The 143,581-nt window shown below is 45.0% G+C and overlaps 3 protein-coding genes and 2 pseudogenes across 5 annotated transcripts; 2 read left to right on the top strand and 3 right to left on the bottom strand.

The window, feature by feature from the left end:
• Nucleotides 1-48,602: 48,602 nt before the first annotated feature.
• CDS2 (CDP-diacylglycerol synthase 2) lies at nt 48,603-105,547 on the bottom strand. Its single transcript, XM_039224383.1, has 13 exons — nt 105,310-105,547; nt 65,142-65,278; nt 63,844-63,940; nt 63,014-63,111; nt 61,682-61,821; nt 59,917-59,975; nt 59,192-59,274; nt 56,148-56,235; nt 55,573-55,641; nt 54,537-54,689; nt 52,247-52,366; nt 51,420-51,523; nt 48,603-51,161 (listed from the first exon to the last, which is right to left on the bottom strand). Exons 1-13 carry the CDS (start codon nt 105,364-105,366, stop codon nt 51,029-51,031), a joined length of 1,338 nt encoding a protein of 445 aa, XP_039080314.1. The 5' UTR covers nt 105,367-105,547; the 3' UTR covers nt 48,603-51,028.
• LOC120225872 lies at nt 66,711-67,272 on the bottom strand (annotated as a pseudogene).
• Nucleotides 90,243-90,642, bottom strand: LOC120226203 (annotated as a pseudogene).
• An 8,284-nt stretch (nt 105,548-113,831) lies between the features above and the next one.
• On the top strand, nt 113,832-120,153 carry PCNA (proliferating cell nuclear antigen). The gene is made up of 6 exons (XM_039224780.1): nt 113,832-114,245; nt 115,069-115,166; nt 115,322-115,389; nt 116,344-116,538; nt 118,682-118,805; nt 118,893-120,153. Exons 1-6 carry the CDS (start codon nt 114,025-114,027, stop codon nt 118,970-118,972), a joined length of 786 nt encoding a protein of 261 aa, XP_039080711.1. The 5' UTR covers nt 113,832-114,024; the 3' UTR covers nt 118,973-120,153.
• Nucleotides 120,154-120,669: 516 nt separating this feature from the next.
• Nucleotides 120,670-132,589, top strand: TMEM230 (transmembrane protein 230). 3 transcript variants are annotated; one of them, XM_039224791.1, is made up of 4 exons: nt 120,670-120,785; nt 122,990-123,110; nt 124,445-124,567; nt 131,511-132,589. In XM_039224791.1, exons 2-4 carry the CDS (start codon nt 123,012-123,014, stop codon nt 131,649-131,651), a joined length of 363 nt encoding a protein of 120 aa, XP_039080722.1. In that variant the 5' UTR covers nt 120,670-120,785; nt 122,990-123,011; the 3' UTR covers nt 131,652-132,589. The 3 variants fall into 3 exon arrangements, with proteins under 3 accessions (XP_039080722.1, XP_039080731.1, XP_039080739.1); XM_039224800.1 differs by lacking the exon at nt 120,670-120,785 and adding an exon at nt 120,837-121,010; XM_039224808.1 differs by lacking the exon at nt 120,670-120,785 and adding an exon at nt 121,264-121,283.
• The last annotated feature ends 10,992 nt before the right edge of the window (nt 132,590-143,581 follow it).

Below are 143,581 nucleotides of genomic sequence, written 5' to 3'. Positions count from 1 at the left end.
GAGGAGAGCCAGCACTCTCACCACTGGCTGGCAGGCACATACACTAGCTCATTTGACTCTCAACTACGCTGTTAGGTACAAACCAGTATCAGTCCCATTTTATGGATGAGGCAACTAAGGCTCAGAGAGGTTGAACAACTTGCCCCAGGTCATGCTGCTAGTGAGGGTCAGAAGTAGGACTGGAGCCCAGATCTGTTCAGCCCTAAAACACATGCTCTTAGGGGCGCCCGGGTGGCTTAGTCTGTTAAGCGTCCGACTTTCACTCAGGTCATGATCTCGCGGTTCGTGGGTTCGAGCCCCGCGTCGGGCTCTGTGCTGACTGCCAGCTCAGAGCCTGAAGCCTGTTTCAGAGTCTGTGACTCCCTCTCTGTCTGACCCTCCCCTGCTCACGCTGTCTCTCTCTCTCTCCTAGAAATTAAAAAAAATAAAACACATGCTCTTAACCAGTAAATTAAGTCTCCTCTATAAACCACCTGAAAGACCTTGAAGTGAAGACACAAACATGAGAGATTGTGACGCAGACCTCCAGGAGCCCTTGCTTCTAGCACCTTCCCCCTGCCCCGAACAAGAATTCTGGTCCATGGCTGGTTCAGGCTGATGCTCCCATGGTTCTCTTCCTTCCTGAAGACCTGGAGTGTTAACTAGAATATCTTCCTGGGGTTCAAACACTGGTTGTCCAGCCCCCTTGTAATCAGATCAGACTCTGCCCCCGGGACTGGAGTTCGGGTATAAGTGGTCAGTTACAAAATAAGTTCCTTAATGAATCAGATGATTAATTCATTAAGGAGAACCCAGTAAGGAAACGAGGGAAGCAGGATATGAAAGGGGAAGAAACTAAGGAGGGGAGCCTTTCTGGTGGGGCCCCAGGCTCAGCCTGATCCCAAGGAGAGATCTGGAGCATACGTTACACCGTGGACTTTGTCTACCTTGGGAGCTGAGCTCTGTACTTCCACACTTGTCCTTGGTTATGGAGGGAGGAGTTTGAGGGAAGGACGTGGGACTCCCAGGGCGCTCTAGCTCTTGTCACCACCCAAGATGATTTTCCAAAAGACACAGGTGCAAGCATTCACAGCCATGGCAGCTGAAGGTACACATGGACCGCTGGGCAGAAGGACCCCAGGGGATCTGGGTAGCACAACGACAGTGTCCATGACACACACCAGCTCCTCTCCTAAAACCAAGAGCCAACACTGTTCTACTCCAGAGCGACAGCCAGCCCCACCCTCCTGATGCCATCGCTCTGTCTTCCAGGCGGTTCTGAGAATGTGCTGGTTGGATTTCCAGCCCTAGCGTGAGATTTGTCCAACCGCACTCAGTTAATTCTCCATCCAGCCAAATGTCCATGATCCAAGGGTGAGAGAAAAGAGCAGCATGTTGAAGGGAGGCACTTTTCTCTTCGCTTACTGCTTTCATTTCTCTGCCTTCCCCACAGATTCTGTGTACATCTGCTCCTCATCTTTACCTTCTGTTCCAGAACCAGACTGAATAGATGAATGGTCAGGGCTGTCAGAAGCAGCCTCCCAAATGGGGCGACCTGAGCTCCAGTAGCCTTAGGTAGCTTCGGTGGGAACTGGGCCCCTGTGGCTGGGCCTTTTCAAGCTCAACTCAACAGTCTACCATTGTGTCTTTGTTCCCTTTTATTCCAGGAACAGAGAAAGGAACTTTCGTTTTCTCCAGGGAGTGAGGAGGGATGAAGGTGGGGTTATTCGGAGAGAGTAAATTGAGACAGAAATGGGGCAGGACCCCTCACTGCTCCTCACTCACCCACTGTTTCTGCCAGTACTGGAGTTGGTTCCACACCACAAATCTGAAAAAGCATGGCTGTTCGCACTTAACAAGCCACCTCCTGCATTATCTAGGGCAGTCTGGGATCTCTCATTCATCCCTCAGTGTACACGCACTCGCGTGCACACGCGCGCACACACACGCACACACACACAGACACACACACAGAGCCCTGGCTGGGTGTGGAGCGGACAAATGACCAAACGCCCCTGTCCTGGTTGTACTCGGAAGCTAAATCCATATGTGATGCATGAGTGGTCCACAGAACCCGCAGCCATCTTGTTTCCTAAATAGGGAAATCGGGTCCAGAAAGGCAACCCATCCTATGTGAAGTCCCAGAACCTGTAGGGGACAGACCATGATCTAGAACCCTGGTCTCCTGGTCCCCAGGGCCAGGTGTTCATGCTGGGCCATCCCTACTCCCTGCCCTCCATGGAGGCTAGTTGTGGAGAGCCAAGAGCAGTGTCCAGCTGGGCCCAGCCTGCCATGGCTTATTACTTCAAGGTGAGAGGATTTGTAGGGGAAGAGGCTCTTGGAAAGTGAGAAATGAGTCTTATGGTCTTTCTTGGGGCAGAGAGAACCCTTCCCAGGTAGGACTGCTAGATCCACACATTAAAATACAGGGTGTCCAGGTAAATTTGAATTTCAGATAAGAATGAATCATGTTTTGGAAAAAGTATGTTCAAATATTGCAACTCTATCCATTTCCAAGGTTCGGATGGGGTGGAGGGCAGAACACCATATCTGCCACAGAGCCTTCCGCATTTCCTAGGGGTGGGAGTGGGGGGTGGGCAGATCAGGCCCTCAGGGCTCTGACTACAGCCAATTCAATCTGTCCTGTTTTCTAGGTTCAGTTCTGGTCTGAGGTCAACAGAGACTAGGAGGCAACTGGAAAAGTTAGAAAATACAGATTCCAGGGGCGCCTGGGTGGCTCAGTCGGTTAAGCATCTGACTTAAGCTCAGGTCATGATCTCACGGTTTGTGAGTTGGAGCCTCGCATCAGGCCCTCTGTTGTCAGAGCGGAGCCTGCTTAGGATCATCTGTCCCCCTCTCTCTGCCTCACACCTCAAAAATAAATAAACATTTTTTCAAAAGGAAAATACAGATTCCAGAACGTTTAATCCAAACTACCTATTTGATGTTCTGAATTCCTCAGTGAGAAATAGATGTGTCATGCCGTTCTAAGGGATGTCACTCTAAGATGACCCTGAAATTAAGCAGATGCTCCTCACATATTTCTTTTCCTTTAAACATGTTTTAAATGTTTATTTATTTTTAAGAGAAAGAGAGAGAAGGAGTTGGGGAGGAGCAGAAATAGAGGGAGACACAGAATCCCAAGCAGGCTCCAGTCTCTGAGCTGTCAGCACAGAGCCTGACGTGGAGCTTGAACTCATGAACCACAAGATTAAGACCTGAGCCAAAGTTGGATGCTTAACCAACTGAACCATCCAGGCACTCCAACCTCACACATTGCTTGAATGAGTGAATGAATGAATAAATGAATGAGCCAACAAGGGACAGAGAAGGGTGTCAGGAGGGCCAAAAACTGAGACACAGCACTTCTAATCTTGAATTGACATCCCTTCTCTCCCAATCCAGGCTTGAACTATCTATCCTTCAGACTTGAATCCCCTCCTCTTCTAAGGTCAAGCAGCTCCTGGATATCAGAAGTCTGGCTCACTCATCCAAGACCCATATGGCCTATCTCAATAGTAGCACTAAGTATGAAGCCAATTAAAAGTTTGAATGAATGAATGAATGAATGGCAGATCTAACCAAAAGAACCTCTGGAATCCAAGAAACTAGCAGCTTTCTAGAATTTGGAGTGCACAATGACAGGAATCCATTATCACCAATCCTGAATCCATTCATTTATTCAATATTAAATATGCTGAGCTTGTTGAGGGGTAAGCAAGAAATAGCTTCATTTATCCATTTTCCTTCAAAATTGCTCAGTCCCGGGACACCTGGATGGCTCCGTCAGTTAAGCGTCCAACTTCAGCTCAAGTCATGATCTCACAGTTCATGGGTTCAGGCCCTGAGTCAGGCTCTGTGTTGACAGCTAGCCCAGAGCCTGGAGCCTGCTTCAGATTCTGTCTCCCTCTCTCTCTGACCTTCCCCTGCTCATGCTGTCTCTTTCTCTCTCAGAAATAAATAAAACAGGGGCGCCTGGGTGGCTCAGTCAGTTGGGTATCCGACTTCAGCTCAGGTCATTATCTCACGGTTTGTGGGTTCAAGCCCCGCATCAGGCTCTGTGCTGACAGCTAGCTTAGAGCCTGGAGCCTGTTTCAGATTCTGTATCTCCCTCTCTCTCTGACCCTCCCCTGTTCATGCTGTCTCTTCTCTCTCTCAGAAATAAATAAAGCAAAAAAAAAATTTTTTTAGAAGAAAGAAAACATTTTTAAAAATTTAAAGAAAATGACTTAAAAAAAATGCTCAGTCCCTACCCCTAGAAAACATCCCAGATTAATTAACCACATTCAACAATAAGAACAGTCTCATTTTGATACTGACTCATTGTTTAGCTATTGAAAGCCAAGTCCAGTCCATTCCAAGTCAAAACTGCAGGCTTGTGTACAATTCCAAGTATCAATTCTCCTTATAGCTCATTCCTAAACTGTGGCTCAAGACCCTGTAATGAGGAAGGGTGCTGCAGCTGTCCTTCCCTTCCTCTACTTCCTTCCTGCAGTGGAACAAAGCAGGAGAAGGGAGCATTAGAGAAAATAGGGAAGCACCAATGGACTTTACTAGTGCTGCTTGTGGTTGTGTCTTGACTGTAAAGGTCTTCTATATGTGGAAGGCTCTCAGCCTTGCTCCTGGTGGGGTATATTGGGGAATCCTTTGCAAGTATCTTTACACAAGCCTCCACACTGTATCATTTTCTGACGTGAGCAATAGCAATGTACTCTCTGCATATCCTGCATGCCTCCCCCTCTCTGATTCTTGCCCAACCAGTTCATCCCAAAATTTCTTCCTGCTGGAATCCCCTCACCTCTTGGGCAAGGTCCCATCAAGCTTGCTTACACCTGATGACAGTCCATAGCATCCACTCACCCATCCTTGTTTCTCTAAATGAAGTGTGCTCTCTGCCTACTGATGCCTTCACCCCTAGCCCTGCCATCAATCAATGCCAATGAACAGTCCACCTTTAGCCTAACCCAGTAAGTCATGGACTCCAAAATGTTTCACATAAATCCCCTAGTTCCAGGTTCACCCATGAACTCTCACCTCTCTCCTTCCCCATGGCCACACCAAGATGGGTACACGATTCTGCATCCCAGCAGGCCATCAGTGAGGAAGAGGCCAGGTGGGAGAGTGTGGAAGAACCATGGAAAGTAGAGAGAAAACACCACAGTAGCTCCCGCTAGACTGGGTTCTCCTTTCCCCATGACTCCCCCATAATCATTTCAAATAGAGAATTTTCATAAAGACTAGAGGTAGGAAGGGGTTGATGGCCACTGAACTTATTCAAGTATTTTCTAGTAAGTCTGGCATAGGTATGTCTAGGGTCTCTCCTTGTAATGTAGGTAAATACATCTTACATCATTCATTCTAGTACCTCTCTTTGGGAAGTGAGTGTAACTTTCATCTACTATCCTCACCTTCAAGGACTCACCAAAATTCCATGACTTCAGGAAAAGCCCTTTTATTCATTCATTCATTTATTCACTCATTAATCAATCTATTTATTAATTCAACACATTGTAAGAGTCCAGAGTATTGAGTGTGGCAGAGGGAGATTTGACATAAGAACCTAGATGGAAGATCTCAATGGGAGAGGGCATCTGGTTCCAAGACCACACCAAACCATCAGTAATAATGGGCTTTAAAAGCAAAAATGACACAAACCAGTATAATCAGTGCCCACATTACTATATATGAAGTCTGATTCTGGAGACATACCAACCACCCTTCCCTCTGAACTCACACGCTGAGTATTGGATACTGTTTGGGACACCACGTTTCCAGGAAGGATGTTGACACGCTAGAGTTGGTTGCCAGAAGTAGCTACATGGGGTGGTGAAGATCTGATAATGGTACTCTAGGAAGAAGGGGTAGGTGAGTTTGCCCAAGAAAAGGGAGGCCAAAGGGAGAAGCGAAAACAGTAGCTGCCTTCAATATTTGAATAGTAACCAGGCATGAGGGGAGTAGTCTCAAAGAGGAGCCCTACAAACAATGACAGAAGTTTTCCTGGAATACAGATTTGAGCTGTGTATATTAAACCACTTCCTAATATTCAGAATCATCTGATTATTTGCACAGTCTGCCAGTCAAGGTATAAACTAAGATCTGGTGGACCATCTGTCAGGGTGTTTTTCTACTGCAATGGTCTTCAGACAGCATTTGTAAAACATGTTAAAATACAGATTCCTGGACCCCACCCGAGGCTTGATCAGAACCTCTGGGGTGAAGCCCAGGTGTCTGTGTGTTTCAATAAGCTCCACAGGTGATTCTGAAAGGCCAGTCGAGGACCAAGTACAAGTGTTCTGCGGGGTGGGGATTGAGCCACACTATGGCCACTGCCAACTCCCAGCTTGGACGATTTTAAGAAATACTTGATAAGAAGAAAGTTGGGGTGTTTTAACTTAAAATAAGGGACTGGTGCACCTGGCTGGCTCAGTTGATAGAGCATGCAACTCTTGATCTCACTGTTGTGAGTTCAAGCCCTGTGTTGGGCATGGAGCTTACTTAAAAAAAAAATTAGGGGCACCTGCGTGGCTCAGTTGATTAAGCATCCAACTTTTGATTTCAGCTCAGGTCATGATCTCACAGTTTGTGGGATCAAGGCCCACTTCAGGCTCTGTGCTGACAGCATGGAGTCTGCTTGGAGTTCTCTCTCTGCCTCTCTCTCTCTGCCCCTACCCCCCCCCCATAAATAAGTAAACTTTTTTAAAAAGGCTAGATTTCTTTAAAATATTAATTTAAAACAAATAAAGGACTGAATACACACATTATCTCCTAACCCTCCCCAAGTCCTACCTGAAAAATTAACAAAAATGCTTTTTAAAAGGCATAAACCACACAAATAAAGACAGCAGGAGAGGAAATGACAGGCACCATGGTTTGGAAGCTGGGCAGCAGTAAGACGTGTGGTAACTTACTTAGTAGACTTAAGAAAGTAGAATCCACAGTCAACAGTGGGAAAATCCAAGACGCAACCCACTTTGCTCAGCAGAACACCCAAGAGCTTCAGGCGTTATCAGTGTCAGGGTTAAGGGCAATACTGAACACAGAATAAGGTTGAGAGTCTAGTCACAAAGAAAATAGACACCCAGATTCTCCTTGGTACCATCCAAAGACTAAAGGATTTTTGTCCCCAGAGAGAACAAAGTGGAAACCCCAGGCACAACAGAGGGCAGCAAGTACCATCCTGAAAACAGAAACACTGGCGAAAATATGTTCACATACTGACTTTACACCCCAACCCTCTCTCCCCACTTATCCCCTGAATTCTGAACCATCATCACATCCCTAGAACTGGGCAGAGGTTTCTTCTCTGGAAATTGGTCCAGCCCAGAGAGGAAAGACCTAAAGATATGGACCTGTAGTTTCCCTAACAAAATGGCCCAGCCAGATCACTCTACGGTGAGACCCAAAGATCAACAAGTGTTACCCACGAGCACAGACTTCTCATCATTCTTAGTGACATGCACGTCAAGTTGAGAAGACAACCAAATATCTGAAGAAAGCCATGGATAGAGACAAAAACAATAATGAGAAGAATATATAAAAATTATAATATATAATATTATACATAATATATTAAAATGTATTATTTTATATCTGCAATATAAATTAAATTAAAAATATTCTCTATATACATCTATATAAATATATAATGTCTATGGCAATTCTGTTCCTCCTACATACGTGTACCGGGAGGCATAAATAGAATATTCAAAGCAAAATTGTTTCTAATTTTATTTTTATTTTTTAAGAGATTTTATTTTTTTTAATGTTTTATTTATTTCTAGGAGAGAGAGAGAGAGAGAGAGACAGCGTGAGCAGGGGAGGGTCAGAGAGAGAGGGAGTCACAGAGCAAAACAGGCTCCAGGCTCTGAGCTGGCTGTCAGTACAGAGCCCGACGCGGGGCTCGAACCCACGAACCGTGAGATCATGACCTAAGTGAAAGTCGGACGCTTAACCGACTAAGCCACCCAGGCGCCCCTGTTTCTAATTTTAAAAAGGGGAGGAGGCCAGACACAACCCAAATGTCCACTGGCAGAAGAATGGATCAACAAATTGTGGTTATATTCATAAAGTGGAATACTGTATGGCAAGGATTTTAATTTTTTTTGTCATATTTGTATTTTGGAATCTACAGCAGGAAAATGATTGGAGCTCAGCTATACATATCAATGGGCAGATCTCAAAATCAATAGTGGCTGAAACAAGTAAGTCACAGAGGGACACACATTTCACCTACGAGACTCCTGGCGAATTCCTCTGTGTGGAAGAAAGGTAACTTTTCTTTCTTTTTTCTTTTTCTTTTTTTTTTTTTTACAGTTTATTGTCAAGTTGGTTTCCATATAACACCCAGTGCTCATCCCCACAAATGCCCTCCTCCATGCCCATCTCCCCCCTCCCCCCTACATCCATCAGTCCTCAGTTTGTTTCTCAACATTCAAGAGTCTCTCATGGTTTGCCTCTCTCCCTTTCCCCCACCATTTCCCCCCTTCTTCTCCCCCTTGGTCCTCAGTTAAGTTCCTCCTAATCCTCCTATACGTGCAAACATATGTTATTTGTCCTTCTCTGCCTGACTTATTTCACTCAGCATAACACCCTCAAGGTCCATCCATGTTGCTACACATGGCCAGATTTCATTCTTTCTCATTGCTATGTAGTATTACATTGTATATATAAACCACATCTTCTTGATCCATTCGTCCGTTGATGGACACTTAGGCTCTTTCCATGTTTTAGTTATTGTTGAGAGTGCTGCTATGAACATTGGGGTACACGTGCTCCTATGCATCAGCACTCCTACATCCCTTGGGTAAATTCTTAGCAGTGCTATTGCTGGGTCATAGGGGAGTTCTGTTGTTAATTTTTTGAAAAACCTCCATACTGTTTTCCAGAGGGCATCCAGATGGCCAACAGACACATGAAACAATGCTCATCATCCCTCCTCATCAGGGAAATACAAATCAAAACCACACTGAGATACCACCTCATGCCAGTCAGAGTGGCTGAAATGAGCAAATCAGAGGACTCTAGATCCTGGCAAAATGTAACTTTTCAAGCCTTACTCTGCACTTCATGTTTCCATGTGAAGCGGCTTTGGGAAATCTCTCACCACCAACTTCCACGGGCTTAGCCCATTCGGCCACAAAAGGGAAGAGGTTAGAGAGGGAAGCTTTTAAGGCCAGCTTGTTAAATGAGCACTTGGAAAAGTTTACATGACAGGGTTCGGCTCTGTGCCCAAACACAAACCAGAGTTCTACTCTGAGGGTGTTTATTTATACCAAGTCTTTCACGATGTTCTCAGGGCCCCGCCTTCCCCACCTTGGCATGGCCTTTAGATACTGAAAGGCAGCTGCTCCTGTAGGCGGGACAGTAATTCCCCCCAACTTTCCGTCCATTGTACCTGTGGCCTGTGCCTGGCCCAGATGGGTGTACCTCCCACGCTCACTGCTCCGCATGGTGCTGTGACCACACAAGCACTGCCTCATCCCCACCACCGCCAGCCCACCAGGACCCCCGATGCACACATTAGGAGAAACATGGGGTGGGTGGTAGGGGTGAGGGGAGTGAATCCTGAATTGACAGAGTTGAAACCTGAAATGACCAAAAATCTTCAAGTAACTTTATTTGCCTGAAAATGACCGGATTAAGTTGTATGTATTAAGGTGGAAAGTGCTGCTATCATGGTTTGGCCAACTCCAGAAGCAGACCCCGGGGCAAAGATCTAAGTGTAAGTGGCTTATTTAGGGGTGGTCCCAGAAAAATACTGGTAGGGGAGCAGGGAAGTGAGACAGTGAAGGGAAGGAGGCCCGCAAAGAATGTGTTGATGAACAGATTACTGCTTGGAGCTCTTGCCCACCATCAGTGGGAATGAGGAGGCTGGGCCAGTCAGTGGTCAAGTCCGCACCGGGGCAGCCCCTTGCTTCTTGCAGCCCACACTGTGCAACAGGAGTAGCCAGAGAGCACCCCCGGGGAAAAGGCACAGTAGGAAGCCATAGGGTTAGCCTGCATTGGGCAGGGAATGCTGAGGCCGGTGTGGGGGCCATCAACAGTGTCTGCTACATAGGCTCCAGATGACTGAGTTCATTTTTAGAAAACAAAAATTGCAATTTTGCCCTTCAGAGTTCTGTGGCCTTGAAATCGGGTTTCAAGGTCACATGAAAAATCAACAGAAAATACAGGGTCCCCATAGACCTCCAGAGCGGTACATTTGTTACAGTTGATGAACCGATCTTGACACATCACTGCCACCCAAAGTACATGGTTTAGATTAGGGTTCACTCCTGACGTGGTGTATTCTACGTCTTTAGACAAACGTATAGTGACACGTACCCACCACTACAACATGGCTTCACTGCCCTGAAAATCCTCTGTGTCCTTTTTACTCATCTCTCCTTCCCCCCAACCCGTGGCAACTATGGATCCTCTTACCATCTTCATGATTTTGCTTTCTCCAGGATGTCAAGTAGTTGGAATCATACAAAATGTAGTCTTTTCAGATTGGCTTCCTTCCCTTCGTAATATGCATTTAGTGTTCCCCCACGTCTTTTCATGGCTTGATAACTCATTTCAATAATATTCCATTGTCTGGGTGGGCCACGGTTTAGTCTCTTTCCTACTAACGGACACTGTGGTTGCTTCCACGTTTGGGCAATGAATGAATGAATAAGGGCGCTGTGAATATCCACATGCAGATTTTTGTATGGATGTAAATTTTCAACTTCATTAGGTAAATACCAAGGAAGGAGCCCAGTTGCTGGATCATATGGTTAGAGTATGTTTAGTTTTAGAGGAAACTGCCATACTGTCTTCCAAAGTGGCCATACATACCCTTTTCCATGCCCACCAGCAAAGAAATGAGAGTTCTTATCAGCACACATCCTTGCCAGCATTTCCTGTTGCCAGTGTTTCGGATTTGGACCATTCTAATAATTGTTATTGTGATTGTTAATGTAATTTACGATTGTGTTAAAATTTTTTTTGAAAGTTTTTCAAAAACGTTTTCAAAAAAAATTTTTTTTTGAAAGAGAGAGAGACAGTGGGGGAAAGGCAGAAAAAGAAGGGGACAGAGATCTGAAGCAGGCTCTGTGCTGACAGCAGAAAGCTTGACATGGAGCTCGAACTCACGAACTGAGAGATGATGACTGAGCTCAAGTCAGAAGCTACACTGACTGAGCCACCCAGGTGCCCATGTAATTTAAGATTTTTAAAAAACGTTTCCTGACATTAAATGTCTCCTCCATAAGGGAAGGAGAAAGTTGGCCTCTGTCCTCAAACCTCTACGTAAGAATTAAATGTAAGAAGGGCACCTTAAGCCTGAGGGATGATGGGAAGGGGCAGGAAGCGTCGTCTCCTCGAAGAACTGCTGTTTCCGCCTTCCGGCCTCATTCCTCCTCTTCCTCTCTTCTGTCTTCCCTCCTCTGACTGCCACTCAGAAGCTAACATTTATAGAACAGTTACCCTACATCAGACTCAAGAGATGTGAAGTATCACGACTATATTATTATCCCAGAACATTCCAAAACATTTGATAATAACTTTAAATAGAAATTTGGTGTATTTTAAGTGGCTCCATAAGGAGACAGTGAAAACAGATGCCATAGGGAAAAAGTGCGGGTAGACTATTTATTTATTTTTAAAAATTTTTAATGCTTATTTTTGAGAGAAAGAGAGAGAGAGAGAGAGAGAGAGCAAGTGGGAGAGGGGCAGAGAGAGAGGGAGACACAGAATCCAAAGCAGGCTCCAGGCTCTGAGCTGTCAGCACAGAGCCCGAGGCGGGGCTTAAGTCCATGAACCGTGAGATCATGACCTGGGCTGAAGTTGGATGCCTAACCGACTGAGCCACCCAGGCACCCCACTGGCTAGACAATTTAGCAACATGATTCCATTCCAGAGTCCTCTGCTTGTGGGTGACATGGAGTCATCGAAACTGCCTCATTTGATCCACTAGGAAGTGTGCAGTAGTAACACAGACATTTGTGTGCTGCCAAGGATGTTTTTCTGATTTGTGATCCTAAAAGCCTGGAGAGTTCACCGATAGGCTGATGGGGCTAATCCACCAGCTCCCTCAACTGCAGTTGAATGTGAGTATGTACCATATAGGAAATGGGAGGAAGTTTGGATAAATTTTTACCTTGGAAACTCTCTCAATTTTAAAAATAGTAAGTGTGGGAAAGGAAACTCAAGAACACATACAAGGGGGTGCCTGGGTGGCTCAGTCTGTCGAGCATCCAAATTCAGCTCAGGTCATGATCTCACAGTTCATGTGTTCGAGCCCCGTGTCAGGCTCTGTGCTGACAGCTAGCACAGAGCCTGGAGCCTGCTTCGGATTCTGTGTCTCCTTCTCTCTCTGTCCCTCCCCTGCTGGCGCTCCCTCTCTCTTGCTCTCTCTCTCTCTCTGAAAAATAAATGAACATTAAAAGAAGAACATATACAAGGATGTGCATACACAGACAGACATATATGCATACACACAGGGCTCCTTGGCAATTACTTCATGAAAATGGGGTCGCCTTATACATACTTTTCTACATCTAGGTTTTCTCACTCAACAGTGCCTTGGGAAGATACCTCCAGGCCATGAGCGTAACTCTGGTCGGCTCCTTTTAATGCCAGTACACTTATTCACCAGTGTGACCCTACCATACTCACGCGTGCCTCCATTGGGCATTTTCTCTATTCCCAGTTTCTTTTTTTTTTTAATAGCACAAATTTTTTTAATTCTTTTTTTTTTCAAAAATTTTTAATGTTTTATTTATTTCTAGGAGGGAGAGAGAGACAGCGTGAGCAGGGGAGGGTCAGAGAGAGAGGGAGTCACAGACTGAAACAGGCTCCAGGCTCTGAGCTGGCAGTCAGCACAGAGCCCGACGCGGGGCTCGAACCCACGAACCGCGAGATCAAGACCTAAGCGAAAGTCGGACGCTTAACCGATTAAGCCAGCCAGGCGCCCTTTAATTCTTAAGGATAAGTTAAACAAAGCATGTGCAAGACTTGTACTCTGAGAACTACAAAACACTGCTGAATCTGAAGACTTAAATCAATGGAGAGATATACATACTCATGGATCAAAAGACAATATTGCTAAGATGTTAATTCTCCCCAAATTGTTCGGTCGATTCACAATGCAATCCCAATCAAATTCTCAACAGCCTTTTTTTGTAGAGATGGATAATTGATAATTCTAACTTTTTAAAATTTTTATTTATTTAAAAAAATTTTTTTAATAGTTTATTGTCAGGTTGGTTTCCATATAACACCCAGTGGTCATCCCCACAAGTGCCCTTCTCCATGTCCATCACCCCCCTTCCCCTCCCCCCCACCCCCATCAGCCCTCAGCTTGTTCTCAGCATTCAAGAGTCTCTCATGCTTTACCCCCCTCCCCCTCCCCCACTATTTCCCCCCCCTTCTTATTCCCAGTTTCTTTTGGCGTAACAAACAATGTTGTGATAAACATCTCTGCTTTGCATGGACTGGTAGTTTTAGCTCATGGAACAGACTTCCAGGAGAGTGTTACTGGGCAAAAGCAGATGTATCTCAGTAAAGTGCATTTTTTAAAGGGCATGACGCTATGAATTTTTAAAGGATAAATATGTTTCAATTGTATTAGATGTTGCCAGATGGCTGTTTATAATGCACATGTCCACAGCACTGAGCGAAAGTGCCTTTGCCCTCACATCCCTGCCGGTAATATTTTTTTTCCAGTTTGATGGATAATAAGTGATACTTGTTACCTTAATTTGTATTTCCCCTGCTGCTGGTGAGTTTGAGCGTCTTGTCACATACAAATTGACAACCTGAATTTGTTGCTCTGTGAATCATCTCTTTAAATATCCCCCATTCTTTCCTGGTGAGTGCTTGATCTTTTCTTTGTGAATTTGTAAGGCCTCTTTGAATATTAATGAATATTAATACTAAATGTCATTATTGATATTTTTCCCAATCTATCATTGATCCACTAATATTTTCTATGGTTCCTTTTTTCCATAGAAGTCTCTTAACAACAGTTAAGGTGGGGAAGAGAAGGAATGTGAATAAAGATATGAGAAGAAAGAAGGGGAGGGACAAGTAAAATGAAGGAGAAAAGACTACATTTGAAATAAACCCTGTACATTCATGTACAATTATGTATATGTTTAAAGAAATTAAATACAAAGATAAAAAGACATGAGACTGCTTTTTTTTTTTTCATTTTAGAGAGAGAGAGAGAGAGTGAGAGCAAATGAGCATGAGTCAGGGAGAGGCAGAGGTGACCCACGGATCCCTGACCCAGGGATCATGACCAGCCAAAATCAAGAGTTGGATGCGCAACCGACTGGGCCACCCATGCGTCCCAGAGACTGCTTTTCTTTTTAATTAAATTTTGTATTTGAGATCATTGTAGATTCACATGCAATTACAAGAAGTTCAATATACCCTTTATCCTATTTTCCCCAATAAGAACATTTGGCAAAATTATAGTAAAATATCACAAGCAGGGGTGCCTGGATGGTAAGTGTTGACTTCGGCTCAGGTCATGATCTCAGAGCCCGTGAGTTCGAACTCCGTGTCAGGCTCTGTGCTGATAGCCCAGAGCCTGGAGCCTGCTTCAGATTCTTTGTCTCCCTCTCTCTCTTTCCTCCCCTGCTCGCACTCTGTCTCTCTCTCTCTCTCTCTCTCAAAAGTAAATACAGGATATTTACATTGATATAGTCAAGACACAGAACATTCCCATCATCACAAGATGTTACTCTTTTAGAGTCATACCTACCTCCTCCCATCCTTACCCTTCCTTCACCCCTGGCAACCTCTCCATTTCCATAATTTTGTCCTTTCAAGAATACCATATAAATGCAATTATACAGTATAGAAAGTGGGGTTTACCATAGGATTACGTCATTCTCTGGTGATTCCTCCCCACTGTTCCATGCACTGCCTGTCAACCCTTCTTAGTGCTGAGTAGTATTCCACGGCACGGACGCACCACTGTTGAGTCAACCAGTGAAGGGCATTTGGGTTGTTCCGTTTTCAGAGTATTATGAAAACAGCTGCCAGGAACATTCGGGAGCAGGTTCTTGTGTGAACACATTTTCATGTCTCTGAGACAAATGCCCAGGAGTGCGATAGCTGGATGCTACAGTAATCACATAGTTCTCATATTTTAAGAAACTACCAAACTGTTTTCCAGAATGGCCATACCATTTTACATTCCCAGCAGCAGTGTAGGAATGATCTAATTTTCCTGAATTCTCAGCAGTATTTTGTGCTATCACAATTTAAACATTCTGAGAGGTATATAGTGGAATCTCATTGTGGTTTAGGCATAATTTGGGAATAGGGATCCAAGGCTGTCATGGACTCATAAATCTGCGTCACCCAGCTGGCCTTCCCACTCAGCCCCACACTCACAAAGTCCCCCACTCAGGCCAGAGACACACTGAGCTCTCTACATCATGGTGGCCAGGAATTGCAGGTGCCTGTCCTGACTCTCCCGGGGACTGGGGGGGATAGGGAGGGGAGTGTTGTCATTTTTAAACACCTTCCTTCTCCTGGACACATGGAGAAGAGGTGGGTCACACTAGATATACTTCCAGCTAATAAGAGCTCCTTCAAGATTAAGCGAAATGGAAATCTCAAAGACATGTTACACACTTCCCTGCTTCTTAACGTTTTATGGAAGACTCAGGATCACTTTGTGTGCTCATCCACACCACAAATATTTCTTTTCTACAAAACTAAGGCATTAGTGTGGAGCGTAGTATAATGTAATGGTTAAGATTACACTGGACTACCGAAGGAAGACACTCTGCTGCAGTCAAAATCTCAATTCTCACCTTCCAGCATATTGCCTTGGACAAAGTCCAAGTGTCTCTTTTTCCCCATGGCTCATAAGATTGCTGTCAGCTGTAAGCTGGGACAATTCTTACTAAGAGTTTAGTGCAGTGCATGGCACACAGTAAGACTCATTAAATGTTAACTGTTATGACCATTTTAGGCGGCTTACTCTATGCAAAGCACGGCTCTTGTAGATTTACTTAAATTATCTCTTAATTCTCAGAGTGACCCCATGGAGGAAAGGGCAAATTTTCATAGAAGGTGGAACTCGGTCTTGGGGAGACTCTTCTATGCGCTGGACATTGTGTTAGGTGATGCAAAGAGGGAAAATCAGACACTCTCTCAGCATTGGCAGATTTGTGGAAGAGACAGTAAGAGAACAAAGCAGTGATCATCCGAGTGATGGATGAGCGTGTTTCCAGACAGAGAACCAGTTCCAAACTAAGGTTAGCCTGCCCGCAGATTGAAAATCAACACTCGAGAGACAAGTGACGGTGGGAAAGGCAAGGTTGCTTTATTCAGGAGGCCAGGAACCTGCCAAGATGGTGGACTAATGTCTCAAAGATCATCTTCCTCATCCAAGGGAAGCTGGAAGGTTTTAAAGAGGAAGGCACAGGAAAAGGGCGGGGGTTATGTGCAGAAGAAGCAGGTGCCCAGGTCCTTAGTCATATGTCGACATGACCCTGAACAGACTTGCTGGCATCCGTGGCAGCCGTTTTCAAATGTAGTCGGGCCTTGTCTTCTGGGAAAGTTTGGTCCTTCACTCCTCAAGGCCAGTGGTCTGCAAATCTCAAAGTAAGTTAGTTCTGCTAAAAATCAAGGGACATTAAGTCTGCAAGCAAGGAGAGCATAAACTTGAAGCAAGTGAAGCAAGTTAACCCTTGAGACTGGCTGCAGTGCTGTTACAAGCGGCAGTAAAAGCATAGAACACCAAGTCTTCTGTGGGACCATGGAGCCACGTATCAACCAATCCATCCCTTCCTCCTCTTGCAGTGACCCCTCCATGACACATCTCCGGTTTCCACAGACCTGTGTTTCTGTTTCCGACCCTTCTATTATGTCTCGTGTCTAGTTTTCTCTTCTGTGACAATATCACAGTGCCTTAATGACTCTGACCTTTTAATAAGTCTCAATGCGCGGTAGAGCAGGACCTTCCCACTGCCTTGCTCTTTCTCTGTCCAGAGTGTCCTGACTATTCTTGGCTCTTTACTCTTCCACGAAAATTTTCATACCAGCTTGCTGGGTTCCAGAATAACTTCACTGGAATTTTTTGTGGAACTACATTGTATCCATAGCTCAGTTCTGGGGACACTGACCCATGTGTGGCACTGCATCTCCCTAGTCATAGGCATATACAATTATTTAGATATTCTTTAACATCGTTCAGTAAAATTTCATCATTTTTCCCAAAATAAATCTTGCCTTGACAAATGAAAAATCTGAGTTTACATGGAAAGCCTCCTTATCTTAATTTCCAAAATGCTCGTATAGTTAACACTGATTTTCATTAGTAAATTAGCCGCTGCTAAAGAACTCTCCAGAAGAGCCCTTCAGTCTAAGTTCTCATCAGTGAGGAGCAAAGCCTGGGAGGTAACGTTGCCCCCAAGAAGTTTTTAATTAGTTAATTTTCTCATCTGCTTGTTCAAGGGGCAAAGAAAATGCTCACTGCCTAGGCAGTGCTCCAGGATTTAAATAGATTTTCAAAAGTTTTATTCTTTCGGGGCGCCTGGGTGGCTTAGTCGGTTAAGCGACCGACTTTCGCTTAGGTCATGATCTCGCGGTTCGTGGGTTCGAGCCCCGCGTCGGGCTCTGTGCTGACTGCCAGCTCAGAACCTGGAGCCTGTTTCAGTCTGACTCCCTCTCTCTCTGACCCTCCCCCGCTCACGCTGTCTCTCTCTCTCTGTCTCCTAGAAATAAATAAAAAACATTAAAAAAAAAACTTATATTCTTTCACTTTTCCAACAGACCCTTCTACTCCATGCACTTGGCACCGTGCTGGAAACTATCAGGATGCAGACGGGGAGTACATCATACTCGTTCTCTGTCCTCCCAGATTTTACAATGTCCGATAGAGATGAGTCACCTCTGAGTTGTCCTAAACTCACAGTGCAGAGCTTCGAGCATCCCAAACACTAACTCCAGTTTGTTCTTCCCATTTGGTCCAAGGCAAAGTGATGATGATGATGCCAAAAAATAGGGTTCTTCTTTATTCCCACAATACACATTTTTATTTTTATTTTTTTTAATGTTTTTTATTTATTTCTAGGCGAGAGAGAGAGATATAGCGTGAGTTGGTGAGTTTTAGAGAGAGTGTGAGTCACAGACTGAAACAGGCTCCAGGCTCTGAGCTGGCAGTCAGCACAGAGCCTGACGCGGGGCTCGAACCCACGAACCGCGAGATCATCACCTAAGTGAAAGTCGAACGCTTAACCGACTAAGCCACCCAGGCGCCCCACAATACACATTTTTAAAAAAACTATTGCCACTTGCACCCCTTTTTCTTTTTCTTAAATTTTAAAAATGTTTTATATATTTCTGAGAGAGAGAGAGAGAGAGAGAGAGAGACAGCATGAGCAGGGGAGAGTCAGAGAGACAGGGAGACACAGAATCTGAAATAGGCTCCAGGGTCTGAGCTAGTTGTCAGCACAGAGCCCAAACTGGGGCTCAAACCCACGAGCTGTGAGATCATGACCTGAGCTGAAGTCAGACACCCAACCGACTGAGCCACCCAGGCGCCCCTGCACCCCTTTTTCTTATTTGAGAGAGAGAGAGAAGGGGAGAAGGACAGAGGGAGAGACAGAGAATCTCAAACAGGCTCTATGCTCAGCACAGAGCTTGACAAGGGGCTTGATCCCACAACCCTGGGATCACGACCTGGGCCAAAATCAAGAGTCAGACACTCAATCGACTAAGCCACCCAGGTGTCCCTGCACCCTTTTAAAAATGGAACTCATGGTTTCCCTTTTCAGCCTACGTCTCCTTCATAGGGAAGGGGCTGAGGGCCTCTTCATTCACTAATTGAATTTTTTTCTTACCATGTATGTTTCTTGTATGATGACAGGTAGTGTTTCTATCAAACACCTTTATCTCTAATTGGGGAACAAAAGACTTTGCTTGCTGTTAAAGGAATTTTATGTCAGCATTTAAGGAGATACCTTTTGGAGGAGGGAGTTTAACAAAGGGGAAGAAAGAACCTGAAATCTAGTGGCCATCTACAGCCCTGAAGAGAAAAAGGCTGAAGTTGCCCCACTTGCACTGATGAAATTATAAGCATGAACTACGGGGTAAAGGAGAAGGGGTGCATGTCCCCCCCCCGGCAAGTTCGCAAAGGAAAAATAATTTGAGGGGCATCTGGGTGGCTCAGCGGTTAAGCATTTGACTTTGGCTCAGGTCATGATCATGCGGCTCATGGATTCAAGCCCCGCATCAGGCTCTGTGCTGACAGCTCCGAGCCTGGAGCCTGCTTCAGATTTTGTGTCTCCTTCTCTCTCTGCACCTCCCCTGCTCACACTCTGTCTCTGTCTCTCTCTCAAAAATAAATAAAACATTAAAAAATAATTTGAAACTATGAAATATGATTAAAGTGACAAAAGTGTATCACATACACATTTTATAGGCAGGGAAGTTGTGACATGTAAGTTATATTTCCATTCTGCAACAACACAGAAATTATAAATCTTTCCTCAAGGTAAAAAAGAAAACATAAGAGCCCTTTTGGTTTAACTCAGCCACCTACATCATTCAGATTCTGCCATCTCTACCGCCTGCCACCAGCTTACGTCCTCATGTTGAAACGTGCGCTGCTCTCCATCGCCAGGCTTGCACATGTCGTATTTACCTTCAGTCACTAACCATGTAAGGCGTGTTTGGCTGTGCGTTCTTTCTAGCACTAAAAAGTCCAGTCCAATAGCCATTAGCTATAGGTGACCATTTACATTTTAATTACACAAAACTTTTTTAATATTTTTTATTTATTTTGAGAGGCGGGGGGTGGGGTGGGGTGGGGAGAGGGTATGGCGGGGAGAGGGAGAGAGAGAGGGAGAGGATGAGTGGGGGAAAGGAAGAGAGAATCCCAAGCAGGCTCCGTGCCATCAGCGCGGAGCCCAGGGTGGGGCTCGATCTCACAAACCATGAGATCATGACCTGAGCCGAAATCAAGGGTCAGACACTTAACGATCTGAGCCACCCAAATACCACTCAATTAAACAAAATTTTAAATTCAGTTCCTCAAGGGGTGCCTGGATGGCTCAGTTTGTTAGGCATCTAACCCTTGTCATGAGATGGAGCCCCGCATCAGGCTCTGAGCTGAGGGTAGAGCCTGCTTGAAATTCTCTCTCTCTCTCTCTCTCTCTCCCCCTTTCTCTCTCTCTCTCTCTCTCCCTCTCCCTCTCTCTCTCGCGCTCTCTCTCTGCCCCTCCCCCACTCACACATGCATACATGTGCTTTCTCTCTCTTTTTCAAAATTAATTAATTAATTTTTAAAAATTCCATTTCTCAGTCCCAATAACTACATTTCAAGTGCTCAATACCACATGTGGCTAGTGGCTGCTGTAAGCATGAGATATAGAACATGCCCTTCATGATGAAAAGCTCTACACTATACTGTTGCTCTTGATCATTGAAAGAATTTGAAAATCAAATTAAAATCAAAGTCTTTCTCTTTCCTCCCAGACTCCTCTATGTTCTCCTTTCCTCCTTTTCTACTACAGCCTATTCTTACATCTGGTTCAGAATTCCTGGAAGAGACTGGACAGAATCTACAAGGATTTGTGAGTGTGAATAAATTCTTGAACTTTCCAGCAATGACCCCAAAGTTGTTATACATCAGTAAAAATACTGGAACTATAGCAAAAAAAAATTGTTTCAAGAGTGATCTAAACAGGAAATAAATACTTAATAAATATTTTAGAAACGTAGTAATAGGTCAGGAGTCTGGGAGGTTCAGTTAGTTGAGCGTCAGACTTCAGTTCAGGTCATGATCTCATGGTTTGTGGGTTCAAGCCCAGCATTGGGCTCTCGCTGTCAGCACAGAGCCTGCTTCAGATTCTCTGTCTGCCTCTCTCCTTGCTCCTCCCATGCAGGCGCTCTCTCTCAAAAATAAATAAAAAACATGAAAAAAAAAAAAGAAATGTATTAATAGGCCAATAGTTTATTATAATGAATAGGTCTCATTAAAATATTTTTATTAGTAGTACTTTGAATTATACATAACTGAATTCACTTTAATTTTTTTTTAAATATTGACTCAACATTTTGTGTAACATAATTTGGATTTTTTAAAATGTTTTATTTGTTTCTGAAAGAGAGAGAGAGAGAGAGGGAGAAAGAGAGCTAGCATGAGCAGGGGAGGGTCAGAATCCGAATCAGGCTCCAGGCTCTGAGCTAGCTGTCAGCACAGAGCCCAACGTGGGGCTCCAACCCATGAACCATGAGATCATGACATGAGCCAAAGTTGGACGATTAACCTGCTGAGCCACCCAGGTGTCCCTGTGTAACATAATTTGAAGGTAGGTCTGTTTCTTTTATTTCTCTTATATATTTTTTTAAGCTTACTTATTTATTTTGAGTGAGCAAGAGCTGGTTAGGGGCAGAGAAAGAGAGGGGGAGACAGAGAATCCCAGGCAGGTTCCAGGCTCTGAGCTGTCAGTGCACCACCTGATGCGGGACCAGAACCCATGAACCTTGAGATCATGACCTGAGCAGAAGTCAGACGCTTAACAGACCAAGCCATCCAAGTGCCCCATAGATCTGTTTCTTTTAACACTTGTTTTTGATATCTGTTGTAACTGAAAAAGATTCCTCACAAGAAATAAATATAGTAAGGGCATCATTGGCTATGCTCTCCTAAATTGTTCTACTTCTTTTTCTTTCTTCCACCACCAATTATGCAAAGACTCTTATTGACACATAGACAGTAAATCACTAAGTTCCTGATGTTTTTGCAGACAAATCAAAGGGTGTCATATTCTTATATACTAACAAAGTGTTTCACTTCAAAACCTACTGAAATACTTCATTTGGAAGCTTTTAAACAGCTCAACCATTCTTTTCCCAAGTTCCCCACCCCTAACCCTGTCACTTTTTATTGTGGTAAAAAAACAGATAACATAAAATTTACCATTTTAACCATTTTTTAAATGTTTTATTTATTTTTGAGAGAGAGAGACAGGGTGAGCAGGAGAGGGTCAGAGAGAGAGGGAGACACAGAATCCAAAGACAGGCTCCAGGCTCTGAGCTAGCTGTCAGCACAGGGCCCGACTCAGGGCTTGAACCTACAAACTGTGAGATCATGACCTGAGCCGAAGTTGGACGCTTAACTTCTGAGCCACCCAGATGCCCGCATTTTAACCATTTTTAAGTGTATTATTCAGTAGTATTAAGTTTATTCACATTGTTGTGAATGGATCTCCAGAATTTTTTCTCATGTGGATATGAAACGCTATACCCATGAACTCCTCTTTTCCTGTCTCACCTGCTCCTGGGAACCACCTTTCTACTTTTCTGTCTCTGAATTTGACTACTTTAGATACCGCATATAAGTAGAATCAAGCAATATTTGTCTTTTGTGACTTGCATAAAGTCCTCAAGGTAAATCCTTGTTGTAGCATGTGACAGGATTTCTTTCCTTTAAAAAATTTTTTTGTTAATGTTTATTTATTTTTGAGAGCGAGACAGAGAGACAGAATGTGAGCAGGGAGGGACAGAGAGAGAGAGGAAGACACGGAATGCAAAGCAGGCTTCAGGCTCTGAGCTACCAGCAGAGCCCAACGTGGGGCTCGTACTCAAAAACCATGAGATTATGACCTGAGCCGAAGTCGGATGCTTAACCAACTGAGCCATCCAGATGTCCCAGGATTTCTTTCCTTCTTAAGACTGAATAATTGTGTGTGTGTGTGTATGTGTGTGTGTCACATTTTGTTTATCCGTTCAATTGTCTGTGGATGTTTGGGTTGCTTCTGTCTCTTACAATAGTAATTACAATAGTAATTGTGACCAGTGCTGCTGTGAACACAAGTGTGCAAATATCCCTTCAAGATTTGGATTTCAATTATTTGGGATGTATACTCAGAAATGGGGTTGCTGCATCATGTGATAGTTCTGTTTTTAATTTTTTGAGGAATCTCTAGACTGTTTCCCATAGCAGTTGGACCAGCTTACAATCTCAGCCACTGTGCACTAGGGTTCTAATTTTTCCATATCCTCACCAACACTATTTCCTATTGTTGTTTTTCATAGTGAGCATCCGCATGAGTGTGAGGTGATATTTCATTGTGGTGTTGATTTACATTTCTCTGATGATTTGTGATGTTGAGCATCTTTTAATATGCCTGTTGGCCATCTCTACGTTATCTTTAGAGAAATATCTATTCAAGTCCTTTGACCATTTCTCAATTGGATTATTTGAATTTTTGTTGTTGAATTGGAAGAGTTCTTTATATATTCTGGATATTCTTCCCTTATCAAGTATACAATTTTGCATATATTTCCCCCATTCCAAAGATTGCCTTTTCAGTTTGTTGATTGGGTCCTTTGATGCACAAAAATGTTTAAGTTTGATGTTGTCATGTTTGTCTATTTTTACTTTTGTCATCTGTGCTTTTGGTGTCATATCCAAGAAATCACTGCCAATATCATGAGCTTTTCATCTATGTTTTCTTCCAGGAGTTTTATAGTTTTAGGTCTTAAATTTAGATCTTGAATCAATTTTGAGTGAATTTTTGTCTACGGTGTAAGATAAAAGTCTGCTTTTATTCTTTTGCGTGTGGATATCCAGTTTTCCCAACACCGTTTGTGGCAAAGATTGTCTTTTCCCCATTGAGTGGTCTTGGCATCTTTGCTGACCATCATTTGACCATATATACAACGGTTTCTTTCTGGGCTTTCTATTCTATTCCATTCTTCTATTTGTGTTTATGCCAAGACTACACTGTTTTGATTATGGTAGCTTTGTAATGTGTTTTGAAATCAAGAAGTGCGAGCCCTCCAATTTGTTCCTTTTCAAAATTATTTTGGCTATGCAGAGTTCCTTCAGATTCTATGTGAATTTGGTATGTATTTTTCTATTTCTATGAAAAGCGTCATTGGGATTTTGATAGGGAGTACTCTGAATTTGTAGATTGCTTTGGGTAGCATTGACAACAATGTTGAGGGTTCCTGTCCATGAATACAAGATCTCTTTCCATTTATTTGTCTTCTTTAATTTCTTTCAATAATGTTTTGTAGCTTTCAGGACAGGAGGCTTTCACCTCCTTGGTTAAGTTTATTCCTAAGTATTTTCTTCTTTTTGTTGCCATTATAAATGAAATTATTTCCTTAATTTCCTTTTTGAGTTGTTCAGTTGTTTTTCCCAAAATTTTAAAAAGTAAGGCAGGTGATAGACAAGCCACTTGTCTTTCTTTTATCAGTAAAATATAAACTTTCAAGATGTTCTCTCCATATATCATATTCCAAAAAATATTTGCTTTCTTTCTCAAAGCTGAACCATCATTTTCACCTTGGTGGTAGAGATTTTCTTTTTACTAATTTTGTTTATTATAAAATGTTATTATGAACATTTTCAAACATCCAGGAAAATAGAAAAAATAGTGTAATGATCTCGCATATATGCATTGTCTAAACTTAACCATTCTTAACATTTTGCCAGATTTGCTTCATATATTTTGCCAAAGTATTTATAATAAATTATAGACCATGACATTTTACTTCATTACACTTTCGGGGCACCTGGGTGGCTCAGTCGGTTAAGTGTCCAACATTGGCTCAGGTCAAGATCTCATAGTTTGTGAGTTCGAGCCCCATGTGGGACTCTGTGCTGACAGCTCAGAGCCTGGAGCCTGCTTGAGATTTTTTGTCTCCCTCTCTCTCTGCCCCTCCCCGCTTGCTCTCTGTCTCTGTCTCTCAAAAATTAAATAAATAAATAAATAAAGACATATAACACTTTTGTATGCATCTCTAAAAATAAGGACTTCTCTTTCAACCCCATACCACTCTACCCAACAAAATGAACAATAATTCTTTTGTGCCACCTAGTATCCAATCTGTATTCAGATCTCTCCAATTGTCGCCATAACGTCTTTTGCAGTTGGCCCATCCGAGCCAAGATCCACACAAGGACCACACATCACATTTGGTTAGTACGTCTCTCAGGTCCCTCTTAATCCAAAGACAGCTGGACAGCACTAAGTTGAGGAATGTGTCTGGACCAGGCTGTTAGCCTGGGGAAGCGAAGGGGACACAGAAGGCTGTGTTCATGGCTGAAGGTATTGGGACCTATAATAATATTTCATATCATTAAACTCCAAGAGTGATGAAGTGCCTCTGGCTCCAGTGCAAAATTATGGAAGTCTGGAGCCAAAGAGGATTCCAGAAGGTCTGGTGGAATCCTTACTTGATCCGATTTTGTCATCTGACATTGTATATCTCTGGGAGAAGATTTAGTGCACAAATGTTATCTCTCTGTGTGGTTTAGTTAATGTTTCTAATTTCTTTGCAGTGAATTCTGACTCTACCAACTTCCTTCCCCATCCACGAGACAAGTGAGCCTTGCTGATTTACCCATCCATGACTGTTTCTTGGCTTTCTGCCAGTCTGAGCAGAAATTCTATTGATAGTTACTTGCCCTCCTAGAATAGGCTCCCAAATTTGAAACACTTGGCCTGGTTTTAGAGGAAAACTGTGTAATTTATCGTTAAATTAAAGCCCGTTAACAGACTTTGCCACCAGATAACCCACGAATTCTCATGTAATCAAGTGATTTTTATGCTCATCCTCTTAAAAATGTCCTTATTCAGCAAGTTATGTCAATGGAGCACTTCTGCTTTCCCCCTCTTTGCTGTAACACGTAGCCTCTGGAACAATGGTGGATGTGTCTTTTGTGGGATATTCAAGACCCTCACACCCAAATCCTTTCTGTTCCCCTCTTAAAACAAAGCAAGTGATCCTTGATGGCTACAGGTTTTGGGGGGGCTTTCCTTTTCATGAAATACTGGTTTTCATCAAAAAATCATTCCTGCTGACACTCTTTGTCTAGTTCTTCTTTTCTTTCCTGGCTCATTAAAAAACACCCCTTGCATTTTATTACTGCCAGAATCTAACAAGCACTATATACACCCTGGGACACATCAGGAACAGCTCTCTGCACTTCACCAAACTGTGCTGCAAACTTCCCACCTGAGTCATTTGTTTTCACATTCTAGGAATCTCCAGATGCATTTTCTAGGTGTCCTCCATTGATTTTCTGACCAAGGACCACACTGTAATTTTGCTACCATATTGTTTTCGTATATTCTTTCAATCGTTTTCATTCCAGGAGGATGAGATGTTTTACACAAGGGTGTACAGCTCTTAGAGAGGAAATATTAAAAGTGATAGAAAATATTAAACGTGGCTTTCTATTTGTCATGAAGTTTTATAAAATTTTGTCAAGTTCTGAATCTCATTTCCCATGACTTCAAAAACAAAACAATGAAAAAGCAGGGAGCTTTGGACTAAGGTCCACCCTCCTCCAGTATTACTTCATCCTAATTACATCTACAAGACTATTTCCAAGTAAGGCCATCTTCTGATGTTCCAGGGGTTATAACCTCAACATATCTCTGGGAGGACCCAATCCAACCCATCAAAGAGCTCTAAGTAGTTGTTAGAGGAATAACTTCAGACCCTCCCAGCACTAAGGGTATCCAAAAACGAGATGAACAAGGGGCTCCTGAGTGGCTCAGTCGGTTAAGCATCCAACTTTGGCTCAGGTCTTGACCTCATGGTTCATGAGTTTGAGCCCCACATCAGGCTCCATGATGACAGTTTGGAGACTGCTTGGGATTCTCTCTCTCCCTCTCTCTCTCTCTCCCTGCCCCCTCCCCCCCCCCCACTCACATGCACGCATACTCTCTCTCAAAATAAATAAATAAACTTTAAAAAAAGGAGATGAACAACAGGCAGTGCTGTCAAAGCAAGAAGCTCCATTTGGAAGAGTGCAAAGACTACGCTTTGTGATGGTTGGTGTGGACGATGTCAACCAGAGATGTCATTCTGATCTCTGCCTCTGCCATCACATTTGGCTTTATTTGGATCTAGCCAGGCTGTTAAATCAGAATGTGTAATTGTACCCACTAGCCATCGAAGTGCTCTGTTCAGGGACATTTTCTCCCACCTCTAGAAATAATTGATGTTCATAACAGGAGCCAAGTGACCCTGTGCGGTTAGGGAGTATCTTCTGAATCATCAAAGAACAGCTAAATTGTCTTCTGAAGGATGTTCCTGTTAAATGCATTCGAGTGCTTCCTTTGAAATTCAGTCTCAAGGTAAGTCCCTTAAAAGTGGAGGCTGAGGGTCGCCTGGGTGGCTCAGTTGGTTAAGAGTCTGCCTCTTGGTTTTGGCTCAAGTGGTGATCTCACCATCAGAACAAGCCCCCGTGAAATCTGCTTTGAATTCTCTCTCTCTGCCCCTCCCTTGCTCTTGCGAGTGCACGCACTCTCTCTCTCCAAAAATAAAATAAATAAAATAAAATAAGATAGCAGGCGTATGGGAAGCAGGAAGGGGGTAGGGGAAGGAGCTGAGCAGGGGTGTGGTCTCAGCTGGAGTCTAGTGTCAGCCTGGTCCACAGGGAGCTCTCTTGTGTGAACTTCACCCTGTGATCAGTCCCACCTTAAGGCAAGGGGACTGGCCTTTTGTACCCCTTACCAGTCATCATTAGCTGTGGGCTGCCAGAGAGGGGGCATAACTTCTCCCAAGGAAGTTCCGAGACAAGGAAAATTCTGTGCAGAAGGGGGCGACTGTGAGCCACTATCGGCCAATAGTCACAGCAAATGAGAGATGGGTACAGGGGATGGTAAAGGGTGTCTGGCATTTCTGTATACTTGGTGATGTGTATATGGGCTACAGTCACTGCTGTGAGGTGAACTGTGTTCCCACCTCCACCACCGAATTCATATGTTGAGGTCCTAGGCTCCAGTGCCTCAGGACAGACTTATATTTGGAGATAGGGTATTTAAAAAAGTAATTAAGGTTAAGAGACACCAGCGTGGCTCAGTCGGTTAAGCATCCGACTTCGGCTCAGGTCATGATCTCATGGTTCCTGAGTCTGGGCCCTGCATCGGGCTCTGTGCTGACAGCTCAGAGCCTAGAGCCTGCTTCCAATTCTGTGTGTCTCTCTCTCTCTGTCTGCCCCTCCCATTCTCTCTCTCCCTCTCTCCCTCTCTCAAAAATGAATAAATGTTAAAAAACATAAAAAAATAATTAAGGTGAAATGAGGTCTTCAGGTGGCCTTAACCCAATGTGACTGGTGTCCTTGTGAGAGGAGATTAGGACATAGACACACAGAGACGGAAGGCAATGTAAAGGCACAGGGAGAGTCTGCAAGCCAAGGACAGAGGCCTCAGGATAATTAAACTCTGCCGACACTTTGATCTTAGAATTCTGCCTTCAGAACGGCGAAAAAATACATTTCTGTCTGTTAAGCCATCCAGTCTGTGGTACTTTGTTATGGCAAACTAATAGTCTTATATGGCAAAAACAGTCACTGATCTTCACCAGGGCTCCAAAGGCTGGATTCACTTGGAAATCTCCCCTCCCAATCCTGCTAGAAACCCCCGACCATAGTGTTTCATTATCCCCAGTGCTCTGAGGCCACCAATAAAAACAAATTCATCTCACGCTCTACCTCTGTGGAAACATACTTACATTCAGGCGTCTCCTCCGTGTATTTCCCCACACCCATACCAGTGGTTTATACAGCCAGAAAGCAGGCTTTGTTTTGCTAAGAATTATAAATGTGAGAGCTCCTGCGTTAGGGTGGTTTGAATAACAGTGGGAGAGAAAAGCTATTAGACCAGGCACACTCCCTGTCTTCTGTTTATAGAACTCCTTCACTCTGTAACGGTGTCAGGGGATATTAAAACGTCGCTGGTAGACAAAGGCTTTATAACAACACCATCTTATCCAGAGGCTTACCCAGAGGTTGAATTATGATGGAGAAGTTACTCAAATAGCTATCGATCTCTGCTATGTTGTATGGGGGAAAACATTTAGGGCTCTGATTTTACCATCTTCTCCTAAAACTTTTTGGTAAGGATTGCTGTCAGTGTGGGTGTATGTCACTATTTGGAAATAAAGCTAGCTACTTCTTAATTACCTTTTCCATAATGAGGACAAAGGACTAAGGAAACTGAAATTCCCACAAAGGCAATTTTGGTTCCTTCCTCTCCCTTCCCTGGACCCTTAAACAAATGACAACGTTGGCTCCCCAGAGTTTTTTCAGTTTTTATTTCCTCTGTCCATTGATTGGTGAAATACCAATGAAGAGGTGAAGTGGGAGGCTCAGGGAGGCAGGAAAGAGAGGTGTGTATCACAAACTAGGTCTTTCGATTTTCATTTTACCCTAGAGCCGAGCTTCAGAGCTCTATTAGGGCCAGTGGCTCAGTGACTCTGGCATTCAGCCCCAGAAGCCCCAGCCAGCCTTCCTGACCTCTCGGTGCTGTTCGTGGGTCCTTGGATGAAGCTGTCTGTCTGAGGCAGCTGCTCACTACTACCCAGAGGTAACCCCAACAGCTGCTCAGAATCTTCTCTCGTAACTCAGTAGGAATGGTGGGGGGGGGGGTGATTTTGCTCCCCAGGGGACATCGCACCATGTGTGGAGGCATTACTCATTGTCACACTGTGGGGATCGGGGTAGCTGCTACTAGTATCTAGTGTATAGAGGCCAAGGGTGTGGTTAAATATCCTATAATGCACTGGACACCCCCTCTCCCCCGCTGTCCAACCCGCACATCACAAAGAATTATCTGGACCAAAATGTCACTTAACGCTAAGTTTGAGAAATGCTGTTCTAACTAATTCTTCATCAGAACTGCCCTGCTCCAGCCTTTCATCCTGCCTTGACCTATGTCATCCAGCTATGCATCTATCATTCAGTCTATAAACACTCACCACGTGCCTTGTCTCCGCCTGGAATTATATAGCATTTGCTTTGAAACACACATGGAACAAGAATGATAAAGATTTAAACTGTAGATTGGTAACTAATAAGGGCAATAATTCAGACAGTGATTTTACTTGAAGATACGGAGGAATGTGGTGTGTGATTGATGGGCTGGGCCAGTGGGATGACTGCTCAGTGTGGGTTTGGCTGGGCTCCCCAAACTACAGTCAACTCACGGTCGATGACCTCACTCTCACATCTGCCGGGTGTCTGCCTGTTGGCAGGGATGATAACAGTCTGTTTATCATCCTGCAGTGGTCTCATTCACATAGCATAGTAGTAGGGTTCCCAAGAGCACCATGAAAGGGCAAGCTTCACTGTGCTAGCACTTTCCAAGCCTCTGTTCACAACACAGAGCAAGTCACATGGCCCTGCACCAATTTCCTGGAGTGAAAAATAAATTCCACCTCTTGAGGGGAGGAACTACCATGTCACGTTGCCTAGGGGTATAGATACAAGGAGAGGAAGATTTGGAGCTATTTTGCAATCAATTTTGCAACGAGAGTGACTCATTAATCTTTCTTTCTGGCTCCTGAGTTCTTCCCATTGGCTTTGGTTAATAACCATTTCTCATTTTCACCTTACTTAATCCTCAGCCCAATCCCATGTGGGCTGGCCAGGCAAGTTTGGTTTTTGTTGTCACCGTTTTTACTTTATATGTGCAAACACTGAGTCTCTGCAAGACAGAGTTCTAGCCTAGGTCAAAAGCTAGCAAGTGACAGAAGGAGACCATAATAATGACCATCATGTGTTGACTGACCGCCAGATGTCAGGCACTAGGTTATGGACTTTCCTAATCCTCACAACAATCCTTTCATGGGGATCCTATTTTATAGATGGGTAAAGTGAAGTTCAGAGAAGTTAAGTAATTTGCCCAAAGTCACACAGCACATAGGGTTGAAACTCTTAACCTGGGACTTAAATCCAGATTTTTCTGGTGCCAAAACTATCTCAATGTAACAGGGTCATTATAAATACAGGCTGATCCCTTGTGGAAGCAGCAGGTAGCTCATCTCTGTAGTAAAGCAGGGCAAAACTGTAGGTGGCTGGGGTCATCTCTGTACTAAAATCAATTTCCCCACCATCTAAGCTGATACACAGGACAATGAAGAGTTTATAACCATGGTCAGTGATGTGGTCTGATAAGACTTACACGGGATGTTGCCGTTTCTTCATGGTGACTCACTTAAAGCGTCCCACTGACTTTTTTTTTTTTTTAAGTTTATTTATTGATTTTGAGAGAGAGAGAGAGAGTGCACGGGGAAGGAGTAGAAAGAGAGGGAGAGAGAGAGAATCACAAGTAGGCTCTGCAGTGTCAGCACAGAGCCTGATGCAGGGCCCAAACCCATGAACCATGACATCATGACCTGAGCTGAAGTCAAGAGTTAGACGCTTAACCGACTGAGCCACCCAGGGGCCCCACAGGTCTACTGACCTTTGACCCGCACGCCAGCCCAGGTAAACGGTGTTAGTATGAATGACAGTGTCACACCTGAGGTTGAAAGGCAACTGGGAGGTGTAGTTTTGCTCAAACTATCTGCATCAACAGGATCAAAGACAATATTCTTTTTCTTGGTATATTTTTCTATTTGCAAAAAGAATATAGTCAACATAAAACACTGTGAAAACACACCAATAGTATCCTTCCCAAAATTCCAAATCACCCCTCCTTCTGATGTGCCCATTATGAATACAGTGCTGTCTACTCTCCCCATGGTTTTGTACATGTGCTGTATATATGTAACTTACATGTATAATATAAGCATGTGTCATGTGTATGGAATTGACAAATGTATCTCTAAGTTTCATTTGCCTACACACTTATCAAAATGTACTTCCTGTACGGGGCGCCTGGGTGGCTTAGTCGGTTAAGCGTCCGACTTTCGCTTAGGTCATGATCTCACGGTTCGTGGGTTCGAGCCCCACGTCGGGCTCTGTACTGACTGCCAGCTCAGAGCCTGGAGGCTGTTTCAGTCTGTGACTCCGTCTCTCTCTGACCCTCCCCTGCTCACGCTGTCTCTCTCTCTCTCTCTCTCTCTCCTAGAAATAATTAAAAAAAAAAACATTTAAAAAAATGTACTTCCTGTACATTCTGCCTTGTAGTTTGCAATCTGTTGTGAGCATTTACCCCTGTGTGTCCGTATTCTTTAGAACGTGACTATAAGGGCTATGACATGTGGTCACACCTTGATCATCTAGCTGGATCCCAGGGCTGGATGTTTAGATGGACAGATTTACAATGAGCTGAGTTTGGGGATTTTTTCTGACCCCTTATCATTGAGGCAAAGAGGTCCAGGATGACCAAATGGAGATGAAAATGAGAAAATAGGCAAAAGCCTCTCTCCACGCCTCCTTCTCCCAGACCCCCACACAGGGGCCCACAGTCCTTGAGTTAGTTGGAAATGCCCGGAGGAGCACAAGTGATGGAAGCACATTACATCTCTCAGGGCTCCGTAGAGCCTCATGTCATGTGGAACCATGCAATGCATTATTTATTTTCAAATCCACCTTGCCTCCGGGCAGGCAATTCAGTATTTCCACTGTGCCCATGCTGCTAGCCTAGTTAAAAGGACATGGAGGCTAACATTTGTATGCTAGACGCTCAAGAGAAATTATGTATGCTTGAGGCTGATTGGCAATTTGAGGCTATATGCCAATTTTAAAAATAATACCCAGAGTCCTCATCGTTCCTCCTTTAGAGAGATTCCAGGAAGAAGGGACATCATTTTCTTGTACAATTTGTCTGTATCTCTGCTTGTCATTCATGTGACCAACAGAGACTATGTCTTACCCCAAATGCACTGTGAACAAACAGAACTTTCCATCTGGGGCTGTAAACCTCCTTGGTTTACCTGGAGCTTACTTTTTCTCAAAATGCCAGATGTAATGAGGAAAATATATTATTTTAAACTGCTTGCAGTGTGAGCAATGGCTAACACTCAGAAGTAAGCCAATGTGCAGGGTGAGGCCCACTGCTTTGTTTAGCCAAGGCTCTCGATGGGTAGGGCTGGCAGAGAAAGTAAAGACCCCGGTGGGCATAGCTTGGGAGAGAGGGATAAGGATAAGGAACAGTTAAATCACTCTGCATAATAATTTGGGATTTGTCTGCTGGGGTCTGGCAAAAAGGGGGGAGATTATAGGACTAAGGGAAAGTGATACTAAAGGGGTCCTGGCAATTTGGGGGAAGGGAGCGACCCTAGTGGGAGGATGAGGCCAGTACTGCCATCAATCGCAGAGAAAGGGGGACCCAAGGAGGCAGCAGGTGCATTGGGTCACTGAGCAGAAGTTAGGGTGCAGCATCTGAGGTGGGTCCGCAGAAGATGACCTGAGACAGGATTTGAGTGCAAGCAGACAATTAGGGAGGTGACCCCCGAAATGCTGGTAAGGGGAGTAGGGTAGGATATAGGGATGGCAGGAAGTGGCAACAAGCAGGACATCACTCTGGGCCAGTGGGGCTCAGTCTTGCTGGGCAGCTCTGGGAGACAGCGCAGAACACACCTGAGGTAACCCGCCGGCCGGCGGGGCAAAGGGGCTGGATTGTGTATCTAGCAACTCTTCTACGTCATCAACTGATAGCCACTCCCTGGGATGCTTACTCCCCAGAACTTCCTGCCTCCTTGCTGCGGAGAGAGAAGCCTCCTGCATGAAGGTGCAGGGGCTTGCAATGGAAGGCAGGGTGGTGCATGTCCTCAAATGGTGAGAGCCGAGAGCTGGGCCGGTCACTGGTGACGTCCACTGTAGGCAGCCATGACTGAGACTCACCAGGAGTCATGAATTACTCTGCTAGTACAGTTTGGTTGAAGGTTGGCCACATGAAGGTAGAAATGACCAAAAAAGGAAAAAGAAAAATAAAGAGAAAACCTACGATTCAGGAGCCCCAGGGTCATCCGGTTCAAACCCATTAGTTTACAGGCAACCATACCAGAGGATTTCAGGGCGGCTTTGTCCATACAGCCAGACAGAAGCAGGGGACCAGGAAGGGAAGGCCAAAACATCTCACCTTTCACCCCCCTGAGAATCCAGGAAGGAAGCGATCCCAGTGGTCAGGTGGGATGGTCGCTAATAAATTCATGGAACAATCACTGCTAGGCCCCAATTGTTCACATCTAATCTGTACTGCAGGGCACTTACCATGGCCCAGCACTGTTCTAGAAGATTAGGACACAACAGGGAACAAAGGGGAAAAATCTTTGCCCTCAGGATTCTCACCCCTGAGAGGGAGAGATAGACAATAAACAAATAACTAAAATATGTAGTATGTTAGTGAGAAGCATATGAAAAAAAAATTACAAATGGGGAAGGGGGTGATCTGGGGTGTAGGTGTGCACGCTGTCAGATAGGTGGCCTGATGAAACCCACTAAGGAGGAAACATTTGTATAGAGATCTGAAGGAGCCGTGTGGACATCTGGGGTAAGGGCAATCCAAAACAGAAGGAACGGCAAATGCAAAGGCCCTGAGGTGGGATGTGTTTTTCCAAGGGGCCAGTGTGGTTGGTGCAGATCATAAGGACTCTGGCTTTCACTGAATGAGAAGAAAGCTCCTTTAGGGTTCTGGGCAGAGGAGGGACAGGATACGAGTGGGCTGGATCACTCTGGAAACTGTTGATACTAGAGTGAAGAAAGGGACTGAGAAAGAGAGACCAGTTAGAAGGGTGGCTAACCTGGGTGTGACATGACAGTGACTCATTCCAAGGTGATGGCAAGGGGCAAGAAGTGATTGGATGGCAAAGTGCATCATTTTAAAGAGAAAGTATAAGTAAAATGCATTTGTGCCAGAAGTGATGCCCTAGATATCCTTGCCGTACAAACCTAGGTGGTCAAGAAGAAGGCTATGTGCAGTGGGGGCTCAGAAAGGCGAGGGGTGGCATCCAGTCACTGGGCCAGCACCTCCCTCCTTCCTCCTTGTTCCTTTCCTTATAGTGAAGACTCTCTTTGAACTTTCTCTACTTTCCCCTCTAATGGAAAGTCCATTCCATTAGGTGCCCAAAGCAGGAGTTCAGGCTGAAACTTTCCTATTTCATTATTTAAGGCGACTGACTCACTCTTGTCACTGGATATTGAATTGCAGGGGACTCAAGTCAGCATGGTCTTGCTACTTCCACACACCTCCTGAAGCTGGTTAATACTGTGGGCTTTCTGAGGCCCAAACTAGTAGGCTCCTGTGTTTCTTTCTGCCCTTTTTTGTACAGTGGGGGTGAGTGGTTATTTGGTATTTGTTGTTACGTTTGTTTGTTTGCTTGTTTAGAGAGCGTGAAGCAGGGGAGGGGTAGAGAGGAGAGAGAGAATCCCTAGCAGGCTCCATGCCCAGTGTAGAGTCCCATGCAGGGCTCAATCTTACCACCATGAGATCATCACCTGAGCTGAAATCGAGAGTTGGACACTTAACCAACTGAGCCACCCAGCCTTCCCTTGCTATTGTTTTGAAATAAAAGCTGTTTTTAAAGACAGCTGATGTGACTTTCCCCTTAATCCTTTTCAGGCTGAATGTCCTCAGAAGGGTCAGTGTGCATTTGGCCTGATGTAGGAAAAAATATGGCAGCTCCCTGAACTAACTATGACTCATCTTCATGTCTACACTGAACACCAATACTGTAGCTTCATTATGCCCAACAGCTGCCCTAATGACATATCGTGGATATAAATCATTCTTTTCTAAGCTCACTTTTCCCAGATAGCACCTCCATTCACCTTGACTCATCCGGCAACTTTGTACAAATTAGAACAAGGCACATCCTCCAGGCAGGTTGTAGATTCCTTGTGTCCAGATGTATCCAGACTGGATCCAACTCCTTACCAGATGCTGGAGCCAGGTGAGTGTAGCTGTTGTGCATGTTGACCCCCCTCACCCAGCACCCTTGTGCAGCCTGCGGTCTGCCTTATAGCCTCCAGCAGACCCAGCCCATGTGAGCGAGACCTCGATACATCAAAGCCAGCTGATTCCTCGAAAAGATGTGCATGAACTCCTGGAAAAGGTCTGCCCAGCCCATACTTTCTGCCAGAGGTGCATTGGGTCCATGCAAGCTGGCTACTTTAAAGAACAAAACAGTTGGAGGGAATATCAAAACTGGGTGGACTATCGTGAGACGAATGTATCCTGGAAATTATGTTGCTGTTGTTTGTAATTTGTTGTGAGGTTCTCAAACTATGGAACGGCCACATGCAACAATGGCATCCTTTGCGTCACGCTTGGGAAGACTGTCTGCCTGGCCTCCCAGCCAGGGCTTGCCGTCCAACAGCCCAGCTTCTCCCTGGAAGCCAAGGACGTGAGGGCCCCTTGGCCCTCGCCATTCCCATGCGTGCACTGGCTTCTGATAGCAAGTGCTTGGGACTCATTGTCTGAGAGGTGCCTCTGGCTGCAGAAATGCTCTTGGTCCACTGCGCCGTGGTGCGTTCTGCTGGAGGATGAGAGGCACCCAGAAGCTCTTCTCAACCGGTGACAAAGCAGGCTGGAGGCCCTTCCTTGGAGGTGATGACTCTGAAGACTGTGTTCTTCATAGTGTGACAAGTTCCTGCCAGGGGACTGAGCCCCAGATGCCCCTGGTGGGACCTTCTCCTTAATCCACACTTCTCAGTCTGCTCTCCACACCACTCCGCAGGTTTGTCCTGAACGCACTTCCAAACCACCTCCCTGTCTCTGAGTCTGCTCCTGGAAAGCGGCTGCTTAAAGGACTAGCTGCATTGATTCTTGCTTCAGCTTTTCCAGTTCTTCAGACTCCAGTGAAGATGGGGAGTAATTTTCACAAAGGCACTGAACATATGCAATGGCAGTCATATCAATCCCACTCAGTGGGATCAATCCCACTGTTACTTCTGCAAACCTAAATATGCTGACGCCCACCAAATGCCAGAAAGAGAGAGGCTGTCAAAACAAAGATAACAGATACGAATGCAGCAAAGCAGTCAGCCCTGGCCAGCGCCATCGACTCCCAGATGAACGTGACTTCACCATGAGAAGTCCTGATTTGCAAAGTGGAGATGTTTCAGGTGTTTCTCCTCTGAAACATCCTTCACATCCTTTACCCAGTTATGTTCCCCCTCCCTCGGATCTCTCCCCATCTCCATAACCACCTCTCTTCTATACTAAGTAGTGAGACTCTTACCAGGGAACAAGGGGACCCTGTCCACAATTACAGGAAAGCCCATCCTTTCCCCGCTGCGGTAACCTTGGTCCTAAACCAAATGATCATATATGTGCAGGTCTGTTTCCCTGCTCCTATTTCTTTCCCTTTATTTGCCAACTTCTACCTACACTGCTAGTTGGTTCATCATCACGTAGCAGGTATTTATTTAGATATAAATAAATTTGGTGCAGTTTATTTAGAAAAGGCAGGGTGAATCCTTGATTTTGCCCCTTTGTTTATAAGTTTTATTTTTTAAATTTTAGAAAATGTTTCTATTTACTTTTTAGAGAGAGAGAGACAGAGCACAAGCAGTGGAGGGGCAGACAGAGAGGGAGACACAGAATCTGAAGCAGGTTGAGCTTCAGCACAGAGCCCGATGCAGGGCTTGAACTCATGAAGCCTGAGATCATGACCTGAGCCGAAGTCACATGCTCAACTAACTGAGCTGTGCAGGCACCACTGTTTATAAGTTTTAGAAATAGTTTTAATTTGCCAGCATCCTTCAGGATGATCCCTTGAGTTTAAGTATCATCCTGAACTCATGTATTTAAACCTAATTGATACATTTCAATCAACTGCAGTTATTACCCCTGCTGATGTTCAGAATGTCCTCTTTGTTTTTTTGTTTTTTTAATTTTTTAAAATGCTTTTATTTATTTCTGAGAGAGAGACAGCATGAACAGGGGAGGTCAGAAAGGGGGAGACACAGAATCCGAAACAGGATCCAGGCTCTGAGCTAGCTGTCAGCACAGAGCCCAACACAGAGCTTGAACCCACGAACCGTGAGATCATGGCCTGAGCTGAAGTCAGATGCTCGACCGACTGAGTCACCCAGGTGCCCCCAGAATGTCCTCTCTTTGGGAGCCTCTTCTTGTTGAGTCATTTGGATGTGGCCCTATTTTTTTTTAAATTTTTTAATGTTTTTTATTTCTGAGAGAGAGAGAGACACAGCGTGAGTAGGAGAGGGTCAGAGAGAGAGGGAGACACAGAATCTGAAGCAGGCTCCAGGCTCTGAGCTAGCCGTCAGCACAAAGTCCGACGTGGGGCTCGAATCCACAAACCATGAGGTCATGACTTGAGCCGAAGTCGGCCACTTAACCAACTGAGCCACCCAGGCGCCCCCCCTTATTTTTTTTTTATAGCTCCCTTGCTCTGCAAAAAGTTTGCAGCAATAAATGATGGGCAGGTAGGGAGACTTTGGTCAGTTTAAAACCTCACGAGCCTGGCTGATGGCTGTGAGCAGCCATTATATACAATAGGTATGTTCAAGGGAGGCCCAGACCCAACGCTAACTCCTCCACTCCCACCCGGCCATCTCCAGGGTGGCATGTAAAGGCCAAGCATACAGATCCGGAAGAAAGGGTGGCGGGAGGGAACACTGAAATAACAATAGCTAATACTTATGAAAACTTACTGTGTGTCAGAAGCTAGTCTGTCTTTCCGAGTCCTAACTCATTTAACCCTCACAACGATACCACGGGGCGACCACTACTGTTACCCCCATTTTACAGATGAGGAAACGGAAGCACAGAAAGGTGAAATAACTAATCGAAACCACCAGGTCATATCAGGTGACCTGATGGAGTCAGGAGACAAAGTCAAGGGGCACTCTCCCAACCAAAATGGAAAGGAAGACCAGCATTCGTCCTTTGTGGATTTGCTAAGCGTTCTGTGGAGGGATGGTGGGTGGCTGTTAACACCACGTGGGGTCTGCACAACGCATGAAATGCTCAGTCAGCATTCCAGTGACAATTTTCCACCTAACTGACCTTGGGATGCCCAAGGTTGACGCAGCTGCTAACTTCAGCTCCCCCTCCGCCCTCCCCAGGAGTGTCCCTCCTAGTCTGGGCAGCCACCTCAGCGTCCCGCCTGGCTCCTGGAGCACCGATGCCAGCTCCTTCCCGAGCATCCCCCAGAAATTTACTTCTCAGACCAAGGTGCCAATAGCACAAATACATTTCTGATTGGTGGTTAGGAGGTGCTTTGCATATTTTCTCGAGAATCTCCATTTTGCAGAGGAGGAAGCTGAGTGATTGAGTGTTTTGTTCAAGTCACAAAGCTAGTGACCACTGGGCCAGGTTCCCACTCAGGTCCCACACTGAAGCCCTGTGCCTCACTCGTGACCCACTGCTGCCCTCTGCTGGGCTCATGAGAGCACTGCCCTGCTGTGCTCCGCACCACGTGTTACCTACGCCTCCAGGATATGTGCCCTGGGGATCCCATCTGAGGACGTGGTGGCAGGAGGGGGGGCGGGGGTGGGGGGGCAGGGATGACATTTCTCATTCTCAAAGCCAATGGCAAAGCTCCTCAAATCACATCAGTAGAAACTGTATATACTATTTTGCTATGAAGAACAAACAGTATTAGGATAATTGGTGAAATTTGAATAAGTTTATATAACAGTAAAGGGGCATCAGGTCTATAGCTTTCAAACAATTTGGAAAAGTGTGTGAGATGTGAGAAGACAGAATGAACACTGAGTGGAGGTGCTGGGAGGCACAGGCCACTCTACACCGTACCACCCCAATGATTAATACAGCAAGCTCACCTCAGAGCACCCTGGGGTCCCCACTGGAGATGCTCCCCCAAGAGGGTGCTGACCACCTACAGGGGGGAGGGGTGTCTGAGAGGGAACGGACTCACTGCAGGGGGTTTCAACCACTGCTTCTCAACCTTGGCCATACATGGGAATCACCTGGGGAATCTTTTTAAAACACCCATGCCTGAGTCCCACCCCCAGAGATTCTGATGTCATTGGTCTGAGGTGCTGCCTGGGCACTGAGATTTTTTTTTTTAAGTTCCGCAGATGACGCTAACGTGCAGGCAGGCTTGAGAATCACTGGCATAGAAAGCACTACCTTCCAAGGCTCTTTGAGAAATCGGAACCACATGCACAAGATCAGAGGGCCCACATTTGCTGTGGGAATAACAGCTTCAATCACCTCAAACAGAAATCAGAATCAACCCTGAACCTAGTCTCTGATGAATGTGCGTTTGATCCTGAAAATGCGCTGAGGTGTCTTGCTAAAGTTGAGAAGTAAGGGAATGGCGGCATGGTTTTATTCCATTTGAGAACAACCTGGGTTGGGGTTGATTTTGGAAGTAGCAGTATCTTTTGGCAAATATGGGGAGGTAACGGCTGTGGTCATGTCACGGTGAGGCCAGAAGTCCATTCTCTGGGGCTTTCTACCCCAACTGCCGGTCCTCTGAATATCCAAATACAGAAATCACTAGGGCTTTTTTTCCCTCTGCCACCCTCCCAAGAGACCAAAAAGGTAATGGCACCCTTCTTCTCAAGGAAGGGGCACCTAAGCCTATAAAAATGCTGGCCCTCTTCTCCAGAAGGAAGTTAGCAGCCCCTGTGGCTGCTGCTGTCAGCTGGGGTGGGGGAGGGGGGCCACCTGAAGGCAAACTCCATCCAGGCCTCTGTCCGTCCCAAGAGCTGGATTGTCTGAGGTTCCCTGAGAACGGACACACTGTCTCATTGAAGGGATGAGGGGAGGGGCCCTGGCTGAAAAGAAGTGGATCCCCAAGTCCAGAACAATGAACAGAGGGCTTAGCTTTGGACCTCAACTCCTCCCCATCAATGGTCTCAGCCAATCTCCTGGCTCCTGGCACAGACTATTATCTACATCTTGGCCACTCCCCTGGACTGGGCATCTCCACATGGATATTTTACAGGCACATCAGACCTACTAGGTCCAAAACCAAACGCCTGATCTTCCCTGTCTGCTCCATCCCCCCACCCCAAATCTGTTCTCCCTCAGCCTTCTTCAGCCCCCCAAAAACGGCAACACCATCTTTCCAGTTGCCCAGCCCAACAGCGTCATGGCCGCCCTTCACTCCTCTCTTCTCTCCCATGCCACACAGAATCCTTCAGTCCCACTGCACCACCCATGCGGAGCCACCATCTCCTGCCTGGACGTCAGCTGGGTCCCCCTCTCTGGTTCTCCTCCTTCCACCCCTCTGAAATCTGTTCTCAGCACAGCAGCCGAGTGACTTTGAGAGCAAACATCCGATCAAGTCACTCCTTGGCTCCAAGCTCTGCAACAGCTTCTCCTCTCTCTCAGAGGAAAAGCCAGTGGCCTTGCTATCTCTGGGACCTCATTTCCTACCACTGCCCCCTCCCCATTCACCCTGCTCCACCCACCACTGCAGCTCCTCGAAGACATTTTGCATTTTTCTGTGCACCTGCCCGAACACGCTCCCTACACCCTTCAGTGCATCCAATCGCCCAAACATCGCTTTGGTAGCAAGGTCTTCCCAATGGCCCTATTTAAAAGTGTGATCTCACCCCTTCAGCCCTCCCCTCTCCTGGCTATGTTTTCTCCAACTAACATACTACCTTTTTCAGGTGTCTGCTACCCACTCCTAAAATGAACTCCGTAAGGACAGGAACTTTGTTGGTTGGCTCTGTGGCTGCATCCCCAGTGTCCAGAGGGCCAACCACAGAGCAGAGACCCCACGAGTGTGTGCTGAATGCGTGGAGATCATTAAGACCTGAGCACAGGGGCTCTGACGTGGAAGGACACCAGTGGCAGACAACTGCAGGGGGTGTCATGGGAGATGGCCCCTGACACCGCTGACTGGGGCCCTCGACCTCACGGGCCTGGACGACCGGAGCCTTCAGCACATGGACTGGGGATGGGGGGTCCCCTCCATATCTCCAGCACTGCACGAGCCTCGGCCCCCAGGACAACAGGGGCCAGGCAGCCAGAGAAAATAACCAATGCTGGGTTTCTCATTAACCTTGGAAGCCCACAGCTTGCAGTGAGATTTTGTTGGATTAAGAAAAGTTAAGTAAATGCAGGATATTTTGCACCTTGACTTGGACAGCAATACATTCCAGAAAGGCAGAGGCCTCTTGCAAAGGGCAAACACTGGAGGTCCCGCTGGGCCCAGGTGCTAGCCTGGAGGTGGTGGGGGGCCACAGACTCGGGGTGTCCTTCACCCTCCCACCAGGCCCACAGTCTTGCTGGGAAAGCAGAATCTTAGGGTGAGACAGTAAGGCGAGTAGGAGTTAGGCAGGCAGGGGGAGCTGGGGGAGAGGGGAAGAGAAATCAGGCAGAGGACACAGCATGGAGGCGAGGAGGCGAAATGCCTGGGCAAAGCAGAGACATGCATGGAGCACGGCTATGAGAGCAGGGCCCAGGTGTGGGGTCAGAGGGCATGGCCTCGGGAACACACTAGCAAGCCTCAACCTGGACCTAAGGCTGCAGGAACGCACCCCGCAGGGAAAGCTTGTCCCTGCTGGAGTGTAGGGGTCTGGCTGGTGGAGGGGACCAGGCCACAGAGAGCCACTGGCAGGCAGGATGCAGGTAGGATGGGCAGGCTGTGGTTACTGAGAACAGAGTACTAGTTACCAGCTGGGGAACTGAACCCGGGGGGGGGGGGGGCAGGCAGGTGTGGGGGGGCAGGCAGCAGTGGGTACTGCTGGGGGCAGCCGACAGCACAGAGCCTGCTTGGGATCTTGCTCTCCTCTCTTTGCCTCTCCCCTGCTCGCTCTCTCTCTCTCAAAATAAACAAACATTAAAAAAAAAAAGTGGCTGTGGAGGAGAAGCTAAGGAAGAGAGCACGGTGTGAAGGCCAAGGGCAGAGTGTCTGTAGAAGCAGGCAGTTGTTGGCAGCATCCTGGGAAGGGACGCTGGTTCCACACAACCAACCTGCTCCCCCCTCCATCTCCAGCCAAGTGCATACACCGCCACTGCACCCAAGGCCTTCAAAAGGCACCCCTCCCCCATCAGAAACCACAAGGGATACAGAATTTAATACATGTTTATTTGTGTAACAGGAACACTCAGGTATATAAATAAGGTAAATACTTCCCAATAGACAACATCTCATGTTCTGGAACTGTGCTGATAAAGAATCTACACGTATTTTTCAACAGGGATCAGACTGCGCACAGAGAAAGGTCAGCTGTGGCTGACACACATGGACTGTGAACCACTAAGTTGGGTAAAGGGCACAGCGGCAGCACACGGGCACACAGCTCTCGGGGGAGGCCCGAAGGACAGTCAGGTGGGCTCCATACACACCCAAGAGCTGCTCCAAGGTCACCCGTGTTTGAGGGCAGGAAAACCGGATGTCAATACCCCGCATATCCGTGCAAGAATACCGAATCTCACCCACAAAACGGGAGGAGCAGAGAAAGTGACCTTGAGGGGGCAGGGTACATACAGGCTAACCTTTGGTGGCTCAGACACAGGTGGTGATAGGCGACATTGTGACTGCCTGATGCTCTCCAACGGGGCAAGGAGGCCACTTCTGTTTGGGGGAAGTTTCCCGTGAAATAGATCCGCTGAGTAGACACAATTGAGGAGCAGGTCCACAGCTGTGCCCAACTGACCAACAGCATAGGACCCCTCGGGCTCCAGCAGAGGACTCTTTCCCCCTCTGACCTTCCCCTCCTCTTTTGGAAAGTATAAATATGAAGTTAAAATGTGGCATCAGCTTCTGCTCCAGAAGGTTGCCCATAATCCATGAGCTTTGACTCTCCCTGGATGGGCTTCGGAGCCCTGTTTTGGACCCCTGCACCCACAAAACACAGAGCTGGCCTCTGCCAGTCTGCCCTGAGCTGCGGGACTCCTGGCCTCTGCTTTGCTCCTGTGGCTTCTTGGCTGTCCTCTGGCTGGACAACAACAGGTCTCGGCATCCTGCCCCTCACCTGTTCTCTTGGCTCCAAGCCCTTTGGTTTCATTGGCCCTGATGTCTGCTCAGCTTTCCCTTTCTAACCAGTCCAGACACCCGGCCAGTGCGACTTAAGGCAGGAACATGGTGCTCTGTTTATGGAGGGTTTAAATGAAACCGCACGCAAAGGACACCTTTTAAGAACAGGTATGCACGTTCTGCCCACTAGAAAATATTCCCAACTCCCTTCCTATTCTGGTGCTTCTAGGCACAAAGGCGGCAAGCCCGGAATGTGAACCTAATGGAGGTGAGAAACAGACGCGTTCCAGGAGCCAAGGACGAAGACAGTGATGTGGATGGTATCAGAGACACAATTTCACCTGGAACAGAATCACCGGAGGGCTAAGCCCAGCCAAGCCTTCTGAGCACTACACATAGGTAAGGTCCCCCCAGAAGGCTGCAAGGAGCCTGGCCCTGCCCAATGCCCAGGAGACCAAGTCAGGGGCACCTTCAGCCTGGTGTCCAGAGGGTCCTTCTCCCCAGTTTACACTCCACTTCTCTAAAGGAAAGAGCAGCCTGGGTCCAACAATGAGGGAAGAAGGGCCAGGCCTGGCAAACACGGGTCCAAGAGGGCGTGAGGGCAAGCCAGGAACAGCCCGTCACGGCAGCTGCTTACTAAACACGTCCACAACCTTGTTCTGATTCCCATCATAATCACTACTTCTTCATTTAACTGAAGGGAAGACACTATTATTTCAATACAATGGGCTTTTTGAGTCTGGTCTCCACTCCCCACCAACAGCCAGGAAACAGACAATGGTCGCTCGGTCGTTCTGTTACCATTATTCCCTTGGCTTGAGAAGTTCACGGCCAACAAGATTCCTTCAAAGCAAAGAACCCTCCACTCACACACATGCCCTTCCCGAGTCGCCATCTCTATTTGTAAAACTAAGCAGAAGAAATATTTTTCACACTATCCAGTGCCTGTTTCCTCTTCATTCACCACACACCCACTTGATCCTTTAACCTAGATTCTAGCTAACCTTGACGCCAGCAGAAACATCCCACACCATCTGTCCTCAAGAGATCCCCTGCTTCTAGCCCATTAATACTTTTAAGAAAGCATGAAACACGAGCCCCCTAACTGGTTATGTTGAGAGGCTGTGGGCAGAGTTTTTAGGCTTTCCATCGGTTCTGTAATCACAGGTTTCTCTTTGTCCCACTCTTCTTGGCCCCTGAAAAGTCCACCCATACAGGGAACAGCAGTAGACCCCTGAGCTGTGCGCAAAGAGCACACAGAGGAACACGGGGTCTGGAGTTACAGGCCCTCACACTCAAGGAGTGGGGGAGCCATTAGCAAGAGGTAAGGACCTCCTTCTCCAGGGAAAGTCTAGACCAGGGGCAACAGGAAATGAGCAAGACCTCTCAAGGAAACCATCCCAACTCTCTAAGAGGGGAGGATTTCTTTTTTTTTTTTTTTAAGTATTTCTTTTAATGTTTTTTTTTTTTTTTTAATTTTTTATTTCTAGGAGAGAGAGAGAGCAGGTGAGGGTCAGAGAGAGAGGGAGTCACAGACTGAAACAGGCTCCAGGCTCTGAGCTGGCAGTCAGCACAGAGCCCGACGCGGGGCCCGAACCCACAAACCACGAGATCATGACCTAAGCGAAAGTCGGACGCTTAACCGACTAAGCCACCCAGGCGCCCCAGAGGGGAGGATTTCTGACTGTCCTCATGTATTCTTTGCTTCTGTCAGGCTGGCCTTCTACATGAAGTACGAATGCCGTGTGTGGGTGCTAAGGTTGCTGTACATGGGCGTTAAGGTTGGATTGCTTCTCTCGAAATCTTCTAGACTATGTACTGCCAGGCTCTGTGCAGGGCAAGTGACAGTGCAGTGAGTGAGGACACAGTCGCTGGCATCACACCAACTGGGGTTCCAATTCCTCGCGGAGTTCAACAAAATTCCCTACCATTTATTGAGCGCTTACTAGGTGCCAGGCACTGTACTCGATGGTTTTGTGCAGTATCTCGTAAAATCCTCACAACAATCCTGTGAGGGAGGTACTACTAACAGGCCCTACTCCCACCAGGCTGGAATTACACCTAGTAACGTGCCCAAATCTAGGGCTATCTGAGCCCAAAGGCTATCTTCTTAACCATGGAGGTCAGCCTGTCAGGGTGCCTCAGTCTCCCTATCTAATCAATGGTTGTTTTCTGGATTAAAAGGGATAATGTAAGTAAACCCTAGCACTATGCCTGGCACATATTAAGCACTATCCCTGCTATTGCAATTATTACTAATAAACATACTGCTGGTATCTTATTGATTCAAGAATAAAAAGGGAGCCTCAGCAGACAGGCATTTGGTGGAGAAGGGATGGGCAGGTTTTCAAATGGCCAATAGATTTGAAACCCACTGGCTGTAAAATCCTGAAGGCCATATTTCTGCCCCCTATTCTCATAAATCATCCACATGTTCTACAAACCCCATACTTCACCATCCAAAGTATGCCTCCCAAACTGCCCTCACAGCGGTGATCTCTCTGCCCTTGAAAACATGATCCAATTATGAACAGGGGAAAGTCTTAATCGAGAGGCAAGAATAGCCTCTACCCACCTGGGTGCCCAGGCAAATAAGGTCACTGTTGGTCAACCTGGGAGGGGGAGGGTGGCAGGGCAGAGCCAGGACGGACAGAGAGACAGGTCACTTTCCAATGGTACCCCCGCTGAGAAGGGGCCGCCTTCTGCAGGAATGTGAGTGAGCAGAGTCCAGGACCAAGAGGAGGTGGGCCTAGAAGAGACCTTTCACTCACCACCACCTGGTGCAAATTACAGCACCTCCTGAGATCAGGCCATCAGGCCCTCTTTCAACAAGGGAAACCAAGTCAGGGAGTGGGAGTGGCAAATCTCAAAAACTGGAAACTGGTCAACTATGTGGAGACTGATCAAAGGAAAGGGCAGTTCGCGTTCCCCAAGACAAGGACAGAATAACGAGACTTTGCCCAAGAACGAGCCTCTCTCTGCAGGGGGCAGATGGTTTGTCCCAGCTGCTCTGTCAGAGCCCCGTCTGCAGACAAGCACAGTGACTGGGTCCCCACTTTACGGTCCTGTGATATGTCCAGACAGCCACCGGGACATCCCCGTTAGCCTTTCCTCCCAACCCTGACTCTGGAAGAACAGGCACCCTGGGACCGAGTGAAACCTAACCCCTCCCACCCCACTCCTACTCAGCACATCATCACAATGGTCAAGCAAGGTGGGCACAGGCTGTTACTCTGAAAGACGGTGATGGGGCCTAAGGTATTATGAATACAGGGAGAGGTTCCAGCAAGGACGATTCATATTTGGTGGAGTAACAAAAATCTTGCTCAGAAACTGACCTAGGGTAGGGTCCTTATGGAGCGAGGCCATTGTTGAATTTTCCAAGCAGTGACACTCTTTGCCCTGAGCCATTCACATCCTCCCCTGCCCACCCACATCAACATCAAGGGTGTCTCTGAGTCTGTTGGGGCCTCATGGACAGACTGAAGATCTGAACTCAAGGACCCATTCAGATTAGCCTCTGGCCCACTTAGCAACCTGCTTAGACTCAAACCACAGGGTCTGTTTAATCTCCTTTAAAGTCTATTACACAGGAATATTCCAAAAATACAAATCAAGTTACAGAAGAAGCAGCCCAGTGAGAAAAAAAATAAATACCATAAAAGTGGCTTCAAAGTCTACTTAGGTAAAGTTAAATGTTACATTTCACCCCTTCTAAAAGTAAGAGAGACACTAATTTCAAACATACACCGCAGTATTAGAAACCCAGAATATAGAAAACACCAAGAGTAATACGTTTTAAATATAATTATAAACCAGCTACTAATATGCTCAGAACATGAAACAGGCAAAACTAATAAACATAAACAGGACACAGGCTTCCCTGAGGGGGTAGGGGGAGTTCACTTTTAGAGGAAAACATTCACGTGGACTTTCCCTGCACTGAAGACGGTTAGGGGTAGCATGTGCTCATGAAGGGAAAAGAGCCAGGTGTCCAGTGAGCGGTCGCAAGTAGGGCTCACGGGGAGGAGGCTCAGGCCTGGCCCTCTGCAGGTGCCCCCGGGTCTCCGTGACAGCGTGTCCATCAGCTCCCAGGGGCAGCTCCTGACTTGGCACACAGGCCTCCTCGGGTTGAGGAACAAATTCCAGAATTCCTGGAATTCCAGCAGAATTCCAGGCACACCTACACCACTTTCACAAAAGCAAGCGTAGGGAGCTAGGGCTGATTCCCGTCCTGGCAAGTGAGGTTTGCCTTTGCCCCACCACCCTGGGGGAGCACTCCGCCTGCTCCGGCCCTCAGTGTCCTCACTGGGGCTCTGAGCCCGAGGGCCTCAGAAGGCTGCTGTGAGAAGGTGTTAAGACTCAGAGCAGAAAACAAAAATCTTGGGGCGCCTGGGTGGCTCAGTCGGTTGAGCATCTGACTTTAGCCCAGGTCATGATCTCAGTTTGTGAGTTTGAGGCTCTGTGCTGACACCTCGGAGACTGGAACCTGGAGCCTACTTCGGATTCTCTCTCCCTCTCTCTCTGCCCCTCCCCCTGCTCATGCTCTGTTTCTCTCTCAAAAATAAATGGAAGGGAGGGAGGGAGGGAGGGAGGGAGGGAGGGAGGAAGGAAGGAAGGAAGGAAGGAAGGAAGGAAGGAAGGAAGGAAGGAAGGAAGGAAGGAAGGAAGGAAGGAAGGAAGGAAGGAAGGAAGGAAGGAAGGAAGGAAGGAGGAAGGAAGGAAGGGGGGCCTGGGTGGCTCAGTCGGTTAAATGTCTGACTTCGGCTCAGGTCATGATCTCACAGTCCATGGGTTCGAGCCCCGCATCAGGCTCTGTGCTGAATGCTTGCTCAGGGCCTGGAGCCTGCTTTGGATTCTGTGTCTTCTTCTCTCTCTGACCCTCCCCTACTCACCTTCTGTCTCTGTCTCTCAAAAATAAATAAATGGAAAAAAATTTAAAAAAAAGAAAAGAAAAATCTTGACATCAGGACTGCACAATATTTATGAGGCAAAGACAAGTGGGAAACAAAGCCACACATGGAAGTGAGAAACTGAATTCACAACAAGAGAGAGCATACAGTTTCAGTCACATTTTATTTCTCACACAAAAAATGGATCTGAAGCAAGTTATGCCATTCATTAAGAATGCACAGGTATATGTTAAAATAGTCTCTTGAATCTCATCTGTACAGTGAAATATCTTCAATAAATGGGAGGGAAAAAAAACATTGTGCATATATATAGATATAGATATATAGACACAAGGTGGTGTGGCTTTCTCAGCTACTAGACTAGGAAATTCTTCTTATTTGACCTGAAAGCATGTGAGGAAATCAGAGATAAAATCCAAGCTGAACCTCTGGGCTTCTTGCTTCCCAGGAGCTCTCGTGAGCACCTGGGATACCAGGACCCTCCCACTTGGTGACCACTTCCACAAAGGAATGTGCCAGGCACCTTGATCCCAAAGATGGCCTAACTCAAGAGCTGCCGGGCCCCAGCCACCAAGGACCCCGCGATATGCCCACAATAAGGTGACAGAGACAACCCCTTCTATCTCTGGTCTCAGGAACCAAGTTCATTCTTCAATGTGAAAACTAGATCTGTTACTAATTACCTCCACTGTCTAAGATTTGTGGATGACATCCTGACTCATCTCAAGGACAAGCACTTAGAAACAGCCCAAAAGCTCTTGCCTTTTGGGTGCCCAGGACATGACTCGATACCCACGAGTAGCCTCCGGTGACAAGAACTTGCTCAGTCAGAATATCGGAACACTGGAATTAGGAGAGAGCTCAGAAAACGAGGTCCCATAGAGTGCTATATCCTGCCCGGGGTCATATGGCCACAACGGAAACCCCAAGCAAAAACACGTTTTGTTTTTAAGGGGGCCTTGGATGTGAAAAAGAAAAGCCATGTGCTGAAGTGGAAGTAAAAGCTCATAAGAAAAAGTCACACAGTGACTGAGAGCTATAATGTTGAGGGGTGTCTGCCCTGGGCTGTATGTCAGCCGTCTGGGTGGACTGGGAGCTTTCAGGGAAGCAAGAAGACGGATTTCAACAGAAATGGAACGAATCAGTCGCAGACCAAGGTGACGAAGCACCGCATTTGGCAATGACAACAACCGTGGCACGGAATAAGCAAACACATTTGGGCACCAAGTTCTCTCTCCTAATCACCCTTGCTTGCTGTCCTGACAAAGAACTCATCTTCCCAAAGTCAACCTCATTCCTATAATCAGGCAGGGGAGGGAAAAAAAAGATCACAGTTTAAAAGGAAAAAGGTCCCTCAATGAAATACAAACTACATTTAAACTGGTCACATTATATTTAAAAAAAAAAAAAAAAAAATCTGTGCACTGAATCTTCAAAATAGTCAAACCTCTAATCAGATTAGGTTGTCCGGAGTCATAAGCAGGATTCTGTGGTTTCAGTGAAGAAGTCATGGTACAACTGAAATCACTGCAAGAAATAAGTGATTTTTGAACCACACCTACAGATACGCACTTGCCGGAAGAGTAGTATGTACACAACACAGCAGCTACATGGGTGGTTGGCCAGGCCAAGGGTGTGTGAACTAGAAGCCCCCTGCTCCCTACCTAACAGGAGAGCCCCCAGAAGGATTCAGCAGCAACAAGTCTACAGCACAAATGTGAATGGCATTGTCCCTGAACAGAACACGGTTAGCTGGATCCACCGGAGCCTACAGCCTGTGGGACAGGGCTCGGTTACAGTACATTCTACTGCGTACGTCTGAGATATTACAGTGTGTTCTTTTTTTCAAACTGTTATAAATAATTTCTCGTGCTTTCTGAAAAAAAAATCGAATGCAGCCTCCTTTCAGTCTGTGATGAAGTAAGGTGAACCCATATCATAAAGCAGAGCTTGCGCGCCCCGGGACCTTGTGGGTAGGACGCTCATCTGATTAACAAGCCTGTGTCCATCCAGCCTGATCACCCCAGGCAGCTGTCCCCTCACTCCGGGGCAGGGGTTCTCAAGGGGCCCGCGTGATAGCTCTCCAGTAGCAAAGACATCCAAGCTATGTACCTCTTCTCTGCTGGGGGGCAGCTACAAGGCAGGCGGGGGGGGGGTCCTCTGCATTGGGCAGACAGAGACGAACACCTCCACTCCCCGATGCAGCGCCAAAGCAGAAGCTCTAGCTTGGAAGCTAGAAGCATCAGGCAGACACACCTCAGTGGGCACAACGCTGTCCTCCAGGTTAAAACTTTTGTTTAAAAGACCCAGATGCTCTTAGCCCTGTGACTTCTTTCCAACTCAAAGCTATGGTTTACCCACAACCCAAATCATAAGCACATAGACTGTATATATACAGATTGTTTTTAAAACCCACAAATAAAAAACACTCTACCGAAAAAAAAAAAAGGAAATAAAAGAAAACACTAGTGAGTTGAAGCTTTGTCACCGTCTGAGTCACACCAGCGGGGCCTGTCTTGGGGCCCTGCCCCTCGCTCTCCTCGCTCCTGCTCTCTCGGCCCTGGGGGCCCCTACTCATCCTCCGCGGTGGCTGTCAGCAACCCCTTGTCAGCCAGGTGAGATCTGAGGGTGTTGAAGATGTGCAACTGTTGATCTGGACGCAAGGTCAGGAACTGCTGAATCAGCTTGCTGGGGTTCGGGCCCCTGGAGGGAAACGTGAGGAAACAGCACTGAGTGGGGGCCCAGCGGCTTCTAGGGCCTGATCATCCAAATGGCTGCTGGTTCCCCATGGATTCTCTACTCATGGAGGGCAGGGGGCCTCAAAGAATCCATAAAGAGTAGTGAGTGAAAACTGCATTCATACTGGGATGCTTTTCACTTCAACTAAGGTGTAGCTAGAATTCTAGATTTTCACCACACTCAAAAATCCAACAACTGGCTTCAGATGGAAAGGCACTGTACCTGATAAAACTGGCAATGTACACGTTGACAAAGGTGGCCATCAGATACTGGCAGTCAAAGCGATCCATGATGCCTCCGTGGCCAGGAATGGTATTAGCAAAGTCCTGTTAGGGGCAGGGGAAGGACTGGTAAGCCCGGGCTAGGCCAAGATCAAACCCTGCCCTAAGGTCCCACCTCAGTGCCCAGCTACTGCCCTGAGCAGCTGAGGGCAACAGTAAGTAAGACGTATGGATCCAAATCCAAACACAATCTTATTATAAAATGTTTCTTTTGAATAAAGATACAAGATCTATTAACAAATAAAACTGAAAATCCAACTACAATTGACTCTTGAACAACAGGGGTCTAGACTACATGGCTCCAATTATACGTAATGTTTTTCAGTAAATATAGTAGAGGAATGTAAATGTATTCTCTCTTCCTTATGATTTTCTTCATCACATTTTTTTCTCTAGCTTACTCTGTTGTACGAATATAGTATATGATATATATGACATACAAAATAGGTGTTAATCAACCAGTAATTCTTCTGGTCAACAGTTCCATGTGAGTTTCCTAGCACATGGGAGGACCGGGGGGTGGTGGTGGGGGGATGTCGGTGCCTCTAACTCCTGCATTGTTCAACGGTCAAAACTATACCGAATTTTCTGGGAAAGCAATGTCTTTTTATTTAACCTACCTAAATCTTGCGTGTGGGTGACAAGCACACATTAATAGTCAGGTTTTCTATAGCCTGGTATTTTGAAGTGGGTGGTGGTTGATGGGTTGGGACAGGAGGAGACTGGGCTGGGAGACAGTGAGAAGGACAGAGAAGATGATTTTCCTACTTTGATTTTAAAGGCTCGTTTGAATCCACTTGCAAAGAATCCTCCAAACGGGCCGATGAGCGAGGCAAAAGTGGAGAGGGCGATGCTGTGGATCTGGAAGGGGTACATCCAGACTGTTGTCTGAGAAGAACAAGTGAGATCAGTCATATGCTTGTTGACATAAATAACTCTTTATCCAATAAACTGTATTTTCCCTCCCAAAACAAAATTAGTAAGAAAACTGGATTTTGTTAGTTTGTAAATCTCTAACATCCAGCTTAATGGAGGACGTTAAGTATTATAAATTCAGTCTGTTGCAATATGATGTTTTGGTTGATATATGTGAAGAAAGTCCAGCCTTACACAAATTACACAAATTAGGTGGTTGAAAAAAGGAAGAGTAAGGGCGCCAGGGGTGATCAGTTGGTTAAGTGTCCAACTTCGGCTCAGGTCATGACCTCACAGTTTGTGAGTTTGAGTCCCCTGTCTCAAACTCTGTGTCTCCCCCTCTCTCTGCCCCTTCCCCATGTAGACTCTGTTTCTCTCTCTCAAAAATAAATGTTAAAAAACAATAAAAAAAATTTAAGGGGCACCTGGGTGGCTCAGTAGGTTAAGCGTCCAACTTCTGCTCAGGTCACAATCTCACGGTTTGTGGGTTCAAGCCCCGTGTCGGGCTCTGTGCTGACAGCTAGCTCAGAGCCTAGAGCCTGTCTTCAGGTTCTGTATCTCCCTCTCTCTCTGACCCTCCCCTGCTCATGCTGTCTCTTTCTCTCAAAAATAAATAAAACATTAAGAAAAATTTTTTAAATAAGAAATTTTAAAAAATAAATAATTTTTTCAAAAGAAAAAAGGAAGAGTATTTTAGCACTGTCTTTTCAGATGACATGGTATTCTTCTCTGATACTACATCAGAACTTGACAAGTGGTAGTTTCTTAAAAATTTGTTGAATTTGAGATCCTAGGAATGAAGTTTTTGTACTCTTAGCATTAAAATCCATTGGTCTGTCTTGCACTCTGAATGAATCTTTTATCCACACATGACTGTTGTTAACACCATGAATTGACTACTTAGGAAAGTATAGCTCACTAAGTTATGTAAATCTCCCAAATGCAGACACATTTTGCTATATATAATGTCAAAACACCAGATGTTAAAATCACTATAAAAATCATGCAAAGAATCACAACTCATCAGCAAAGCTGTGACTACTAAGAATCTGTCAAGCTCTGGTGGAAACCCTATTACACTTTCCAAAATACTAATTTTCACTTGGAAGCCAAATTTTATCATTGGTAAAAATCACTGTCAGGTGACAGGTTCACTTTGTTCATCTTTAAGGAAAATGTTTGTCGAATACACACATCTGAAAAACTATAGTTTGTCTACTCTTTTCAAGTAAAAATGATGTGCCTATAAAAAAGCAGCTATATCAGCTCGTAACTCAAACAGGTGCACACGTGCTTTCCTTTTGGTAAGCACTGTACTTCAGTATTTACCAGACATGTTTTATGCATACTTTTCATTTGCGTACACAAGAGTATTACAAAGACACATATTCAAGGATCAGGATTTAATAAAAATGAATAGTTTCAGGGGTGCCTGGGTGGCTCAGTCAGTTAAGCGTCCGACTTCGGCTCAGGTCATGATCTTACAGTTTGTGGGTTTGAGCCCCACATCAGGCTCTGGGCTGACAGCTCGGAGCCTGGAGCCTGCTTCGGATTCTGTGTCTCCCTCGTTCTCTGCCCCTCCCCCACTCACACACACGCGCTTGCTCATGCTCTCTCTGCTTGAAAAATAAACAAACATTAAAAAAAAATTTTTTTTAAGTGAACAGTTTTACTGTTTCATCAAAGACATCTTCAGAAGAACTGGCTTATTCTTCCTGCGTGTGTCTGACACGAAGGATCCAATGACTCAGTCCAGTTCGGGGTCAGTGCCTTCACTCATGCTAAAGCACCAAGCGAGTTTACCCACGACTGCTTGTGCACAGCAAATGTCAACAAAGTAAAACACGAAAATGATGTCATTATATTATCATATTGTCACAAAAATAATCGTGACCTCACAGGCCCCCTGAAAGGATCGCAGGGTCCCCCAGGGAGCCACAGAGCATAGTTTGAGAACCACTGATCTAAACGAGTAGATGTGAGATGAAGTGTCTCCTTCTGTTTTCAGCCTGAACTGACCTGAACAATTCCGTCCTGGGGCTTGCAGCATTGTAGAGGGAGGAAGCTAGTTTTTTCTTTCTTTTATTTTTTGAGGGAATAGTCACTTACTGGGGACAGCTTGCCCTGTGTGAATGGCACGTACCAAGCCGATGACAGACTGGATCACCTCAGGAATGTTGTACTCCTGCAGACGGAAGAGGTCCGAGGGCTCACAGTCCACAGTGAAGCTGTTGGTGTCATTGTTGTACTCCACGGGGCAGACGAAGCATCTGTACCCGGACATCACATAGGACAGCTGAGGATGAAGAGCAGAGACGGGCAGAGAAGACCAGTCCCAGTCATCCTGCCTGGGTGGCAGACACAGGGTCTGGCTGTGTCCCTCACAGTGCCTAGCATCCAGCTCACCGCGAGCTGTCCACTGAAGCAGAGGATCGTATTTCCCCACGTGAGTATTTTGCCTGAATTTGGGGAAAATTTTTGAAAAGAGGTTCACGGCCTGCTGAGGCTTCACACATACTCGCCCAAACGCCCAGGCCAGAATCCAGGACAGACCTGAAAAAATATCTGGACAGAGAACTACAGTCCCCTTTCCTCAGGATCTCTTAATTTAATTCGAATGAGAGGCAGGTTGTCAGGGAGCGATATAGTAAGAGACAACCAGCCCGGAGGAAAATGGAGGAAGAATAATGAAGGGAATCAGCACTGGCTGGACACCCCTGAAAAAGGAGAGAGGTCAGCCTGACGGTCAGAGTAGGGAATGCTCCAGAAAGGGCGGGAAGATCAACCACCTCCAGGCAGGGCACAAATGGGCTGGAGTAACACAGCTCACCTTACCTCCCACTCTGAGCTGCCAATCACTAGATCTTGAAATATCAAATGTGTGGACAAGAACGCTACCTGCTGAGTATCACCATGCCTCGGCATGAGGGAAGTACAGGTGCACACGGCACCGCTCAACTGCCAAGACCCTGTCTGAAATCTGGCAGATAAAGGACAGCTGGCTCTGCCTGGGCCACTTACAGAGAGTGCCATGCTCATGCCCCTTTGCAGGGCAAGGTTACCATTCAGTGGGACAGAGTCCTTGGCCTCGGGAGACAAGCTCTCTAGCCCTGGACAAGTTCTGAAGGTGGGTTGAGGTCTCTGTCCCCTCCCCCTCCCAGGGAGGAACCACCACCTACCAGAAGGCCAAACACCACTGTAGCAAAGAAGCCCCCAATGAAGCCTTCCCAGGTCTTCTTCGGGGACAGCTATGGACAGAGAGCAAATTCTTAACAAAGGTCATTTTGATAACTGGCTTTGGAACAATGATTGTTTAAAACCTTCCTACTATTAAAAAAAAAACCCACTTCATTCTGTTAACCACCTCCCTTTCTAAAACTAACCCTGTGCTTGGTCTCCTTGTTCCTGCCCAGCCTGATATCCCTCAGTTTCCTTTCTGTCCCAGTTAGTCATTCAAATAATTTAATTATATTATAAAATAGTATGCTAATTAAATGACAACACTCAAATTCAGATCGGAGCCCCCAAAGTGCGCCTGTATAGTCTATACAATTATCTTCTCTAGGAGGTCTTTTTTCCTCTTTTCCTTAGAGTTGTCAAATGTCTTATTTTGGCTTTTCTCTTAGACGAAATTATTGCCAGACTTTCTCCAGGATGACATGAAGACATACACACTAGCCAGATTTCTTCTGTGCCGAGCTGATCTACCACCCTTGCCTCACAGTGGTGTTTCATGTTTGGGTGACCCACTTACCTTAATGAGTGGGGTCCGACCAAAGAAGAAGCCAAACATATAGGCCATAATGTCATTACAGATGACGCAAGAGATGGGGACAATGAACCTAGGGAATAAACAGAAGGGGAAATCAACCTCCGAAGATCACAGTACCTCAGATGTTCACAAAATGCTGCCATTGTCACTTCCAGTACCAAAACAACCCCTAAATACTTGTTCTCACACCTAGTACCTGGCACACAATAGGCATTCAAATGTTTACTGAATGACTCCCAAATAAATGGAGGTGCTGTTCTTTAAACTGCCACTTGTTCTTTTTATCTCTACAAAGTAATATATGCACAAGGTAATACAAATTTAAGCCGTAAGGAAAGTTTTCCTTGTTTTCCGTCCCTATCTCCATTCCCCAAAATTACTGCTTTTAATGATTTCTGACTTTTCTTCTCCTAGAGGTCATCTCCATAACTCTATGCAGTATATTTCATAATTTACCTATATTTTAACTGTTTATGACTAGATCTGGCGAGGCCTACCTTGCCTAGCACTCAGCTGAGTGCAGAATCATACCCCATAGCTAGCTATCTTCTTGACCACCCCCCCATCCCCACCATGAAACAAGAGGCTGTTCCTACACCTGTACCATCTTTGTGCCCTCCTCGCTCTCCACTCTCTTGCCAACCCTTTTTAGAATTTTCCTCTATTTAAATTTTTTTTAACGTTTATTTATTTTTGAGAGCGAAAGAGAGCATGAGCAGGGGAGGAGCAGAGAAAGAGGGGGACATAGAACCTAAAGCAGGCTCAAGGCTCTGAGCTGTCAGCACAGAGCCCAACACAGGGCTCGAACCCACGAACCATGAGATCATGACCTGAGCTGAAGTCAGATGCTTAACTGACTGAGCCACCCAGGTGCCCCTCCTCTATTTAAATTTCTGAATTTAACATACATATTCTGTCTCCCTCTCTTTCTGCTTCTCCCCTACTCACACTCTGTCTCTCTCAGTCTCTCAAAAATAAATAAACATTGGGGCACCTGGGTGGCTCAGTCATTTAAGCGTCCGACTTTCGCTCAAGTCCTGATCTCGCGGTTCGTGGGTTCGAGTCCCGCGTCGGGCTCTGTGCTGACTGCCAGCTCAGAGCCTGGAGCCTATTTCAGAGTCTGTATCTCCTTCTCTCTATGACCCTCCCCTGCTCATGCTGTCTCTCTCTCTCCTAGAAATAAATAAAACATTAAAAAAATTTTTTTTAATAAATAAATATTTAAAAAGCTTTTTTTAAAAAATTAATTTAACATACATAAATATCTGACTTCGTGGCCCAGAAACTACAGGCAATATTTTCTGACTTTCTGTATGTTAAGGGAGCATCTGCATCCTCCCAACCCCACACATTATTTACTTTGTCAAGGCTTCTAGCACATATTCTCTGCTCTGCATATTTTCTATGCCTACAATTAAATCTTGTAGTTTCAGTGTGAAAACCAATAGCCAGAGATTTTAATATAATTCACTGTGGAACCAAGTGGCACATTTGGCCCTAAAGATAAGGACTTATCATGAGCCATTCCTCAAAATTACCTGAAACTCTGAAAGGGAAAGACTGTGTGTCTCCCCAGGCCATTATTATCAGTTTTAAACGTAATAATGTCTAAGGCCAACAAATATCTAAGCTAGTCTCTGGTCTACGTACTTTACATGTATTGACTAACTTCTTCCCCAGCAGGTGGGTACTACCATACCCTCATTCTGAGAACTGGAAATAGGCATAGTCTGGGGTCCTCACCACGTCACTTCAATACCCCTACTACAAACTAGGCCCTGCCTTTACCTTTTCACTAAGATCATCTGTTTCCTTAGTCAGCGTGCAGATTTCTAGAAATGCTGATCAATTTCCTGCTGAAACTGCTATGTTTCTGGAATAATGTCTATTAAGTAACAACCATATCATTCTTTTGACACACTGCCAGATTCTATGTGCTAACAAGCTTATTTACAATGGCTTATCTATAATCATTAAAGAAATCTGCATAATATTCTTCTTACCTCCCTATGCTTATTAGCTCTAGTATGAAGGGTGAGATAAAACTCCACAATTATCATTGGTTGTTTTTTTCCCAGGTGTGGATTCTTAGGCAATCCCAAGTTCCTCTAAAGTTACTGATCTTTTCAAATTTTCTTCTTCATGACTTTGGTAGTTTACATTTTGCCAAATCAAGAAATTTTCCTTTAGTTTTTCAAACCTGTTGCTTTACAATCACATTTCCTTTCTTTCTTTAAATATCCATGTACAGGGGCGCCTGGGAGGCTCAGTGGGTTGAGTGTCTAACTGTTGATTTTGGCTCAGGTCATGATCTCATGGTTTGTGGGTTCGAGCCCTGCGTCGAGCTCTGTGCTGACAGTATGGAGCCTGCTTAGGATTCTCTGTCTCCCTCTCTCTCTTTCTCTCTCTCTCCCCATCCCCAACTCTCGTGCGCTCCCTGTCTCAAAATAAACTTAAAAAAAAACTTTAAAAAAATAAATTAATTAAAAATATCCATGTGCTTGTTAGTCTAGAACATTAGTTCTTGGGGCACCTGAGTGGCTCAATCAGTCGAGCATCCGACTTTAGCTCAGGTCCTGATCTCACAGCTTGTGAGTTTGAGTCCCACGTCCAGTTCTGTGCTGGCAGCTCGGAGCCTGGAGCCTGCTTCAGATTCTGTCTCTGTCTCTCTCTGCCCCTCCCCACTTGTGCTCGCTCCCTCTCCCTCTCCCTCTCTCTCTCTAAGATAAATAAACATTAAAAAAAAAAAAAAAGAAAAAAAAAGAACAGTAGTTCTCAAAGTATAGGCCCTGACCAGTGGTAGCAGTATCACCTGCGAGTATATGAGAAATTCAAATTCTCAGTGCTGAATGTACTGAAGCAGAAACTCAGAAGTGGGCTGTGTTGTACTCAGACCGGCAGGGGATTCTGATGTAGCTCAAGGTGAGAACCCCTGGCTTAGATGGTAAGCAAGGGTTCTCAGCCTACCTGTATGTGAGAAAACCCACAAGATCAAACGGAAAATCTCCCTCATTGACATCACTCACCAGATCATTCCTTCAAACAGGTTGTGGATAACAAGGTGTGACTGGGTTACAACAATCAATAATGTCACATGGGTCCAGCCAAACTGCAAAAGAAGATATAGAATACATTTTACCTATATGTTTACCTTGAAAGGAATTGCAAATAACTGCCAATAACAAACAAATAGAAAATTGCTAACAATAACAACGTAGAAAAAATGTCTGCTTCTGTACTCGTCTTATTAGAAGTAAAATGATACAGAGCAGGCATTTGGGGGTAACTTTGCTCCCCAGCTACAATTCCCACCAAAAGTAGGAACCACGGGGCCCACTACGGAGCAAATCTTTCTATGCTCCGAAAGCCTGGGTACGTCTCATTTTCTCAGTGTTTACTGAGTGCTTGGGACACTCAGTGAGGGGATGTTTTCAAGTTGAGAGAGCGAGATAGCCGGTGGGATATTTGCGAGCATTGCCTGAAGCTTCACCTTGAGCCTTACGTGGAGGCCACCTTCAGGTCCAGGGGGAGAGGTTGCTTGGGTGTACATGAAGTAACAGTGACTGGGTCTAGGTGGAAGCAGAGCGGCCTAACTTAAATGGGGACACTCCTTCATGCTCTAGGTTCTAGATGCAAATACAACAGCCCGCATTCCAGAGTTGTGACTAGTCACAGAAAGCATAAAAGGCCTGAGTTTCTGCAGAACTTCCCTTAAGCCAAGAATTCTGACACCCACATACATCTTCCTTACCATGTAGAACTGCAGTCGATAATGTTTCTTGACCAGGCTCAGTACAAACATGCAAAATCCTAGTTTGAGGAGGAGGAAGAGAAGAAAGGGCAAAATGAACCACATGCCACATTATCTCTGTCCTAGTCATTTCCTTTAGACGTGTTAAGTGGCCCTTTGGTCAATTTCCTGGCAGCAGTTAACCGGGCACAATCCCAAAGCCCTGGGGAATAATCTCAGTCATTCCAATGACAGAAGGGAAAATGGACTCCTTTAAGACAGTCAGAGGAAGGCAATATTTTTAAACCTTGCAGACTACATTCTATTTAGAACACTGTTCACCAGATAGGAATGTTTTGATCCTTGAGCAGGGGTCAAAAAACAAAGGTCAAGTCAGCTGCCTGTTTTTACAAATCAAATTTTTTTGGAACACAGTCATGCTAAATTGTTTACACGTCGTCTGGGCTTCTTTCACGCTCAAGGGCAGAACAAAGGAGTTGCAACAAAGACCCTTTATCTGGACCTTTAAGAAAAAGTTTGCTGAGGGGCTCCTGGGTGGCTGAGCCGGTTAAGTGTCTGATTTCGGCTCAGGTCACGATCTCACAGTGTGTGGGTTCGAGTCCCACATCGGGCTCTGTGCTGACTGCCTGGAGCTGGAAGTCTGCTTTAGTTTCTGTGTCCCCTTCTCTCTCTGTCCCACCCCCACTCGTGTGTGAGCGTGCACACTCTCTCTCTCAAAAATAAATATTAAAACAAAAAATTTTTTTTAAAAAGAAAAAGTTTGCTGACTCCTGTCCTAACTTATAGGTCTGGCTAAGGGGGACCCACCTGGTATGGAGTCAAGGTCACTCTTGCTACTCTCACATTGACCCATATGGTAGCAAAACAAACAGGCTATAGCCGCCCACTCACCACCCCCCCCCGGAAAGAAAGAGACTTTTACCCACGAGAGTGCTGGGCCCCTCAAACACAGCCCTGCCCCTCGAATATGGCTATTCTAGACCCCTGACCTCACTCTGTGAGAGGCTGCTCTCAGGGTCGGAGGCATGCTGACTGCTCAATCGCAGACCCCTTGGCGGTGGATTTCCTATTTTACAGCCAGCTGTCATTCACAGAGACAAGTATTGCTATCAAGCGGATCAAAAATAGACCAGATGGAAATTTAGGTCAGAACAAATATCTCATGTGCCTCAAACTGACTTTGAGGACAACTATCAAAAACATGAGCACAAACACTTAAGATGCAGGTAAGACTGAGGTGAGATGGACACAGCGCGTGACTGTTGGTCAACTCCTGATGTAGCTGATTAAACCCTCACAGTACTTCTGCTACTACGAAAGGGACTCAAAGATTAAGCTCCCAGCTCCTGTGAAGCCACAGAGTCTTTTTAAACCCAGGTGGGTAAAACTTCCATCACACTGCCATGTCCCCCATGCACCAATACCCCTAAAGATAGCCGCTTGTTTCTATACCCAGCTTCCTGGGCGCTTTTGATCACACCGCAAAATCTCTGCCAACAGGAGAGTCAGGACGGGGCCATGTTATGCTGTCCTCCAACGGAGGCTGGGACAAAGGTCAGGTGGTACAGACCACAGTCCCCGCAACTACACAAGGCCCCTGGTCCCATTTCTGAGGCAAGAGCTGCTTCGGGGCCCTCAGCTCTGCTGCCCTGCACAGAGTTAACACCATCTGAAAGTGCGTTCACCCAGAAGTCTCCCGACCTCTCCTCCACAGACATCTGAACACAAGACATACACAAGAACCAGTAAACCGCTGAATGCCTACCTATTAGATAGAGAGTAAAGGAGATGAACCGATGGTATTTACTGAGAATCCGCAAAGGCTCCTCTCTTTGGACCAGAGTGAAGAAGTAATCCGTCACGGTTTCCCCATAGAAGAAATAATTTACACACAGTAGAAAGTACCTGTAAATGAAGACAGGTCACTGCTGTGGGGGGCACATGCGTCTGCTCCTTTACAGCGAGGCTGTCAGAAGGTCCCGGGTTCAGAGCGGCAGTCCACCTGCCCCGAGACACCGGCGGCAGCTTGCAGAGCGACAAGCAGACCACAGCTTCCTGTTGACTGGTGACCCCGTTGGTGAGAAGTTCATCTGGGAATTTGTGGCAGCTTCCACTCCCTCTCCATGTATCACAAACTGGGGCCTCAGTGTTTGCTCCTCTTGTCAAGTTTCTACGCCTAATCTAGGCGCACTCAAAGCATGGGACGACCGTCCAGGGTGCGCCTCAGCCTGCCTCCCCACCCTGTTTCCACTGCGCACCTTTCACAATGGTTGACTCTGGCTTTGCCACCCATCTGCTTTGCTCCGGTCTTTCCCAGCCTGGAATATCCTCTTCACCCCATTTTTTCACTGACTGCTCAAATACCACTGCCTTCATAAAACTTTGCATGTCCAAACATGGCATCTGCCTCCCCCACATGTATTTCTATAGTATACAGTATTTGGTCATTTCACTAAGAACCTTCTCCCCCGACCCACCCCGCACTGGGCTTTGAGTCTGCTTGAGATTCTCTCTCTCCTCTCTGTCCCTACCCCACTCATGTGCACATGTGTGTGAGCTCTCTCTCAAAATAAACAAACATTTTTTAAAAATATATGCTAGTCTAGGGGCGCCTGGGTGGCTTAGTCGGTTAAGCGTCCAACTTTCGCTTAGGTCATGATTCGCGGTTCGTGGGTTCGAGCCCCGCGTCAGGCTCTGTGCTGACTGCCAGCTCAGAGCCTGGAGCCTGTTTCAGTCTGTGACTCCCTCTCTCTCTGACCCTCCCCTGCTCACGCTGTCTCTCTCTCTCTCCTAGAAATAAATAAAACATAAAAAAAATAAAAAAAAAAAATATGCTAGTCTAGAAGTGGGGGCCACTGTGCGAAATCTGACAGATCCAAATACCAAAGCTCATGAATGCAGCCAGTGTGCAAAATTCCAGGCCCCAGGTTAACTATCAAACATTCCTCACAAGCCAGCCATCTAAAATACCTGGGTCTCAAAGGTACGATGTGAGCTGGTGGCCATCACTCCCCGCCCACCCACCGTGACTGTAAATACCCAGCACAAAACACTTTTCATCCAAATGGTGGGGCCCCTGCCGGGCTAGAGGGCTTACCAGCTGAGGGTTCTGAACCAGGGCAGGTCATAGGAGTGGTAGACGTTGTAGCCAATAGTGATAATCTCATGGAAACACTTAATCTGAACACACATCACCTGCAAGACACAAAGAATCCAAATACTTGCTAATTCCCCAGTTCTTACCATCTTTGGAACCAGAAACCCATACCCACGTCATGGGCCTTCAAGAAAAACGATAACATTTAAGAATGTCAGTCCTCCAGGGACTCTGCTCTCCTCCTCACTCTCCCTTTCACCGCCCCACTTGGCAATGCAGTCCCTTATGTCACCCAGAGTCAGTGCAATAAACACAACCCCTGAAGCTTCAATTAACTTGTTATTGTTGCACCTCCCTGGATTCAACCTCTTCCCTTTTGACTTTGAATAGGAATACCTGAAAAGCCCCAACTGCTTTGCTCAGCAGTCAGCCTCTAGTCATCTGACCCTGCCCATGACAGTGGGAAGACTGCTATAGCAGTGCTGAGGACTGGGATTTTTAAATGAAAGTCCTAAGCCCCAGCGTGAGGCCCTAGGAAAACCAAAAACAAAACCGAGAGTCACACAGAGTCACAGCTGGGATCACAGTTAAATCAAATGGCTGAAAGAATAGTATCAAATTTTTAAATGAGGAGACAGCTTTAACCACACACCACTGGTCTATCCCAACACCCCTCTGGTTGTCTCCAAAAAGGGGAGAAGTCACAGATGTTGTAAAAGGCAGACGTGGTCTGAGGGGCCAGGACCGCCACGGATTCCCAGAACCAACCCCAAACCCCGTACTCAAGATTAAATTAGAGAAAATTAAAGCAGCACACAAATGGCACTTACAATGATCATTAAAACCATTGGTCCCAAGTAAATGATGATGAAAAAAAATGCAATCATGGCCAAAGTCAGGATGCCTCTCACCCACCAGTTCTTCCATCTAAGAGAAGAGGGAAAGGAGAAAACTTGTTAGGAGCCCAGAAAGAAGCAAAGCACAAACCCAAGGGGGATGGCTCTTTCTGGCAGGAGAGGTCAGTCCCTTCCAGGAACACCTCCTTCACCTTGACAGAGGTACCAGCCACAGGCTGGCAGAAGCAGGGCCAATAGAGCCGTTACCTCACTCCCAACAGACTCAGCAGGTGCTTCACGGCAAATAGAAAAATTCACCAAGCTTCTGTCTGAACAAAGGAATCAGGCAAAAATCCCGAGAGAAATGTGGTACCTACCTCTGTATCTATTCGGATGGCTTCTAGGACTCCCTATCCAAAGAAAAAACTATGCATATTTTTTCTGCAGCAGAATTCTACATCACTCTGCCCCTACATCATTATGGTGGTAACAACATTAACCAGCGATAATAGCCATCACAAATATGCATCTGGCACTTTTACAAGGACTTTGCATGTATTAATTCATTTAACTCAACACTAGTAGCCTTTACAGATGAAGAAATGACGTGGTTAAACTGACAACGGAATCCTGCGAGCCTAGCTCTAGAACCCAAGCCCTTGACCACAGTACAACCTTTCAAAGAGAAATGTGCATGGGAGACACACATAGAAACACTTTTAGATAATGTTTTGGGGTCTTCTAGTTTGTGTTTTTAGTCTACCCACATAGCTGGTGTTGGAGGACCAGAGTCTCAAGGGACCGACATTTTAACCCCAGAGTCACTCAAGTTGAGATTTCTTACTTTGCCCGGGAGAATCTAAGGAATGTCCACAATGGATGTGTGGGAGAGGGAAAACTAAACTTTGACCTTGAAACCTGGGCTCCTCTGTGGAAAGCAGCCTGCCCATTAGTCACAAAGCCCCTCACATGCTGTGGCAGCAACCTTGCACACCACCACTCCTTTGTCCACACTCCTCCTCCTTGAGCTACTGCACCTCCCAGCCCAGCCTATATATAGCACCCAAGGGCCAGATCTAGTTGCTGTTAAGCGCTAGACTGCATTCAGTGGAGCCCTGAGCAGAAGCAGGGAGACTGTGGCCACTGTGAATGAGCAGGCCCACCCTGCACACTTTAACAGAAGTGGGCTCGTGCCCAGATGACTGCAGGCTGTCTGAGGGCTCCGGGTCTCCCATGGCACTTGGACCCAGTGTGATACCCCCACGGGCATCTGCATCATTAAGTCAGGTTACCTTGAAGACAGGTTGGAAAGGGCCCTGTTGAGGACCTCTGGGGTATCGTCTGCAGAGGTTGATAAAGGAACAGCTTCCGCTCGGCTCTCACTGTCCGAAGCAGTCTCTCCATCTACCTTTACTTCTGACTCTGATTCCTACATGGCAGAAAAGGAGATGAAAGGTTAAAAAAAAAAAAAAATTGCCTAGTAGCATTCCGAGAAGCACATGTATATCATAGGAGATCTGAGGGAAAAGACCCCCAACAGGGCTTGAGGAGCTAGCACAGTCAGGTGACAGAGCAGATGGGCCTCACAGCGAGCCCAACACTGTTCTGACACGTGCTGAGGCGGCCGGCTCTGCTGCACCACGGGGAGGGGGATGAGGAACAGCACAATCTGCTCGATCTCCCCTGCTTTTCTGGGGGCAGGGGAAGGAACAGTCCAGAAACGGGAGAAAGGGGCTCTTTTGTATCCAAAGAATGCAAAAGGAGTGAGGTCTGAATTTCATCAGGACCTCCTTCCTGATTCTTGATAAGCCCTTGCTGCCAGGCTTATTACTTATAAGAGTTCGGCTGCTGGCACCCAGGAAAATATACCCATCTCTGAAAACCCCTCTCTGCCAACACCTAAATCATGCACGTACAGTCCTGCTCTGCCACAACATGCCACAACATGAGAGCCACCAGAGCGGCCACAGAGCCAGGCTCTCAGAGAAAGGCTAGATGTGCGGGTTGTCGCCCCCCGACCTGACTCCCCAAAGTCCACAGTGTTACTTCCAGACTTCACCAGGGCACCCCACGAGGACAGCCCCAACTGCTGTAGAAGCCACACAGTATTGCTTATTAGAGTCAAGTCTTCACCAGGACTGGTATGCCATTGTCCTTTCCCTGTCACCCGGCCCTGGGCAAGGGCAGACCCTGCGATGTCACGCTGGCCAAGTCAGGAACTCACCCTGCTTGCCATCCCTCTGAGGGGACTGGAGCCATGCCGGCAACAGGCTCTCTATCCAAAGTGTCAAGGAGCAGGCTCCTTGGAATATAGGGACCCTACTGCTATGCAGAATATTTATCTTATGGAAATTTAGAATCATTGCTGTGAGAAGAGGTGGACGAGAAATCCTATCACTTCCAATTAGAAAGAGTCTAACAATACTGCTTCCTATTTGCAGGGCCCTCAACAGTTGTAGTAAGGTTTCCCATACCTCTGAACCTCACAGTTCTGGAAGGAAGGGAAAGGAGACAGGAAGATGCCTATTTACAAATGAAGAAACAGGAGCTCTGAGAAGTTCAATGGCTGGCCCCAAATCTCCTATTCATCCAGGTCTCCTGACTTCGAGGTGTTCATCCCACTAGATTTTCTTTTATTTAAGTATCTTGGAATCCATTTTTTTTTCCTGACACCTGACACTATTAGCAAGGAACCTTGGTTTGGGGATGGGGGAAGCTGGGCTAGACAAGAATCCCCTATCTCGGGGGATTTCCTGGACATGGGGCATTCCTCCCTGCAGATTTTGAGGAAACACCTTCATGGGTGAAACTGCCAGAGGGCAGCGCTGTGACTGCCAGGCAGTAGGGCTAGGAGGGGCACCCTAGGCACAGATGGGCCCCTGGAACAGCATGGGTTCGACATCAGGCTTGAGGTCGATGGTTGGAAAGGGGTGGCTGTACTGAGCACAGGCATACCATCTGGGCTCACCAGGAACTTCTTGAAGTTCCAGGAGACTTTGTTGCAGCACACAGGAGACCAGGCGATGACCCTAGGGTTGGTCATGAGTGCAGTGGTGACGTCACTGGGGGCAGGCAGAGCCTCCTGCAGGAAGGTGAAGAGGGGTATGCCTGCACGCCATTCACCTCACACTTCTCACAAAGGTGGGGCTCGAACCCACCGCTGGCTCAGATGTACTTGAGGGAATTCAGGATCTTTTCGTTCTTGGCCTGCACAGGAAGCCGCTGCAGCTCGTTCATCTGGGTGTAGTCCCAGACCAGCAGCATGCCTTAGAGCGATACCACATTCTCAATGAGTAGCACCTTGGCCTACAGGGCACCTAGGCTAACGGGCTCCCCACTGGCCAGTGTGCTAAGAGAGTGGACAGGGAGCGCTGGCCACAGCCGCAAGGTACAAGAATGAGGACCTCCGGCCAGGGACCCCATTTTATTTTTTCGTAAAAAATTCAGAATGAAGTAAACTAGAAATGGCAAAAGGCTATTTCACCACCTCTTCAAAGATTTCTTTAAAAAAAATTTTTTTTAATGTTTATTTTTGAGAGAGAGACAGAGCACGAGCAGGGGAGGAGCCGAGAGAGGGGGAGACAGAATCTGACGCAGGCTCCAGGCTCTGAGCTGTCAGCACAGAGCCCAACGTGGGGCTCAAACCCACAAACCACAAGACCATGACCCGAGGCGAAGTGGGACGCTTAACTGACTGAGCCACCCACATGCCCCCAAAGATATCTTTATACATGTGTGCAAGCACGAAACCAGTCACATATATTTCTTAAGTTGAATAATTTTAATTTCCCTAGTAAGTATATGAAATTGAACACCATTTCATATGTTCATCGGTCATTTGGGTTATCTTCTTTTGTAAAGTGTCTATCAAGTTGTTGACCACTTTTCTACTGAGTTTTCTGCCTTCCTTTGGATTTGTAGTAGCGTGCCATACATTTCAACCAAGTACACTGTGTCACTACTATGTTCTTCTCTAAGCCCATCCCCCATCCCAGCCATTCCTTCTCTGGGCACTGGCCACCATGGGGACTTATGGGGAGATTTTTTTTTTAACTGTTATTCCCTAAAGACGAGGACCACCTTTTCCTCATGACCTCTCCGTGCCTGGTAGAGAGATGGAAAGGATGGAAAAATGGAGGGAGGAAGCCAGGAAGTAATTCCAGGTGTGGTAAAAAGCTACCCAGCCCCTGACCTGGGGGAAATAGCTATTTCTAAATTAACTCACAACTGTGGTAATACCACAACATAGAGGCCCTTCACTAGTGTGGAGACTGCTGATAAGAGACAGCTGGTGGGGCGCCTGGGTGGTTCTGGCTGGTTAAGCATCTGACTCTTGATGTCAGCTCAGGTCATGATCCCCCAGGTCATGGAATCGAGCCCCACCTCAGGCTCTCACCTGATAAGAGCCTGCTTGGGATGCTCTCTTTCTGCCCCTCCTCTACTCATGCTTTCTCTCTCAAAATAAATAAAAATTTTTAACTTAAAAAAAAAAAAAAGACAGCTGGCTTTGGTAAAGGACCTAGAGATGGTCTCCTCAGTAGGATCTGAGGGAAGGAGCCATAGCTTCTGATGGGAAGGTCACTGGTCCCTACTCTGCCACAGCTGAGCCTGGTGGTTTTCAACAAATCACACAGGTGCCTCTGTGCTTCAGTGTCCTCACCTTGTAAAAGGGGGCCAGGAAAGGTCCTTGCTGCAAGGGTTCCCTAAAGAGATACAGCCAAACTCCCACTCAGGAGAGATTCTGAAACAGGGCAGTGCCTCCGGGATCACCCTCTCCAGTTAGACTGAAGACGGAGGCATTCAGAAAAGCTTTCCATTCTTTATGTTAACATTAACGCCCACATCTCAGCAGCAACCATCAACGACAGGAAGCTATGATGCTGCAGTATCATCCAGATCGGACCCCAAACCGAGGAGCTTCTGCACGTGAGCACCTGGGCTCCACCAAGGCCGCCCACAGATGCTCACTCACCAGGAGCATCCGGAAGCCACAGGGACAGAGCTGGAGCCCAGCAAGGGGAAAGGGCACGCATCCGGGCGCAAGCACATGTGCAAACACACATGCCCCAGCACAAGGCTATTTTTAACTTATCCATCCTGTTGTCAAGGAGACTCACAAAGGCTGCTGGTCTCCCCAGGCAAGGAAGGGCAGGAAGGAGCCCTGGCAGAGCCCCCGCAAGGAGGGGAGAGAATCTTGGGTGCTGAGTCTCTCTGGACCTCCCATGCCCTTTTATGAGCATTAGCCCAGCACTGTGTCCTGTAATACAGCCCTGACTCCCCTCCTTCCTTGCTCGAAGGGGTCAGGTGCAGAGAGGTACCCTGAGGCAGAAAGCAGAACATGGGTTAGCTGTTTTGGTTTTTCTGTTTGTTTTTTTAATTTTTATGTCTTTATTTTATTTTGAGAGACAGAGACAGAGTGAGCGGGGGAGAGGCAGACAGAGAAGGAGACACGGAATCTGAAGCAGGCTCCAGGCTCTGTGCTGATAGCACAGAGCCTGACACAGGGCTCGAACCCACGGACTGTGAGATCATGACCTGAGCCGAAGTCGGATGCTTAACGCCCCAGGAGTTAGCTGTTAATTAACAGTTATTACAAGATGTCAGGGAGCCTGAGATGAACAATTAAGAAACGAAGTAAATAGAGGCGCCTGTGTGCCTCCATTGGTTAAGTGGTCGACTCTTGATTTCAGCTCAGGTCATGATATCATGGTTTGTGAGTTCAAGCCCCACATCGGGTTCTGCTCTGCCAGTGCAGAGGCTGCTTGGGATTCTCTCCTCCTCTCTCTCTCTCAAAATAAACAAACATTTTTTAAAAAGAAAGAAAAGGAGCAAATGCCCTGAAGGAACAAGCCTGAAAGAGATTAACTTTCTAGGTTTTACCTGCCCCTTAAGCAAGTAACCCCAGGGTCCTAGGCCTCACCCCAGGCCACTGAATAAGCATCCCCAGAGCCCTTACCTGGAGGCACCCTCTCAGCAGGAGACCAGAACCTGCCCAGACAACCACTCTCTCACAACCTGCAACAGGACCCAACACGGCAGAAGGGCAGATCCTGTGCCAAGGGGCAAGGGCACAGCCTAGAAACACATGGACAGCGAGGGAGCAAGAGAGCCAGCTCTTCAGGCTTCTGAACCCAAGTCTCCACCCCCCTTCCCCACCCACCCAGGTGTAGATGCGCAAGAGAGCAAGCCGAGGGAAAGAAGCTGCAGAGAACTTGGAGGCTTAGTATTCTGGCTCCTTTGTTGACCCAATGAACTAATGAAATCTACTTGACGTACCACAGACCAAGGCATCCAGACTGCACTGAGAGTGTGACAGAACCCCCCTGCCTCCCCAGTGGCCCCCATTCTGGCCCTCTCCAGACAAGGAGAGCAGCACGGAGAGACCTGAAGCTTTGTGGCTTCACGCTGTATCAGCCTGGCACCTCCCCCCCCCCTTCCTTTTCAACCCAAGGGCCCAGATCAAAGGCTAAATGGAGAACAGCCTATCTCTCGGATTCTATTTCAATCAACAGCCATCCTCTAGGGGCCATGAGCCATTCCCCAAGGGGCCTATGATGCTGATGTAAACAGGAAGCAAAAGAATGTTTCAAAAGGAAAGAAAAAAGCTCCCTCCCCAGGCCCTTCTGGTTCACTTAGACCCTGGAGGGAAAGCAGAAAGTCTGTCTGATGACTGACAGAATGTCCTGGGTACCAAGGGCTCAGCTAAGGCCTGTTGACATTTTTGGAGAAATTCACACTCCGAAGCAACCCCAGCCCTGACCAGAGGTTCAAAACAGCACAGCACAGAAGCCTTTTTTCAACAGAACACAAGGGCAGTGAGGGAAGGAGGGCCTGGGGGGAGCTGTGGGGTGGGAGGGGAAGCTCCTAGTGGCTGAGGGTGGCGTTTCCTGGCCTGGGGAGGGACCTGAAATCCTAGAACTCATTCTCATTGTTATTCTCTAAATAGAAAACCCTAGTCTTCCCACTCCCTCCTAATTCCCAGTATTTCCTGAAGGCCTGCCTTGGGCTTACCAAAGCTTACTAGGCAGCGTCCTTTTGAGGCTCCCTTTTGGTGTCAGGGCCCACCCTCTGACGTTGTTCTCAAGACTCCACAGTGACACCCACAAGCAGTGATGGTCAGAGCTTGACCAATGAATAAATAAATGAATGAATGAATGAATGAATGAATGAAAGGGTAGCTATGGCCAAGCTAAACAGGAGCCCTTGACATTGTATCGACCAGGCTCCAGGCAGAAGGTACTCATCCTACCTCACACCCCATTTCTTTACCAGATGCCAACTCCGTTTTGTACCTTGCTAAAGAAAACGTATTAATATTCTGTTCATGTTTGGCCACGAGGAGCAAAAAAACTAGGGAAAGAAACTAAGTGGTACTAGCCACTAGGCTCGTTCTTCTCTTTCATTTTCAGGGAAATTCCATTAAAAGGTAGTGCTCTGGGGCATCTGGGTGGCTCAGAGTTCGAGCCCCCCGTTGGGCTCTGTGCTGACAGCTCAGAGCCTGGAGCCTGCTTCCGATTCTGTCTCCGTCTCTCTGCCCCTCCCCCGCCAGCACTCTGTCTCACTAGCTCGCTGGCTCTCAAAAATAAGCATCAAAAAATTAAAAAAAAAAAAAGTAGTGCTCAGTGCACTGGCTGGTTGTTCTTCTAACCACTCTGCCCTTTCCACTGGCAGTGCATTCCAATTCCTAAGTTTCATTTGCTCAGCGACTCCAAGCTCACCACAAACTAGGTTTTGCACTGCTTTACATGCGAATCACAAACTTTGCCCTAGGAAGAAAGTCATCAGGCTGGATCTAACTTTTCGGCTAAATATTGGGCTTGCCATCTTTTTCAACCCTGTGGCAGCTGCCACGGTAATCTGTTCCCCCGCTCACAGACACATCCCCAGGAAAGAAACTATCAGAGACCGGTTTATCCTCAATATCAGAGACCTAAGTGTCCCTCTCACTGAGAGAGCCAAGTAAGGGGGGGGGGGGTGATGTGGGTGTGTGGTGTTAAGAGCGAGTATTTCTAGCTTTTTCTAATGTTAATCCTAGTTGATAAGGTCAATTGTTTGAACCAAAGACCAAGAAAGAGGAGCCCTACTCAGAAAGTTCACAACCATCCCCAGTATGGCTATCCCCTGTCCTCCAAAGACCTCACATCAATAATATGATCTATGGAAAATGCATTCAGCTATCCCAGATGGACTGCTTCACCTAAAGTACCTCTACAGGTGACTGCACTCCAGACCAAAGGCCTGCAGAGAAAGGACATGGAAGAATGTGTTCATGGGAGACTCAGCTTTTAAAAATTTTTTTGAATATTTAGAGAGAGAGAGAGAATGAATGAATAGGGGAGGGGCAGAGAGAGAGGGAGACACAGAATCCAAAGCAGGCTCCAGGCTCTGAGCTGTCAGCACAAAGCCTGATGAAGGGCTAGAACTCACGAACTGTGAGATCATGACCTGAGCCAAAGTTGGGCGCTTAACCGACTGAGCCACCCAGGTGACCTGAGGCTCAGCTTTTTAAAACCTGACTCTGGCTATGAACCAGTGCACCTCCAGACAACATTGTTTACAAGGGGCTACAGGGGCCTTTGCAGAGAACACATCGCTGACGGCCAGGGGACAGACAGGGCTCCCTCAGAAGGACAGTCATTCCCAGGACAGCTGCACCGCGATACACTTGGCCAAGTATGCACCATCCCCTTTGCTACCGTCTCCTCTGAGACTTCACACCATTGACCTCTCTCCCTCCTTTCTGGGTCCTCTCCTCCCCCTCATCTCTGGCCCTCACAACCAGGTGAGCATGCTCACCAATGAAACGCTTTCGACAGCTCACCCAACCAATGCACTCTCTTCCCAAGTTCACAAATGAACCTTTGGCAAGAGCGGTGGACACCCCATCCCCCTCTCTGATGGCATCATTCTCCAACCATGGCAAGCCACCTGCCCTGCCTGCCCAGCCACTCAGCGGAAGCGCTTCCCCCTCACCAATGACCTAATCGTGAAACCCTGCACTCTCTGTCCTCTGCCCAGTCCCACCCTTGGATCAGCCAATGCAAAAGACACGCCCCTTCTTTGCTTCCAAGCAGCACATCCTTCCTGGTTCCCAGCTGCCACTGTAGCCAGGCCTTCTTTAGCCAGCCTTCCCCTTGGCAGCTTCCTCTTCCTGGCTCTTCATCTGGGGGTTCTGCCAGGCTTCTTCTGAGGCTCTTGTTCTGGTACTACCCACTCTCCACAAGTAGTCTCGTTCACTCGGATGCCTCCAACTGCCTCTCCTTGGGCTTCACACTCATTCATCCAAATGTACTAAGTGTCTCCCCTTGGGTGGCCCACGCACACCTAAAATCCTCCATGTGTCCAAAACCAAACTATTTCCTTTCTCTTGAATTCTCAAGTGAAAAAGGCAACCATCATCCTTAGTGGCTCCTCCCTCAGCCCCTAGAACTATCTACCACCAGTCTATTAATGCTAGCTCCAAAAAAGCTTTCTGCTCCATCTACTTCCTGTCACCTCTGGAACTCTTAATTTATGCCAACACCATCTCTCCTGAGAACCTACAGAAGCCCAACTGGTCACCTCACCCTCAGTCTTTAGTTTACTCCTACCCCCTCTACTCTTTACGTTGCACCAAGAAAATCTGGTCATGTCACTCCCTGTCCTGAACTCCCCCTGGAGCACTCCAGTGTAAATGGAGGTAATTTTCCACTTCCGGTAACCTAAATAGACTGATATATAGGATACAGCTATAACTTTTTTAGATGGTGCACCAGCCACTTGGGAGAGATGAGTCTTATCCACCCTTCCAGCCTTATTCCTTGAGGCCGTTCTGAAGTACAGTCAGCTGTACTTTCTCACCTTTAGGTCTTTTTTTGTTGTTGTTCATTCTGTTCCTACTCAGAGCAGGCTTTGCAAATCACTTCTATGGACACCAACTTCTCTTCTTCTTGGTCAATTTTAATGTGCCCTTTGAATCTCAGCTAAGAGATCCCTTTCCCTCTAAACCTTCCCCAACTGCCTGTGTGCTCCAGTGGCCCTGGTGTTTTGCAAGAGCACACCACACAGCATGCTCTCCTGTTGTTGACTTCCTCACCACAGTACCCGGATATCTGGCGTGGGGCCCATAACAGAGAGGACAGTAAGCAAGTCTTACCACATCTGCATAAGGTGCCACAGCCAATCGTTCAGAGAGGATCTGGGGTTTACTGCATTGGCAAATTGTTGGGTGACTCAGCAACTCATTTTCTGTGCTCTTTTTTTTTTCATTTTCTGTGCTCTTAACAGGCACTACACAAAGCATCACAGGCTTGTAGCCCGCTGTCCCATTGTCCATCTTCTCTTTTTTCTTAAGACATTGTAACAGAGGCCCTGATTTTTAGCTGGGCTTAGAACCAGGACATTTTTCAATGCTGGCCAATGAGTCATTAGCGGAAGTGTTGTGTGCAGTTCTACCATTCTTCCTTCATGCTGACTAGAATGTAGACAGTCTAGGGGTGCCTGGGTGGCTCAGTTGGTTAAGTGACTGACTTTGGTTCAGGTCATGATCTAGTGTTCATGGATTCGAGCCCCAAATCAGGCAGGCTCTGTGCTAACAGCTCAGAGCCTGGAGCCTGCTTCAGATCCTGTGTCTCCCTCTCTCTCTGCCTCTCCCTTATTTGCCATCTGTCTCTCTCTCTCTCTCTTAAAAGAAAAATTAAATTAGAATAAATTAAACTTTAAAAAAAAGGTTTGGAAAAAAAAGGTCACTGCTGAACTGCAAGAGACTTTGAGATATCCAGGACCTCAGCAGAGAAAAGCAACATGGCCTCATGTGATGCCCCAGGCTCTGGGAACTAAAACGAATCTAAAATTTCTAACACATGAAATAAATAAAATAGCCTCCATGCTGCCAAATTGGATGGACTTTCCAGTATTCATCTTGCTGTACCTCCTGGCAATATTCAATATTAGATCTAATTGACCATTTCTTCCTTGAAACATTCTTCTCTTAGCTTTCATGATATGTACCTTCCAGGTTCTCATTCCACCTGGCTGACTGCTCTTTCTCAGTCTTTGTGCTATTTTCCCTCTACATGACCTCTAAATGTTGGACCAATTCTGATCCAATTCTAGACCCACTGCATTCGCTCCCTAAATATTATCATCTAACCCCTTAGCTTTAATTCCCAATTCCATGCCAAAGATTCTGACATTTATATTGCCAACCTCAACCCCTCCCCCCAGTGCCATACCCAATTACTGTTTCCAAATACTTAATGACCTCTCCATCAGAAAGTTCTCATCAGCATCTCAAACATAACTATCTGAACAGAACTACAGATGTTGCCCTCAAAACTGTTGAGCCTGAGGCCTCCCCTTGCTGCCAAGTTGATGACACCACAATCTGTATTCTGCCTAAGCCAGAAACTTGGGAGTCATGCTTAATTCCTCTCTCTTCCTCTCCCTACAGTACTGGACACGGCACTTGGCTCTCTCCAAAAATCCATTCTATTCCTCCACGATGGCACACAGTAGCCTGGACAAGCTATTTTCACTGCGTCCCCTTTTTCACAGTGACAGGTTTCTGAAGAGGCATTTTCACCCCCAGCCTAAGCCATGGCTATTTTAGAGTAGGCACTTGGCCTAAGATGGTACAATCGAATTACAGATCCAGAATCTGGTAAAAAAGGCCAGGGAGAGAGAGCTTTCTTCCCTCACTAGCCTGAGGAAAAAGGAAATCAGGTGCCACCAGCCCTGGCTTGTATCTCCAGGAGAGCCTTGGGAGGACCATGACACCTGAAAGGCACAGAGAAGCGAGGACAGAATGATTTAAGCTAATGAATTTCATGATTACTTGCAACTAAAAAACAATGAATCCAAATCCTGTTGATTCCACGGCCAAAATAGATCTCAAATCTATCCTTCATATCTCAGCAGTCACTAGGCTCATCCCAGCCTCTCTCATCTCTCGCTTCCAATGGATTCCTAATTGCTCCTCCACCTGCCTCGCTCCTCACAGCCAGGGATCTTTCTAAAATGTCTATTAGTTTGTAAAAATTAATGAAAGGAAACCTGTTCACAATGAAGTCAGGAGGCCAGCAGGAGAAGCTCTCATGCTCTACCACTCCTAGTCAAGGGCAGACCCAATAAGAAGAGACTACTTTGCAAGTCAGCAAGTCAAGTCACTACTACTTTACAATCTCAACAGATGGAAGAAAGGTTCTCTTCCGGCCCCCCCCCCCCCCCCCCCCCCCCCGCAACAGCCCAGCCAATGAGAAAAAGTCCCACTCAGCCAATGAAAAGCCACCGTACTTGGAACTCCCAGTTTACTCCAATGGACTTTTTGTAATAGCCTTCCTACCTCCTCCCTCCCCCCTCCCCCCATCTCCTCTATAAGAGACCATTCCTCTGCTTTGTTCTGTGGTTTTGCCAGTAGCTTGCTTATGCCGAACTGCAAGTCTCTGTTATTTCTAAGTAAACCCATTTCACCCATTTCTGCTGGTAAAATGACTTTTATTTTTAATGTTAACATTACTTGGTGAGAAGAAGTGGGATCCAGAAAAGATCCCCCAAAACCCCAAGGCTGGTGGGCACAAGATGCTGGGACCCACAGAGCCAATTGGGCTCACAGCTTTCTCTCCAACTCTGGAGTGCGAAGGTTAAGATTTCTCCTAGATTTTAAGCTCCACGCTCTCCAGACTTTATTTGAGATCAGGTTTAAGGCCTGGTTTCTTATAAGAATACTCTTCTGGGCTTTAGTCTGAATTCTTTTCAGAGTCAAGCTTCTTGTTGGAACTGTGCGGGCCTCTGATTCCTTCTGGAACAAAGCTGTTCCTGTTGAAACTGCTTTTAGGAATTTTTTTCTGTGCTCTAGACAAGAACCTCTAAGAAATGGGATGCCAGCCATCAAAAATGTTTTGAAGGTGCCCCCTTTCTGGGACCCCAGAGAGTTTTATGTTTAAAAACTATGATCCCTGCATATGCACATTTATAACCAAATGGACTGACTTAATGAGAAGTAATTTAGAGCACCAATGGCCATTAGGAGGAACTTTCAATCTCCCCAAACTTGTTTTTCTCAAATTAAATTAGAAAACTGTGGCTCCTTAGAGAAATGAAGGGGATGCTTATTTTATTATTTTTTAATTTTTTATCATTTTTAAATTTATTATTGAGAGACAGATAGACAGCATGAGCATGGGAGAGACAGAGAGAGGGGGAGACACAGAATCTGAAGCAGGCTCCAGGCTCTGAGCTGTCAGCACAGAGTCTGATGCAGGGCTTGAACCCACGAAATGCAAGATCATAACCTGAGCTGAAGTCGGACACTTAACCAACTGAGCCACCCAGGTGCCCTATTTTATTTTTAAGTAGGCTTCATACCCACAAAGCCTAGCATGGGACCTGAACTCACGACCCTGAGATCAAGACTGGAGCTGAGATCAAGAGTGGGATGCTTAACCAACTAAGCTCCCCAGGCACCCCAGGATGCCTATTTTAATTGGTACCTTGAGGCCTCCAAACATTTTCAGGATTCTAAGTTTGCCTCTCTGCAAAAACACTATTTCTAAATTAATTGAGGCAAACAAATCATCAAAAGAAGTCAAAATGGTTTCTGTGGCTTCTTTTTCTAACTAAATGGACCAACTTACACAAAAGTAATTTAAAACTTCAACGGTCATCATAGAGAACTTTCAATCTCCCCAAACTTACTTTCTCAAAACAGAATTGGATAGCCATGGCTCTAAAATTGTCAAAACTGAATAGGCTTTTGGATTTTGAAGCTTCCACACATTACCAGGACTCTAAGATTGCCACTTGGCAAAATACAATTTCTAGACTAATGAAAGAATGCAAAGGGGAGAGAAAGGGCTTCTGCGGTTTCTTTTTTCCCTTCCTGTCTTGTGTCTCAGGATGTGTCTTGTGTTCAGTCCTCACCTTCTCCACATCACCCCCCTTGTACTAACCCTTTCACTGAACTTCCCTTTTCTTCTAAACTTCTTGCTTCTCCCTCTTTTCCTGAACCTAATAAAACCTGCTTCTTTAAAGTTAAGTCTTCTTGCTTTGGATTCTGTGTCTTCCCCTCTCTGCCCCTCCCCCTGCTTTCTCTCTCAAAAATAAAAAAACATTTTAAAAAATTAAAATAAAAAAAATGGGGCACCTGCGTGGCTCAGTTGGTTGAGTGCCTGACTTTGACTCAGGTCACGATCTTACCATTGGGAAGTTCAAGCCCCACATTCGTCTCTGTGCTGACAGCTCAGAGCCTGGAGCCTGCTTCGGATTCTAGGTCTTTCCCTCTCTGCCCCGCCCCCCCTTCACACTCTGTCTCTCAGAAATAAACATTTAAAAAAATTTAAAGTTAAGTCTTCAAGATCTGAATGAACCTCAAATTTCTTATGTTGCCTGGATGAAGGCCAAAACTGTGAGCCAGAGTTAAAGAGTTTCCTAAAGTGACTCAGGACCCATGTTTGCTAGAGAATTTAACAAAGTTACTCCAAATTACCACCCTGCTTTCTCAGATTTGTATCAGTCAGGCCATGTGCTTGTTGGTGAGAACCAGGCCTAATGTAGGATGAAACTAACCCTATGAGAACATGCTAAAGAATTTAGAGAAATAAACCTCTAACTTTGGCAAGGTGCTAGACCCTTGCTGGAAATATCCACTGGGCAATTACAGTAGTTTTTTCCAAGCCTGCTCACTGAGGAACAAAATGCACGCTTGCACACAAAAGTCTGAAGAACCTGTTCATGACCATTATAATCAACTCCAAGTTGTCAATAAAAAAGACCCTGGTCTTCCTTTAGAGGCTGAATCCATCTGGATAGTTTAACTCTGTTTACTAAGATCTTCACTCCCGATATAGCTACCTTGGCAAACCAGCTCTCTCATACCCTAGAGGAGTCACCTCAAAGAATAACCACCAATAATATTCTCAATTTTCAACTATGGCAAATGAAGGCCCCTAAACAGACCAACCCCCCCACCCCCAGTTTTCTATTACCACAAAAGGCCAGGGCACTGGAAAAAAAGAGTGTTGCAAATGTAAGCATTCCAGAAGCCTTCAGCCCTCCAGCTAGTCTTTCCAGGATCCTCCTAATTCCCAGTGAGAGGGCTCTGAGAACCTACAGGGGCTCTTCCCAAGGCCTCCCTCTTAATCAGCTTGGAAAAACCACTGTCCAGACTAAGAATGAATCTCACGGTCTTACTGACCCCAGGGCTGCATTCTCGGGGCTCAACAGCACTTCTATAAGCCAGGTCCTGTCTCAGAGCATGAAAACAGTTCAAATAGAGGGGGTCTCTCATAAACCTCAATAGGTTCTTGTCTCTGCACCATTAGTTTAGGCCCTTTGAGAGATTCCCCACCCTTTTCTCCTTAGTTTCTCTATCCCATTAATTTACTGGGCCAAGATTTCTTAAAAAAGTTATGCCAGAATTTCTCCCAAAAGAAAAATAATTCTAGAATCAAATCACCAAGGGGTGCCCAGGTGGCTCAGTAGGTTAAGGAACTGACTCTTGATTTCAACTCAGGTCATGATCTCATAGTTCATGGGACTGAGCCCCACACTGGGGTCTGCACTCATAGCAGGGAGACTGCTTGGGATTCTCTCTCTCCCACTCTGCCTCTTACCTCCTCATGCTCTGTCTCGGTCTCTCTCTCTAAAAATAAATAAACTTAAAAAAACTGCCAACCAGGTGAACTAAATGACCCTTCAACATCTTTTATTTGCTCCATCTGTGATTGCACTGTGGAGGAGTTGGGGACACTGATCATTTATCCCTATTGGATCAAAAGGGATAGATTCCTTTATGGGCAGAGTCCTCAACTGATACTGGCAGAATTCACAGTGCACCTCCCATCAAGATTCAAACAGATCCCTCAACACCTCTCCCCAGAACTATTTAATTTTTTTTTTTAAGGTTTTATTTATTTCTGAGAGAGAGACAGACAGAGTGAGCAGGGGAGGGTCAGAAAGAGAGGGAGATACAAGATACAGAATCTGAAACAGGCTCCAGGCCCTGAGCTAGCTGTCAGTACAGAGGCCGACACAGGGCTCGAACCCACTAACCGTTAGATCATGACCTGAGCCAAAGTCGGACACTTAACTGACTGAGCCACCCAGGTGCCCCTCCCCAGAACTATATAAATAAAGAAGCCCTTTAAGGCATCAAGCCCATAATATGGCACCAGGGACTCAGGGCCTTATTATCCCCTGCATGAGTCCATGTGATACCCCTAGTTTACCCGTGAGAAGACCCAGGTGCCAAGGATGGAGGTTAGTTCAGGACCTCAGAGCAAAAAATAACATTATCCCTCGGCGCCCTGATGCTCCTAACCCCCACACACAGACAGCTGTTTGCACTGAATGCAAATTCTTTACTGTAACTGTTCTATGCAGTGCGTTTTTAGCATCCAGTTGATAAGGAGAGCCGGTACCTTCTTGCTTTCACGTGGGAAGAACAGTACTGTACCTGACCGTGATGCCCCAGGGTTACAAAGAGAGTCCTTCTTAACTTTTTCAAACCTTAAAAGCTGACTTGGAGGATATAAAGTTTTCTGCAGGCTCTGGGTGGTTACAATATGTAGTTGATTTGCTTCTCTGCTCCCTTTCTCAACCCTCTTCACAGGAGACAGCATTCACCTGTTAGAACTTTTGGTCTTAGGGGCACCTGGCTGGTTCAGTCGGTGGAACATGTGACTCTTTATCTGGGGGCTGTGAGTTCAAGCCCCACGCTGGGTGTAGCAATTACTTGAAAATAGTAAAATCTTTTTAAAAATACAAAAAAACATTGGGGAGCCTGGATGGCTCAGTTGGTTAATTGTCCAACTTCGGCTCAGGTCATGATCTCACTGTTCATGGGTTCGAGCCCCATGTAGGGCTCTGTGCTGACAGCTAGGTCAGAGCCTGGAACCTGTTTTGGATTCTGTGTCTCCCTCTGTCTCTGACTCTCCCCTGCTCACGCTGTCTCTTTTTCTCTCTCAGAAATAAATAACATAAAATTAAAAAAATAAAAAATATAAAAAAAAAACATTTTTGGCCTGAAAGAGACATAAAGTCTCAATTTTTTTTTTTTTTTAGTTTGCTCAAACTCAGGTTCCATTCCAAAACTACATTTTGTATTCAGATGAAATGCCTCATGACTGCTTAATGCTGACAGATTACCTTTTGATTTCCGTGAAATTTATAGGAAACTCCTCTAACAAATTTTCATGGTTTGCTGGTTGTTCTCATTTATAAGATGAAAATGATTAATCCTGTGCTGGGAATGCTAGTGTGACTCCTTCTGAAGCCACTGGGGCAACACCTTTACCTTTAGGTACTTCAGCCCAAAGGGCAGAGTTATAAACCCTTACCTCAGCTTACACCTTAGCTCAAGGCAAAACAGTAAATGTTTATACTGATAGTTGCTAAGCCTTTGGGTTAATTCGTGACTTTGGAATGTTATGGAAACTACCAGGTGCCCCTACCTGCAAGGGAAAGAAATTAAATATGGTGCCTATGTCCAAAATTTATTAGATGCCATCCTTTTGCTAGTTGCTCTGGCTACTGTTAAGATTACTGGGCATTCCAGATTTACCTCCCTGGAGGCCAAATTAAACACCCTGCTGAAATTTCCACCGAAAATACTGTTCTCAAGGAAACTATAACGGCCTAACCTCTGTCATATTCCAAAAGGATGTCCTCCCAAGTGATAATCTGGGGAAAAGTGATCAGAGATACCCAACAATTGGCCCCAGAGAAGGAAAAACAATACTGGAACTCTAGTAATTGTTGGCTCATTACAAAGAGAACCCTGGTTTGGATGAAATAACAGTCCAGCCCTGTCAGACACTCGCAAATTTCTACAACTTACCGCTGTACATGTCTTAAACCATTAGTCTACTCACAAAATGACAGCATTCAAGAACCAGTGTGTTTTGATAATATTGATAAGTATATCTGGGTCACGGTTTGTATGTTTTTCACTAGAACCACAAACTAATCACAGTGATTTCCTGTACTTCTTCTGGAGCCCCAAGGAAGAAGGTATGACCTTGTCCATGGGACTTTCATCTACTGGGAAATCTTGCAGTCACATGAAGCCTCAAAACAAAAGCAATGTGAAAGACACCAACCAAGGCTTGGTGACATCTGAGACCCTAGACTGAATTAGACCTGAAGCTAGAATTCCCTTGGTCTTTAAGTTTACATGAGTCAATGGATTCCTTTTTCCCTTTTAATGAATTTGAGCAGCTTCCTACATTTATAACTAAAACCGTCTTAGTTTTCTTCCTCTCCAATCACACTTTTTCTGTTCTTCCTCCCCACACTTCCTAAATGCAGGTTTTATTTCTACATCATATCCTTAGTGATCACTCCACTACCATCGGCCTCTCTTCTATGGACTCCTCTTCCATAACACTAGTTGTGTCCTCTCCCCCAGGCTACAGCACTACAGCCTTGATGTCCAGCCAGCACCTCAAACTCAACAGGTCCAAACTTACTACCTCCTTTGCAATCCACACAAACTCTTCTGTTTTCCCTCAAGACCTTAAGTTCCCTGGGGTGCCTGGGTGGCTTAGTTGGTTAAGTGTCCGACTTTCGCTTAGGTCATGATCTCGCAGTTCGTGGGTTCGAGCCCCGGGTCGGGCTCTGTGCTGACTGCCAGCTCAGAGCCTGGAGCCTGTTTCGGTCTGTGACTCTCTCTCTCTCTGACCCTCCCCTGCTCATGCTGTCTCTCTCTCTCTCCTAGAAATAAATAAAACATTTAATTAAAAAAAAAAAAAAGTGGAAAAAAAAGACCTTAAGTTCCCTGAGATGTGCTCTGTGGGGAACACATTCTCATCACTGTCTCCAGCCTGCTGTTGAAAACTACAGATCCCAAATGGTGTCACTTACACCAAGTTCCCAAACCGCAGCTTAACGCCTAATCTCACTGCAGTTTCCACCTCCCCCAGAAATGTAGTCTTAACTGTGCAGTCAGGAATTTCTGATCAGTGGCAGTGAGTGTGCCACATGGGCCCGCTCCATCCCCCAAAGGAAGATAAAGTAATCTGCATGAGAAGACCCTCAGCTCCTACCTGCTTGCCTGGAACAATCCTTTTCTTTTGCTAGTAACTTTCTCCCCTGTCTCCCTCAAAAAACCCAATTCTATACAACTCCTCAGAGTTCCCGTCTACTTGGCCTGATGGGATGCTGCCTGATTCATGAATCATTTAATAAAAGCCAATTAGATCTTTAAAATGCACTTAGCTGAACTGTTGTTGTTTAACATCCCCCACCCACCCATCCTTCATCAGTTCTCAAACCCAGTGACCCCCTCAGTACAGGTCATCCCTCACTCCCATTCCCCTGCTGGCACCCTTGCTGAAGTCTGCATGTCAACCTTTCTCTACGACGCTGGCCTCCCAATTGCTCTGTCCACCAATTCCTCCCTTCTCTAATTTATTTTGCACACACTCCCAGATTAATCTTCATGAAGCACAGTTCTGATTACACCCGTCCTCCACTCATTTTTGCCTGGTGAATTAAAGACAAACTACCTCCCTTTCTAGGCCCTCCACACTCTGCACATACCACATGCTCCAACCAAACACAACTAACTACACTTTGGTCCTGATTACATCCCACTCTTCCTTCTTCTCTCCCTTGCTCCTTGCTTTTTCTCCTCCCTGCTCATCCCTTAAATCCCATTTTAGAAGCCACTGAGACTCAATGAAGGTCTTCCCTGGTTCTCATCTGTAGTAGAAGTAAAAAATGCTCACTCCCTCAATATTAATGGACTTCTAGGAAATCTGTGAATCTTACCTTACACTGCAGAAGAGTAAATGTTCCTTCATATGGCAAACAGTGTGACTGAATTAAGGGTCTTGAAAGGACAGGTATTCTGGATTATTCAGTTGGTCCCCTAAATGCAGTCACTTAAATCCTTATAAGAGGGAGGCAGAGAAAAAGCTGAGACACAGAGGAGGGGCAATGTGGCCAAAAGCCAAGGAATGCCAACAGTCACCAGAAGCAGGGCAGAGGCAAGGCACAGGATCCCCTCTAGATCTGAAAGTGGTCCGGGCCAAGTGACACTTTCATCTCAGCCTTCTGGCCTCCAGAAGTGAGAGAAGAAACTTCTGTTGTTTCCAATTACCCAGTTGGTGGTAATTACAACAGCCCCAGGAAACAAACAGCCCATCCTTGCCACCAGCTAGATCTCCTACAAATAAAGTTCCCACAGGACGTTACTTACACCTCTCTCACACCCTTTGTTGCCCATGGGTATTTATGTCAAGAGGGAACTTTCCATAATCTGATTCGACATCAAGCTCCTCAAAAATCGAGACTGCACTATTCATCTTTATCTTGAGTGCTCCATGCCCTAAAACTGGTAAAAGCTAAATTAAGTGTTTTTTAAAAACTCACTGAATTTTAATCAAATTCACTAACCTTTATCTACAAAGCCTAGAATCATGGCAGGCCAGCACTTCTTTGGGGAAGACCACCCTAGAGCTATAGCTCTACAAATCCAACTAGTGACTAAAAAGGGCTGCGTTTTCACCCTTCCCAAAGGTTAAAATGACTGCAGCGAAGGCTCCAGGGGGCGCCCATAAAGCCCAGAGTAGCAATTAGCTATATTTCCAAACAGTAATAATGTTGCCAGGAATACAGAATAAGTGGGCAGAGTAAAAACCTTTCAGAGCCCTAAATGGTTCAGCCCTGCCCTCCAAAAGGTAGGTCTGTGCACATTTCCTGTGAACAATGGGAAATGCTCCAGAAGAGTAAGAACACATTTGTCCTTTGAGCTGATCTTGGACATCAGATTAGTGGAAGGGCCCTTCCAACACTAACACTTCAAAATGCTACCCTCGTGGGGCGCCTGGGTGGCTTAGTCGGTTAAGCGTCCGACTTTCGCTTGCGTCATGATCTCGCAGTTCGTGGGTTCGAGCCCCGCGTCGGGCTCTGTGCTGACTGCCAGCTCAGAGCTTGGAGCCTGTTTCAGTCTGTGACTCCCTCTCTCTCTGACCCTCCCCTGCTCACGCTGTCTCTCTCTCTCTCCTAGAAATAAATAAAAAAAAAACAAAACAAAACAAAACAAAAAAAAAACCAACAAAATGCTACCCTCGTATTTAAAAAAAACAACAACAAAAAACACCCGCTTTGTTCTTCATAACATTACTAGCACCTGTCTGCCTCCCCCACTGAAACACAAACTCCATATAGAAGGGACTTTGGTTATTCACTGCTACATCCTCACGGCCTATGACACTGCCTGATATATCGGAAGTCCCCAGTACAGGTTTCTTTGCAAAGGAAGGAAGAGAGGGAAGACGACAAGTTAAGGAACAATGAAGGAGCTCTCTGTTTGACTTTGTAGGTGAAAACGGCAGGCATAATTTCTCACCTAGCCAGCCGCTCTTCACCCATCTCACTGTGCTCACCCAGATCTGCACATTCCCTAAGTAGAAGGCATGGGAAATTTTTAAGAATGTCTGGATGAGACATCAAACACCCAAGAGAGTAAAGGTGGTAGTAGAATGAGAAAATAATCTTCAGCAGCTACTGACTGCTTTCCTGTCCAGCAGTCTTGCAAAAGGGAAATAGCTGCTTCCTGCAGCTCAGGCTTCCAGAAGCTAAGTCCCTATCAAACCGGTTGTTGCTCCAGATAGATGCAACAACCGAGAGAATTACTCACCATCTTTGCAACAAGCGCAGCTGTGGCGGCCACTCCCGTCTCTGCACTGTGGACAGGCTGACTCTCGCGCCCACCCAATTCTGTCTCAGCTGACAGCTGAGGTTTGATGAAGAGAATGAACTCTAACACCTCAGTTATCTGCCATTAAGGAAAAATCTGCGAATCCACAGTGAAATTTCTAAATAACCAAAATGTACCTACTTCAGAAAATAAAAAATAGTTTTTTATAAATGTTCAGGACTGCAAATCTTCTACCCAAAGATTATTATGCACGTCTGCAACGAGGACACTTATTTAACAGGGCATCGTCCTAGGCTTCCTTTGTTAAAAAAAAAAAAATTCATCTGAGTAAATGTTAAAGCTCTTATTGGCTTTTTTCAGTGATTCTTGAATAGGACAGCATCCCATCTAGCAGACAGAAAGGAGCTCTGAGGAGCTGTATAAAATGAAAGACTTTTATAGGCAGAAGGGAGTAGGAATAAGGAAGTCACGCTAGGCCAAAGCAGATTGGTTACTGTGAGGTTGCTTTCCTTTAGGGGATAACAGGGGTCTATCCGGCAGATTACCTAACTGGTGCTATCAGATGACTTCTGACTAGTTTAAGATTCCATTTCTGGGAGAACCAAAACTAAGCTTCAGTTTGGTGACATAATGCTTAGTGAAAGGGACTCCATTTTGGGCCAGCGATGTTGTTTTCAACACCTGAAATCTCCACTGTTCCTCTGGCTGGGCAGGACCCAGAGGCTAGTGAACAAAGACGCCGTCTGCCCCAGTAGTGGACACCTTGTGCTTCAGTGCTCACGTTTTGAGTTCCAGAGGGTCCTCCCTCGTTATCGGGCCACTGGCTATCTGCAGGCCTGTCTTGAGGGGTTTCCAAGCTGTCTCTCTCCCAGAGAACTCTATCAGGGATGGAGAACTCAGATGGCCCAGGCTCTCAGAACTAGGCCTGAGATGGGGTGCCTGCCTGGGTGGCTCAGTCAGTTAAGCGGCCGACTTTGGCTCAGGTCACGATCTCACGGTTCGGGAGTTCGAGCTATACATCAGGCTCTGTGTTGACAGCTCAGAGCCTGGAGCCTGCTTCAGATTCTGTGTCTCCCTCTCTCTCTCTGACCCTCCCCCACTCATGTTGTGTTTCTCTCTGTCTCAATAATAAATAAAGCTTAAAAAAAAAAAAAAAAAGAACTAGGCCTGAGCTGAGAATGGACACTGAGAGTAAATCGCAGCTCAAGAGGGTCCTCAGGTTCAGTGTCCAATTAAGAGCTCCTAGGCGAGCTCGGTTAGACATCAGCCCCTGCTGCTCCCAGAGTTATTTACTCCAAGGGGTCATGGCTGGAAGCAATAATCTCTCAATCAGAAAGGCTTGTGAATGACAGGACCACATGACACTCAGGCCCTGCAGCTAGGTTTTCTGCAGCCTGAGGGAGACACGGGGTGAAAAGAATTATCTATCTATAGGCTTCTACACAAGAGAAGGAAATGCAGGTCAGCATAGTGCTCTGTGGCAGGTGACAGGAGCTGTCTACACCCCGTCCAATTCATCTGTCATTACCTGCATGTTATCTATACACCTGCAGAACTTCATTCTTTTAGGGGGAGGCAGAGGATGAATGCCATGAAAGCCTACAAACCACACAAACTCCAAAACAGTGAGCAAATGTATACTGCTCGTATTCACAAAAACATTTCCGGCACTTAAGCACAGTAGACTTCACTAAAGCTACATTAATAATGAATATCAATCCTGTAAACACAAGTAAGAAGGGGTGATAAACTAGACAAAAGCAAAAAAACACAAACGGCTGCAGCCCACTTTCCAAAGAAACAAGTCTGTCTCAAGGAGAAGAGCATCTCAGAAGCAAGGGGAAAGGGAGCACCAGTACTCGCTGTGTGATGTTGGGAGAAATCATGCCCCCTTCTGGGCCGCAGCTTTTTCATCTAAAAGACAGAAACTGTTCCTCTCTCCAGGATACCAGGGAGGTAAGGCTGTGATTTTCAAACTGTGGATTGAAACTTACTGGGTCTTAAAATCAATGAATCACAACTAGCAAAAAATAAAATCAAATATGGCACCAGAAGTCAGGCTACTCCTTGAAAGGGGCACACATCATGTTAACGTAAGGTGGCACCTCAGTACGAGAAATAAATCCTGGCATGCCAAAATTTTCTTCTTGCTCTAGCTACAACTCTAGTGACTACACTCAACAAATACCTCCTGAAACCAGAGGCCTGGTTCTCACTGTCTGGCCAGGTGCTAATCTTCACAGCTGACTTAACACCACTCCATCCTCTGACAACCATACGTGCTAGGGACAGCCAAGTCTGACAGCAACCAAGGAGCTTATGACCAAGTCGGCAGGAGGGCTGTGCTTCAAGCTTTCTCCCAGGGACAGTCCCTCCCTGCCGGGAACCATCGTGACAGATCAACAGGCCTTTACGGAATCTCATGGAAGGTACAGAAATCCAAGACAAGGAGCCCAACTCTAGAGACTTTCTTTGCTGATGAGACGGCACCTTACCAGAATTTGAACAATTTCCATAGAAGATTGGAGAAGGAAGGAAGCTGAAGAAATGGGATGCAGGAAGAGAGAGGGTTCCATAGAGGAGCTGGGGCTGAGGTGAGCATCAGGGGATGAGGGCTCTATGCCATGCATGCCTCACACTGCTGTAGCCTCGAGCCTGCTTGCAGCCCACAGGGCCTGTGCCGAGACTCCCCACTGCTTCCAGCATGCAGGCCCCAAGGAACTCTGGGGCCACTGCCCCCACTTCCTCTCTCCAAGACTGATGCAGAGTGAGACAAGTACTCTCTCACCCCCATGGGGCCCTGTTGGCCAACCCTGAGATGCTCACAGGCCCTCCTGTGTCAGGGGCAATTTGGCCAAACCATGGAAGAAAATGATTGGGGAGGCCAGGAGGCCAGGAAGGCAGAATGGCTAAAACAAAGAGTGTGGAACTCAGATTCAGCCTCCCTGGGTTCAAATTCTCACTTGAACTTCGGGCCTTTTGGCTTATCCCTGTAAAATAGGAGCCAATACTTTTTTAAAAGTTTATTTATTTATTTTGAGAGACAGACTGTGTGTGTGCATGAACAGGGGAAGGGCAGAGAGAGTCCCTCTGCACACTGCACAGGCTGCACACTGTCAGCACAGATCCAGACGTGGAGCTTGATTCCACAAACTGTGAGATCACGACCTGAGCCGAAATCAAGTGTCAGACACTTAACCAACTGGGCCACCCCAGGATTGGCGTCCTAGAGCCAATACTTATGATAATCCAGAAAGCTTGCCTCTAGATGTATATACAAGTGGCCAGCTGATCACTGCATGATCAGGCCGTATAATAATATCACAGCCCTACTGAACAGCACCCCCTGTCCCTCAAATACCTGCCAGGTGATCAATCACTGCAGCATATCTGTGAAAAACAAATAATCATTTTTAAAAAATCCTTTAGGAACAGTATCAGTTTAGCTCTTTCAGCGTCCTTAACCATTAAAAAAAATACCCTTATAAATCAATAAAATATGGCCATGCCAACAGAAAAAAATCAGGAGAGAGATGATTTGCCAAATACAAATAACCTGTATACTTATTTAACCTCACTAATAACCAATGACTAAAAAATAAAGTGGCCGTAGAAGCCATCTTCTCACAGCAGGCTGAATAAATAAAGAGAATATTACCTGTGAACCAGGCTCGGAGAAAACCAATACACTCACACAGTGCTCACGCAAATGTAAATTAGTACCACCTTTCTGAAAGGCAATTTGGAAAGATGTATTAAGAGCCTTTAAATGGTTCGCATTTCCTCGATCTAGCCATTCCTTGATGAGAAATATATCCAAAGTGAGTATCTAGAGAAATGTATCATTTACAAGAGGACATGCATCATGCCATTATAAGAAGAAACAATTTATATGATCTATTTAACAAAAACAGGGAAAAACCCCAAGCAGCCATAGAAAAAAGATTAGCAGGACATGATAAAAATGTTAGCAGCAGCTACATTCTGAGTAGTAAAATTGAAGGTAATTAAAATTTTTTAAATATTTTCTTATCACCTCCACATTTTCCACCAAATAAGTATTACTTCCATAATTTTAAAAAAAAGTACTAAATGGATATATCTAAGCTCTCTCAACTCCTCTGTGCGGACATCTCTACTGGTTTCCCCCTAAACTCTCTGGCCTGGCCCTCGAGGCCTTCCCAATGGGACCCCTGACTCATTCTTGGTCCATCTTTCCAGACATATTCCTGCTCCTCCAGCTCAAATGTCACCACCCCTCAAGCCCTTCCTCCTCCCCCACCCAGGCAGTGCTGAACACTTCAGAATGATGAGCAAGGCCTAGGATCCCACATGGATGACCAGAGGAGGCAATAACCAACACATCAGCCCCGGAGGTCAGCCTCCATGACCACATCCCCTACACTGAGCTCATCAAAGCTAAGAGAGATCTGTGATGAATGAAGATGGAAATCACAGGCTAAATTTCCCTGGGAAAAAAGGGAGCCCTGAAAAATCTCAAACCATCCTGGTTTCCTAACCCCTTTCTGATCCTCTGGACACTAAAAGTCTTTGTTTTCAACTTCAAATGGTGGTTCATTCTCACAGTTTGGATATTTCTTTTATCTTATTAATACAGTATTATCTGTCTTCCCTCTGTCAAACCCTGAGCCAACCACTTTCCACAGGCTGCCTGGGGAGGTATAGGAAAAGGAACATACAGGGCAGACGAGACACAGAGAAAGATCTATGGGAGGTGGAGACGACTCCTTCACATGGCGAAGAGGATGAGAAAGGCCACCATCAGGCAAAAGAGCCCCATGGCCCCCAAGAGGACAAAGCCCAGAATGACACAGAAGAGCTATTGCTTCAGAGAGGGGTTCCTGCCATAACCAATGAAGGAACTCCCAAATACTGTCCCAATTCCAGCCCCAGAGCCAGCCACCCCTCCCGAGGCAGCCCTAGTCCCAATGAATTTGGTTGCTGTGTCGATGTCCCTTGAAATGGCACTGGTTTAGAAGCTGTGGCTGGGAATAAGTGAGGTCAGGGGACGTGGGACTGCCAAGCTGCTAAGGCTCTCATCTTTCAGTGGCTTTAACACCGCTGCTCAACAGCTGAGAAGCGCTCCTGACAAAGAAGGGGGTGGGGATGAACTCTGCACAGGTGTACATTTTCAGGGGGTAAGTGGCTGTGGCAGGAGAGGTGTGCCCAGCGCAGAGAAGACAGAGAGCTCCCATTTTAGACACCTTAGGGCCAATGAGAAATTTAAGAGTCATGTGTTAGAAAGCCAAACCCAACACTCCAGATAATACTTCCTGAGATCCAGGCAACAGGATGTCTAACCATTCCTCCTAGGACTCAAGCAGGACCCTCTAGAACAATGAGAGGCCACCTGTCTGATAAAAAGCCTCTAAGGAAAGGCTGCTATCTCTAGAAGAAATGGTTCTTTGTCGTAAGTGCTCAAAATAGCTACTCTCCCATTGTGTGTTTTCAACAGACCACTGTGTGAAAATTGAAAATTCTCTGAACAGAGAACTCTGTGGAACAGATAGAAGATAGAAATGGCAACTGTTAAGGAGAAAACCGAGAGTCTGGCTGACATCCCTGTAAGAAAACAAAGCCCATGGGGCCCTTGTTCTTGCAACACTATAGAAGGTGACAGACATCAGCCTCAACGCGCACAGACCAGACTGCGGTGGGAGATTCTATTTAAAGTAGCCTGTGAAGGAGGTCCTCGGGCTTCTACAACTACCCTCATTCTCAAAGTAGGATGGGATGCTCTACACCTGCAGTGGAAGGGAGTGGAGAAGACTTAGGACTTACGCCTTCGGAGGTAAGCCCTTGGAAAAACTGGCAAAAGCCAATCAGAATGCAGGCTGGTCAGTGCCCCTAAGCCTGCTTACACATGTGAGATAATGCTTACACCATTTCTCAGCTGATTATTTTTCCACCAGTAACCTCTTATTTAGAAGACTATTATTATTTTGAAGACTGAACCTATTAGTAACGGACTCATTTCTCCAAAGCAAGCTGCCACACTGCACTAAGACCCTGACCACGGCATCCTTGTTAGGGCCTTCAGGCAGCAAAAGGGCCCTGCGAGGACCTCCAGCAAGTGACTGTCCCAGCATCTAGGGAACATACGTTTCTGTTGCAATGGTGGAAGGAGGATGCATGTGAGATCATCATTTTTATCTGAAATCATCTTGTTAACGCAGCACCACGGTTGGCTATCTTCAACAGGTCATTTCCATACAATTTCATAAGAATTACAATCGTCATTTTAAGGGCATCTGGCTGGCTCAGTCGGCAGAGCATGCAACTCTTGATCTTGGGGTCGTGAGTTCAAGCCTTATACTGAGGATAGAGATTACTTTCAAAAAGAACAAGAAGAGCATCATTTTAGGCAAAAATTACCGCTCTGACGTTTAGAGAGATCACAAGATATAAGTTAGATGAGGAATATGGGAACTGAGAGCCTGTTTTTTTCTCTACCTTTCAAAAAATGTTGCTGGACATAGTTGGGAAGTACTGGGATGCAGGGAGTTTTCTAGATATTACTCTTTGGTTTGCCAGACATTTATGGACCCCCTCACCAGCAGATCCTCAGGGCCTGTGTCTGGACGGTTCTCCCACTAAGCAGCAGGTACCTGTGCTTGATCCCCTGGCCCTTCTTTTCCATCCTCACACCTGCAAAACAGTCCCTCTTCCCCCTTGCCTGGCTGCCAGTGACTCGGCTGCCTGCCACCACCAGAAGAGACCCTCAGCCACCAAACCTGACTCTTCTACTCTCTACCTTCATCTTCCCATAGCTTTGCTTCTTTGCTGCTGTGTAGAATGCCTGTCAATTTTCCACAGGCATCTTCAGGCCCTCAGAAGTGCTCAAAGTTCTCTGTTTGTCCCAACATCCACTCTCTTTTCCTTCCATTGTAATAGGAATCCCAAGACTTAGTCAAGCACACGGCCACCTAGAAGGGGCATTTCCCAGATTCCCTTGCAGCCAGACAAGGACATGTGAGAGTTCTGGCCAATGGGATGCATGCAGAAATATGCATTTCTTCCTAGTGCATTTTCTAGGAAGAGTCCTGACAGGAAAGGACTGTCTCCTTCTCTCTTCCTCTTGGAAGAATATGAATGTGATGGCTGGAATTCCAGCAGCCATCCCATACTAGGGGTGGAAGTCACACGACTCATGATGACACAACAGCAAGAGAGAAGAAACCTGAATCCTTGACACTGTGAAGCTGCTGGAATGTCCACCTCCAGACTTCTTTTGTGTGAGGAAGAAGTGTATCTATACTTCTGTCTTGTTTAAGCCACTATCATTTTTGGGTTTTAGTCACATGTAGCTTAACAGGGTAGCAACTACTTTTTGGTACAGAAGCCCGAGACCCTGTGGTAATGTTTAAAGAAATAGATTATTAACACACACAGCACTGGTTATTTCACAATAAAGGCTAATAAATAAACAAAATCCATAATCCCAAAATGGGAAATGTATAAAGCTTTTATATTTGTATACACGTATAAAAGTTTACAGTTCAGAAAAATTTAGGTCCTACCACCTTCTTCCATGAAAGGATTTTGGGACCATTTTGAGAAATAATGTTGGCAAGGTACAACCTTGTCTACCTCTCATTCTAAGTGATCTACTTGAAAAGCTGTGTTTCTTTCTTCTCTCAGGATCTGTTGGCACACCACTCTCTCCTGACTCTTCCTTGGTCCCCTACCCAGTGTCCTCTCCTCCATCAGCCAACTCCAGTCAAACATAGGCCCTTCCCAGGGTCAGCTGTCAGCTCTTGACCTTCTTAATGTCAAGAGCAGAAGCCAAAATTCATAAGTGTCATCAAGAGGAACCATTTTTACCCTTCACCCCAAACACAGAACAACAAAAGTGTTGCAACAGCCTGCTTCTAATGTAAGATCAACTCAGTGTCTCAAAACTGAAAACTTCCTGTTGATGAAAGCAGGCAGAGCGCATGCCTTTCTACCCTAATATCCCACGGAAATGAAGGTCAATAAGCACAGTAAGAAATAAAACTATGGCCTTTTAGGCAGAAGGAGTAGGGGACAGGGACCATCCATGGATGTGAGACTTTAACAAATTTCTGGATAACAAAGTAGACTGAAGAACTAAGATGGAGGAAATAAAACCAAGTGTAGCCAAGAGTATATACTTCAGGAAGGCTGCAGAAAAAGTAGAAGCCCTCTGTCCTCCGCCACCCTGGAAGAGTTCTGGACTGAGATCTGACAAAAGGGATGGTGGATGACATGTAGGAGATCCCGTTCCCTAACAGCTCAACCTAAAATTAAGCCTATCAAGCAACAGGCCCCATCTAAGCACACAGAGGTCTCAGACAGATTCCCAGTCAGGAGAGAGGCAAGCCAAGGCATTGCTGTGTGTCCTCCTCATTCTTGCCTTGTCCAAATGGAAAAGCTTATTTGGATTATCCTGCCCCTTCCTCCTGTCCCTCTTCTACAAATGTCTTGAAGACAGAGATGGAAGACAACCTTTAGTTCATAGTCACCAGACTCAGTAAGGCCACTGGACATCACACTGCCATACGGAAGTCTGGGCTGCATAGAAGGACTGCCAACTGGGTGGGCTTTGTGCTTCCAATGCACAACTGGGTGGGCTTTGTGCATTGGAAGAGGTGAGGTGTTCTGACGGCCAGAAGAAAAGACTGGATAAAGTAAGCACATCCTACAAACCCTCCACAGTTAGCGTTTTTGTGGGAAGACATACACAGATTGTTAACATACAAACTTCAAACAATGCATGTGATCTTCAACATAAGGTTTTCAGTCAACATTTAAGAAACAAATGTATACTTATGTCTCAAAAGTCCATTTGGCATTAAAAAACTTTTTGTTTATTTTTTTAAAATTTTTTAAATGTTTTTCATTTATTTTTGAGAGACAGCACGAGCTGGGGAGGGTCAGAGAGAGAAGGAGACACAGAATCTGAAGACAGGCTCCAGTCTATGAGCTAGCTGTTAGCACAGAGCCCGATGCGGCTCAAATCCATGAACCATGAGATCATGACCTGAGCCGAAGTTGGACATTTAACTGACTGAGCCACCCAGGCACCCCATTTTTAATGTTTATTCTTGAGAGAGAGAGACAGAAAGACAGAGAGCACAAATGGGGGAAAGGCAGAGACAGAGGGAAACACAGAATCCGAAGGATCCAGGCTCTACACTGTCAGCACAGAGCCCAATGTGGGGCTCAAACCCACGAACTGTGAGATCAGGACCTGAGCCAAAGTCAGGCTTAACTGGAAGCTTAATGGACTGAGCCACCCAGGTGCCCCGATTTTGCATTTTTAACAAAACAATACATGGGGAATTTGAGTTACATTCCAAATAACACTGGGAGGAGGTCTGAATCATTAGATAAATTTCAAGTCATTAATCAAAATTCAAAAGGAATGTATAGTCTCCAAAATTACTGGAATTTTGAGTCACACTGGCAATATATGCTTTGTGAATATATGATTAAGAGGCTTTATTTAGGAAAAAAAAATGACCTGATGTCTTACAGCATCATACAAAGAAATTTTTAATGTAACAACTAGAAATGTAATAAAGCTACATTCTGTAGTCTTTTCATCCTAAAACATTGTCCACAAGAAGATGAAAGCTGGCCAGTTTAGGAAGCTCTACTACAACACCCAGCAAAGGTGAGTGGGTGGCCCAGTCTGACAATCCACATAATAATGGATCCCATCATTAGGGTGACCATATAATGTATCCTCCAAACTGGGACACTGGAGAGCAAAGGAGAATGTCACCCACCTCATCTACATCCATTAGCAAAGACTGGTCAACCCTTCTCTCCCTTGGTGAGTAATAATGCAGTTCATTAAAGCTGCAGTTCTTGATTCTTTTTTTAAATTCTCAAGACCTCTTCACACTCTTAATTACTGGGGACCTCAGTAGTTGTCTGTGTAGGTTATATCCATCAATATTTGCCATTATTAGAAATTAAAACAGAATTTCCTAAAATACAACAATACACAAATGTGGCAGTTCCAAAAAATATTAAACACAGAATTACCATATGAGCCAGCAATTCCACTTTGGGGTCTATACCCAAAATAAGTGAAAGCAGAGATCCCAACAGATATTTGTACACACACGTTTATGGCAGTATTAGTCACAATTTGGGTTGTTTGCAGGTTGGGGCTACTACAAAGAACACTGCTTCAATATTCTAAAACTTACCTTTTAGTGAACATTATATACAGATTTCTACCAGGTAATCATCTACGAATGGAACTACTATCCTAGATCATAAGATTTGTGTATAAAATAGGCTTTAGTAAATATCTGCCAGTTTGCCAGAGTGACTGTACCAGTTTATACTCCCTCAAACAGTATACAAACTCCACCTACCTGCCATCCCTTCGTATTTTCAGTCTTCTTAATCCTAGCCATGCTGGTGGGTATGCAGTGGAATCTCACTATGGGTAATGATGTTGGGCACATTTTCATATATTTATTGACCTTGATCATCGGAAGAGCCTTTTTAAAATTGAGTGGTCTTTTTTACATAATCATGTTGTAGAAATTATTTATATAGATTCTGGATATGAGCCTTGTATCAAATATCTTTTTTATAAATATCTTCTCATCTGCAGACTTCCTTTTCATTTAGTTCAATAAACAGAAGTTCTTAATTTTAAGGTAGCTCTATTTATCAATTGTTTATTTTATAGTGAGTGTTTTCATTAGGGACTTTTAAATATCACTATACCATTATCATGTCTATAAAAAGTCATAATTCCTTTATATTTAAGTCTCCAATATTCAAATTCACCCAAAATTTTCAATTTTTTTCATAGTAGTTTGATTGAATCAGGATCCAAATAAGGTCCAGAAATGATTACTCTGCCTTAAGTCTTTTAATCTGTAGGCTTTATCATATTTACTGCTCACACTGCCCCCCTTTTTTAAGTGGGTCAAGATGTCTCCTTGCCACCTATTTTTTAAAGTAACCGTCATTTGTCCAGTGGTGTTTTTCAATGTGTTCTCCTGCCCCTTGAATCTCCTGTCAACTAGCACTTAGAACTAAAGTCTTGATCATGTTCAGGTATGATTTTTGGACAAGATTCCTCCATCAGGAGTACCGTGTACTTCCATCAGGAGATACACAGTATCTGTCTGTCCCTGTCATGGTAGCAGCATTGATGGTTATGGTCTCATTCTATCAATTCGATGGGGAGTTGAATATATTAATATTCTACCACTCCTTTTTCACTTATCCTATAGAGAGAAACTTCTTTAAAAGTTTTTTACTGTTTATTTATTTTTGAGAGAGAGAGAGACAGAACACAAGCAGAGAAGGGGAGGAGAGAGAGGAAGACACAGAATCTGAAAGAGGCTCCAGGCTCCGAGCTGTCAGCACAGAGCCTGATGTAGGGCTTGAACTCATGAAGCATGAGATCATGACCTGAGCCAAAGTTGGAGGCTTAAATGACTGAGCCACCCAGGTGCTCTATAGAAAGAAACTTCTGATCAACTATTTGATTACTCTAAGGTGCAGTCCCTATGGGAAAAGTATGGTAATGCTTCAAAACCCCATTCTAAACCCCATTATTCAGATGAGAAAACTGAGGCAAATTACTTGGGGAGCCAAGTTATAAAACCAACCAGTCCAACTAGGAGTCTGCGCTTATAATCACTGGGCTATAATGCCTCTTCTAAGATCAGGAAACAAGTGAATACTCAGTATGTCTCTGTGGGAGAGGAGACCACAAAGATAGACACTCTCCTGCAGTTAGGGTGCTACAAACTTACTGCAGGAAGGAAATATATTAATTGTGTCAAAAGCTTAGACAACTTACATCCTTTTTGGAATCAGCAGTTCTAAACATAGAACTTCTCTAAGTGCAGAAAGGGTTTGTGCAAGTGCAGAAAGCGTGTTTGTGTGTGTGTGTGTGTGTGTGTGTGTTGTTTTGTTTTAACAAGGGTACTTCCTGCAGCTTGCTTACAATAGCAAAAACACTTAGAACAACTTAAGAGCCTGATTGGTTCAAACAAGTTAAGGTACAGCCACACAATGAAATGGCACATGGCCATAAAAAGGATTCTGGTTCATTGTTTAAAGACTTGAACAATGTTTACGGCATATTCTTAAGTAAAACTGAGTTATAAAACAGTAGTATACATAATACAGGAAGGTGCAGTGTGTATACAAAGAAAGGCTAAATACACCAAAACATCAACAGTGGTTATCTCTATATAGCAGGCTTAAGGTGATTTCTTTTCTTTTTGGTGCTTCTACAATGAATATCTTTTATTTACATCTGTTTCTTTCATAATAAGAAAAAGTTTAATATACTGTTTACAAAGAACTTAATGAACCTTAACCATGCAGGAAAATGCTTCTAACAGCATAAAAAGGCAAGCTATCAAATCATACATGGTAACTACTATTACAGCCATGTGTAGCAACATGCATTTGAACAATGGTTGTTTCTCTGCATTATGGGATTATAGATGGATTTCATTCTCTTATGTGTACATTTCTGTGGTTTCTACCATAAATATATGCCTGGTAAAGTAATGAGTTGGAGAAGATCCAAAATGGATTGTATATTTTTTATTTTTTTAATGTTTTATTTATTTGAGAGAGAGAGCGTGAGCAGGGGAGGGTCAGAGAGAGAGGGAGACACAGAATCTGAAACAGGCTCCAGGCTCTGAGCTAGCTGTCAGCACAGAGCCCAACGTGGGGCTCAAACCCATGAACAGGGAGATCATGACCTGAGCTGAAGTCGGATGGATGTTAGAAAATAAAATTTAAATAGGTAGAGTGTAGAGAAAGAGGCCAATCCAGGGGTTGGAAACAGCAAGAGCCAAGACTGATATCGCAGGGGCACCAAGTAAGAGGAGGGACCGATTAAGACAGATGGTTATGAAGGACCAAGTTTAAGAGGTCTGAAAAAGGGGCCAGAATTCTTTATCCCCCCCACCCCCGTAATTTACAGGATGGTTTCAGAGCTGTCAGAGGACAGAAAGGACAGATGGACTAGAAGTAACAGCGCAAATCCTGAAGGAACGGAGGTCAATTAGAAGGGTTCACAACAGTGCTAAACTATGTGAAATATGCAAGAGCAACAGACAAGGAATCTGGGTAACACCTGGGTAGAACCTGTGACCTAGACGGGGTGAGGGAGCAGAGACACAGGGACCAGTGGATTTTAAGCTGGAGCAACTTAGAGATGTGGTTCTACTTGCACAGGAGACAGAAAGAGGGTCAATGTCTAGAACAAGACACGTCAGATTCGACATAAGTCACTGATTGAGGGATATGCACCGGGGACTGTCCTGTAGGCCACCGGAACCACCAGCACTAGCAGGACACACTGTGTGGAAGAGGCTCTGAGAATCACCTGCGGAGGAATCTGCGGTCAATGACAGAAATCCTCTCAACATCAGAGACCCAGGAGCAGAGAGCATTGTCAGTAAATCCCAGTCTCAAGGGCTCTTTCAAAACCTAGAACATAGTCTTCAGAGAAGCGCCAGGCTGGCCCTGTGGTGACCCTGATACAAATGCCTTACTGCCAAAAGGTAACAAAAGGACCTCTGATCTTGGAAAGACGGATCAGGTCTTGCCCCAACAGTAGACACTCACGAGCACCACAGCCTGGCTCCGGAGGCTGCTTCTGCAGAGAACTGGGTAGGAACGAAGGTGCAAGCCACAGTGTACCCTTTGCACCTCTCAAACGCTGACATGCACTGCCTACTCAAAATGACACAATGAAATAACTTTCTTGGAAAGGTCACTCAACTGAGTGGGCCCTATGCCATCCCCACTGTTGGGACAAACAGCAGGAGAACAAAGATCAGGGACTGGCAGAGCGAGCGGCCTAGTGGAACCAGCCTAACGTCAATGGCACCATGCCACCACGTGACAAGGCTTGAAAGGCAAAAACTCTGCCCAACGTCGGGAACAAATTCGTATTTTTCCAAGAAGACCCTGGCAAAAATACCAATCAAGAGTTGGGGTCTCTGAGTCTCTTTCACAAACCATAAACAGTACAGCACATGAAAGACCGTGCTTTCTCACACCCAGCAGCCTCCAGCACCGGTCAGGAAAGTCAGGGAGGCTGCCACAGCACGGGGGACAAGAAGCTACGTGCAGCAGAGTTACTCTGCAAGTCTGCAAACAAGTTCAATGTGCTCCACCTGTGTGGATCCTAGACCAGATGGAAGAGCGCACAAATCAGAAACACTGTAGTCCCCTAGTCTGCAGTTCTGCTTTCCAAGGTCCCAGTTACCGCAGTCGCAGTCAGGGTCTGGAAGCAGGTGATTCTCCGGAGGTATCATCAAAAGGTCAACAGTAGACAACCGCTAAGTCACAATGCTTACATCATTCCCCTCACTTTGTCTCATCACGTAGACATTTTATCACATCATCACAAGAAGGGCAAGTACACAACAGTATTTTAAGAGAGAGAACACACAACTTTTATTGTAGTATATGATTATAATTATTCTATTTTAATACGGTTGTTAATCTCTTACTGCACCTAATGTACAAATCAAGCTTTATCATCGATACGTACATATAGGAAAAAACACAGTATATATAGGGTTCGGTACCATCTGCAGTTGCAGGCATCCACTAGGGTCCTGAAACATATTCCCTGCAGATGGGGGTGGAGGGAGGGCTACCGTATTGATGCTCACATTCTTTCAGTTTAAAGACGATTACCCACATCCTTTTGCAACTGTGAAACTAGTTACAAGATTCATTTTGGGACAAAGCTAGATTTCTCCAAATATTTGGAGCCCAAACTGGTATAACACCCTGAACATTTCCTTCACGAACACAGACACCAGCCCCCCCCCCCCCCCCAGAGCTAACCGAGATGGAATACAGCAGACACTGGATTCAGTGAATGTTCTAAGGAGAAGGTGTGCTGAATACTGAGTGACTGATCACTGCTGGAACGAACGGTTCTGTACTACGAGTCATCATCCAGAAAGCAGCCTCATACGCAGCTCAGAGTGAGAAGCCCGCACCACGCAGGGAGTTCCTCCAAGGACACCCAAATGGCTGCCCCCCAGGATGGGCTTCAAAGTCTATAAATCACCAGTCATCCAGGAACTGGGAACACTGATCTAATCAACTTTATCTGCCGATTTTTTTCCCTCAGAATCTCCACATTTATTGAGAATTTTCATATATACATATATATACACTTACATGTTGAAAGATTTTGCTATTTTTCTGATTTTTCTAGCCACAAAAGAAAAACAGGTGATATTGCTGCATGTTTTGTATCAAAGTCAATTAGTACAGGAGCTTTTAAAGTCTGTAAATTAAGTCTATACCCTCAAAGGCAGCATTATACAACATAATGAGAAAAAAACAGAAATTAGAAAACCTTCATACTAGATGACCCGTTCTGCCTCTAACGAGCTGTGTGACCTTGAGCAAGTAAACCCTGTGGCATATGGTATCCTCTTGTATCAAATAATGACCCCCAAGATCCGAGTTCTAATACCCAATGAGAATAATTTAACCCTTTTAAAAGATAAGTTCATCTAATGAAATATCACAATAATGAAATCACAAATGTGTGCAAACACAAAATATTTCAAACAAAATTAACTTTTTTAAAAAAAAAGATTTTAAGTAAATCTCTACACCAAGAGTGGGGCTCAAACTTAACAACCCTGAGATCAACAGTTGCATGTTCTACCTCCTGAGCCAGCCAGGTGCCCCAAAATTAGCTTTTTTAAAAAAATTAGTTTCAAGTAGTGAAAAAATTGGAGGTAATCGAGTTTTTAAAATTACACAGTTTGACCAACATAAATAAGAAACTTAAAATGGCAGATTATATGACAAATGACAAATCTTGTACTTTCTCTCCCTGTTTAAGAACCACAGCCAAGGTTTACAGATTTTTCAATACCAAAGCATTTCTCAATGTTAAAAAAAAAAAGTTGAAATATAGCATTTCTCCTACATCTGTAGTTTTATAGCTCTTAAAATAAGATTTTATTTCAGAAATTCACTCTTAAAAATCAGAAAAACAGGGGCACCTGCATGCCAGTTAAGCATCTGACTCCTGATTTCAGCTCAGGTCATGATCTCAGTTTGTGGGATGGAGCCCTGTATAGGGCTCTGTGCTGACAGTTTAGAGCCTGCTTGGGATTTTCTCTCTGCCCCTCCTTCTTTCACCACCTCCCGCCACCCCTCTCCCCCCACCCTGACTTGAGGGCGGGCGCGCGCGCGCGTGCTCTCTCTCTCTCAAAATAAACAAACATTTTTTAAAAATCAGAAAAACATTTTTAATTACTAACCACTGTCCTAAAATATATTATAGCTAGGGCAGTAAAGGGAAGATAATTGCATACAGAGATGCTGCTTCTACAGCCTGTGATTCTGAGCACTGAAAACTTCAAGAAAATGAAGTCAAAAGATAGGTTAAGGAAGGCCAAGCCCTGTCTGTAACACTTTCCTGAAAAACTGATGAACAGGGAAGGACTACTCCAAACACTCACAACTTGATGATTTAATTATCTTACAAGAGTGGAAGGTGAATACAATTTTTTCTATAAAACGATATTTCAGCCAGAGACAACATTAGCTAACCAATATCACAATGTGACAATTCCGGCCCTACCTATGTAACATGCATATTCATTTAACCCACAGGAATATCCTGTGAGGCACATGCTAATTCTATCACCCCCATTTTAGGGATGGACAAATGGAGGCATTTATACAAGTGCCTTGCTCAAAGTTACACTGCTGGTAAGTGGCACAGCCCCTTTCTAAATGATGTCACTATTTCCTCCCAATGCTGTTTTCAACAGTCTACAAAGGAAGCTTTGAAACAAGCTCTAATTTAAGTAGCACTCTAGCACCTAAATACAGCAGAGCCTTCACTCTAACCTGCAAAACAAAGTCTCCTGAAATGTCAACCCAAACATAAATTTTCAGATGCTAATCTTTTGGCCCATGTTTTATCCTTTTCTTTTCTAATCTCCATTGGAAAAACATGGTTGGGCAGAAAGAGGATCGTTCCCAAAGCTTAGATTCCAAGTTTCTTAAATTTGGCAACAATACTGTGCTTTTGGGACTTTAAAATTATAAGCACGGTTCCCAGAGGAAAACATTTCCTTTATTAGCAATTGGCTTTGAAAATTCCATTCGAGGATGCTAAATATAACGAAATACCTTCTGACTTCTAATAAACACATTCTCCAGACTATTTTGAAGCTAATGATTGCTTATTTACAAAGCAATTTAGCCACAATCGTTAAGCAACTGGAACATTTTAAACAGTCTTTTAAATTTGTTCCAGTTCTTTTAATGAACTGACCTGATATTATTTTCTGAATTCTTCTACTATGAAATAAGAAAGTCCTCATTTCACAATTCATTTCTTTTAAAGAGATATACTTGTTTCAGGGTCGCCTGGGTGGCTTAGTCAGTTAAGCGACTGACTTCGGCTTAGGTCATGATCTCATGGTTCGTGGGTTCAAGCCCTGCATTGGGCTCTGTGCTGACAGCCAGCTCAGAGCCTGGAGCCTGTTTCAGATTCTGTATCTCCCTCTCTCTCTGGCCCTCTCCTGCTCACGCTGTCTCTCTCTCTCTCTCTCTCTCTCTCTCAGAAGTAAATAAAACATTAAAAATTTTTTTTCTTTAAGATATATACTTGTTTTACTACTTCTAATTTTGTTTTAACACAAGAACATCAGCAAAGCCAGAGTCATGGAAATAGGTTTTTCAAACTCTGAAATACAGTAAATATTATTAAAGACTCTACTATCTGCATTCATCATAGGCAAAGAAAGCATTTCATGGTTGTTAAAATGTACCTTTATTATTAAAAATACCATACATGATAGATCAGAAATACTGAGTGATGGAGTGAGGAGCTGAGTGCCTTGTTCTGGGCTAATGGACCACATCAATCAGCTTTTAACTGAATGCAGTGGCTTCTGTGATTTAGGGAACAAGCACTTAGTGGAGCTCACAACCCCAGGCAATCTATCATTGTATAAGTGGCTTAAGTGCAGCTGTGAAAATTTAAGGTACCTTTAGCTGGACAGCTCCTCATGTCCTCCCTACCTAAAAACACGGAAGGAGGAAGAAATTAAAACTCATCTGGCACTTTTTCTCTGGGAGATGGATCCAAGGAGTTGGGTGGGGAAGCGAAAAACTTTCACCTCATAATCCCATGGGTTGTGTGTGTGTGGCTTTGTTTTCACCAGTAAGTATGTCTAATTATTACAAACAGCTTTTCAAAAAATACAGCCCACTAGCTATCATGCTTTCTTTTTAAGCTCCCTCTCTTCCCACCTTTTAGGCCACAAAGTCCTATTAACATGAGGTCTGATCTCTCACCCTTAAACAGGACTACACAACCTCCAAACATTTGAATATTCACCAACTGGTACATGCAGGGTAGCACAGTTCTTTTATGCCCAACCAGAATATTTAATGGGAAGACAAAAGAGATTTCAAAGCACTGTTTCTCTGCAAGTGACTCCTCAACTTCCGCTTGAAGCCATACATTTTCTCCAAAATTTCTCCTTGGATAATCCATTTTTCAAGAACAAAAAATGTAACACCGTATTACCTTTCATCCAAAACATTGCTCCTAGTATAACTGCTCTGCTGACGCCCTTGTGTCATCAAATCTTGTATTTTCTTCCTTCCTGGGGTCTCTCTAATGTCCCGTTCCTCCAGTTATCATGCAAGCTACATACATAAATAGGTGCTGTAGGCCTGCTGTAGGGGAACGAAGGGCAACAGGGATTGGTGGGAACTGCTGGTCCTTAGCTCCAGCCCCACGTTAAACAGGTGGGAATAGGATGGCAGATCTAATTCTCCACATCGGCCGAAATTCGGACTGTTGGGAGAAACCTTCTGGTTTTTAAAATAGCGTGTGAACCAAAGAAAACACGTGCAGATCACCCACTGGCAACCCCCAAGTTAACCAGGGTCTTCGATTCCCGCCCAGGCTCCCTCGGTCCATTCTACACATCCCTGCCCTATCAATTTACCAAACACACTGCTCTTGAAGCTCCAAATACTACTGCGAAGTCCCACCAGTCCTTGGGCTGTCATTCCACCACCACAGAACAAACCACTCTCCATCTTCCTCAACTCCCCTACACAAATCTTGCACTTCAATGGGAAAACTCCCCTTATCCCTCACCCCCCAACCAGCTGCATCCCCACCAAGATGGCCTCTTTTTTTTTTTTTTTTTTTACCTTCCTGCTCTACCCCATCCCTTGAAGCAGGGAACATAATGGGGAGTATACCTTGCATCACCTGCTGACAACGTGAGTCAAGAGACTTCTCTGCTTAATTTAAAGTCACGAGAGTCAACTTTCAAGAAAGGATTTAAATCTCCTAAGAAGCAAAGCCCATGGCCTTGTCTTCATAGCCACCTCTCTGCCCAAATAACGTTTTAAAGGAGGGCAGAGGGCCTTAGAAGGGCTCAGAGGTGTCTCCTGCCAAAGGCGGCTTTGCGGGGTCTCGACGTCTCCACACCAGGAAGGCCTCGAGGAGGTGAGATACTTGAGGGGGACCCCAAACAACCGTGCGAGGCAGGTGGCCGCGTGCAACCTCCCGCGCCCCGGAGATGCCACCCCCAAGCAGATCCCGGGGCCCGGATCTTCCGCGCTCTGATGCGCGCTCCGCCGGGGCTCCCACCCAAAGACCGGAGGCGCTCCCCAGGCCCGGGACCGCCGTCGGCCGCGACAAAGGGTCAGAGAGCGAGACGACCCCTTGGCGCGCGCCCCCCCGCGGACCTACGGGGCACGCCGCTGCCCAGCCGCGCCCACTCCGACGCCGCCGCTACCTTGTCCTCGGGCGGTGCGTCCGGTTCCCGGACCGCTCTCTGCCTCAGCTCGGTCATGCTTGGAGACCCCAGCACGACGTCGCTACCGGCGAGCAGCACAGCCGCGGGAGCAGGCAGCTCAGTGCGGGCGCGCGTGGACTCCGCTGGGCCGGCCCCGCCCCGCCTGAGCCGCTTGCCGGACGCACCGCAGCCCGGCCTCTCGCTGTGGAACTCGGCCCCGCCCAGTGCCGCCGCCGCCCTTTCACCCGAGCGAAGCACGGTCGGCCTGCCGCAGCACCCGCCCGCTAGCTCCTCTCCGGAGGGCGGCCCTGGAGAGAGCGCGCACGCGCACCGCCGCCATCACGGCCCCAGAGACCCACCAATGGCGCGAATCCGCCAGGAAGGCGGGGCGGTGGGGGCGGGGCGGAACGGAGCCGAGAGGTGTGCATTGGACTAGCAGCGTGAGGAGGCGGGAAACAGCGTGTGTTTCCGAAGGAGACTAGCCAATGGGAGCTCGGGCCTGACCTTGGTCGGCTGGCGGGGGCGCCCAGGATCCTAAAGGTAAAACGGGTAGCGGTGGGCGGAGGCGGGAGCCTGGAGGTTCTCGTCTGGGTGGTGTTTGCCAATCTCGGCTTCGTGTCCTCCGTAACCGGGGCGCATCCCTCACACATATAAGCAGACACCTGTTAGGTCCTGAGTGGAAAGGGCTGCGGAGCCCACCTGTGTAGGAGAGGCTCACGTGGTAAGGAAGTGAAACCCAAACTTAAGTCGGCTTTGCCTCACCAAGCTGTCTCTAGTACTTATTGTTGATTATGCTAGGCAGTGAACTAAGTAATCGCCTTATCTGTCTTCCTTAATCTGCTTGGAAGTAGATATGATTTTCGTTTTACGGAGAAGATCTTACACGGCTTTTCAAATTTCTGTCTTCTGGACTGTTGAAAGACCTTTTCTCGGACAGGAATGCTGCCTTCGTTCACAGTGGATCGCCGATGTACCGGACACATCGTTGGTACTTGAATGGAATTAAAAGTTCTCGTAAAGAAAAATGATTTAACCAAGGTCTCACAAACTAGAAAGTGCTCACTAGGAATTAGAACATAGATCTGTTACCAAAGTCCACAATAACCATTGTACATACCGCCTGCCTTCCTAAATTCATGAATACCTGTGTCGTTCAAGCATTTCCTTCAGCGGTTCCTATTATCTGCTTTGTAAGTGATGTGAAGCAAATATGAAATGGAGTGTCTTCCCTTAAGCATACTGTAATTTAACAGGGAGAGAAAGTTGCGCACGTAGGAGTAGCAATTACATATTAGCAATTTTGACCTTAGCTGTGTGGGTTTGGGGTAAAGTAGTCAAAATTCTGAGAAGTGCATTCTGTTTTCCTTGATTTGTGTAAGTATATTCCCAGGGTCCTGTAACAGTACTTGAGAGTGACAGTAAAATAGGTATGGAGGAATACTGAACTCCTGGTGTGCTTTATTTTCTACCAACAACGTTGCACAAATACTTGGTGGGTTTTTTTTGGGGGGGGGGGGTGGAGAAACAGACCACTCCTTTTAGGCCATAATTTATTTCTAGAAAGTTTTGCTTTTGTGTTTTATTTTGTCTTTTATTACTAATAAAAGTAAATAACATGCTAATGGTAATTTTAAAGCTCTTTTAATCTGTTGAGGACTGTGTGACCAGCATTTTGACCGATGTCAGTAGTTACTACTTCATCTAAAGACCAGACACCTATTGAGTAAATTAAGCAAGGTTTGATGTCTAAAGGATGTAGAAGGATGTCAACACAGAGAGAGCCACAAGGTCATCCTCTAACACAGAAGGTGTTTGTATCCAGATCCTCACTGTTAGAGTACTTATGTAGTTGTGTAGGTCACAATTGAGTAAGCAAGCATCACAGCGAACATCATTCCAGTTCGGCTGTTGCCTTTCAAACCCAGCGTAATATAACGAGGCTGGAGAGCTGTACGTACAAATCAGGGTTTCAGAATGGACAGTATGATTACTAGGGTAGATAAGCCCCTACAATTTGGCCTGAACAAACTTTTCAGCCATTGCTCTCAGCCCTGACAGGCTGAGCTTAGACCAAGTAAGTACATTACTGAAATCAGCGCTGTAGACAACAGGGGGCAGGTACTCAATCCTCTGAAAGTTATACTAATAGGCCTTTAGGCAAGCTTTAGGGTCTAGCTCTCTCTCAACTGTAGAAAGAAATTAAAAGAAAAATCTCCCCCTATCTCTAGCCTGAAAAAAAAGAGTTTGTTCCTTTATATTACCCTACACCTCCTCCTTTATCCCTGATTTTTCTTTTCTATTCCTCATATTATCTCTTTAGGATCATTTCTTCCAGGCTTGTGGCATATCTTGTTTACAGTGACTTCATTGTACTCCTTGGTTAGTTCCATTATTTTAGGTGTTACTTAGATTAGTTGAGGTAACTAACAAGAAATTCTCAGGGCGCCTGGGTGGCTTAGTCGGTTGAGCGTCCGACTTTCGCTTAGGTCATGATCTCGCAGTTTGTGGGTTCGAGCCCCGCGTCGGGCTCTGTGCTGACTGCCAGCTCAGAGCCTGGAGCCTGTTTCAGTCTGTGACTCCCTCTCTCTCTCTGACCCTCCCCCGCTCACGCTGTCTCTCTCTCTCTCTCTCCTAGAAATAAAACATTAAAAAAAAATTTAAAAAAAAAAAAAGAAATTCTCAAGCCCCCCAGAATATTCAGGCTGAGTGTGAGCCCAATATAAATGGACAGCTATTGCTATAATTATTATTTTATAATAAAAAACCTCTCCTCTTTCTGATATTTGAAAACTGCATTGGTACAAGCGAGATAATTCTTCAGTTACCTGAAGAATTTTCTTCTATTACACAGGAAGAATTATAAATAAACATTTCTTTAAATAGTAACTGTTAAAAATTGTCAAACAAATACAGACTTTATCTGCATTTTATCTTGCCCTTCATATCTCCTTTCTATTCTTAGTTTAGCGAATGTTCTCAGATAGCTAAGCCTTACTCAGTTTAATGAGGCAACATGCAAAATGGAATTAAGAGTGCACTCTGCACCTACCAAGATGAAATAAAACAGGGTTAATGTAAAAAAAAAAAGTGTACTCTGCAGAATTGTCGAACTTCTTTTTTTTTTTAAATATTTTATTTATTTCTAGGAGAGAGAGAGAGAGCGCGTGAGCAGGGGAGGGTCAGAGAGAGAGGGAGTCACAGACTGAAACAGGCTCCAGGCTCTGAGCTGGCAGTCAGCACAGAGCCCGACGCGGGGCTCGAACCCACGAACCGCGAGATCATGACCTAAGCGAAAGTCGGACGCTTAACCGACTAAGCCACCCAGGCGCCCCAGAATTGTCGAACTTCTTAAAGCTTCAGAAATGCAAATCCTGCCCTCCCACAAACGTAATCAATAGACAGTCCCTATAAATTTCAATATCGGTTTCCTCTAAGTGAATTGTAGATCTGATTTTTTTCAAACCAATAGTCTACATGGGGGTGCAAGTGGCTTTAAGCAAATATTCACCTATTGATCACACATGGTGACACATGAGACAGTACTACTCAGGCCTCATTATTAATTAGAATTACCTGGGGAGCGGGGTGTCTGGGTGGCTTAGTCAGTTAAGCGTCCGACTTTCACTTAGGTCATGATCTTGCGGTTCGTGGGTTCGAGCCCCGTGTCGGGCTCTGTGCTGACTGCCAGCTCAGAGCCTGGAGCCTATTTCAGAGTCTGTATCTCCCTCTCTCTCTGACCCTCCCCTGCTCACGCTGTCTCTCTCTCTCCTAGAAATAAATAAAAATATTAAAAAAAAAAAAAAGAATTACCTGGGGAGCTTCTAAAAAATACAAATGGAGGGCCTACCCTAGACCAACTAAGAATCTCTCAGATGGAGCCTAGAGGACATAGGCTTTTTTGTTGTTAAGCTCCCGAGGTGTTTTTAATGGGCAACTAGACTCGAGAATCACTCTAATACATGATGTCGCCTTGTAAAGACATTTGCCAAAAATTATATAAAATAGTTTATAGCATTTTTCTCTCCCAACATTCATTAACATTTTCTGACCAACAATACATATCTGATGAATGCAGAAAAATAAAATGGAAAATGCAGAAAAATATAATGGAAAACATTAACATCATTTATGGTACAATCGGCCACAGATAATTTATTGTTATTATTTACATTACTGCATTTTCATTCTATTTTTCTGTGCGCTTATACGTGGACATAACAATTGTGTCAATTGTAGAAAATTGGAATACTACTATTTATACCGTTTCATTTTCTGACTTTTCTCTTTATCATTAAATGCCCTTTGAGAATGGTATCTGAAAGGCTGTTGAGTATTCTTACAGATTTACCATCACAGTATTTTGTTACGTATCAGTATTTTGTTAGACCTCAAGGTTTCACTTTCAGAGGAATTTTTTTTTTATAATTTGTTTTTAATGTTTATTTTTCAGGGAGAGTGGGGGGGGCAGAGAGAGAGGGAGACAGAGAATTGGAAGCAAGCTCCCCATTGTCAGGGCAAAGCCCGACGTGGGGCTCAAACTCATTGTGATATCATGACCTCAGCTGAAGTCAAACGCTCAACCTACTGAGCTACCCAGGTATCCCTCAGAGGAATTTTTAATAATTCTACAAGAAATATTCTTTAAAACAAATTTTTTTTAATGTTTTATTTTTGAGAGAGAGCGAGAGAGCATGAGCAGGGAAGGGTCAGAGAGAGGGGGAGACAGAAACCGAAGACAGGCTCCAGGCTCTGAGCTGTCAGCACAGAGCCTGAGGCAGGGCTCGAACCCACAAACCTGAGATTAAGACCTGAGCGTAAGTCGGATGCTTAGCCACCTGGGTGCCCCAGCCGAGAATACTCTTTCTTTCCCTCTCCAAACAGCTAGCTTTTCCAGTAAAAGTCTACTAGCTTGAGGGCCTTCTCCGACCACAGGTCATAGTCATTCATATATCTTCATTTCAACTGATCATGTGCACTGTGGGTGCCACGTGGGTGGAGTTTAACTGCCATTTAAAATGTCTTCAAATTGATTACACTTAGATCTGGCATTAAATCAGAATGTTATTATGTAAGCAAACAGCAAAGAAACAGAGTAGTCAAGTTCCTGGAGGGAAAACACTCTCCATTTTGCATAGGAATAGAGACTCTAACAGAACTAAGAAAGGAAAATCCAAATGAATAAAACTATTATGTTTTGATATTAAAATATATGCAAAAGAATAGTTGATCATACATAAAGCAAGAGGGGTCCAGTATCAAAATTTCCAAGTGGGAAAACATAAAAAAAATGAAAAAGCAACCTACTGAATGGGAGAAAATACTTGCAAATCATGTAACAGATAAGAGACTAATCTTAACTCAATAGCAAAAACCAATCCAATTTAAAAATTGAGCAGAAAATCTGAATAGACATATTTCCAAAGAAGACATACAGATGGCCAACAGGCATATGAAAAGATGCTCAACATCATTAACCATCAGGGAAATGCAAATCAAAGCCACAATGAGATATCACCTCATACCTATTATCAAAAAGACAAGAAATAACAAGTACTGGCAAGGAGATGAATAAAAGGAACCCTTGTACACTGTTGGAGGGAATGTAAATTGGTGCGGCCACACTGGAAAATAGTATGGAGGTTCCTCAAAATGTTAAAAATAGAATTACCAGGGGCACCTGGGTGGATTAGTCAGGTAAGTGTCTGACTTCGGCACACGTCATGATCTCATGGCTCGTGGGTTCCAGCTCTGCTAACAACTCAGAGCCTGAAGCCTGCTTCAGATTCTGTGTCTCCCTCTTTCTCTGCCTCTCCCCTGCTCGCACTATGTCTCTTTGTCTCTCTCAAAATATAAACATTAAAAATAAATAAATAAGTAAAAAAAAATAGAACTACCATAAAATCCAGCAATTCCACTTCTGGATATTAATCCAAAGAAAATGAAAACATTAACTTGAAAAGATACATATCTGCATGTTCACTGCAGCATGATTTACAGTAGCCAAGGTAAGTATTCATTGATGAATTAATATAGAAATTATGATATATGTATATTTACATGATGGAATATTATTCACCCATAGAAAAGAATGGAATCTTGCCATTTGCAATGATATGGTTGGATCTTGAGGGAATTACGCTATGTGAATAAGTCAGACAGAGAAAGACAAATACCATATGATCTCTACATGGAACCTAAAATAAAAACAAAACCCAGCTCACAAATAGAGAACAGATTGGTGGTTTGCCAGAGGTGGGGGGTAGGGGTGGGAGAAATGGGTGAACTGTTTTCTTGTTTGTTTTAGTTTAAATATATTGACTTTAAAAACTTTAAGAGGTGCTCGAGTGGCTCAGTTGGTTATGCATCTGACTTTGGCTCAGGTCATGATCTTGTGATTCTTGAATTTAAGCCCCACATCTGGCTCTCTGCTATCAGCGCAGAGCCTGCTTGGCATCTTCTGGCCCCCTCCCTCTCTCTGCCCCTCCCCCATGCATGAGCACTTTTGTGTGCGCTCTCAAAAATAAACATTAAAAAAATATATATTAAAAACTTAAAAATTTTTAAACTTACAAACGGGTGTCAAAGACTTGAGATTCGAGAGAATAGCACTCTTGAGAATGCTGCATCATCAACACCTGTGATAACAGTATGCTAGCATATGGAAAAAACAGCAATATCAGCAACTGTGAGAACCTAAATGTGGAGAAATATTAAGAATGACTTAATCAATTTTTGTTTATATGTATTTGTATGTATGCACAAGAGTAATATGCAGTACAAATAGTTTAGATAAACTAAAATTTCTTTCAGTAATTGCAAAATACAAATTCTAAATGATAAACCATTGTGTGACCATATAACAACATGTTATATTTTTTCTTGTGCTACACAAAATAATGGTGCATTATACACTTAAATGTATCTTACTTTCAGTGAAATGCATTCATCCAATCGAACTGCCAGAGGGAGAGAATAGAGTTGGGAAAAGCAATATGTGAAGCCATAATAGCTGAGAATATTCTAGATTTGATGAAATACTATCTTCTGATAGTATTCTGATTCAGGAACACAAAATTCCCTGGACAGCATAAATAAAACTAAATCCACATCAAGATATGTAATAGAAAAACTAATTCTACAGATCAAGATAGCAAACACAACTAAAGAGAAATGCTATAAGCAAAGCAAAAGAAAAATGGGGGTGAATATATGTAATGGGGAAATGATTGATATATAAAGTGGTCCTGTAATCACTAGGAAAAAGAGCTTTTTAAAAAATTTTTATTTTTCGGAGAGAGAGGGAGAGAACACAAGCAGGGGAGGGGCAGGGAGACAGAGGGAAGATGCAGAATCTCCAACAGCTCCAGCTGAGCAGTCAGCACAGAGCTCCAGGTGGGGCTCAAACCTACAAGCCCCGCGACATCAGAACCTGAGCCAACCTCAGATGTTTAACTGACTGAGCCACCCAGGGGCCCCAGGAAAAAGAGTTTAATAGAAAAGATGTAAACATACAATAGTCAAGAAATATATGAAAGATGTTCAACCTGTAGCAAAGTTTTAATGTGCAAATTGGAATTTTCACAAAAATGAGCATAGACTTTAAGACAAGATCGCCAATATCCACAGTTAGGAAAATATGTGGAAATGAGCACGCTCACAGTCTTTGGTTGGAAGGTAAACTGCAGTCTTTCAGTGGTCAGTTTAGTAACATCAAAACTTTAGTGTGTATGCTACTTCAAGGAGTCAATCTCATAAAAATCAGCTAAGATGCTCAAAGGTGTTTGTAATTACAAGAAATTGGTAAATTAGGTTACATGCACAGGATATTATGCCATCTTTTTAAGAGATGCTGATATAAAGAAGTTCATGGCATAAAATTAAATATATCTTCGTAAGTACACTGCAGAAGGGTTTCCTGTATGAACCCATTTTTGTTTTTTAAAAAATGTGTATTTGTATAAAGAAAAAAAGCTTAGAAAAGTTGGATACAGTAAAGAACACGAGCTTGGTGTACGTGTGTGCGGGGCGAGGGGAGCGAGATAATTTTGTGATCATAACTGTATACCTCTTTACTGTTTGACTTTGAGGCCCATCACTTCCATAATAGCAAAAACAAAATGTACACTTAAAACAACTATATTCCTCAGGCTGCAAGCCGCCCTTTCCTCCTGGTAGGCCGGACTTGCGTTTTGCTTTCACTTTCATAGCTAAACTCTTTCTGTTCCTGAAGCAAGGAGGTTGAGGAGGCAGAATACAACTGTAAAAAGCACCCCGACTTGGGCCTGGCCTTCACAGAGGCCTAGACTAATCATACGGCGGGATTTCCAGAACAGGGGGGGAAAAAACCGCAAGCAGGTCTAGAGGAGGTGGAGGCGCCGCGCTCCTGCCCCGCCCCAGCCCCAATCCTCCAATGGGTGTTCGGTGAGGGCGGGCTACCTGCAGGCTTGGGGCATTATTGGCCCTGGAGCCACTCCGCCCAGGCAGTGGGCGGGGCAGCGTGGTGACGTCTCCACAAGGGGCGCAGAGGTGGAGAGCGCGCGCTCGCAGACGCGGCGGTATTAAACGGTTGCAGGCGCAGCGGACTGGTAGTTATCTTCCTGGGTCTCGGGCTTTCGCTTCTGCCTTTGCCGGCTCGCTCTTACCCTGTGACGCCCAAGCAGGCTACAACTCCCTCCTTAGCTTCGCCTGTAGCCGCGTCGTTGCGACTCTGCCACCATGTTCGAGGCGCGCCTGGTCCAGGGCTCTATCCTGAAGAAGGTGCTGGAGGCGCTTAAGGATCTTATCAACGAGGCCTGCTGGGACATAAGCTCGAGCGGCGTAAACCTGCAGAGCATGGACTCCTCCCATGTCTCCCTGGTCCAGCTCACCCTGCGTTCCGAGGGCTTCGACACATACCGCTGCGACCGCAACTTGGCCATGGGTGTAAACCTCACCAGGTGAGCCCGGGGGTGGCGGAGAGCCGGGCTCCCCTGCACCCCCACCTCCTGCTGTTGGCGGGAGCGCCTGCGAGTTGGGCCCTCATTGGCTCGCATGGACCACCTGCGCCATCTCATTGGCTTGCGACGCCGGGGGGCGGGATCTAGCAGAGCGCGCGGTTTGGAAAGCCCGCGCTGGCAGCAGCGCGAACCGGCTGTTTCCGCGCCAAAGTCACAAAGCGGGTGGTGGCGGGAAAATGACGGCTCCTCTGCGATGGCAGGAAGAGACTTGCACAGCTCTTTGGCCACTTAGTGCTGGCGGCCTTGGATGAGAAACCTATGGCCCGGTTGCCTTATAAAGTGCCTTAGTTATGTCGCTCTACCTCGGGACAGTCGGTTGGTACTGGTCTTTTATTACAAAGTTGCAGCGACTACCCTAAGTTTCTGAACTTAACATTTCTCCAGGGCAGGGGCTTTCAATTTTTTGATCACTACCTGTCTAGTACCTAAGCATTTTAAGGAAGGCTTATGAAAAATACCCGGACTACCTACAGTGTGTTTTAATGGGTATCCCAGATTTTTAATGATCGTCACGACCCAATAATTGCTTCACCTACCAAAGGAATTTGCAGTTCATAAAGTACTGCTCTTTTGTTTATATCCGGAATTGAAATTGCTAGCGATGGGGTGTGTGTTTAAGTGTAAATACTGCCAAACTGCATCCCAAAATGGCTGGACGGCCTAATGGGTATAAACGGTAACTCCTTGTCTTAATAGCGTCAGAAATCTTAACGATCTTGAGAACGTGATGTCAATTTTAAATCGTGTGCCTTCTGTGCTCTAGCATGTCCAAAATACTAAAATGTGCCGGCAATGAAGACATCATTACACTAAGGGCTGAAGATAATGCGGACACCCTGGCACTTGTATTTGAAGCTCCAAGTAAGTCCTACTCATCTACTAAGTTATATTAGAGGAAATTTAAATGTGTGGTAAGCATTTCTCACAAGTTGTGAGAAATTCAAGATAATGTTTGTAAAAGTTAACGTCATTGCTATAAACTTATATGCTTTTCTTCAATCTGCTTTCCTTTGTAGACCAAGAAAAGGTTTCAGACTATGAAATGAAGTTAATGGATTTAGATGTAGAACAACTTGGAATTCCAGTGAGTATGGTTTTCTCAGTGTACTGCACACAAGTCATGATAGTTGTATATATTAGTAATACAATTTAAAGCCCAATTCCCAACAATTGTATGTCTGCTGATAAATGTTCCAAAGTGGGATTTTAGTATTTAGACATTTGTAATTTCATTAAACTACAGTACTCAAATGGATCATTGGTTGAATTCATTCTTGCCAAATGAATATTTGCATTAGCCTTCATGATTTTTTTTTCCTTTAAGTTTATTTGAGAGAAAGAGAAAGCACTAGGGGGTGGGGGGAGAGAGAGAGAGAGAGAAAATCCCATGTAAGCTCTGCACTGTCAGCACAGAACCTGATGCAGAGCTTGAACCTCTGAACTGGGAGATCATGACCTAAACCAAAGTTGGACACTTAACCAACTGCGTCCCCAGACACCCATCCCCCCCTTTTTTAAAGATTTAAAAAAAAAATTTTTTTTTTTTTTTTTGAGAGAAAGCGGGGGGAGGGGCAGAGAGGGGTGGGGATAGAGGATCCGAAGCGGGTTCTGTGCTGAGTGGCTGACATCGGTGAACCTGATGTGGGGCTCAAGCTCCGGAATCACAAGATCATGACCTGGGCTGAAGTCAGATGGTTAACCAAGTGAGCCACCTAGGTGCTCCTGTACCCTCTAAGAGTATACTTTAAGGCTATGTTAACAGAAATTCATTAAGGTTAAGGTTTATCAACATCAAAGGAGAGAAGAGATGTTAGGATGTATAGTTTTCTTGTGATTATTCTTATGACATATTTGTTTTATAGCTGCATTTTTTTTTGAGTGTTAGAGTGCGTTAAATCACACAGTAGTATTTCAAAGTAAACAGGAATTCTTAAATTCTGAATTCTTCTCTACATGTTGAGTCATCAGAAAGTGAGGATGCCAAATCTTTAGTTTCTAGCATTTGACCTTTAATTTTTTTTTTTTTTTTTTTTAATAGGAACAAGAGTATAGCTGTGTAGTAAAGATGCCTTCTGGTGAATTTGCACGTATATGCCGAGATCTCAGTCATATTGGAGATGCTGTTGTTATTTCCTGTGCAAAAGATGGAGTGAAGTTTTCTGCGAGTGGAGAACTAGGAAATGGAAATATTAAGTTGTCACAAACAAGTAATGTCGATAAAGAGGAGGAAGCTGTAAGTTTTTAAATAAACAAAATACTTTGAAGAGAATAATAACCCTGCTTAACATTAGTCTGTTGGGACTGCTATAGCAAATACATAGACAATGGCATATAAACAGCTGAAATTTATTTCTCACAGTCTTGGAGGCTGGGAAGCTGGTAGATTCAGTGTCTGGTGAGGACCTGCTTCTTGGTTCGCAGACCGTGGGCTCCTCACCCGGTAGAAGGGTCAGAGGAGTGCTCTGGGGCCTTTTTTATAAGGGTATTACCACAGAGTACCTCCCAAAGGCCCCACCTCCAAGTACCAACAAATTGGGCATTTGGCTTTAACATGAATGATTGTGGTGGGGTGGGGGGGCACACATTCAGTCTATAGCAAAGTAATTGTAAATCAACAGGAGGATCTACTTGAAGGAAAAAATCTACCTTTAAGGAGTTCTTATGTGATCTTTGTATTAACTTTCTGCATGGTAGGCCCAATACGGGGCCTAGACAACACCCCCCCCCCCACCCCCACATTTAGCAAGAAAATAAAGAACACTCTAATTTCTAAATATCCTTAAATTAAGACTTTCCTATAAATCAGGTGCTTTTTCTTTTTTAGATCCTTAGAGTATTTATAAACTAATATTTTATAATTGTGCTTTAAAAAACTTGCTAGCCTTTGAACCAAAACCTCAGTTCACTCTGTAAATGAAAAAAACCATCGAAGGTTCTAGAAACCTCATAGGATTATTAGGATTAAATATGGTAACATATTCAAAGTGCTTAACACAAGTGTCTTACGTTGTAAGTCTATAGTAAATATTAGGTATTATTTTCTGGTCCCTTGCATGAGTAGTCAACTCTCAGTTTAAATGAAGATAAAACTCAAGTTGAAATGAAGACTTAAAACTATTAGTAACAAAAGTCCAGGGGCTAATTCTGAATTATCAGTCTCCTAAATTACATTGTAACTCCCCTGCCCATCTGGATTATGTTTGTTTTAATCTCAAACATTAGTTTTCTCAATATTTTTATATCTAAAGTGTAAACATCTTATGACATTCTTTGATATTAAAGAATTTTTCAGTGTTTCCTGTTCCCTTGGTTATTTCAGGTTTTTTTTTAATATTTATTTATTTTGAGGGGCGCCTGCGTGGCTCAGTTGGTTAAGCATCTGACTTCAGCTCAGGTCATGATCTCATAGTTTGTGAGTTCAAGCCCTGCCTCAGGCTCTGTACTGACAACTCAGAGCCTGGAGCCTGCTTCAGATTCTGTGTCTGCCTCTACCCTGCTCACACATACTCTCTTTCTCTGTCTCCCTCTCAAAGATTAAAAAAAAAAATGTATATTTATTTTGAGAGAGTACCCATGTGCCAGGGAGTGTATGGGCCGGGAAAGGGCAGAGAGGGTGGGTGGGGAAGAATCCCAAGGATCCATGTTCAGTACATTGGCTGTCTCTCTTGAACTGTGAGATCATGACCTGAGCTGAAATCCAGAGTTGGCCATGTAACCAATTGAGCCCCCCAGGCACCCCTAGAAGTTTGTTTGAATCAAGATTTTGATAAGCTCTACACATTATAGTTTGTTGATGGGCCTTCAAATTTCTCTTAATCCATTGGTTCTCCAGTCTCTGCACCCTCCATTATAATTTGTTGAAGCAAGTCCTTTGTCACTGGGTTTTCCCAAAGTCTGGATTTTGCCCACTGTATCCCTTATGTCAAGGGATGTCAATTAATATGCTCCTCTCACTTGTATTTTCTATAAACTGGTAGTTACAGCTCTTGAGGCTTGATGATATTCAGTGTTAGCAGTAAGCCTCTCTCTAGTAGGTATGTGGTGTCTAGAAAACATTTTTTTTTTTATAGCAACCGTAATAGTTTAGAATCTGTCATTAGGGTTTTAATGTATTAATACATTTCATTCTTCATTTATTAGAAATATTCCCATAAAGAGCAACTTTCTCTAAACATGTAATTGGGTTACCTGAGGTACAGTTCATATGGGAAAGGCAGACTAAATACTTGATTCTTTATTTACCAGTCCTCAAAATCCGTTTCCTCCCATTCTCCAAAGTAACCAATAAAGGCTTTTGGTTTGTTTTGAAATGTATATTCTAAATGGGCATTGCAATTTTCTTGATGTTTTTCAAAATGATTTTTTGTTTTTCTTAGGTTACCATAGAGATGAATGAGCCAGTTCAGCTAACTTTTGCACTGAGATACCTGAACTTCTTTACAAAAGCCACTCCACTCTCTCCTACAGTGACACTCAGTATGTCTGCAGATGTACCCCTTGGTAAGATTTTAAGTTTTTTGACTCTTGTTTTGTAGGTAGTATATGTGGTACTTCCCAATAATTAACTATGTTCCTGTCTTCTTTCAGTTGTAGAGTATAAAATTGCAGATATGGGACACTTAAAGTACTATTTGGCTCCCAAGATTGAGGATGAAGAAGCATCTTAGGCATTCTTAAAATCCAAGAAAATAAAATTAAACTCTTTTGAGAACTGCTTCTGAGATGCCAGCATGTACTTAAGTCTCTTCTGTCACCAACTTTGTACCTCTCAGTACATATGTAGATATTTTATGTAAATAACCTATTTTTTCCTCCATTCTTTACAATTTGTTTAAAGAATAAAGTCCAAAGTCAAATCTGGTCTTGTTAACCTAGAAATCTCTCTGCCTTAACCTAGAAGTACTCGTTTTCATAACAAAAGGGTTTTGACTATATAAATGCAGTTTTAATTTTTTTCAATTTAAATAAAAGTTATTTGGATTTGAAACATCACAAGACAGTGCCTTCATTTGGACCATGACTGTTGAAAAGTATCCTAGGGAATTCAGTTCAAGCTACCGTTTTATATAAATGTGTTTAGTTTTTCAGTCTAGAGGAGCCTGATAATACAGTAGATAATAGCAATAAAAGTATTCCAAATACAGTGGGTGACAAGATATTTTGGGGGGGATTCGTTTGCCAAAATTATTTTGGTGTTCTTCTATCTTTAATGCAAGAAATGAACAGAAGTGTAGACCAAATCCTGTATGTTTAGTTTCTTTGCCAATTTTGTCAGCAAAACTAACACTTATTAAGGAAGCTTTATGAACCCAAAACTATGGGCTTTAGATGACTTGGCAGTGCTATAGGGCAGTTTCTTTAGCCTAGGGAGCCTTTTGAATCTTGAAAGAGAAGATCTGTGTTAGGGCGAGTGTGTTTGTGCAAAAATAATTTTTCTAGTATTAAGTAGCCCTTTTGGGGACTTCATCCCGCCAGTGTGAAACACTGTTTAAGTGTTCCTACTGATAGTGCCACAAGGCCACAAACAGCATGCTACTTACTGAGAATTGCTTCATTAAAGTGCTTTCCCCCTCCCCCTGGTGTATTTTGGTCTTAGTGGTTTAAATGACTGGTTTCTTTGGTGTACTACCTGGAAGAACTCCCTAACCAGTAGGTTACTGTTCATTACCTTCCATGTGCCTGGGGGGTGGGGAAGGAGATGGAAAAGGGGCTTGATGGAAGTTCAGGGAGTGGTGTCACTTCTCTAGAAGGTGGTGATGGTTCCAAGACTATGCACTTGTCAAACTCTTCCAATTGTACTTTATTGTATGTAAGTTATACTTTAATAAATCTGACATTTAAAAAGCTTCGTGTGCTGCAAAATATCCCTTGTCGGCGGGCCTCTTACCCAGGCAAGACCTGAACGGCGAGGAGAAGGAGACTGAAGCACAAGAATGTGGGGGCACTAGAGTAGTGTTGGGGTACGGACTAAGTCCTAGTCCGCGGCGCAAGGCCTGCAGCCCTGGGCAGTGGCTAGGAGACCCAGGCAGTTCCAGGCAGCCGGAGCCTCACTGGCTCGGCTTCAGTCTCCAGGGGGCGCCGCCACAAATGTCCGCGGGATCACGGAAAGAAACACGTAGCCCGCTTCCCGGGGTCTGACTGTGACCCACGCGGCCGGTCCCCGTTGGCACCCGCACAACCCCGCGGAGGTGGCCGGCGGCAAGCCCAGGCCGCAACAACCGTCGCAACCCCGAGCCGGAGAGTCTCTCGTGCGGGACGCTACCACCAGCGTAGGGTTAAAAGTCTGGCGTTCCCGAGCCTGGGGCGAGAAGGCGTCGCTCTCGGTGACGCCACTTCCGGCGCGCCGCCCCTCGCCGCGCCACTTCCGCCGCCGAGCTGGGCGGGTGGCCGTTGGGTGAGGCGTGCCATGAGCCCTTGGGCGCCTCCGCCACCAACCGTGAGCGAGCTGTCGGCGCGCGGGCGGCCTGGCGCGACGCTCCGGTAAGGCATGCGTGCGGCGGGACGGGAGCAGAGGCGCCCCCTTCAGGCACCCGGCGGGGCCGAGACGGCGCTCGGCGACACCTAGCTTCGCGTCTTGCGCGTGGGGCGTTCGCCCGCCCCGGCCACGGCGGGCCTTTTTCCAGAAACCGGTTTTGTTTGTTTACCGTCTAAATTCGCGTCGGTTTTTATTTCTCTTCCTGCCTAGATCTGGAGACGGGTTGGAAGGTAGTGTGTGTGGATGCGCATAGCGCCAGGCACTGCGCAAAGGGCTTTGCTGATGCTTTTCAAGTCTCGCAGCCTTCCGATGCTGAGGGAGTTTGGGGGTCTCGGTGCAGCTCGTTAGAAAGAGCCTGTTGGGAACTTGGACTGGTATTTTGAACGGCTCAGGTTCCGTTTTTCCTTCCTATTACCCTTTGCATCAGTAAGCATTCGCTTCCTTCTTCCTCGCTTCCTGCGCTCTTTTACGTTTCGATGCAGGTGTATGAATAGATAATTAGAGTACGTAAACTGTTTTTAAGAAGTTAATACAAACCAGAGGTGATTAAATGCCCACAAAACCCCCATAGACCCATAGTTTGGACTTTAAATTTCATGGAATTAAATTTAGGTTGACGTGTAATCTGGATGGCGGTACTTAAAGCTTAGTATTTGATGCAGTTTGCGCTAAGTTTGGAAAAGCATATAAAGTAGCATACTTGATTCAGTACTTGATTTCTGCACTGGTATGTAATTGTTAAAAAAGTGACGTTTGCAGTTAACACCAGTTCCATCATAATGCTGTTATTTTAGGTTGACTGTGGGCCTCTTAAAAGAGCTCATTAATATTTTGGGATTAAGTATGTAGAAAGCACTTGGCACCTAACCAACACTGGGTAATCATTAACTGATAATTATTATAATGATGGGTATTTGCAAAGTGTCATACCAGAGGAAGGCAAAGTCTTTATGGTTTCTGGGGTTTGTGAGTTTTTTTTTTTTTTATGCTGCCCTTATTGTGAAGTACTTAACTTTTTGTTTTTATAGATACATTTCACCTTTAGAAAGAGCTTCACAGTGAAAATAGATTCACTTGTTTTATTCATATAACTGATTTTATGGGGGGAAAGTGCACAAATTACAAATGTTTTCCAGTATAAATGTCATTGTTTTTAATCTTATCTACCTATCTCTTAAACTAGTGACAAAATAGCCATGATTTCATTACTGAAGTTGGTTTCGAGTATTTTGGAAAAAAACAAATTTTTGTTTGTTGAAGGGAACTAGAGAATTAATTTGGAAGATGAAATCACTGCATTTGGAAGATGAAATGACTACTTTCAGTGCTGAGGGTGGGGCAGAAAGGCAAATCAGAAGGCACTGGTACAGTGCTGATAACCAGAACTGATAGTGCTGAGAGCCAAATTTACAAGAAGCTCTACAGATCCTTTGCATTAAAAGAAGGCGCCGGGGTGGCAAATTGGGTTAAATGTGGACTTCAGCTCAGGACATGAGCTCACGGTTTATGAGCTCAGCCCCAAGTCAGCTCTGTGCTGACAGTGCAGAGCCTGCTTGGAATTTTCTCTCTCTCTCTCTCTCCCTCTCCCTCCTTTCCTCTCTCCCTCTCTCTCCCTTCCTCTCCCTCCCTCCCCCCCTCTGCTCCTTCCTCACTTGTGCACAAGCTGTTTCTCCCCCCTTCTCAAAATAAATAAACAAACTTTAAAAAAGGGGAGGATGGTGCCCATCAGGGGAATCACCAAAATGCTGATGTGAGTGTATTCCATATTCCGCCCTTTCTCCCTCCCTGGCAAATAGGAGAATCACTAGAGTATATGCTCCTCTTGCTTTTTCCTGAAGCAGGGCCAGGGCCAGGGAGTACAATAGCAGAATGTATTGAAATTGTGGACTTTGGTGTCAGTTTTGCATTTAAGTCACCACTCTACCACCTATTCTCTGTGTGGCTTTGGAAAAATTAGGAGATGAGGGTACATTGGTGACAAGGTAAACATGAGGTCTGTTTCTTGGTAAATGTCTTGAGTCTCATTCCACCAGGACAAACCAAAGTAGATAGATAATGAGAATATTTTCACTTTGTCAAAGAGTATCAGATTTTAAGTGCAGTGGAACGTAAGTTGCCAGTCACTTTGCCTGACATCACAGCCCAAAACTCCAGTATACATAACACACTGTTGTCACTTGCAGACAGTAACAGTTTTCTTTGTTTTCAGACCGTAGCTGTGTCAGCGTGTTATGATGCCGTCTCGTACCAACCTGACTACTGGAATCCCCAGTAGTAAAGTGAAGTACTCAAGACTCTCCAGCACAGACGATGGCTACATTGACCTTCAGGTAAATGCAGAAGGGAGCTGATCAGACAAGCTGGCTTGGTTTCTGTTGAGTTAGCAGGAAGGCCTTCCAGGTGGAGGTTTTGCTCTAATCCCCTCCCCGCTGGGGATTAGAAGGAGCAGCAAGAAGAAAACTAAGCTCTGAGACCCTTTCAGCCTTAATTTATAGAAGGAGGGACCTTGGTAGAGCAGTTTCAAACCAAATAAATATTGTTCATTTCTAAGAATTTTTAGTTGTGACACATGACACCAGAGCCCAGTAGTTGCAAAATTTTATCTAGTTTATCTGGAAAATACTCAGATTGTGTTTTGTTAAGTAGAGTCTTTTTAAGGACTGTTGTCATTGGTTTGTTTAGTCAAAGCCAGTTCATCTTTTAAGGGAGAAACTAACTGCTAAAGCCAGCAGATTGTGGGAATCTTCCTTCTTTCCTGATGTCATGAGATCCAATTTATTAAAGGTATTCTTTGTGGCAAACAGTAAGTAAAACAGAATATTTATTAAGTTTGTATTCTACCCTGATGGTTGGTTTTAAAACACCTAATGGTGTAGCGTCTTCTTTTGCCTGCTTCCCCTTAGAATACCTGAGGTGGAAGCAGGGCCAAGGAGGAAGTAGCAGGATCCCATCTCTTCAAATATAAACAAATCAATTATTCTTTGCGCTCTTTGGACCCATACTTGAAGGAGAGAGGTTGTTTTTTTTTTTAAGTATACATCTGGGAAGCTTCCAGCCAGTTCGGTCAGATGAAGCAAACCTTAGAAAGCTTGTCTCTGATCTTAACTTTGAATCAAACTTATTAAATACAAGCCAGGTTACTTCATGAGGCAGGTAACAAATGTTTGAGATAAAGCTATTTTTAAAACCTTTTGACTATATGCTGTCTTAACTTTGAATGCCAGAAATCACTTGGGTTTTTTTTTTTTTTTTTTTTTAACACTTCTCCAGAGCATGATGTTCACTCTCAAATCCCTGTAGATTAGTACAGCCTTCCATGTGCCAGGCACCTAACAAACCTATGTCTAATCAGTGAATGACCATAAAGCATCTTCTGTTTTTGTAAGAAAATATTTTCTTACAGTACAGTGAATGCTCTGTGGAATGAGATTAGAAGTAGAAAGAGTAACATTTTGCTGGGACCCCTTTGAGTGACTGTTAGAACAATAAGGAGTGCTTCACCTCCTGCTTGTCCCTTTCCTTTCTCTCCCAGTGCTGTCCTGAGTCATAGGACTCCCTTCAAGACACAGGAAACATCCAGATTGATTCTTACTATCTTCCCTGCTTCAAAGTGTCTGAGTCCTGGTGTTTTCATAATGGTCTGCCTTTTGTGTTTCTCTTCCAGTTTAAGAAGAGCCCTCCTAAGATCCCGTATAAGGCCATTGCACTTGCTACAGTGCTGTTTTTGATTGGCGCTTTTCTCATTATCATAGGCTCCCTCCTGCTGGCGGGCTATATCAGCAAAGGGGTAAGCGGAAGTGTTTATGGGAATGTGCCGTGAGATCTTGAAAGTGTGAGCCTGGGTGCTGTTGTTCTCTATTCATATCTAGTGTAGCAGATTCTAGCAGTAAGAAGAAAAGTATTTTCTTTTAGATTTTGTTCTCTGATAACAAACCACATGTTTCTTTTTCTGAGCAACAACAAACTTGTCCCACAGTTTCTATGAGATGGATGGGGGCAGGCAGGCAAATTTTTCCTCTGAGATGTTGGGAAGTTTTTCCTCTGCCCTAATGGAAGAGCAAAGCCAAGCCTAGCATTGAGGACTCCTGATTGATCAAGGCTGTAACTGGAGTAGAATGTGTTCTTATAATTTTGCAGTGCCACAGACAGACATACTTTTCAGGGTCTGGGGAGAAGCAGTGAGGCTTGTATAGTTCTGGGGCCACTGGCCAACCCAGGACTTGTGGCTCATGAGTCTGATCCTTCTTACATTGGGTTTGGTTGGAATTCTTTTTAAGATTCAGTGTTTTATCTTCAAAACCTAAAGTGATATTTGGTGGTTCTTTCTCTCAGGCTACAAACAAACACTAATACAGAGTGTCCAGGTTGTTCTGAATTGATAGTGCTCATAAGTTATGTCTGCTTTTTTTTTTTAAGGTTTTATTTATTTATTTTGAGAGAGCATGTGTGCTAGTGGGGGAGGGGCAGAGAGTGAGGCAGAGAGAGAATTCCAAGCAGGCTCTGCATGCTCAGTACATAGCCCGATGTGGGGCTTGAACTAAAAAACCCCTGATCTGAGCCTAAACCAAGAGTCAGGTGCCCCAAGTTATGTCTGTTCTTCAACACACACCAGGCCAGAAGGTTGAGGGTCCTATTGCTCTGCAGACGGAATACAGCCAAGAGCTGAAACAGTGGGCATTATGGAAATTAGGAATAGCATGTTGCAGTAAAATGGCTGCATATGGCTTTTTCTTTTTTCTTTTTTTTCTTTGAGTAAGAGCAAGTGGGAGGGACAGAATGGGGGTGAGAGAATCTTAAGCAGGCTCCACACTCAGCACAGAGTCTGATTCGGGACTTGATCCCATGAGCCTGGGATCATGTGGCTTTTGAAAAATGTATCTGGGGGGCTCTTGGGGGGTTCAGTAGGTTGGGCGTCCGACTTCAGCTCAGGTCATGATCTCACAGTCTGTGGTTTCGAGCCCCGCATCAGGCTCTGTGCTGACAGCTCAGAGCCTGGAGCTGGCTTTGGATTCTATGTCTCCCCCTCTCTCTGCCCCTTCCATGCTCAGCTCAGTCTCTCTCTGTCTCTCAATAATAAACAAACTTCAAAAAAAAAATTTTTTTTTTTTTTTTTTTTAAGTGTATCTGTGGTGCCTGGGTGGCTCAGTTGGTTAAACATCTGACTTTGATTTCAGCTCAGGTCATGATCTCATGATTTGTGAGATCAAGCCCTAAATCAGGGTCTGCACTGAGCATGGAGCCTGCTTAAGATTCTCTCCCCCACCTTGCTCCCCTGGCCCTTCTCCCTTGCTTATGTGCTCACTCACTCTCTCTTTAAAATTAAAGAAAAGAAAAATAAGTATCTGATTTGCATTTGGTTCTTACTGTATTTAAAATTGTTATATGGCCACCAGATACTTACTTGGTGCAATCTGTGTTTGAACACTTAACTTCAAGACTGCCTTCAGTCAACTTTCATTGCAACATGCAATATTAATCCCAGAGGGACTCTGTTAATTATAAAATTTGAGATTGGAGGTGAGATCCACATGCAGCAAGTATCATTTTATCTTGTGGGGTTATTTATTAATTTGTTTGTTTCTTTATTTGCTGTGTGTGGTTTTTAAAAGACTGCTTTATAAATAAGGGTAAAGTTGGGTTTGGTTTCTTTTTAAGTTTATTCATTTATTTTGAGAGAGAGCGAGCGAGCAAGTAGGGAAGGAGCAGATAGAGAGGAAGAGAGAGAATCCCAAGCAGTCTCCACACAGTGCAGTCTTTTTTTTTTTTTTTTNCGCTGTCTCTCTCTCTCTCTCTCCTAGAAATAAAACATTAAAAAAAAATTTAAAAAAAAAAAAAGAAATTCTCAAGCCCCCCAGAATATTCAGGCTGAGTGTGAGCCCAATATAAATGGACAGCTATTGCTATAATTATTATTTTATAATAAAAAACCTCTCCTCTTTCTGATATTTGAAAACTGCATTGGTACAAGCGAGATAATTCTTCAGTTACCTGAAGAATTTTCTTCTATTACACAGGAAGAATTATAAATAAACATTTCTTTAAATAGTAACTGTTAAAAATTGTCAAACAAATACAGACTTTATCTGCATTTTATCTTGCCCTTCATATCTCCTTTCTATTCTTAGTTTAGCGAATGTTCTCAGATAGCTAAGCCTTACTCAGTTTAATGAGGCAACATGCAAAATGGAATTAAGAGTGCACTCTGCACCTACCAAGATGAAATAAAACAGGGTTAATGTAAAAAAAAAAAGTGTACTCTGCAGAATTGTCGAACTTCTTTTTTTTTTTAAATATTTTATTTATTTCTAGGAGAGAGAGAGAGAGCGCGTGAGCAGGGGAGGGTCAGAGAGAGAGGGAGTCACAGACTGAAACAGGCTCCAGGCTCTGAGCTGGCAGTCAGCACAGAGCCCGACGCGGGGCTCGAACCCACGAGCAGCGAGATCATGACCCAAGCGAAAGTCGGACGCCCAACCGACTAAGCCACCCAGGCGCCCCACACAGTGCAGAGTCTTGAACTCAGGAACACAAGATCACGACCCGAGCTGAGGTCAGAATGCTTAACTGACTGAGGCACCCAGAAGCCCTAGGATAAAGATGTTAATTAAGAAAATCACTAATAGGTTTTGTTTCGGTTTGGGGTTTTTTTGTTTCATATACTCCCCCAACATTTTCTTCCTGTGTATGAAACACAGTACCAGGTTTACGTTTTACTAGTATTCTTTTTTAATGAATTTTGAGAGAGAGGGGGACACAGAGAAACCCAAGCAGGCTCTGCACTGTCTGCACAGAGCCCAACGTGGGGCTTCATCTCATGAATCATGAGATCATGACCTGAGCCAGAATCAAGAGTTGGACACTTAACTGACTGAGCCACCCAGGCACCCCACATTTTGCTGGTATTCCTAAGTGTGCATCTTCAGTATACACCTTGTAACAGCTTTTACATAAATCTAAGGGGGCTATCTTATTACCTTTGACTTGGTTCTTTTTCATATTTTTGTTAGGTTTTGGGGCTTGTGTAGATTCAGGTTTAGTTTTGTTTTAGAAAGAATTATTTTGAAAGGAGGTGCTGTGTATTTTCTATGGCAGATTGGTTCTGAAGCTCCAGTGTTAATCAGAATCACCTGGCAGACTTGTTAACACACTGATTCGTCAGTTCCATACCCAGAGATTGCACTTCTGTAGGTGGGTTGTCAGAATCTGCATTTCTAAAAGGTTCCCAGGTAATGCTGGAGTCCATTGACCTCATTTTGAGAACGATTGCATTACATTAGGAAGCACATAATGGTCATCTTGATTTTTAGTTGATACTAAGATAAGTTGTTGGGTTTGAATGTCTTCAGCCTAATTTATTTACTATAAACTTCTCCATTACCTTCTGTATTAATGAATCCAGTTCTGTCATTTTCTGCATTTATCAGCTAAAATTTTACCATAAAGAACTTTTCAAATTTACCATCTGAGTACCTCAGAACATAACGTATATAGTGAAGGTAGGAAGAATGTTTCACAACTTTTATAAAAATATACCTAGCAACCTCAGTAGGTGACCAGAATTGGTTAGTATCATTGTAAACTCATGTTTTTTACATATTTGTTTCAGTCCTAGTCCATATTCTTTTTAATATCTAAACTGTCCCGTATTTGGTTAGTAGGATCTCTTCGTGTTACTCTTGTGTATTTTAAACCGGACCCAGGTAGCCTTTGATAGCTTTCGTGCTTTCCAGCACAGCAGGTTATCCTCGGCCCCTTGCCTATCCCCCAACTTGTAAACAGCCATTTCTCTGAAGAGCCCTGGTTTCTTATTATAGGAGGTAGGTTGAGAGAGATCACAAACATTAAGGTAGTCATGCTTTGGTTTTCATAATTTCTGGCCTTTTCAGTGACAAAGTAGGAAATAGATAATCTTTAAAAAAATTTTTTTTTAATATTTATTTTTGAGATAGAGAAACAGTGCAAATGGGGGGAGGGGCAGAGAGAGTGGGAGACAGAATCTGAGGCAGGCTCCATACGCTGAGCTGCCAGCACTGAGCCCACTGCGGCTTGAACTCTCAAACTCAGGTTGTAACCTGAGCTGAAGTCGGACACTTAACTCACTGAGCCACCCAGGCCCCCCAATATCTTTTTTTCATGTTAATTTATATTTGAGAGAGAGAGAGAGAGCCTGAGTGCAGTGGGAAACGGGCAGAGAGAGGGAGACTGAGGATCCCAAGCAGACTCCACACTGACAGCAGAGAGCCCGATATGGGGCTCAAGCTCACAAACTGCAAGACCATGACTGGAGCCGCAGTCAGATGCTTGACTGACTGAGCCGCCCAGGCACCCCAGGAAATAGATACTTATAGACAACAATTTCCAATGCAAATTGAAGATTAGAGTTTGAAGTTAATTTCTTTGATTTTTATATGTGCATGTGTATCATTATCGTAGTGGTATCTTGCCTTACTTGTCTTACTGTATGTTATACATATGATAACTTTAAAATAAGTGAATGTTAGTGCTAAGTATAAAAAGGCTGAATGCACTGTAAGTTTTCTTTCCAATTCTTTTAATCCTTAGGATATGTTTTATTAGGGATGTACAGTCAGTATCCTGCAAAAGATAAAAGAAGCAGGAAAGTAGAAAATCTAAAATAAGAAAACAAGGGGCGCCTGGGTGGCTTAGTCGGTTAAGCGTCCGACTTTCGCTTAGGTCATGATCTCACGGTTCGTGGGTTCGAGCCCCGCTTCGGGCTCTGTGCTGACTGCCAGCTCAGAGCCTGGAGCCTGTTTCAGTCTGTGACTCCCTCTCTCTCTGACCCTCCCCTGCTCACGCTGTCTCTCTCTCTCTCCTAGAAATAAATAAAAACGTTAAAAAATAAAATAAAATAAGAAAACAAAAATAGTACCAGGTATGTCAATTGTGACATAGATTTTATTGTTTTTGATGTTTGCATAGTCCCATCTCTGGCCAGAGAGAGCCCCTTCAGGTTCTCTTTTCTTGTTTTGTTTTTTTTTTCCTGGGTTTTAAGCTTTAGCTTATTGAGTCATGTGTGCCAGCTGAGGCTACTTGCTTTCTATGTATTACCTCATTTAGTTTTTACTGTGACCTTATGAGGCAAATACTCCTGTTGCTGTTTTTGAATGAAGCAGCCAAAATTATATTGGGTAGATAACCTATCAGTGTACATTGTATAAGTAGCCCTGTTTAAATGACGTTTTTAGATTGGGGTTAAATCTTTAGATGAGGGAAAGCCTAAAAATAATGGGAAAAATCACAAAGGAAAAGGAGGATAGGTTTAACTATATAAACATTTAAAACTAGGGGCGCCTGGGTGGCTTAGTCCATTAAGTGTCCAACTTTGGCTCAGGTCATGATCTCACGGTTCGTGGGTTCGAGCCCTGTGTCAGGCTCTGTGCTGACAGCTAGCTCAGAGCCTGGAGCCTGCTTTGGATTCTGTGTCTCCCTCTTTCTCTGACCCTCCCCTGCTCAGACGGTCTCTCTCTCTTTGTCTCTCTCAGAAATAAATAAAACATTAAAAAAATTAAAACTATATGTAAAGACAAGACAGAGCAATTTTATAAGGGTGGGTTCATTCAATACATTTATATGTTGGGTGCAACTGGGGATACAGGGATGAACAAAGTCCCTGCCCTCATGGAACTCCCCCAAATATTTGAAGCCCTGCTGATAAAGAGACTCAACATCATTCCCTCTTTTTTTTTTTTTTTTAATGTTTATTTTTGAGAGACAGAGAGAAAGCATGAGCAGGGGAGGGACAGAGAGAGAGGGAGACACAGAATCAAAAGCAGGCTCCAGGCTCTGAGCTGTCAGCACAGAGCCTGATGCGGGCCTCGAACTAACAAACCGTGAGATCATGACCCGCGCTGAAGTCGGATGCTTAACCGACTGAGCCACCCAGGCGCCCCTCATTCCTTCCTTTATAACCTGTGGATTGTGCTCATGGGAATATATACTAAAGAAATAATATGAAAAAATCCAAATGAAGTTTATTGTTGTATTCTGTACAGTTGCAAATAAGTGAAAGACAACCAAAGTATCCAGCAGTTGGCTGTGTGTGGGGGGAGGGAGTGTAGTTGAGTAAAATTGTGGTATGTCCATTACAGTGGAATGATAGACACCATTAGCTGACATATGATGTATTAGTTTCAGGTGTACGACATGATTCAATATATGTATACATTGGGAAATCATCGTCACCACACATAGTTACAATTTTTTGTGTGATACGAACTTTCAAATTCTACTGTCTCAGCAACTTTCTAACATACAACACAATATTATCAATTATGGCCATGTGTTGTACCTTGCACCTCCAGAAGTTACTTATTTTGTAACTGGTAGTTTGTACCTTCTGATGTCTTCACCCATTTTGCATATCTCCCAATGAAGAGCTTTTCATAATATTTTGGCAGTTGTTTGTTAAAATAGGGCACAGGGTACGGTGTGTTTACAACTAAAAACTAGAATGGAGAAACTGAAGGAAATAAGCGAAATATTTATAGATGAAAATGGACAATTTCTTTATAATTTTTAGTGCCTTGCAGTTTTTCTACATCTTATAAGAAGGAAGAGAGATGTAAACCTGTTTCCTTTGGTATATTTGGGTATTCTACCCAAAGGAAATACTCTGAAGAGTGTAAAATACGGATATATGGATTGAACCCATGGCTTTATTTAAAATTTATGATTTGTATGGTATTAATGTGTTTGCCTCCTTCTGCCGCCAGGGGGCAGACCGGGCCGTTCCTGTCCTGATCATTGGCATCCTGGTGTTCCTGCCAGGATTCTACCACCTGCGCATCGCCTACTATGCATCCAAAGGCTACCGGGGTTACTCCTACGATGACATTCCAGATTTTGATGACTAGCGCCTACCCTCAGCCCTGAAGAGAAGTGTCACAGATGGGACTGAGACCAGCTTTAAGATACTGAGCAGAAACTGTGGCTAAGGGCTAAGGAATTCTGCAACTTGCAGACGTTAAACAAAAGAATGGCCAGATTTTATGGGTCCATCCTCAGGATGTCAACTGAGCTTATAATACCAGTTAACTAATTAGGACATGCTCTGTTTTTCATCTGGCCCTGGCTGACAAGGTTTTCCACACGAATATGTATCTTGGAAGAGTAGCAGTGTGAATGGTGTGGGAAGGCAGGAGGTTTTCTATAGTGGGAAGTGTTACTGCTACCACCCTTTTTAGCTTTCAGCATTTCTTTCAAATCATCTTCATTGTCAGTTCTCGTGGCAAATGGAATAATTCAAGATCTTAAATTTCACGTTACTAGTAATTTACTAGTAAGATACATTTAGGTATCTTACTTCTACTCTCGTCTCTAACTTTCTGTTCTAGTGGAAGACCTTGGCAAAATCAAGTGTCAGTGTGGGTGCAGTTTTACTTGATTTCTTAACAAAAGCCAGGACGTTTTAAAATCTCAGAGCAGGTTTCCAAAAGCTAAACACTTTCTCTGTTCACGAATCCTTGGTCACCTCTGATTTGGTCTACCAGTAAGCTGGCCAGGATATAATTTGAGTCATTCTGTTCTTTGTAGATCAAAGAGCCATGTATACCATGCCTTTAAGGACTGGACTTTTGGCTGTTTCCTAAGGAAAAGGTTTAGATAAGTGGTTATTATTTAGAGATTATAAGCCTGTTGTTAGCACCTTGTATTATGATGTCATTCTGCTGAAGATCCCGAGACTCAGCCTGGATCCCTAGAAGACTATAGGCTGTCTTAGTTTCTGTTTCCTAGCTTGCAGAAAGTGACCTACTCAAATTAAAATGGCAAAATCAAAATCCTAGACTTAAAACGTGTTAATTTTAAGTGTGTTTTAGAAAACATTTTAATGATTGTATGCCCTCTTTTTTTTGTTTGTTTCAGGAGTAAAATTTAGTGACTCATCACTTATATATAATAACCAGTGCTCATGCCAACAAGTACCCTCCTTAATGCCCATCACCCATTTACCGCATGCACCCCACCTCCCCTCCAGCAGCCCTCAGTTTGTTCTCTATAATTAAGAGTCTCTTATGGTTTGTCTCCCTCTCTTTTTATCTTATTTTTCTTTCCCTTTCCCTATGTTCATCCGCTTGGTTTCTTAAATTCCACATATGAGTGATATCATATGATGTTTGCTTTTCTATGACTGATTTTGCTTAGCCTAATACACTTATATATATACTGATCCCAGTACCTAGGGCCACCTTCATTTTTAGATAACTGGCATTGTGGGTCGGACTGCTTCTTAGATGTCCTTTTACCATAAGCTTATGGACATGGGTGACTAGCAGCTTGGTAGTGCCATCAACTGAGATTTGGAGAGCTGTGCATGGAACAAGTTTGTTGGGGAAGATGAATTCAGTTTTGGATGTGTTAAATTTTACATGAATACTCTACATCCACATGGAACTGTTGAGTAGGCAATTGCAAAGCATGGATCTGGAGTTCAGGAGGGAGTCTAGGCCAGAGACAGAAATTAGGTAGTTGCTGTTGGGACAGTATCTAAAAGCTGGGTGATACTATCCACAGAGTGAAGTGCACATGGGAAAAAAATTTAAAAACTAGGACACAGAAAATGAGAGACAAAGTGGGGGTGGCCTGAAGCAGCCTCCAAAGTTAGATGCGTTTGGTAATAGGAGAGGAGGCTTGGGAGCCCGGTACTCTAATTGAAGCTCCTGGGCCTTGACACTGGAGACTTTGAGATCTATTACACTTTACCTGGGGAATTGTTTGCAAAACAAAGCTCAGACCAGAAGGTTTTGGGCAAACCAAATTATTTGGTCCTTTTAATAAGGGTAATGATACTGCTAGTAAGGGGAAAACAGTCAAAATGGAACAGAAGGGTACAAAATGAGAAGCATTTTATGGTAGAAGGTAAATATTTGTTCCCCAGACTCTGTCTCTAAGGTAGTCTAATGAAGTTTCTTCTATACCCTTCCAGAAGTGTTCTAAGCACATGAACATACATATCCTTTTTAAAACTCAGGTTCCCATTGTATAAGTCTATAATTTCCTTTTTTCTTCCCACTTAATTTATTTGGCAGATATTTCCATATCCATGGAGATCAGTCATGCTCTCTTAAAAAATCTACACTAGGGTGTATCCACACCTGGGTGGCTCATTCGGTTCATCTCCGACTTCGGCTCAGGTCATGATCTCACAGTTCATGAGATCAAGCCCCAAGTCTGTGCTGGTAGCACAGAGCCTGTTTAGGATTCTCTCCCTTTCCTCACTTGTGCTCACTTAGTGTGCTCGCTCTCTCAAAGTTAAAAAAGAAAACATCTAAACCTTCATAATGTGAATGTTTCTTGAGCACTTTGCCAGATGTTGTGAACCACTTTTTATTACATACTCTGTTTCATTTTAATCCTTGGGAAAAACACTGTTGGACAATATTCTTAGGTAATAGGTTGGACGTTTGGTTTTCAAATGAAGGCAAAGCCTGAATTCTCCTGACCAAGTATGGAAGCCAAATAGATGCCTTTAAGGCCTGGACAAGTAAAGAAGTGGGGTATGGGGGGTTGGGCAGAGCTATAAGGCAGTAGCAGTGAGGACCAAGGTCACGTGTCTCATGTATACTTTATCTAAAAGCAGCCTTCCTCTCCCCGCTTACAGTGTCTGCCAAGCCACGTTCTCTGGCTTTATAAGGATTTTCTTATCTGCAACAACTGTTAGGCCTCTCTCTTTGGTCATTTCTGAGGCTAAAAATCCCGGTCGCATCAGCTGTTCTACGTCTAACGGAGGTTCAGGCCCATTGCCTCTGGATGAGCTTCAACTGGTCCCTGTGGCAGACACATATTGACTGCAGCCATTCTGCCAGGGCTGGTTAGGTGCTGAGGCAGAGGAGCGGAGGTTGCAAACTAGTCGCCACACGTGTTGGCCTGCATTTTGTTTTCAAAAATGAGAAGGTTCACATGATCTTGGTTTGGGGCTCTTCTTGAAAAATCAATAGATGGGGGCGCCTGGGTGGTTCAGTCGGTTAAGCGCTCGACTTTGGCTCAGGTCATGATCTCATGGTTCATGGGTTCGAGCCCCGCGTCGGGCTCTGTGCTGACAGCCAGCTCAGAGCCTGGAGCCTGTTTCAGATTCTGTGTCTCCCTCTCTCTCTGACCCTCCCCTCCTCACTGTCTCTCTCTCAGAAATAAAAAAAAGAAAAGAAAAATCAATAGATATTCTTCCTTATGAGAGGTTACAACCAACTGGAGCGAGGTAGGAAAGCAGCCTCACCTGAGCGGCATTCTCCAGTTCACCGAAGTCCCCACCGTTGCCTGGTTACCTTCATACCCACCCTGCTAATTTTTTTCATTGAGGGCAGAGAGTGTCTTAGGGTCCCACAAAGTCTAGCACAGTGTTTGTGGGCACTTTTGTTTATTAAATGGAGAACCAGCATTGAGAGCGCATTTCCACACCAGGATGCTAAGTGCTGTTCCTCCGAGGTGTGGACAGTTGGGCTGGTATCGTTTGACTCACGTTCCTAAGTGACCCTCCCATCAGCTGCCTGACATGCCAGCTACTCTTCAGGCAGATTGGGTGCCGCCTGGTGAGTCCAGTCTCCGCCTGGCACCCTCCACTCAGGCCACTGAGCCCAGTTCCCGGGTACTCCGTAAGTTCCCTCCGGGGTCGTGCTGTGTCCGCTGCCAGCTGGCACAGAAGAGCCTCCTGCTACTGGTGCGGTGAGGAAAGCTGGGAGGGCGATGGTGAAAGTTCTGGCTTTCTGCTGACCTTCACAGTGTCCTAAACTAGACTCCCCTTAGTTGTCTTGTGTCCTCTAGAACTAGCCTGGCCTCACTAGTTCAGTTGTGGTTTAATGCCAAGGGTCGGAGAGGTCGACTGAGTCCTGTTAGCTATGAGCTATTGGGCAAATGACGTCTCAGGAAACTGAGGGCCTCAGTTTCCTCATATAGTGGGGGGTAAACCAAGTCCTACCTCCTGGGGTAGTTATGGCAGTTAGGTTAATGTGGGAGAAGGCTTCATCCGGAGCCTGATAACATAGTAAGCACTCAGTAAATGGAAGCTGCGGTCTGAGAAAGTGATGACAATCATTTGGCATCAGGGCGTAGTGCCTGGGGTGAGGCTTGGGAGGGGAGAGAACCCATCTGTATCCCTGGGGCCAACGTGAAGAATATTCTGTTCCATGGTCGAACTGCCCTGGCATTGCGGCCAGAGCTAGTATGGTGGTTGGCTCCAGCTGAGGCCAGAATCAGGTTTGAAAAGGTCTCTGGACCCTGGCCCTTCTCCAGCCTGCAGCTGGGAAGCTGTGTGCTCCAGTCCTGTGGAATGAGAGGGGAAGGGAAAGGACCAAAGCACCACACTGCAGCCAACACGTGGGGCACAGAGGCCCTGCCCGGGAAGGCCCTGCAGAGAGGGCCCTGGAGACCAGAGACGGTGCAGCTGTAGCACCACCAGACCACGTCACCCTGGAGCTTGGCGTTCCCCCACCTTTCCTCCGGTGGTCGCCAGCTTCACCTCTTTCTCCACTCTTCCTCCTCAGTCTCGCCCCTTGCTATTCAAAGTGTGGCCTGTGGACCAGGAGTTAGAAATGCAGAATCTGGGGGCGCCTGGGTGGCTCAGTCGATTAAGCCTCCTATTTCAGCTCAGGTCATGATCTCACATTCGTGGGTTCGAGCCCCGCATCAGGCGCTGTGCTGACAGCCCAGAGCCTGGAGCCTGCTTCGGATTCTGTGTCTCCCTCTCTCTCTGCTCCTCCCCCTCTCATGCTCTGTCTCAAAAAGAAATGCAGAATCTTGAGCCTGCCCCAGCCCTGTCAAATCCAAACCTGCATTTAAACAAGACCTCTAGAAGGCGTGCTGCGTGTCAGTGCCCGAGAAGCAGTAGTTTGGGGCTCCCTGTGCCTCCTAATCCATTTCCTCCCTTTGGGGCTAGACCTCCTCTAGCAGTACCAATGGCTGAGGGTGGGGGCACCTGGAAATTAGAGCTCATTAATCCATCGTTACTCTCCCGCCAAAACAGTAACTCCCAGTGTCTTGAGGAGGCTTCGTAGAAATGGCATGGACGCAGCACAGGAAGGCTCTGTGAAGATGTTTGTGTGAGCAGTGTGAAATCAAATTGGAAGTCCCACAGATGGGGAAGGGCCATGGCAATGGAAGCACGTTCTAATGTTCTGGAGGCCAGGGAGGGGGGCTGTGTCATTTAGGAGCCAATGAGAGGCAGGATCTGTTTTCTGGCAATTTAAATGGAAGCCAGACCTGGTGGCTCAGTTTACCCTGAACACTGGAGGTGCTGGGTTTCCTCCCTGGCTGGGTGGGTCTCCATTGCCTCCATTCTTTCCTCCCTCTCACTAACTGGAGAAAAGCCAACTAGAAAATGCTCCAGTCCTGGCTGAAGTGCTAATCCTTTAAGAGGGTTTTCTCTAGGATTAATATCCACAGTTTACGCTGACACCACCACCTTCAGGACCAGTGTCCCCCTACAACTGAAAAGGTGGCAACAGTGGCATCACCAATGCTGCTAGCAGGGTTTGTGGCCTGGCAGAGCTGAGGAGATGACTGGCACCCGGCAAGAGTTGTAACCATGAGGAGCTGGGGCTGAGTCACATCTCTGGATATGGCTGCAGGCTCCTGACCCTGGAGCCGTGATCTGAACATTTTAAGACTTAAGAACCTATTGACAGGGTACTGGGTGAGAGTTCCAAGTTTCCCCTTCTTGGAGATGTCAGAATAATGCCAAGTATTTCCCCATTTAATGGTGGAGGGCAACCACAGTGAGACCGAAAGGGCACAGAATAATGCCGGCCCAAGATAAAGGACACCTGCTCATTCTGAACATTGACTCAAGATGGTCTTCCTCTGTATTGCTCTCGGTGTTTGCATCCCACCTCCAGCAAGGGGCCAAGGAGTCTCTCTCCTCCAGTCTTCTCTCATCAATTGGCAGTAAAAGAAGTTAACTTCTTCAGGTGCCTGGGTGGCTCAGTCAGTTAAGTGTCCAGCTTTAGCTCAGATCATGACAGTCATGGGTTTGAATGCTGTGTCGGGCTCTGTGCTGACAGCTTGGAGCCTGGAACCCACTTCGGATTCTCTGTCTCCTGCTCTCTGCCTCTCCCCAGCTCGCACTCTGTCTTTCTCTCTTTCAAAAGTAAACATTAAAAAAAAAATTTTTTAAAGAAATTAACTTCTCAAAGCACAGAGATTAGGGTCTTGCAATGTAAAAGAACAAGGCAAGCACAAAGTCTCTAAGTCACATAGGTTTTTGTTAGGGCAGACTACATTTACTTTCCAAGGCCCAGGTCACCAAAACTTGAAACCTGAGAGTACACTGGGGGCAAAATATCTCTTTATTAAAACAAGTCAACTTAAACATTAACCAAAAAAGTAGACCACAGAGCTTAGAAGGCAGCTCTATCATCAGTCCCAGCTTTAATCTAATCTTAGTTTTATCTCCAGACTTTGTTTTAAATCTGTCTGTTAATTCACCTTGAATTCTACCTTTTTAAAAAGTTTATTTTGAGAGAGAAATGGGGGGTGGTGTGGCAGAGAGAGAGGGAGAGACAGAATCCTAAGCAGTCAGCCCAGTGTGGGACTCGAACTCAGGAACTGCAAGATCGTGACCTGAGCTTAAATCAAGAGTCAGATACTTAACCGACTGAGGCACCCCTTGAATTTTACCTTTTAAGTGTATTCATGAAATGTTTTTTGGGTACCTACTATAGACATTTGCCAGGCATCAAAAATCGGCCAGTCCTTCCAGAAGTTGGCAACTTAGGGAGAAGAGATCCATACCTGAACCAGCTAACCAAATGTAGTAAGTAATATTAATACATGCTAATTTAGAAAATTGTTGCCCTGCTAAGTGGATTAGAAAGGAAAGGAGGTTCATCAGGCTCTGAAAGGTCTGGTGGAGACAGGACTTGAGCTAGACCAAGGAACTTGGGCTCACCCCCAACTGGTAATAGGTATGCTGTGTCCAGGCAGAGGGCACTGGCAGAGTTGAGGATTAGGTTGCCTAGGTTATGTGGGACTAGGTTGTGACCCGGTAAGGACTGAGAAGCTATGATAGTTTTTTAAGTTTTGTTTTCTTTTTCTCAAAACGATCAGTGCACATATCTTAGGAAGTTAAATAGTTAACACCAGGCTTGTTATGAAAATCAGCAGTTCTTAGCAACCCCTTCTCCCTCCTTCCTCAAGGGATAAACCACCCACCTTCAGTTCTTCAACCCGAATCTCTTTGTGTTGACCCTGAGATTTCCACATAAAGCATTTATATTACCACTTCACAGTTTTTCAGTACTAGGCCTACTGAATTGACTTTATCTGGTAGAAAATGGAGATTTTGCTCTGTTCCCTCACTGTCTCCCATTATACTCACATACTTGCAGGTTGTCCATTTCTCTGTATAATGCTGTGATTTGGGTTGGATCAACATTAAATGGTGATGTAACTAAGAATATATAAACCCTGTTTGCAGCTTAGCCAGGACTCCTATTTATGACTTACTTCTCCCCACTGGCACAACTTTTAGGTTTTCCTGGAGTTAGCAATCTTGTTGTTTGTTTACATGCTTTTCTACTTAACTATCACTAATTCAAACCCTGCCATTTCTATGCGCATCCTCTAGAATTCTATGCATCATCTTGAACTCCCTCTGGAGCCTGCTGCCCTGTTCTCTGCCTGCTTATTGCCCCCCAGAGGTGAGGATGTGACTGCAGTGCCTTCAGCCTTCCCATGTGACTTCTGTGGAAAAGCCTGGTGCCCCTCCGATTCTCGGTTCTTCTTTTTATTACTGTTTTTCTCTCTGGATGCCTGTAGGATGGCATTCAGTGTTCTGACAATTCACAATGACATGTCTTGTTGATGGCCTGTTTTCCTCCAGCATGAGCACTGTGGAAGCTCATGTGTTTTAGTGTTAGGGAATTTTCTGAAATCAGTTTCTTTGATAATCTCCTTCACTCAGAGGCCTCTGTTGTCTGTTTCTAGGATTGTTTCTTTAGGTGTTGGTCCTTATCTTTTCTCTCTTATTTTTCACATTTTTTTGTCTTTTTTCCATATTTTGTCTTTTTGATGTCCTTTATGGAAGGTTTACTTAGCTCTGTCTTCCAACTCTTCTGTCATACCTTCTGTATTTTTGCTATCATTATTTTAATGTCCAAAGATGCTCTTCAGTGTCCTGGGTGTCTGTTTTATGGCGACAGAATTTTATTTTGTGGCCATAACATCAGTATATTATCTACATAAATATTCGGGACATGTGAATCAGGTAAATGAATCAGGGCACCTGGCTGGCTCAGTCAGTAGGGCATGTGACTCTTGACATTGGAGCTCAAGCCCCATGCTGGGTGTAGATCTTATCTTAAAAAAAAAAAAAAAAGACATAAATATTCACTTATCAGCATATCAGTCAGAATGGTCCTTTAGAGATATGTCATATCATGTCATTCCCCTCAAAATACCTCAGTGGCTCTGCATCTGACTCACAGGAAAAGCCGGTGTCCCTGTAATGTGGCTGATGTAGTCTGACATGATGTCCCCTCCCCCTGGCCTCGCTGTCATGGACTGATCTACCTTCTGTTCACTCTGCTCCAGCCATCCAGGCCTCCTCAGTGTTCCCAGCTCAGCACTGTGGCCTTACCTGTTCCTTCTTCCCAGAACCCTTCACTCCTTCAAGGCTTTGCCCAGATGGCATCTTCTGAGTAAGGCCTGCCTTGGCCTCCATGATAATATGGCAAGCTGCCCACGCTCCCACCCCACCTCTGCCTATAGTATTAGCATTCCTGGTCTCCCTTCTCTTGCCCGACTCTTTATTCCATAGCAGTTGTCACTTTCTAACTCACTATTTAATTTTCCTTTTTATTATGTATATTCTTCATTGTTTTCTGTTCTGTTCCATTCCCTCACCCCACCCCCCTTAGAAGGGCAAACATCTCTGTTTTGCTCACCCATGTTCCCGGCACCTTAGAACCATGCTTGGCACAAGGGGCACCGGTAGTCCTTGTTGAGTGAAAAGATGAATGAGTGAATGAATGAATGAATGAATGAATGAATCTCTTTGAGGATATTCATGGTTTGTTTTTGAAGTTTCCTTCTCCCTACATGCCTTTCTTTTCTCTAGGTTGCTATTTCTATTTCTTTGCTTCTGTCTCTCTCTCAGGTGATCCATGACTGTCAGCTCATGTTACAGAGTCAGGATACAAAACCTAGTGCAGCTTCTGTGCCTGGGGAAGGGCCTTGTTGACTATGGGATCCTCTGCCGGACAATCTGCCGGGGCCATTCACTGGGGGATACTCATGCTCAGTAAATTTAGATCTTTCCCTGAGGCTAATCTTTCCTAGACAGGGCTGGCCACCAAGGCCTGGGAACAAGGTGGGCAACAAGAGTCGGGAGTCTCGAATCTGGTCTGTAGACTTGTACTTAATCCCCTGTTCTCAGTATGCCCCCCTCCCCCCCCAGCTGTAAATGGTATCTCCCAGCCTCTGGGTCAAAAACCCTGATTTCACAAACTCTCTGCAAAGAGCAAACTTCCAGATTTCTGCCAGGGTATTGGAGTGATCTTTGTCCTGTTTCTTAGAGTTGGGGAGGAGAGGTAGGGTTTAACTCATTTTATTTTTTCACTTTTTATTGAAGTATAGTATACATATAGAAGAGTACACATATCAAAGGCTTGTTGTATTTTCATAAACACATAAAGTCTAATTTTTAACTAGACTTTTAGCCAATCCATTCATGTATGCTTGACTTCCACTCCACTTTTAGAGGTACTTGGCATCACCTACTCCCTGAGTTTGGGGGGGTCCTGTATCATAAACCCATGCTGCTTCTCCACTTTTTCGCTTTCTCCTCTGCAATCAGGATTCCTCATTCTCTAGCAAATGGGACAAAGGTCAGAGTGGGTGAGTCTGCACAGCCTGCTTGTCCCTGAGAAGCTGAACCGCTGTCCCAGGATTGCCTGGGGTCCTCAGGTCAGTACTGGCCCTGGGTGGAAGGATTCTAGCTGTCAGCATCCCAGCAAAGCAACACAGACGTTTTTTCTCTCTGCTTTCTGTGCCATGGATAAGAGGGAAAGTGAGCGATGATATTAGTAACTGAGCCCTGATTTTCTTCCTCTCGCCTCCCCTGGTTCTTGTATTTGGCCCTGTTTTCTTATCCCTCCTTCCTGCCCTCCTGCACAGATCCGTGCCACCGGCTCTTTGCTTGTACTGTGTTTCCTTCCTCCCCGCAAACCCTTGCAGGGCCTGGATTCTGCTGTGTTCCCACCACCCACGTGCAGAGAAGCTTGTGTCATCAGTGTTGTCAGTATGCTTGCTGCTTGGTGCCCTCTCTGTCTTTAGCCCAGGTGCTAGGCCTTTGCTCCCACTTCTGCTGACCTCACCAAGGTAAAAGACCGGGGCACCACTTTACTCGTTAGCTTATGTACCAAAACTGCTCAATAAATATCTGTTATGGCACTCAAAGCAGGAATAGCTTCCTTCCTTTTCAATCTCTACCCTGGAAAGGACTCTTGTTTCTTTTCTTTAAGGGAGATTGAATTAGAACTCATTGTGTTTGGGGCACCTGGGTGGCTGAGTCAGTTAAGCGTATGACTCTTGGTTTCAATTCAGGTCATGATCTCATGATCTCGTGAGTTCAAGCCCTGTGTCAGGCTCTGCACTGCCAGCATAGAGCCTGCTTGGGATTCTCTCTCTCCCTCTGTCTTTCTACCCCTCCCCCATTCATACTGTCTCTGTTTCCCTCAAAAAATAAATTTTTAATAATGGGGAACCTGGGTAGCTCAGTTGGTTGAGCCTCTCTGGCTCTTGGTTTTGGCTCAGGTCATGATCTCATGGTTCATGAGTTCAACCCCCACATTGGGCTCTGTGCTGACAGTGCAGAGCCTGCTTGGGATTGTCTCTTTTCCTCTCTCTTTGCCTCTCCCCTGCTCACACTCTCTCCCTCTCTCTCTATCCCTCAAAATAAATAAATAAAAACTTTAATCAGCCAAACGTCCCACTTCGGCTCAGGTCATAATCTCATGCTTTGTGGGTTCGAGCCCTGTGTTGGGCTCTGTGCTGATAGTTCGGAGCCTGGAGCCTGCTTCAGATTCTGTGTCTCCCTCTCTCACTGCAACCTGCACCCCACCCCAAGCTGGCACTCTGTCTCTCTATTAAAAGTAAATAAACATTTAAAAAAATTTTTAAGTAAAAACTTAAAAAAAAGAACTCATTGTGTTTGAAATTTTGTTGTTTTGTTTTTTAAAAAAATGTCCAGTGCTCTTTTAGATCCTTAGAAAGACCTGGCAAAGATCAAGTCCTGAGGCTCAAACCTTTAGGAGTAATTGACAGTCTGCAATGAGGGTAGAAGGCAGCAGGTCAAAGACGTGGTTGTCTGTGGTCCAGGAAGGAGACAGCTGCATGTTGAAATCTTTCTGGACATGGCCAAGACTGGTCATCTGGGGTCAGCCTGGGGTTTCCCTGCTACCTGGTCACTTTCTAGACTTTGAAAACTCATAATTTATTTAAATATGGAACTGTATTAAAATTATCCCCCCCCCCCGAGCTATTGTATTCTTTCAGGAAAAAAATGTACATATAAAAATATGTAGATTCTTTTTCAACTCTTTTCATTTTGAGATATGATACATATACAGAAAAGTGCACAAAACATAAATGTATAGCTTAAATAATTGTAAAGCGAAAAGTCGAGGAAGCACCTGTCCAGTCGGGAAGCGCCACGCGGGCGTCCCACGATGGGGCAGGCTGGCAGGAAGGTAGGAGGCGACAAAGCAGATGCGGCCCGGCTCCCTTCCTGCCAATGTGTTCTAACACGTTCTAACAGAAGGGCCCCTGGAGAGAATGCAGGCATGAGATCGTGGAG

Source organism: Hyaena hyaena, unplaced genomic scaffold (assembly GCF_003009895.1).
Source record: "Hyaena hyaena isolate Hyena2069 unplaced genomic scaffold, ASM300989v1 scaffold_16, whole genome shotgun sequence".
Classification (NCBI taxonomy): Eukaryota; Metazoa; Chordata; class Mammalia; order Carnivora; family Hyaenidae; genus Hyaena; species Hyaena hyaena.
The sequence above is the reverse complement of the archived record's forward strand: the minus strand, read 5'-3'. Positions and strand labels throughout refer to the sequence as shown.

Bases quoted from the DNA above. Each gene is read 5' to 3' on its own strand.
- CDS2 (XM_039224383.1), bottom strand. From the start codon at position 105,366: ATGACCGAGCTGAGGCAGAGAGCGGTCCGGGAACCGGACGCACCGCCC. The intron at 63,112-63,843 runs GTAAGTGCCATT...TGTGTCTTGCAG, and splicing joins CAATGGTTTTAATGATCATT to GTGATGTGTGTTCAGATTAA. The intron at 59,275-59,916 runs GTAAGGAAGATG...CTTCTTTTGCAG, and splicing joins ATCGACTGCAGTTCTACATG to TTTGGCTGGACCCATGTGAC.
- TMEM230 (XM_039224791.1), top strand. From the start codon at position 123,012: ATGATGCCGTCTCGTACCAACCTGACTACTGGAATCCCCAGTAGTAAA. The intron at 123,111-124,444 runs GTAAATGCAGAA...TTTCTCTTCCAG, and splicing joins ATGGCTACATTGACCTTCAG to TTTAAGAAGAGCCCTCCTAA. The intron at 124,568-131,510 runs GTAAGCGGAAGT...TTCTGCCGCCAG, and splicing joins CGGGCTATATCAGCAAAGGG to GGGGCAGACCGGGCCGTTCC.
- PCNA (XM_039224780.1), top strand. From the start codon at position 114,025: ATGTTCGAGGCGCGCCTGGTCCAGGGCTCTATCCTGAAGAAGGTGCTG. The intron at 115,167-115,321 runs GTAAGTCCTACT...TTTCCTTTGTAG, and splicing joins ACTTGTATTTGAAGCTCCAA to ACCAAGAAAAGGTTTCAGAC. The intron at 118,806-118,892 runs GTAAGATTTTAA...GTCTTCTTTCAG, and splicing joins GTCTGCAGATGTACCCCTTG to TTGTAGAGTATAAAATTGCA.